Genomic DNA, 144,179 nt, shown 5'->3' with positions numbered 1-144,179 from the left:
AACTTTGTGATGGCATCGACTTCTAACACACCATTACTTTCTTGGATTGACTCCTTTCAAGCTTGGCCACCGTTGGTTGTTTAGAGCCATCTCCTCCAATAGATCATATGCCTCATTAGCACTCTTTCTCATAAAAGCTCATACCGCCACCGCATCTATTAGAGTTCTAGTATTACCAACCAACCCGTTGTAGAAGTTGTGAACCAAGATCCACTCTCTATACCATGATGGGGACACTTCCTGATCAGATCTTTAAACCTCTCCCAGGCCTCATGGAGAGATTCATTATCTTGTTAGCGAGAAATTATTAATTTCTCCTCTCACTTTCAGACTTTGTCGAGGAAAGAACTTTGACAAGAATTTTGTTGCCAGATCATTCCATGTAGCAATAGAATTCGGTGGCAAAGAATTCAACCAACTCTTGGCTCGTTCTCTGAGAGAGAATGGAAACAACCTCAATCTAATGGCATCGTCGCTAACTCCATTAACTTTAAAAGTTTCACAAAGTTCCATGAAGTTAGAGAGATGCAAATTAGATCTTCGAAGGGAGACCACCAAACCGAACCGAAGATCGCACCATTTGAAGGATGGCGAGGTTTGATCTCGAAGTTGTTTGCATCCACCGCCGTGGCCTAATACATGACTGCACTCCCGTCAGAGTAGGGAGAATGTAATCTCTCAAGCTTCGGCCATTAGCTTGATCTTCCACAGCGCCTCCATTATTACCATTATTACGCCCATTGTTCCCAACATTATTGTTCACATTGGCGTACCATGATTTTCCGGTGTTTCAAAGTGATTCTGTCGAAACTCTTTCTTGCCTCTTGTTCTTTCGATTCTTCCCGCAGGTTTTCTCAATTTCGTGATCAACTCGGTAATATGACCGATTGTCCTTGACGCGCATGCACTTAGGATTCCCTTGAGATAAATAAAGAAAATATTGCAAGAAAAAGGTTAGAAAAATCAAGAAGAGAAAATATACCAAAGTAGAAGTTAGTATAATTTTATGTAATATTAATCTTTAAACAATTCCCAAGAACGGCGCCAAAAACTTGTTGCTATATTTTTAAACGCTACGCAAGTATACGCAATCAAGTAGTAAAATCTCACACGTGTGAGGTCGATCCCACAGGAATTGGATTAAGTACCACTAAATTATACTTATGATTCTATTCGGTAAATCAAAAGTAATTATGGTTTAAAAACAAGAAAATTTGAAAGAAATTCGTAAAACTTAATAACACGCTTTAAAGTTGAGCAAGATGAGACAATAGGGAGGAGAATCCTGTTGTTGTTTACCCAAATTGTTAATGATTAATTACTATCCTATTCTTTTGGGGTGAATGACAGATTATAAAATAACCTAGCTCCTTTCGCATCTTCTAAACAGATTCTAAATCACATGTTATCTAATTAACTCCTTAATTAAACTAACATGAAATCAGCATTAAGCAATAATCTACTCGTCACATAAGTCATGTAAATACTTTCGTTTCACATAGAACATCGATTATCTTAATTTTAGCATTCTCAATTCTCACTTTTCGCATTTTGAATTGAGATCATAGAGCATGCACAAGGTGATCAATCTTAAACATGAAATTAAACACAAATTAAGATAATTTCACACACACAAGAATTGAGGAATGGTAATTAAACATTAACTAGGAAAACATTAAACAACAATCATCATCCTCCCTAAATGGGAAATTTAGTTCAGAAACAAATCCATAACCATTCCTATAGCAATATTCAACATTAATAAATTACAGAGGAATAAAGAAAAGAACTCTTTAAGGGTGAATTTCGGATCTTCACTTGAATCTCTACGCTCTTCCCCGCCGCTCTCACCGTGTTTTTGTGGTTCCAAATCGCTCTCCCTGACTTCCAATCGCAGTTTTCTATTTATACTTGAAATTTAGGGTTCGATGGACGAAATTACCCCCGGTCCGTACGGGATCTCGCCGCGGCCACACTTCCTCTCGCCGCGGCGAGAATGTGCCAAAATTAGGCACTTTCTGTTTCTCGTATCTCGCCGCGGCGAGACTCTTCATCGCCGCGGCCAGATATGCAAAAACTCAAAATATGAAGTTTTTCTTCGGCTCAGCACGTCTTTCGGTGAATTTCTGCACCCGAGACCTCTTTTACTCCAAAGAACCTGAAAACATAGAAAACAAGCGTAATTCCGTCCCAACACAGCTAAGAATGCACATAAATTGGATCCAAAACATAGGCTAAAAATAGCCTAACAACCGATGATTATCCCAAGTAAGTTTATCTCCTTACATAGGTAAGTTAATAAGCCCCCTAAATTTCACCAAGTTAGAAATGAACGAGATAAATTGGGCCCTACCCTTTGAACCAACATGTTTCGACTCGTTAAGCACAAAATTTGTGTCTCCCATAATTAGTCACGGACCTCCAAACCTATCCCTAATTTTCATGAACTCTACCCAGAAAGTTTTCTTAGGGGGGGTCCGAGTAGACAAGACCATAAATATGGTTTTGAATCCAATCTTCCAAGCTAACATGATTCTCCCTGTAGTACCAATCGTTGGTACAATGATATTAAAATAAAAATGGAAGGAGTTAATAACAATATCTCATATCTTCTTCGATTTGGTGACATGGTAGTACATGTCATTTAACATTTTTCAATTTTTTTTTCAAAAGAAGTAACTTTATATTTACCAATTGCTCAAACAGAGCAGAAGTACATTTTAGAAATTACATTTTACTTACAAAGATTTAGCAATTAGTATTTTTCAATTTTTTCTCCCAAACGTTGATATGTACTAAATCATGCGCGCTAAACTTTTTTGGCTGTTAAAAATTCTCCCCGAACTATTGAGATTGTTAGATTTAAGGACTTTTATCTAATTTTAGTATAAAAAGTCTAACATGGATTAAAGTTCAGGGGATATGATTTAGTACATATCAAAATTTGAAGGACATGATTTGGTAGATATTAAAGTTTGGGGAGCATGGTTTAGTACATAAACAATTACTAAAACAGTAAAATTGAATGAAATTAGACAAAAGTCTTTAAATCTAACAATCTCAATAATTCAGGATAAATTTTTAATAGCTAAAAAAATTCAAGAGGTATAATTTAAGACATGTTAAAGTTAGATCAAAAAAAATACTATTATCATCTCATCATCATTGTGTGAAAATTATTATTACTTATTACTGTAATAATAATAATAATAATAATAATAATAATAATAATAATCGTGTGCAGCATTTATTTAACCAAGTAGGAAAATTCTTAGCTGGTACCCACGTACGTACATACGTCAGCCTTACTAGTTACAGCTCATGCTCATGCATCATCAAAATTACCAATTCACCTCCCCTTAAAATATATATTCAAAATTGTAAAACAATTAATAAATAATTTAAACCAATAAATAATATTTTATAAATATAAAATATAAATAATAAATTTAAAAAAATTAAAACATTTTATAAAACGTCTTTTTAGTATGATTCTTTAAATTTTTATAGTATTTTTAAATATATTAAGCACTATATTCAATCTAGTTCTAGTTCCAACCCATATTATTTTATTTGGAATTAACTTTAAAACCTAGGCTATATTATTATACCAATCATACATATGTGATTTTCATGATTATGAAGTAATTCATTATATGGAAATAACGTGCCTTTCCAACAAAATGAATATATATAGTTTTTTCTGGTTAGTATATATCAGTATGCATCGTTTATATATAAACTATATATAAGGACGATATTAATTAAAAAGAAATATTTTAAATTTTCTTTATTTTTAGGGTAAGTTTATAGTATACATATACCTTCTTAAATACATGTTACTTTATATTTATTTCCACATGTAGAAAAACATTTAGTCTAATTTTTTTATAACTATATACATTGTAATTATATAAAATTATTTGTAAATTTTTAAAATAAAAAAATTAAATAGTGTACAATATATTAAAAATAAAGTTTAAATATTTTACTATACGTATGTTTATGTTTTCTTATACGAACAGTAAATAGTTGTTTAAATTTAAAATTTTACAAACGATCCTAAATAACCACAATTAAGTAGACTGCAAAATTCTTGAGAATATTAAAACAAATAAAAGAGTATATAAGAATAAATTTTTAAGGAGTGTACTATAACTTTTCTTTTAATTAGACTTCAAATTCTTGCAATAATAGACCGTGTGCCGTGTGGTCTCTTAAAGTACATTATTTTCAAGTGTATTAGTTCTTATATTAATTAAAGTTTTTTTGTTTATATATATATAGTCATGACTCGTGATGAAGTCAACTGTTTTTTTTAGAATCGTCATCATTGTTAGTTTTTAAGTTAATTAGTATTTTTCCCTAATAAATTTTAAGATGAATTAAATTATGCTCTTTAAATTTTGAAGACGGTTAAAAAATTTTCTTAAACTATTGAGATTGTTGAATTTAAAAATTTTTGTCTAATTTTAATAAGAAAAATCTAGCATGGATGAAAGTTCAGTGGGCATGATTTGGCACATGTCAAAGTTCAAGAAGTATGATATAGTAGATATCAAAGTCCGAATAGCATGATTTAGTACATGGACAATAGAAGATTTTTCAACGGTCAAAAAATTTTAAAAATAATGATTTAGTACATATCAATATTCAAAAAAACAAAAATCCTAATTAATCTAATTTTTATATAGGTAAATACCATTTTGGACCTTATGTTTTGTTAAATGACAAAATAGATCATGTATTTTCTAAAATGGTACAAATAAGACCCTTGATTGATTTTTTATTAAAATAAAATTTGATAATAATCTGATCTAAAGGTGTTATGACAAAACTGTTTACATTTTATGTATCTGTTCGTGTTAAGAATTGTCTTCAAGTTGGTTATATTAAAAAAATTATCAAAAATTAAGCTCAGGATCCTATTTTTATCATTTTGAAAAATACAGGATCCATTTTGTCATTTAACAAAACAAAAGATCTAATTAATAATTTTTACAAAATAAAGGATCTAAAATAGTATTTAACATTTTTATATTGTAATTTACAATTATCTTCCAAATTCCGATGCTAAATTTCGTAAAAAATTAATGAATTGTAGGTTGTAACTAATTATAATTGCATATAATTAATTAATAACTGCATACATTTATATTGACTATACGTAGGGGAGAACCCACATAGAGGCGAGGTGGGGCAGTCGCCCACCCTGCAGAAAAAAATCGAAAAAAAATTATATATGTATTTTAGTTAGTTACAACATATATTTATAAATAAAAGTGATATCCATATACATAAAATAAGATTTGGTATAATGGTAAAGTCATTTCATGCATATAAATTGTTTACTTTAGTATTTTACTTTTTGAACATCTACCAATAATACTTATATTTAATGTTTTAATTATTGAACCAAATATATTTTATTGTTTTTTTTTTTTACTTTATACTATATTTACTAAAATATAAATTTGCATTAATTTTTAACATGTTATGCAATATAAAAAAAAAAAAAAAAGGCGCACCCCTTCACTTATAAAAAAAAAGTGTCGTCCCCCTCAACATAAATCCTGGGTCCGCCACTGACTATACGCACTTAGAATTCTTTGTTGTTAGATTACGTAGAAATATTCGAACTTCATTCATCAAAATCATCTAAGGACATAAATTTATTCGTGCAACTTTTCTTTTTTCCTGTTTTTTTTTTTCTTTTGGAATCTTGCATCATGTAGTCATAAATACTATTAGAAAATTCTACAATGCACCACATTAAAATAGATATATAGATGCAATCCTATCTGTTTTAGCATCCGAAATAATTTTTTAGTCAAATTTTTTCTTATGGTTATATACGTTATAGTTATTTAAGACAACCTGCAAAATTTTAAAAAATTTGGAAAAGTTTAACACGCCGAAAACTATGTTCAAACAATGTATTGCACGGGTGACTATTTTATTTTATATGCGTGTAAAATCAACTGTTTGAACATTGTTTTCTATATTGTAAATTATTCCAAATTTCTCTAAATTTTGTAGAATATCTTAAATAGATATAACGTACATGAATATATATAAAAAAAATTAGACTCAAATTTTTTTTTGAATGTCGAAATAAGTTAAGGGTGCATCATTGTAGAATCACCCAATACTATGTTGGACTTTATGTTTTGTAAAAGTGATTAATTGGATCTTCTATTTTATTAAATGACAAAATAAACCTTGTATTTTCTAAAATAGTAAAAATAGGACCCTGAGCTTAATTTTTGATAACTTTTTTTTTAATATAACCAACTTGAAGACAATTCCTAACACAATCAGATACAGAAAATGTAAACAGTTTAGTCACAACACTTTTAGATCGGATTATTATCAAATTTTATTTTGACAAAAAATCAGTAGTCCAAGGTCCTATTTGTACCATTTTAGAAAATACATGGTTTATTTTGTTATTTAACAAAACACAAAGTCCAATTGATAATTTTTGCAAAACACAGGGTCCAAAATAGTATTTACCTAATTTTTTACTTTTAGTCATAATAAAATTTGAGACTAAAAGTAAAAAAAAAATTGTAACTAATTATAAATTATCATTCTTATATTGACTAAAAAATCCGTAACTAAAAGTAGTAGTCACAAAAATTACAATTTATTAATTATGACTAAATGTGTTTTTAATCACATTGTTGTGACTAAAATAAAATTAGTAACAACTTGTATTTAAATATTATATTTTAGTCACAAGTAATTTTTTATTGTGACCAAAAACTACATTTAGTAAAAAAAAAAAAATTATGTGATGACTATTTTTTATATGTAGTAATAAGTAGTGCCTCATTCACAAAAAAGTTCACATTTCTACACTCCAAACAAAAATTATAAGTTCCTATAAATTACAGCAAAGAGCATACAAGACTAGGGATGTAAACGGGGTGGGGCGGGGCAGGGTTTACCCGATGGGAGAAGGATTTCCATCGGGTACCCATTACATATATATTTTTGAAAAAAAAAATGATGTCTCAAAGAGAATTAAAAAAAATAATCATAAAAACTTAGTAAAACAATAAACTTAAATGGAACAGTGTGTATAGTAAAAAAAAAAGAATATAATGAATAAAAAAATTTAAAGCATGAAGTTATTTTAATTATAATAGTTATGATTTTAAAACTTATATATATATACATATATCATATTGGGGCGGGTATCTATTCTCTTACCCCCACTCTGTTTTCGACTCGCGTATGAAATTTTAAACCCATATCTGCCCCGCCCTCAAAAGTTAACCCCTGTACCCGCCCCATTAAAAGCGGGTACCCGCAAGTATAATTATCATCCCTATACAAGACTGAATTTTTTGGCCGCGTGACAGATTGAATAGAGATTTAACCTGAGAGTGTAGCACAAATAATAATTAAAAAAAAATAGAAATGATGAAATAAGAGAAAAAAAAACTAAAATAATAAGACAACAAAACTTTTTGAGGAATAATATAATTACTGGCTGTTGTTTAAATTAATTAGACTAGAAACAATAATGAAGGCACATGTGAACATAGTCGACCACGTAGAAAAAGGGTAGAAGAACAAAGTCAAGATAAGTCTCACCAAACTAATTAATAAATTCATCAAATTAATAGGGATAGTCTATATAGCAGAAGACAAGAGAATAATATCAATATTCATAATATAAATACAAAATTAATCAAGCAGCTTCTTACGCGTAAATCGCAAAGAAAATAAAGACTATATTCCATGTTAAATATTGAAATTGTATATTATATTATAAGATAATGCTTGTGTAGAGGTATTAAAGTTATTTTTTTTTAATATGTATTATTATTTTATTTTATTTTATTAAATATTATTTCCTTATTTAATATTTTACATATATAATTATTTGTTAAAATACTATATATCATTTTCTTAAAAAAAAAAAAAAAAAAAAAAAACTATTATTCACTTCTCTCTTCTTCTCCTTCTCCTTCATCTTTTTCTCTAAAAGTTCTTCAATCAAAAAACCTAAACTATAACTAAAACTAAGAACTTTGATATTTTTTTAAAAAGAAAAAATAGAGATTGGAACTCAAAAATTTTCTAATGGCGAAGTCAAAGAACAATGCAAAAAAAATTTGTACAATATAATTCTCCTCTCAAATTATATATCCACCTAAAATAATTTTTTTTTTTTTTTGTGAATATGAGTAGTTTTGACAAATAATTATAAAAAATAACTAATTAAAAAAATAAAATTAAATAATGACACCTACTTAAAAAAATGACTCTATATAAAGTCATTTTTAATACCTCCACTGAAGTATTATCCTATATATCTATTCTATATAAAGTGTGCCTATATAACTAAAATTCTTGGTTTTTGAGAAATTTAGGGGTGACTTTTAATTTTTATTTAATAAAATAATAAAATATTATTTATATATAATAAAATAATAATAAAACAAATCTCATTAATATTTGAACTGATATTTGGGTGACTTTTAATTTTTATTTAATAAAATAATAAAATATTATTTATATATAATAAAATAATAATAAAACAAATCACATTAATATTTGAACTGATATTTTGGTGACTTTTAATTTTTATTTAATAAAATAATAAAATATTATTTATATATAATAAAATAATAATAAAACAAATCTCATTAATATTTGAACTGATATTTGGGTGACTTTTAATTTTTATTTAATAAAATAATAAAATATTATTTATATATAATAAAATAATAATAAAACAAATTCCATTAATATTTGAACTGATATTTGGGTGACTTTTAATTTTTATTTAATAAAATAATAAAATATTATTTATATATAATAAAATAATAATAAAACAAATTCCATTAATATTTGAACTGATATTTGGGTGACTTTTAATTTTTATTTAATAAAATAATAAAATATTATTTATATATAATAAAATAATAATAAAACAAATCACATTAATATTTGAACTGATATTTGGGTGACTTTTAATTTTTATTTAATAAAATAATAAAATATTATTTATATATAATAAAATAATAATAAAAAAAATTCCATTAATATTTGAACTGATATTTGGGTGACTTTTAATTTTTATTTAATAAAATAATAAAATATTATTTATATATAATAAAATAATAATAAAACAAATCCTATTAATATTTGAACTGATATTTGGGTGACTTTTAATTTTTATTTAATAAAATAATAAAATATTATTTATATATAATAAAATAATAATAAAACAAATTCCATTAATATTTGAACTGATATTTGATGCTAAATATTCGAGAATCACAACACATTTAAAAAAAAAAAAATAACCCGGGATTTGATACTCTGAGACTCTCAATTAAAAAAAAAAAAAGTAATATGCTCATCAAATTTGTATTTATTTTTAAACATGGTGAAAAAATGAATTATCTTTCATATTATTCAACAGAGTAAAACAAGTTTTATATTGGTTTACTATTCAACAACCTTGTCAAGAATTCTTGTAAGTTGTAACCACAAAATTGTCAGGTCAAACCAACACTTTCATTGCAATATTCACAGACTAACTACAAAATTATTTCATAGCATTTACAGAACCGCACACCCCCAATCATCTTTAATATGGACGTATCAGAAGCCAAATTATTAACCTAAATTGGTTAGTTCTATTATGTTTTGGAACAAATCGTGTATAATATAAAAAACACATCATACTTGTATCTTGAAACATTCTTCAGGAACCAAGATTTTAAAACACAATTGTTACCTCCTTAAGGTCAACCCACTCCCAAGTCTCATTTGTTGTATTTATATCATAGACCAAAGCATGCCGGCCCTGTAAATAATAAGAAAATCAAACGTGGTTTAAATCTCAAGGCAATAGAGCCTTTTCCGTTAAATCTCAAAGATACATAAATATACAAGATAAAAAAGCCAATCTAAGAAGTTGGTACCACGTTAAAGCTAAGGAAACATTAAGCAACTGTGTTAGGCTTGTTTTACAATTTATGGTGTTTTAAAAGAACATATCGAAACAGAAACACATAAAAAAACCTCCACATCATTTAATTTTTTTTAAGGTAGTGTTCAACTAGGAGATCTAACGAGTTTCGCCCCTTTGCTAATGGCTTCTAAGAGTTCAAATTCCAGTATTGTATAAATCTTCAATTTGTTCTATTTCTTATATTAAATGAAATTTTGCTACTTTTTTTTTTAATTTACAACTTTATTGTTTATATATTATTAGGGACATTCATGGAAATTAGGGTTTCTTTGAAATATACAATTAATGAGCATTACTTTTTGATCATAGTGTATTTTCCATGGCTGAAAACCTCAATAATCTCTATCATTTGATATCAAATAAAATAAAATTATCATGATGTATACATTATGGTTATTTAATGAGTAATTAGTGTGTTGAAATTGTCAAGCTGATATTTAGAATTGTTTATAATTGAATTGTTTCTTTGTCAAAATTAATATTAAGTATATTTATATTAAGTATATTTATATTTATATGCTCATATAGCAATAGAATCATACTCATATAGACATGTTATTTTCATTTTGTAATTTAGATCTTCTTAGTCATTATTTAGTTCACTTAAACCTTTTCCGATTATGCTAACTGAAGTTTTGTTTCTTTTAGGTACTTCATTACAAAGATCTGTATTACATATATTGTTTATTTTTGACTATGAGGAGGTGGATTTCTTTATTGGGAAACATATAGCGTGACAAATTATTGTTCATATATTTAATAATTCTTTTTGATTAATGAGATTTATATATATAAATATGTATATTGAATTCTTTATTCAAATAATTATTTTTAATTTTTACGTGATTATTTATTGTTCTTTATTCAAATAATCTCACCTAATAACTAATAATGTTTTTTCTTTAATTTTTTATTGTATCACTTTCAAATAACATAGAAAAAAACTAGCATAAAATTTAGTATACGTGCCTCGCACGTAGTTTTTGCTAGTTATATATATATATGGTAAAACATGGTTTTTTATGTCTTTTTGTTTTTAATAATTGGTATATTTTCTATTTATAACTGCATATCATAATTATTTAAGATTATTTACTATTTTTATAAATTTTTGATTACTTTTTAGGAATAATTACGTAAGAGTACTATTTTTTGTAAAATATTTATATTCTTACGTTCAAAGAATATTTTTTTATATATATATATTTTTACGGTTTTCCAAAAAATAACACGAAAACAACATAAAATCAACAAAAAAATTACATAAAAATAACATCAAAATAACAACAAAAAATAACATACATATAACAAATAATCAACAACAAATTAACAAAATTAGAACTAAAAAATACCGTATTTTATGTAAATAAAATCAAGAAAATCGTAAAAATATTTAAAATTCCGTAAATCCGTATTTTTGTAATTTTTTTTTTTTGTTGTTGTTTTTATGTTTTTGTGAAATAATCTTTAATTTTTATTGTTGAAAATAAGTTTCAAAAAATAAAACCTATGAAATAGCAGGTTATAAAATTGATTTGTCACATGGTTTTTGCATTGTAAATTATTTAAATAAAAATTTATGAAATTTTTTCAATAATATTATACTTTGTACACCACATCATATAAGAAAAAGTTAGAATTTTTAATGTGAAAGCATGTGGGTTTTTAATGTGAATTAATCCATGTAGGTGTGGAATACGATCATGAACCTAGTCATCATATCATGCATATCTCACTCTCTTTGAATTAATGCATTTATTATTTGAACATTAATTATTATGAAGTGATTTTTAAAATAAATTATATAAGATTTGATATTATAAATTATACTAATAATAATATTACTCATCATAAAAATACTAGTTACTAATAATTTATGAGCATCGTTTAGTATTTCTCTTAATAGTTGCTCACTTTCCATAAAGAAATAGCTAGTAAAGTATACTAGTAGTATTTAGTACCATCTAAAATATTATATTATTTAATATCGAATCTCATACAATTTAACTCAATAATAATTATTATAAAATATTAATAACTATTCATGACGATATTAAGTGGCAAGATAATAGATATTTGATGTATTTGACTTCGAGAAGCCTTGGCCTGTAGGTTGGAGGAATAATAACAGCAAAGCAAAAGAAGACCTAACCTCGGTCGGAGATAACAGCTCATGAACTGCCTTGTTCGAAGGATCATAGCCCGAACTAACCTAGCTACTAAACACTATTAATATTTTATAACAATATTTTTTCCACAAACATAAATCTATCTACCTTTCTATTATTTAAAATCAAATAAAAAAAAACATATTAAAACAAAGAAAATAATTAATATATATCATCACTTTGTTATCTCTCGATTGTTCTAACCAAATGGAAGTTTTTTGTAAGTTATACTTCTCTTCTTCTTTTTATGTTTCCTTGGGTTTTAACTTTTTCCTATAAGACAGTAAGTACGTACGGAATTTTAATTTTTGTTAACAAATAACTTTATATTAAAAATTATCCAAAGAAAGTTGGGGGAGAAAATGAAAACAAGTAGCTAGTTGTCAATTGTAAACTAATAAATTTTCATTTCATAGAATATTCTTTCATTTTCCGAAAAGAAAATTGAACCCAATTTTATAAGTAGGTTAATCAACTTCACAAGAAGACTCTAAAAAAAGCTCATTTTTCTCGTGACAATATCTATTCTATATAAAGTGTAGCTATATAACCGAATTTTTGGTTTATGAGAAATTCATAGGTGACTTTTTATTTATATTAAAAATAAAATGATTTATTATTAAAAATAAAATAGTTTATGAGAAATTCATTGACTTTTTATTTATATTAAAAATAAAATAACTTATTATTAAAAATAAAATAGTTTATAAGAAATTCATGGATCACTTTTTATTTATATATAATAAAATAAATCCCATTAAATCTAAAAAATACGATTGGATTTTTGTTGTTGTACATCTACGATTTTTCTCTTCTTCTTCTCTTCTTCTCTTCTAGAATTACCATTTTCCTATAAAGACACTCATTATAAGAAAAAGTTATATTTTAACACATACAGTATAATTAAGCCATAAAATTTATAATTTCGTCTTCTGTTAAATAAAAATAATAGCAACTTAAAGCATTATTATAATTATGCTCATTTGTACATGCTGCGACAAAAAGGAATGCCAATCTTATTAATTTCTCCATGTTCTAGCTATTAATGCAAACCAGAAAAATAAAAATATTTACGAAAACCCACGAAAACTTATTATAATTAAACCTAAGGCATTAGATGCAAAAAAAAAAAAAAAAAAAAAAAAAAAAACAAATCAGAGAGTACATTACAGCACTGTTTTTGATCACGTGCTCATAAATTAGAAGCACAATTAAATATATTAGCGAAATAGTGACTAACATCCAAATTTCAGAGTTGATAAAAAATCTGCAACTGAATGAGGTAAAGACTACTACAATATTTACTTTATAAAAATTTTGTTTCAATATCTTACTATTATTAACACAATTTGATTTGGATGTAAAAAAAAATATTTTTAGATTGAGGCGGCAATAAAAATAACTGATACCGTTCAGAGTTTTTATTACATGTCATGTGACGCATGTCATAAAAAAAATAGATTTATACAATCGCAATGAAAAAATTATATGTGACAAGCCATCATGCGGCCAGGAAAGATTTCCTACACCACGGTATATTACAAAAAACATATGATGTTATTGAAATTAAGTTAAAATAATAATAATAAAAAAAAAAATACTAACAATCTTATTATGCATTTTACAGTGCTATAGCATATGTTGAACTTGATGACAATACAAAGAGCCTATCTGTTGTCATGTTCGCAGATATTGTGGAAAAAATATTTCCGTGTACTGCTGCCCAACTAATGAAATATACTGCAAATCTGTAATTTTAAAAAAATAAAATAGTTTTACATGCCTTTCATAAGTTGATTTTTTTAATTAAATAAATTATGCACACCATGTCTAATCATTTTAAATGAAAATACATCACAGTTTGCAGGAACACCGCCGCTTTGTCGACAGTACTATATTTAATTTATCAATAAAAAAATGGACAATCCAGATATATGCGGACCCGGCTAGAATGAAAAGTGCAAAATACAAAAATTACACTATTGTCTCTATTGAAGCAAATGAAGATTGAAATCCACCAATGACTATCATTAGTCTCTATTGTCTCTATTGTATATATATATATATATAAATATATATGTACATGTTATGTATATAGTTGAGTTGAAAAAAAGAGATTTAAGAGAAATGCTAAAAGGTACTAGTGGTGCTTAGCACTCTCTTATGTGTTAGTATCGCTATTGGTCTAACTAAGTATCGGGTCCCATATAGTTTAATATGATAGCTTTTAGGAAGTATCGCTAGCCAATCGCAACGCAACATGTCGAGAAGGTGCTACGCACTACTGGTACCTAATAGCAATGCTCGAAATTTTAATTACTATGTTGAGGGCGCGGCTGTAATTCGATCTATTAATTCTGACAAGAATATTTGTTATGAATATGAATTACATTTCTATGACAATAATTTCATTTGCACGTGATTGTAAATTGTAATGACAAAATATATATCATTAATAGTGTTATAATATTTATTATTATTGTTGTTATGATTATATAGACGATTAATGTCTTCATCAGTCCATTTAAATGAATTTTCACGTCAATGGCAGACTCATCAAAACATTACTGAGAAATTATATTCATTTTGGATACTTTTTTTTTTTTTTTTTTTTGTCAATAATGATTTTTTTTTTAATTTTGAAAATAGTATTAATTATAATATTTAGAAAGAAAAAAAAAATAGTAGCTACAAAAATTTGGAAATCCCAATGCCATAAAAATTAATTTAGAGACCTCTTTAATCGATATATTAAGAAAAAAAAAATTGAGAACTATCAACCTAATGTATATTTAGCATGAAAAATTATTTTTTCAAAACACTTATGTGTTTGACCTTTTCTTAAAATAATTTTCAAAACACAAAATTACAAAAAAAAAAAAAATTTAAGAGCAACAAAATTGTTTTCTTGTAAAGAATAATTCAATTTTGTTCAATATTTTTTTCTCCGTTTTATCTCATATTATTATACTCATTATTTTTTTATATTATTTTTTCTCTCATCACTTTTTCTCACATTATTTTCTCTCTCATTATTTTTCTCGCATTATTTTCTCACACTTTCTCTCACATTATTTTCTCTCTCATCATTTTCTATCTCATTATTTTCTCTCTCGTCATTTTCTATCTCATTATTTTCTCTCTCAACACTTTCGGTTCAGGTTTGGTTGGGGTCTGGGGTCTGAGGTCTAGAGCTGGGTTGGGGTCCGAGATCAGGGCTGGGTCTAGGATCGAGGCCAGGGTTTGGGTCCGGGCTAGGGTCCGGGTCCATGTTCGGGCTAGCATCTGGGGTCGGGCCGGGATTCGCGTCCAGGTCCAGGCTGGGGTCCGGGCTGGGATTCAGGGTCGGGGGCGGGGTGGGGTCCGGGTGAGGGTTCGGGTTTGGGTCGAGTATAAGACCAAGTTGGGGTCGGGGCCCGAGGCGGGTACGGGGTTGGGTGCGGGCCAAGGTCGGGTCTGGGTTTGGGCTGGGTCTAGGTTCAGCCAGGTCCAGGTCCGAGTCCGAGTCCAAGTCTGGGTTTAGGATGGGATCTTGGTTGGGGCTGGGTACAGGACCAGGCCGGAGTCGAGTTTGAGGTCCGGGGTAGGTACGGGTTCGAGTCTGAGCCAGGGTCAGGTCCGGTTGCGGGCCAGGGCTGGGTCTAGGTTTAGGCTGGATTCGAGTACGGGCAGTGGTCGGGTCTGAGCTGGGACCAGGTTCGGGTCCGGGCCGAGGCTGAGGCTGTGTGCAGGTCGAGGCCGAATTCAGGCTGAGACCGGATCCAGGCCGGGTCGGGGTCTGGGGTCGTGGTCAGGGTCCATGTCCGGGTCTAGGTCAAGGTTCGGGTCCAAGTTCGGAACCCAAGTCCGGGTCTTGGTCGGATCTTGTTCATAATAAGGTCTCAAAGTATTAAATTGTTTTTCAAAAAAAAATTTTTAAAAAAAATAAAAATTATTTTTTAAAAAATATTAGCCAAACGCGACTTGTCTTTCAAAAACTTCAGAAAACTATTTTTTATTCTCATATCTAAAAATACTTTTCTAAAATTAAAAAATAGAAAATAATATCATACATGCTCTAAAATTTTAAGTATGTAATTATTTCTTCTTTAGCAAATATCTAACCAACATATAGAAACAAAAGAAATACTAAGGGGTATTAATTGTGTCTAGTACTACAAGATATTAATTAGTATAAAAAAATTATTAATCATTTGCGAGACATCATCTCGTGATGGTGTTGAGCTTTTAATTTAGTAATTATTATAAAAAACCGTTAACCATTTGCAAAACGTCATCTCGTGATAGTCAGGGCCGACCCTGAGCTAAGACGAAGGAGGCCGCTGCCTTAGGCCCCCCACCGCTTAGGGTCCTATTTCGAAAAAAAAAAAATTAAAATAATTAATAATACTTTTAATGTTAAATATGTGTTGTAGCCTAGTGGTACGTAATTTGATTAGTTTAATAACTAAGAGGTTGAGAGTTCAAATCCTAACCTAAGAAAGACATACCGATAGACGGTAGGCCTGATCATATAAAAGATTTACATAAATAGAGCAAACTTTGCTAGAGCATGAGCTTTAGTGTCATTGGTAAGATTAAGAACACTTTAGTGATTTGTGTGCTTCTATTTTGTGACCTCAAACCTTGATTTTCTTTTCATTCTTTTCTTCCCCTTTTTCTACGGATGAGATGAGAGAGAGGTAATTTCAGTCCCCGTGACTTTCAAAATTTGTGTTCACACTCATATTGGTATTGCCATGCTACTTGAGTCTTGACTATTTTTGTTTTTTGTTTACGGAATTTCCAAGGCAATTGCTTTGGAAATGTTATGCCTTTTCACATTAATATCATTATGCCTTTAAATTGATGTAGTAAGGAATCAGTTATATTCAGCTTTCAGTATAGCCACACAAATATAAAAATATAACCTTTGTATGACGAAGACCAGGAAATAAAGGATCCTATTGACCTCATGCTACAAAGTATAGGAAATAATGTGATGATATTTTAAATGGTCTCAATATATATACCAAAAGAAATAAAGACCAAAAACTAAACACACAATCGTCTTCCCAAATAATATACACACACAAAGGCTCGTCAACCTGTAAATAAAATTAGAGTGGGGTGATTACATATTTATATATTATTATTATGTTAAAAATTTTAAAATTTTAATAAGAATTATAAAATTAGATATAATAAAATGTATTTAATTCTGTTAAAGTGACTTAATGTCAATGAGATTTTATATTTTTATTTTATACATACACTATTACAAAAATTAAAATTCGTGATGGTCCTAAAAACATTTTTTTAGGGGACCGTCGCTAAAAGAATTAAGTAACTGTTTAAAATTGTCGGAAAAAAATAATATTCCTTACAGTTTATAACAGTAATTACAGGAATAGGCGACGATTTTAATTGGAATTCGTAAATTTATTGGGCCCTTATACCCGATGGTATAGGCGACAGTTTTAAACCGTCGGGTATAAGGGCCTAATAAAAAATCGTTACCTATTTCTCGCCACATTTCTCACGTGCCCGCCTACTTCTTTTTTATTTCCCACATGCCTACCTATTTCTTATTCATTTCCTACACCCTAAAACGAAAAATCTTCTCTCCAAAACCCCATCCACGCCTTCGCACCATCGCCCTCCTCTCTCGTTGTCTTCTTTCGTCTCTCGATCTCCCTTTCTTCTCGTCTGTCTCGTCCGTTTACTTATGTTTTCTCATACAAATCTGTTGTCTCCAGCTATTGGGGCGCCCCAGGTTTTTGTTTTCAAGCGCGGGAACCCCAATCTAGAACTTAGAGTTGTAAATTATATTCTTTATGGAAATGGCAAACCCATTTTGGGAATTTCTAGAACTAGTATTCAATTAGTTCGGACTTGTTTAATGTTGAACTGGGATCAAGACAACAAAAGTTCTTCTAGCGAAGAAGGCTAATAAGGGAAAGGTTTTTTTTTCAAATCCTCGAAACAATTGGGATTTTTTGGAGATTGGATGCAGTTACTAATTCATGATCTGTGGTTCTTTAAAGAAAGTAAATCTGACTGGCTAGCCTACAACCAATGCAATCCAAGACAAGTAGGGGGAGTGGCGTTTGCTGCCGCGGAATAAACCAATTTTAAAATTGGATCGATCTCCACCCACCCCTCCTCCCGTCGGTCTCCCTCTCTTCTCTGTCGCATATGTCAGACCACCATTACCTCCCGTCGGTGTCCATCTCATCTCCGTCTCATACGTCAAACCACCACCACCTCCCATCCGTCTCCCTCTCTCTCATTCTCTCTCTCCGAGCTCGGTATAAATACATTTTTTTATTTATACACTTTTTTATTTATTATATATTTATTTTGTTATTGTATAAATTCAATATGTTTTAAAATTAGTTGTTATTGTAATGAAATGAATTAGTTGTTTTATTTTAATTTAGGTAAAATTATAAAACAAATGCATGAAAAAAATAGGGGAAAGTACAGTCTGTATTTTTTTTTACATGCTCGACGGTTTAAAACCGTCGCCTATAACATGGTATAGGCGACAGTTTCAAAACGTGCCTTATACTATAGGCGACGGTTTAAAACCGTCAGGAAGTCCACATTAGTGACGGTTTTTAACCATCGCCTATTTTGTCTGTTTGGCGACGGTCGTATAGGCGACGGTTATAGAGACCGACAAAAATATTTTAAACGACTGTTTAAAAATGGAAAAGCTATTTTTGTAGTAGTGATATAATTGTTAATTTTTTTTGAACTATAATTGGTAGGTAGTTTAAATCCCAACAATAATATGATAGGTTTTTTTAAAAAATAAAAGTGTAGAGTGTAAATTTGTGACCTCCTTAAATTATAAAAGAAATATTTACCACCACAATAAATAATTTTACTTGATATTGTTTGAGCAGAAAACTATTTATATGAAAAGTTTATTTGGCCTAAACTCTATATATAGTTTAAGACCAGTTTTAATAATTTCAGTTGAGACCATTGCCCTATCTAATCTACACCTAACTTCGCTCCAGCATCAAAGTTCATACAATGAAGTTTTTTTATGTACAAAGTATAATTTTATATATCATATAACATCAATAGAATGATAGATTCCCACAAAATGACAAAAAAAAAATTGTTTTTGTCGTTTTATAATTTTTCTTTTTTATCTTTTTATATTTTTCTTCACAATTTTTTCACAATTATTTTGTATAAGTTTTTTCTTTTATAATTTTTTTTGTACAACAACTTATGTGGGGTTTTTTTTTTTTTTAGAAGTTGAATAATATCTCTTTTTTCTATACATTAATTAAATTTACCTCTAAATAAAATTTAATTTAAATATATCTTTTTTTATAATTATTGTACCCAAATTATCCTCACACACTCAAGACATAATTTCAAACATAATAGATTTGTATTCTTTGTAGATAGATGTGTAAGTTCGTGGGAAAGTTTGGCCAAAATTTTAATTAAAGAATAATGAAAATTATCGTAGAGACGTAAGAATAAAATTAGTAAAATAATTGAAAAAATAGGTAAAAATAATAGATTTTTTTTAAAAAAAATAATATAAAAATTAAAGTATTAAGTTAAAAGAGATATAGAGTGTAATTTCTTTTTTTTTTTTTTTTACTACGTTTTATGGTACTTGACGTTAATAAATGTATGCCACCACTTATTGGTGTTTAAAGCCTCCCCTAGTATTTTCTTAAAACTTTTTAAGGAAAAAGCACATAAATAAAAAAATCAGTCCCAATTATAAAATCTTGCAATTTTCTACAATTTCATCTATGGGCCAAGCCCATACTATGTGGAGGGCTTACACTTGCTTTTGTTGGGAGAATTAACAAGGGCATTTTTCGTTTTTATTGGAAAAAAAAATTAAAGTCCACTTTTATATGAATAAAAAAATAATGTAAAAGAATATGGAGCTAAAAAAAATAAACAAAATTTAAAATATGTGAAAGCAAACAAAAAATTATAAGTAAAATTGGTAAAATTTATAAGAACAAATATTACTGAAAAAGTCGTCAGAGCAAACATAGTTGCCAAAAAAGCCATTAGAATTGTCATCATTGCCGAAAAAGACGCTGAAAAATCCATTATCGTCAGAAAAGTTGTTAGAGTTTTCATCGTCACCGAAGTTAGATGTCGGAGTTGGATATTATAATATAAGATAAACAAATAAGTTACATTTATCAACTAGTTAAAAATTTGAGACAAAAAAACTCGTTTTGTAAAGCAACTAAAATAAAAACTAACATACAAAAACTATTTACATGAAATAACTAAATCAAAAATCAATTCCTTGAATGATGTTAATTCTATTTTTGGCATATTTAATTGACAAAAATATTTTATTATTTCCTATTAATTTCGACTGGTATGCTTTAATATGGTTTCCTATTTTGTGTATTCAAACTTGGAAGGAAAGTTGTCTAGCTTTCCTATTTTTGGAAAAAAGGTAAAAATAGTAAGTTTGGTTACCCATTTCTTTTTTATCTAACCTGCTGTATAATCTGATCCTGTGTTGAGTTTCCCATTTTCTCAGATCAGATTTCTTGAAGAGAAAACCGGAGCTAAACTTTCCTTTTCTATAAAAGGAAAGTTGTACTTATTGCCCACGATTCTGTAGGTACAGAAACGGAAATTCCTGGATTGATTGAAGAATTATTTTAGGGAAGTTTCTAGTGGGCTGAGGTCTTGTTCAGACCGAATGTAAGCTATCAATAAGATGTATATTCATTATAAATACATCTTATAGCAGCTAGGTTTTGTATCTCTTTCAAACACTTAGAATTGTATTCACATCTTAAGGAAAGAGTGTCTTTGTTATGTAGAGAAGAGTTGTTCGACTCTTACTCTGTTTATTTGTAGTTTGTATTGTCTTGAGTCTGTATTCAAGTCTACAACTAAGAAGAACATCAGTGCACCTTCGGGAGAAGGTATTTACAAGCTTTCAAGAGATTGCTTTTGAAGTCTTGCATCGGGAGGATACAAGCACACCTTCGGGAGAAGGGTTTTTACAAGCTTTCGGGAGATTGCTTTTGAAGTCTTGCATCGGGATGATACAAGCACACAACCTTCGGGAGATGGTTGTATAGGCTTTCGGGAGATAGCCTTTTAGCCTTGAATCGGGAGGATTCAAGCACTCTTCAAGGTGATCGAAGGGAGTTCGAGCTCTTGGAGTTTTATCAAGATTCGGTTAGTAGGTGGAATACATCAAGCTTGCGGCATACAATGAGAGGGATGTTGGGTTTTATGCCCTAAATAAAACTCATTTCAATATAATCAGATTTACTTATTAATATAGATCAGAAATAACATTTAATGTTGCATGGTTCACATGATTTATTTCATGATTATATGTACATAATGTATGAATTCATCTGAAACCCTTTTCACATACTTGATCTTGTTTATTGTGTTGTCAACACATTGGAAAGTAAACATGACTATGTGAATAAAGTTTCCTAGATTTATCAGACACAGGGTTTTACTGATATGATGATCTACAACAGAGTTTACTTGCATTTGGAGAAATGTTATGTTCTTTCCAGAGCATTGGTTAAAGTAAAGCTCAGGTTGGATGCATGGAGTATGCATCGGAAGGGACCGATATTGAACTTTGACTTAGATTTATTAAACTTACTGTAATATCTATTCAAGTCAATATTTCCTAGTTGATCCTAGATCAAATGATCTTAATCCTGTTATAATTAGGCTCAATCTCAGGAGGCTATTCGTGTTCTTTGATTTGTTAGTTAAGCCTACTTTTGGGTCAGGGTGATGCGTACATTTTGGGAACACGATAGTGCAATTGAGTGGGAGCGCTAACATGAACATAGAATCTATAGCTTCTATCTGGCGAATAGTAAGTAAAGGATGATCTCCTTCGAGCTTGACCAAACAAAAATAAATGGTGGAGATCTCATTTCACATAAGCTGAAATATCATTTATACGGGGTTAAGTGTTTTAAGGATTAAATACATTGTAGGGTATAACGGTAATCTAATCCCTTTACAGTGTAGATCATTCATATAGAGGATCATTGATCAAATTAGGATTATAACAATGGATAACTAATGATGTGTCTATATGGTGGAACATATAGAGCATTCTATATACTGAGAGTGCAATTCTAAGTTCTATGCGTGGATTCAACGAAGAATTAATAAGTTAGTGAATTCTAGTAATAAATTCTTGATCTACTTATTGGAAGCTCGGTTATATAGACCCATGGTTCCCGCACTAGTTGAGATAATATTGCTTGTAAGACTCATATAATTGGTTTTGATTAATCAATTATAATTCTCAAATTAGACTATGTCTATTTGTGAATTTTTCACTAAGTAAGGGCAAAATTGTAAAGAAAGAGTTTTAGGGGCATATTTGTTAATTATGATACTTTGTATGGTTCAATTAATAAATATGATAAATGAGAATATTATTTAATAATTATTTATAGTTATTAAATAGTTAGAATTGGCATTTAAATGGTTGAATTTGAAAATTGGCGTTTTTGAGAAAATCAGATGCAGAATTGAGAAAACTGCAAAATCCAAGTAAGGCCCATTACTGTACATGGCCGGCCACTTGGTTTGAATTTTTAAACTGATATTTTTATTATTTTAATGCCAAATAATTCAAACCTAACCCTAGTGGAATGCTATAAATAGATAGTGAAGGCTTCACGAAATTTACGCTAAAATTTCACACTTCTGATTCTGAAAAAACTGAGCCTTCTCTCTCCCTATCTTTGGCCGAACCCACTCTCTCTCTTCTTCCTTGAATTTCGAAATTCTTAGTGTTAGATTAGTGCCCACACACAGCAAGTGATACATCAACCATAGTGAGGAAGATCGTGAAGAAAGACTTTCAGCAAGAAGGAGTTTCAGCACTAAAGAATCAGAGAAAGAGATCCAGGTTCAGATATTGATAATGCTCTGCTACAGAAAGGAATCAAGGGCTAGATATCTGAATGGAAGGGGTCATTATATTCCGCTGCACCCAATGTAAGGTTTACTAAACTTTATATGTGTTTATTTCATCGTTTTAGAAAGTTCATATTTAGGGTGTTAATCAACATACTTGTGAGTAGATCTAAGATCCTGGTAAAATAATTTCCAACAACTGGTATCAGAGCCATGGTAATTGATTTGCTTGCAAGAAATTTGGACTTTAAAACGATTGTTTAATGTTTTGGATGGTATCATGTTGTATTGAGTGTTATTTGATGATTGATTGATGTTTGTGAATTTTCGTGAAAAATAATTGAATATCTGTTTCTGGAATTATTTTTATTGGATATTATGGAAAAAATTAAGCAAGTTATTTTTTTACAGAACTCAATTTCAATTTAATTTGAATTAGTTATGATTTTTTGAAGTTTCAAAAAAATCGGGGTTGAGCATCAAGAATTTTGCGCGCGGAAATCATGCGATTTTCCCCTGCGCCTAGATTTCACGCCCAAACACCTCATGCGCGCGCGCGGACGAGTATGCACAGCATACCGTCCGTACAACTCGCATTTTTTTCGTTTTTCTTCAATTTTTCATGCTTTTTCATGGAATTAACTTCCGATTTTTTGTGTAGTTCTGTATTTATACTATTACTATTCCTTATTCAACTCTAATTATCATAATGAATTAATTTAATATTTTTTAAATTTAATTCATGATATTAGTGTAATTTGAATTTAAAAATAGTTAGTATCTATCTTTTTTGCTTAATTATCTATCTTATTTTTAAATTTGATTATATCTTATCTTATTTTTAAATTTAAGGTGAGATTTTAAATTGTTAAATTAATTTTTTTTAAAAATAATTTGACCTTATTTAAATTTAAAATAAGATAACTATAATCATGTAATTTTAAATAGATGTAAGATATTTTGCTAACTTTTAAATTTTGTTATTTTATTTATTTAAATTACATTTAAAATTTGAAAAAGATATTCATTTATCTTTTTTTTTTTTAATTTTTTATTTAATTTTTATTTATAAAATAACATTTAATTTTAAAAAGTAGTTAGCAAATTTTGAAATGATATTTAGGTTGGTTGAAACCTAATTTTTCAAAATTGTAGGTTTAATTTTAAATTTTTTTTTTTTTAAATTTCGAAATTTTTTCAAACTTTTTTTAAAAATTTTCGAAAATATTTATTTTATTTTATTTTATTAATTATTTTTTTCGAAATTATTTATTTAAAATTAAATAAATTCTACATCCAACTATCCAACTAACCTTGTTGCAGGAGTATGTGTTTTAGCTTGTTTGTAAGTTTTTAAAACCTATTATTGCTTGATTGCAAATAGCCATGGTTAACTTGTTGACAGATCCAATGATCTGATTTTAACTCATGACTCCCTTGGTCAAGTAAATAATTTGTAACAGGTATCTTTACAATCTTCTTTCATCTGTGTATGACCTAGCAACATGATAGGACCCATCCAAAGTGTGTCTGTGTGAGCCTATGTATTTAATTTCATTATAGATGCATATAGATTGTTGTTGCTAAATAAAATATCATAGTTCTTGATAGATTTTATTTAGGCCCATTTAGTTTTGGGACCTATTCAATTAATAACAGTTGTTCATTTTAAGGTTAAATTCCTCTCTTTTGGGCCTTGTGTGAGAGTTGGGAGCCATAGTAGTGGGTACGACATACTGAACCCAGCACCCCCTCACATGAACCACCCCAATTGTGAAGGCCCATTTGCCTGATTTGAATAACTGTACTAGGTTAATTAAACTAGTTTAACCTAATAAAATTGATTAGCAACATAATTAATTTCATTTATTTTGAAATTAATTTAAGAAAATCATAGTTTAAAGAATCGTATTCTAAGCTAAACTATATGTATTTTCTTGTATTTAATTAAATATAGAATTATAACCATCTAGATTCTTTCTGAAGCTTAATTTAAATTTTTCATTAAATATTCTTATTTAAGTTTTAAGTTGATATTTAGTTATCTCTAACTAATCAACTTAAATCTGAGTATCTTTTGAATTTCAAATTTCAAAATTAAGTTGAGGAATTTTAGGAATTGGTTATTAAGATTCTTTAAGATATTTATTTTTTAAGTTAATATCTTTTCGAATATTAACTTAAAATGGAATATTTTAGATATTTTTTAAGTTAATATCTTTTCGAATATTAACTTAAAATGGAATATTTTCAAATTAAGTGGTTACAACTTAATTATTGATATTTAATTAAATTTAAATTTGAAAATATTTAAGTTCTAGATTTTTTCTAATACAACTTAAATTAGATATTTTTTCAAATTTTGTGGAAAAGATACTAAAACAAATAAGATATTTTCTAGATAGTTATTTTCTAGACTACTTATTATTTCTAATATTAAATAGGAAAATATTATACATTGTGAAATTAATTATTTAAATAATTAATTTTGGTACAATTTATTTTAAGTATATTTTTTCCTAGTATTAAACTAGAGATTAATAATTAAGCCTTCTCTACACTTAATTATTTATTTCTTGAATTTAATACATTTAATAAAATTGAAAATTAAATATCTAAGTTGATTTTCATCATGATACTTAAATGTTTCTTTTTCATGATACTTAATTAAATAGAAAATTATTTTTTGGTTGAAATTTATTTTTTCAACTAAATTTAAATAATTTTCAAAATATATTTTTTTTTATTAATCAAATTTCGAAATTGCATTTCTTAAATGCTGGAATTTCGAATTTTATTTGAAAAATAGATTAAAGTTGTAAATTATTTATTTTAATTTTGGACCAACTTAAATCAATAATTTTTTTTTCATTTAATGATTAATTAAAATAAATGAAGTAAAATATATTTTATTAGAAATTTATTTAATTAGTCAAAGGAAAATCTAGATAGGTGATATTTTTGCTTGAAGTATTTTTCTAGTGTATTCAATTAAATAGAAAATTAATATTTAAGTTGATTTTCATCATCATACTTAAATATTTGAAATTTTTCTTATATATATTTAATTAAATAGGAAAATTATATTTTTTGTTGTAAATTAATTTTATTAATTAATTTTGGGCCAACATTAAATTAGAATAATTTTTCCAGGATTTATTTTTTATTTTAACATGCATTTTCAAAAATTGTATTCTTAAATACTTTAATTTTTCGAAATGCAATATATATTTATAGAAAATTAAATTTGAGTTGTAAATTAATTTAAATTAATTTTGTAACAACTTAAATTGAATATTTTTCAAAATATTTATTGGAAATTATTACTAAGATGGAAGAAATTCATGTTATTTTCATATCCATCTAAGTAAAATTTATAAATATTAAATTAAAATTTATATTTGGAATTTTTCATTCTAAATTGGAAATTTTAATTAATAAATATATATTTAAAATAAATAGATTAAATGAGTATCAATGAAAATACAACTCTCTTTAAATAATGAGCTTTATTATTATTAAGATATTCGATCTCCATTGTTGGTCTTACAATAGTTAAATATTTTCAATATAACCTCGAGACGCTAGACTTCGTCCCCCTATGGATGGTTATTCGTTGAACGCATTTAACACCGTAAGATTTCATTTGATAAGTGTTTTGTGAGTTTTCGTCTCTATTAGACTCTCCCCTACGGTGACTACTTAGAGATAAACTCATAAAACATGAAACAATGGTGGAAGCTCATCAAATGAGAATAACCTTGACTCTCGCCTACCGGGACAACGTTGGATTCTTATTTTGATCGAATAAAAGGTTGCTAGAATGGTTTCTATTTTAGATGAGCTGACAACTCTATTCAATGAATGATACTTTGACTCTCGCCTACCGGGACACTGTATCAGTTTGTTGGAAACCTTGGAAATTATTTAGGATTGTATGTTTTAGTATTTTCACTTGTCATTCCTACTTGCTAAATGTTTAATAATTTCTGAATTGTATATGAATTTATATTGAACCATGTTATTTTCTGTTATTAAATTGTAGTTTAATTTCGAATCTTCATTGTTGGTCCAACATGTTTTGTTTATCTAATGAGATAAATCCCTAATGGATTTTCACCATTAGACATACATAATTATGTTAGATCTCGAAAGATAAATATTGTATATACAACATCTAGTTGTTCATCAATTGATGACACCTTAGACTAGTATTTTTACGATATGAAACAAGAAGATTTATAAATAAGATTACTTTGACTCGCGTTAATCGGAACATCGTTGGATTCTTATTTAAAATAACGAAAGTATCCTAATTCCTCTTAGCTTATTCATTTCGAATTAGCTCAATAACATATCATTGGATGAATGGTCTATAAATCATTTCATGTCATTCTATATTTTCTCTTAAGAAATTAAATGACGCATATGATTATAATCCCGAAATTCTATTCCCAATTGATATAAATCCTCAATCTTAAAATCTCCTACTTGTATAAGCAAATCAGACTTAGAGTTAAATTAGTAGTGGTGGTCCAAGAAAGAATTACTCATTATATTTGGTATAAATTTAAGTCTTTGACTTTAATTTTAGAATCCAAACAGAAATTTTCTTATATTTCTATTTCCAGGATGCAATACAGTTACACTTTCGAAGTGTTCCATATCCATCTTCTATTAATGGATTCAAACTGTATGGAATATGAGTTTAGTATTCTGTGACCAGGATCCACTTGCACTATTCTAAGAACTCTTTAATGTAACTAAACCTAAGTCATCAAAACGACACAACCACATTTTTATTAATCTATGGCATTTGTATCTTGTTCATAGTGGATTTGACAAGATCAATCTCTGCAAAGAGTTAATATGCCTATATCCACTGAAAGTAGTTCATCTCATTCGCAGATGGATGTACATTCAGGGGTGGATATGAGTTTTTCGTTGTATTCTTAAAACGATCACTCTAGATTATACCTTATGCAAAGAAATTTGAAATGTTTGAAAAATTCCATAAATTTCTAGCAATGGTTAAAACCATTAAGGTAAGTGGTTAAAGATCTTGCGAACTGATAGGGGTGGAGAAATAGTTAGTAGATATGCAAGATCATTAAATTGATTTTTGAATTATATCCAAACTTACCTCCCCAGAAATTTCAAGTTGCATATTGATGATTAGTTACTAGTCGTTGCCTAAATCCTTCTATGGTAATACAATTTCAGAATGATGTAATGGTTGTATACTTAATGTAAATCATTACTAGATTCATGGATGACCTAATCGAATTCTTAAGAAAAGCTAGAACTGTTAACCATGGTTTGTTAGCTATTCTAAGTGATTAGAGGTGGACCATCCCATTGTCAATAGATAAGAAAGTGTTTGTTCAAACAAATACTACTTTTCTAAGAAAATGACTACGTCTGAAAATAAAGTAGCAAATAAAGGAGATATTTTTCTTGATTCCAAAAGTGTTCTATCATCTTATATGACATATGATGATCCCACTGCCTCTGTTGTCTTGTCACAACTGAAGAGGTCAATACCATTTAGTTTTCTTAGACATAATTCACGGTACCTTGTCGTAGTGGGAGAGTTTCAAGGAACTCACCTTCTTGGGAGACACTAGTGATAAAATCCATTGTGAGTTTAAACAAGTAATGGATTGTCAAGATAAGAAACTAAGAAGAAAAGCCAATAGAACTATGGTTTAATCCATTCACATGGAATAACCTAAAGTTTTCTATTACAAGGACATAAAAGGAAATTTTAGTTAATAAGTCTATTCTATGGACTTAACAAACTTCCTATTCCTAGTATTATAGGTTTGAGTTTATCTAAACCTATGGCTTGTGGTATACCTGGTAATTACTTACTCTAATGCAAGCAACTTACTTTAGTAAGATGCCGAAGCATTTTCTTTCTAATGGCAATCTATAGAAGCTTCACAACTTCTTAGGCATAGATTTTATTTATCTAAGGAAAAGTCGCAACTATTCCAGAAAAGATAAAGCCATGAAAGAATTCCTTAAATGAACAGTGAGAGGTCTTAGATATGCTTTTGTATGTCTTAGACCAGAGACCTGCTGTTGAGTGGGAGTAATGAGTAGGTATCAGATTAATTCAGGAGAAGAACATTGGAAGACAATCAAGTAAATCTTAAGATTAAGAAGAGGAACTATATGTTAGTCTATAAGGGTGTGTTTAAAACTCTTAGACTACACCATATCAGATTTCGAAATTTGCCTTTGTGCTAGTAAATCTTTCTGATAAGATGGTGATTACTCTATGGGTGGAATAGTGATTTTGGAGAAGTGTAAAAACCTATCTGAAGTCTCTAGGTCTACCAGAGAGAGACTGAATGTTAAAGTTGCAGGAAAGGTACTTATTCAGTCTAAGGAAAGTTCTATACATTTTTTGGCACCATTCCAAATTGCCTTAAACTACTAGTGTTATCTCCTGATTAACCAAAAGTAGTTGCCAAAGGTATATATAGATTCCAGTATCCCAAGAGAGTAGACATATAGAGAGGAATTTGACATTATCCATGATTTTGTGATTAAGGAAGAGTAATGGTGGAGAAAAGGTTGTGCTTAATTCAACCTTTCAGATCCTATTACGAGGAGTTTACTACTACTACACTTGATTTGTATATCAAGGTGTTGAGATTATCTGAAATGCACTTTTTGTTTTATATTAGTGCAAGTGGGAGTTTGTTGGGTTTTATGCCCTAAATAAAACTCATTTCAATATAATCAGATTTACTTATTAATATAGATCAGAAATAACATTTAATGTTGCATGGTTCACATGATTTATTTCATGATTATATGTACATAATGTATGAATTCATCTGAAACCCTTTTCACATACTTGATCCTGTTTATTGTGTTGTCAACACATTGGAAAGTAAACATGACTATGTGAATAAAGTTTCCTAGATTTATCAGACACAGGGTTTTACTGATATGATAATCTACAACAGAGTTTACTTGCATTTGGAGAAATGCTATGTTCTTTCCAGAGGATTGGTTAAAGTAAAGCTCAGGTTGGATGCTTGGAGTATGCATCGGAAGGGACCGATATTGAACTTTGACTTAGATTTATTAAACTTACCGTAATATCTATTCAAGTCAATATCACCTAGTTGATCGTAGATCAAATGATCTTAATCCTGTTATGATTAGGCTCAATCTCAGGAGGCTATTCGTGTTCTTTAATTTTTTAGTTAAGCATACTTTTAGGTCAGGGTGATACGTACATTTTGGGAACACGGTAGTGCAATTGAGTGGGAGCGCTAACATAAACATGGAATCTATAACTTCTATCTGGCGAATAGTAAGTAAAGGATGATCTCTTTCGAGCTTGACCAAACGAAAATAAATGGTGGAGATCTCATTTCACATAAGCTGAAATATCATTTATACGGGGTTAAGTGTTTTAAGGATAAAATACATTGTAGGGTGTAACGGTAATCTAATCCCTTTACAGTGTAGATCATTCATATAGAGGATCATTGATCAAATTAGGATTATAACAATGGATAACTAATGATATGTCTATATGGTGGAACATATAGAGCATTCTATATACTGAGAGTGCAATTATAAGTTCTATGCGTGGATTCAACGAAGAATTAATAAGTTAGTGAATTTTAGTGATAAATTCTTGATCTACTTATTGGAAGCTCGGTTATATAGACCCATGGTCCCCGCACTAGTTGAGATAATATTGCTTGTAAGACTCATATAATTGGTTTTGATTAATCAATTATAATTCTCAAATTAGACTGTCTATTTGTGAATTTTTCACTAAGTAAGGGCGAAATTGTAAAGAAAGAGTTTTAGGGGCATTTTTGTTGATTATGATACTTTGTATGGTTCAATTAATAAATATGATAAATGAGAATATTATTTAATAATTATTTATAGTTATTAAATAGTTAGAATTGGCATTTAAATGGTTGAATATGAAAATTGGCATTTTTGAGAAAATCAGATGCAGAATTGAGAAAACTGCAAAATCCAAGTAAGGCCCATTACTGTACATGGCCGGCCACTTGGTTTGAATTTTTAAACAGATATTTTCATTATTTTAATGCCAAATAATTCAAACCTAACCCTAGTGGAATGCTATAAATAGATAGTGAAGGCTTCAGGAAAATTACACTAAAATTTCACACTTCTGATTCAGAAAAAACTGGGCCTCTCTCTCTCCCTATCTTTAGCTGCCACTTCCCTCTTCTTTTCTTCTTCAATATTTCGAAATTCTTAGTGTGAGAATAGTGCCCACACACAGCAAGTGATACCTCAATCATAGTGAGGAAGATTGTGAAGAAAGACTTTCAGCAAGAAGGAGTTTCAACATCAAAGATTCAGAGAAAGAGATCCAGGTTCAGATATTGATAATGCTCTGCTACATAAAGGAATCAAGGGCTAGATATCTGAACGGAAGGAGTCATTATATTTCGCTGCACCCAATGTAAGGTTTCCTAAACTTCATATGTGTTTATTTCATCGTTTTAGAAAGTTCATATTTAGGGTGTTAATCAACATACTTGTGAGTAGATCTAAGATCCTGGTAAAATAAATTCCAATAAGAATAGCCTTGACTCTTGCCTAAATGGGACAACGCTGGATTCCAATCTTGATCGAATAAAAAGTTGCTAGAATGTTTATCATTTTATTAGATGAGCTGACAACTCTATTCAATGGATGGTATCACTGACTCTCGCCTAAACGGGACACTGATATCAGTTTGTTGAAGACCTTGGAAATTATTTAGGATTCTATGTTTTAGTATTTTCACTTGTCATTCCTACTTGCTATGTGTTTAATAATTTCTGAATTGTGTATGAATTTATATTGAATCATGTTATTTTTTGTTATTAAATTGTAGTTTAATTTCGAATCTTCATTGTTGGTCTAACTTGGTTTGTTGTTCTAATGGGACAAATCCCTGATGGATTGTCAACATTAGACAAACATAATAGTGTTAGATCTCGAAAGATAAATATTGTAAATGGAACATCTAGCTGTTCATCAATTGATGACACCTTAGACTAGTATTTACAATATAAAACAAGAAGATTGTATAAATAAGATTACTTTGACTCTCGCTAATCGAAGCATCGTTGGATTCTTATTTAAAAACGAAATTATCCTAATTCCTCTTAGCTTATTCATTTCAAATTAGCTCAATAACATATCATTGGATGAATGGTCTTGTAACGCCCTAAATAATTAGGCACGCTACCCAAGATACTGACGAAATATAAATCCACTAATTGGGATTACTAAGAAGATTAGCGCTGAAATTAAACTTTAATTATAAACAGAATTAAAATAAAACTTGTAATAATTGAAACTTTACAATCTAAAAGTTACAGAAGTTGGGATCCCAAAAACATTTACAAAATATTATTACGAGTCCTTTTCTTTTAACCGACCTAAGCGGCAAAACAGAGTCTCCAAAAATACAACACTGGTAGACCCTAACCCACTTAGTCTGATATGGCTCGGACATGTACATTCTTCGTCCAGCTCTTGCACTCATGGCTGATCAGCAATAGTCTTACCCTTGCCTGCACAGTAGAGCACCCGTGAGCCAAGCCCAGTAAGACAATATAAAACATATCAACAATATGCTCATCATAAAATACAAACAACAATGCCATTTAGATCTGTATGTGTGACACAGACATGCATGTTGCGCTCACATGCCTATTTATGTTTACGTGGCGTAAACCTACGTGTTTCTCTCACACGTCTATTGATAATAAGGCCTTAGAATGGTTCTTCTCGGTTTTGATTACCGAGTCCAACCTGATTATGCCTTGATCGCATAATCTTTAAATCTCAATATAATCATACACTTAGCATGGCATAGAATCTATTCAACTTATATCACTAGGGTAATAACCCTAGGCTATTGACCGCTCATATTAGGGTAATAACCCTAATCCCGGTTACAATTACTCACACATATCAATTTCAATATAAGCGCCACCGCGCATACTCTACGTGCTAACTACTATCTTACCTGTTGTCCCGCAAAGGCAGAGATTCCAAATCCTCGGGTGCTCCTGACCAGGTGCTGATAATCCTAGTCACACAATCTGGGATTTTCACAAATAGGGTTAACCCCTAATTTCACATTCATAAAATATATTCATGGCATTTAAAATACAGATAATCACATAGAGCTCGAAACGAGCTTTCCAACGATATAAAGAACTCCCAAAACGGAGTCCCGAGTCAAAAGTTATGGCCAAAACAAAATTCAGCATTTCTCGATGTACTCCAACCGGAATTCCAGTTGAAGCAGCCCTAAACCAACCGGAATTCCGGTTGTCTGGGCAGAGAACACGAAAATTTTCAATCTTTAAGCCCCCAAAACTTACTCAAATCCTTCCCAAACACCACCAAACTTTCCAGATCATTATTATATGACATAATAAACATATTCCGTAGCTCAAACACAATAATTTCACTAAAAATCAAAAAGTGTTATTAAAGCTCCAAGCTTGAGTTCCAAGCTCAAACACAATAACTCAAGCTTGCTTTACACAACCAAAATCAGAGCTTGCAATCTGATTTAAACTCAATGAAACCTTAAAAACGCCTCTGAATTTACCAAAAACAAAACCTACAATTCAACCCAAAATCATGCTTTAACCCACAACATGTCAAGTTCAAAAACTTGAGCTTTATACCCAATTTACTCAATCCATTTCCAGCAGCAAATACCATAGAAAACACATGGCTAAAGCTAGAAAACATTCTCAATACTTCATCAAAAGCTCAACAACATAGCTCATAACCAAATCATGCATAAACTCACTTACAACAACTCAAAATTCAAACACATGCAATCAAAGCATCACAACCCTTTTTCCATTCTCATCCAACAACAAAAATTAGCAACAATAACAAGAATTAAAGCTTTAGAAACTATCTCAAATACTAGCAAGGCTAAGCACAATCAAACTCCAAGTCTTAAGCTCCAAAACAAGCAAATTCCAAGCCAAAGCCAAACACTTTTCTTCAATTCAAAAATTGAAACATCAAGAGGGTTTAGAGAGAGAGAGGGGGGTCGGTGGTGTGCTATAAAACCAGAAAATTGGTTTTCTCATTTGTAAAAATTCCCTTTTGTTGATAATTAATCAAATGGTCAAAAGACCAAAATGCCCCTAGGGCTTAAATATAACATAAGCATGACACAAGGGTAATATTGTCATTTCATGCATAAATAAATTCCAATTAATTTTAGATTATCACTAATAAATAAAAATGCCAAATATCTCAATCCAATTTACATTTCGGGCTCGAACCCAGTTCGGCCCGAAATACCAGGTTGTGACTATACCGCGCCAACCTGTCAGAACACACCTGAAAAGATAACACATGCATACTATATAATAATATAGTTCTATTAAGCACGTAATTAAATTAATTTCATCATTTTACCCTACTTGTGTCATAATTACTAAAATGCCCCTGGCTCACCAACGGGGTCTTAACATATAATTAATCAAATAAATTCTCATATATTGAACTATATAATAATATAATTCCTCAATCATTCATAATTATCTAATTAGGGTTTTGCTAATCCATTTCCTAATTCTAGGGTATTACAGGTCTATAAATCATTTCATGTCATTCTATATTTTCTATTAAGAAATCAAATGACGCATATGATTATATTCCCGAAATTCTATCCCAAAATGATATAAATCCTCAATCTTAAAAATCTCCTACTTGTATGGGCAAATCAGACTTAGACTTAAATTAGCAGTGGTGGTCCAAGAAAGAATTACTCATTATATTTGGTATAAATTTAAGTCTTTGACTTTAAATTTTAGATTCCAAATAAATAATTTTAATACAATACAGTTTCACTTTCACAAGTGTTTAATAACCATTTTCTATCAATGGATTCAAACTGTATGGAATATGAGTTTAGTATTCTGTGACCAGGATGCACTTGCACTATTATAAGAACTCTTTAATGTAACTTAACCTAAGTCATCAAAAGACTACAACCACATTTTTTTTTTAAATTTATGGCATTTGTATCTTGTTCATAGTGGTTTTGACAAGATCATTCTCTACAAAGAGTTAATATGCCTATATCCACTGAAAGTAAGTTTATCTCATTCGTAGATGGATGTACATTCAGGGGTGGATATGAGTTTTCGTTGTATTCTTAAAACGATCACTCTAGATTTTACCTTATTCAAAGAAATTTGAAATGTTTGAAAAATTTCACGAATTTCTAGCAATGGTGATAAACCATTAAGGTAAGTGGTTAAAGATCTTGCAAACTGATAAGGGTGGAGAAATAGTTAGTAGATATGCAGTTCAAAGATCATTAAGTTGATTTTGAATTATATTCAAACTTACCTTCCCAGAAATTCAATTTGCATATTGATGATTAGTTACTAGTGAAAGGAAATTTCAGAATGATGGAATGGTTGGATAATTAGTGTAAATTATTACTAAATTCATGGATGACCTAATCGAAAAGCTAGAATTGTTAACCATGGTTTGCATGCTTGTTAGCTATTCTAAGTGATTAGGGGTGGACCATGCCATAGTCATTAGATAAGAAAGTGTCTGTTTAAACAAATACTACTTTTCTAAAAAAATGACTAAGTCTGAAAATAAAGTAGCAAATAAAGGAGATATTTTTTTTCTTGATTCCAAAAGTGTTCTATCATCTTATTCTACATTTGATGATCCCACTGCCTCTGTTGTCTTGACACAACCGAAGAGGTCAATACCATTTAGTTTTCTTAGACATAATTCACGGTACCTTGTTGTAGTGGGAGGGTTTCTAGAAACTCACCTTCTTATGACTTGGAAGACACTAGTGATTAAAATCCATTGTGAGTTTAAACAAGTAATGGATTGTCATAATAAGAAACTAAGAAGAAAAACCAAGAGAACTATGATTTGATCCATTCACATGGAGTAACCTAAAGTTTTCTATTACAAGGACATGAAAGGAAATTTTCGTTCATAAGTCCATTCAATGGACTTAACAAAACTTCCTGTTCCTAGTATTATAGGTTTGAGTTTATCTAAACCTATGGCTCATGGTATACCTGGTTAATTACTTACTCTAGTGCAAGCAGCTTACTTCGGTAAGATGATGAAGCATTTTCTTTTTTAATGGCAATCTATAGAAGCTTCACAACTTCTAGACATAGATTTTATTTATCTAAGGAAAAGTCTCAACTATTCCAGAAAAGATAAAACCATGAAAGAATATCTTAAATCAACAGTGAGAGGTCTCAGATATGCTTTAGTATGCCTTAGACCAGACACCTGCTGTTGAGTGGGAGTAATGAGTAGGTATCAGATTAATCCAGGAGAGGAACATTGGAAGACAATCAAGTTAAGATTAAGAAGAGGAACTATATGTTAGTCGTTAAGGGTGTGTTTAAAACTATTAGACTACACCACATCAAATTTCGAGACTTGCCTTTGTGGTAGAAAGTCTACTGATAAGATGGTGATTACTCTGGGGGTGGAGTAGTCATTTTGGAGAAGTGTAAAAACCTAGCTGAAGTCTCTAGGTCTACCAGAGAGAGACTGAATGTTAAAGATGCAGGAAAGGTACTTATTCAGTCTAAGGAAAGTTCTATACATTTGTGGCACTGTTCCAACATTCCTTAACTACTAGTGTTACTTCCTGATTAACCAAAAAAGTAGTTGCCAAAAGTATAGAATCCAGTATCCCAAGAGAGTAGACATAAAGAGAGGAATTTCACAATGTCAAGGACTTTGTGATTAAGGAAGAGTAATGGTGTAGAAAAGGTTGTGTTGAATTCAACCTGTCAGATCCTATTACGAGGAGTATACTACTACTACACTTGATTTGTATATCAAGGTGTTGAGATTATCTGAAATGCACATTTTATTTTATATTAGTGCAAGTGGGAGTTTGTTCGGTTTTGTGCCCTAAATAAAAATCATTTCAATATAATCAAATTTACTTACTAATAAAGATCAGAAATAACATTTTATGTTGCATGGTTCACATGATTTATTTCATGATTATATATACATATAATGTATGAATTCTATTTAAGTCCAGAACATATGAATTTGTTAATGATTATAGTGTTGTCAGCACAGTGGAATATAATCTTAATTATATGTTCGAAAGTTTATTCCTTGATTTTTCAGTTCACTGGATTTATACTAACATGATAATCAGCGATAGGTATTCTTACACCTTGGATAAGTGGTATGTCTTTTCCAGGGCATTGGCAAAGTTTACCAATATCGGATGTATGGAGTATACATCGGAAGGGACCAATATTGAACTTTGATTAGATATATTAAAATTTACTGTAATATCTATTCAATTCAATATCACCTGTCTTGGGTTTTTTGCCCTAAATAAAACTCATTTCAATATAATCAGATTTACTTATTAATATAGATCAGAAATAACATTTAATGTTGCATGGTTCACATGATTTATTTCATGATTATATGTACATAATGTATGAATTCATCTAAAACCATTTTCACATACTTGATCCTGTTTATTGTGCTGTCAACACATTGGAAAGTAAACATGACTATGTGAATAAAGTTTCCTAGATTTATCAGACACGGGGTTTTACTGATATGATAATCTACAACAGAGTTTACTTGCATTTGGAGAAACGCTATGTTCTTTCCAGAGCATTGGTTAAAGTAAAGCTCAGGTTGGATGCATGGAGTATGCATCAGAAGGGACCGATATTGAACTTTGACTTAGATTTATTAAACTTACCGTAATATCTATTCAAGTCAATATCGCCTAGTTGATCGTAGATCAAATGATCTTAATCCTGTTATGATTAGGCTCAATCTCGAGAGGCTATTCGTGTTCTTTGATTTGTTAGTTAAGCCTACTTTTAGGTCAGGGTGATACGTACATTTTGGGAACACGGTAGTGCAATTGAGTGGGAGCGCTAACATAAACATGGAATCTATAACTTCTATCTGGCGAATAGTAAGTAAAGGATGATCTCTTTCGAGCTTGACCAAACGAAAATAAATGGTGGAGATCTCATTTCACATAAGCTGAAATATCATTTATACGGGGTTAAGTGTTTTAAGGATAAAATACATTGTAGGGTGTAACGGTAATCTAATCCCTTTACAGTGTAGATCATTCATATAAAGGATCATTGATTAAATTAGGATTATAACAATGGATAACTAATGATGTGTCTATATGGTGGAACATATAGAGCATTCTATATACTGAGAGTGCAATTATAAGTTCTATGCGTGGATTCAACGAAGAATAATAAGTCAGTGAATTTAAGTAATAAATTCTTGATCTACTTATTGGAAGCTCGGTTATATAGACCCATGGTCCCCGCACTAGTTCAGATAATATTGCTTGTAAGACTCATATAATTGGTTTTGATTAATCAATTAGAATTCTCAAATTAGACTATGTCTATTTGTGAATTTTTCACTAAGTAAGGGCGAAATTGTAAAGAAAGAGTTTTAGGGGCATATTTATTAATTATGATACTATGTATGGTTCAATTAATAAATATGATAAATGACAATATTATTTAATAATTATTTATAGTTATTAAATAGTTAGAATTGGCATTTAAATGGTTGAATTAAAAAATTGGCGTTTTTGAGAAAATCAGATGTAGAGAAGATAAAACTTCAAAATTGCAAAAAGTGAGGCCCAAATCCACTTTGTATGGCCGGCCACTTTTGTAGGTAATTTAAACTGATATTTTCATTATTTTAATGCCAAATAATTCAAACCTAACGCTAGTGGAATGCTATAAATAGATAGTGAAGGCTTCAGGAAAATTACACTTCTGATTCATAAAAACTGAGCCTCTCTCTCTCTCCCTATCTTTGGCCCACACACAGCAAGTGATACCACAATCATAGTGAGGAAGATCGTGAAGAAAGACTTTCAGCAAGAAGGAGTTTCAGCACTAAAGAATCAAAGAAAGAGATCTAGGTTCAGATATTGATAATGCTCTGCTACAGAAAGGAATCAAGGGCTAGATATCTGAACGGAAGGAGTCATTATATTCCGCTGCACCCAATGTAAGGTTTCCTAATCTTTATATGTGTTTATTTCATCGTTTTAGAAAGTTCATATTTAGGGTGTTAATCAACATACTTGTGAGTAGATCTAAGATCCTGGTAAAATAATATCCAACAATTATACCTTATGCAAAGAAATTTGAAATGTTTAAAGTTTCATGAATTTCTATCAATGGTTAAAACCATTAAGGTAAGTAGTTAAAGATCTTGCGAACTGATAGGGGTGGAGAAATAGTTAGTAGATATGCAGTTCAAAGATCATTAAATTGATTTTTGAATTATATCCAAACTTACCTCCCCAGAAATTTCGATTTGCATATTGATGATTAGTTACTAGTCGTTGCCTAAATTCTTCTATGGTAATACAATTTCAGAATGATGTAATGGTTGTATACTTAATGTAAATCATTACTAGATTCATGGATGACCTAATTAAAATTTTAAGAAAAGCTAGAACGTTTAACCATGGTTTGTTAGCTATTCTAAGTGATTAGGGGTGGACCATCCCATAGTCAATAGATAAGAAAGTTGGTAATACAATTTCAGAATGATGTAATGGTTGTATACTTAATGTAAATCATTACTAGATTCATGGATGACCTAATCAAAATCTTAAGAAAAGCTAGAACTGTTAACCATGGTTTGTTAGCTATTCTAAGTGATTAGGGATGGACCATCCCATAGTCAATAGATAAGAAAGTGTTTGTTCAAACAAATACTACTTTTCTAAGATAATGACTAAATCTGAAAATAAAGTAGCAAATAAAGGAGATATTTTTTCTTGATTCCAAAAGTGTTCTATCATCTTATATGACATATGATGATCCCACTGCCTCTATTGTCTTGTCACAACTAAAGAGGTCAATACCATTTAGTTTTCTTAGACATAATTAACGGTACCTTGTCGTAGTGGGAGAGTTTCTAGGAACTCACCTTCTTATGACTTGGAAGACACTAGTGATTAAAATCCATTGTGAGTTTAAATAAGTAATGGATTGTCATGATAAGAAACTAAGAAGAAAAGCCAATAGAACTATGGTTTAATCCATTCATATGGAGTAACCTAAATTTTTCTATTACAAGGACTTAACAGGAAATTTTCGTTTATAAGTCTATTCAATGGACTTAACAAAACTTCCTGTTCCTAGTATTATAGGTTTGAGTTTATCTAAACGTATGGCTTGTGGTATACCTGGTAATTACTTACTCTAATGCAAGCAACTTACTTTAGTAAGATGCTGAAGCATTTTCTTTATAATGGCAATATATAGAAGCTTCACAACTTCTTAGGCATAGATTTTATTTATCTAAGGAAAAGTCTCAACTATTCGAGAAAAGATAAAGTCATGAAAGAATTTCTTAAATCAACAGTGAGAGGTCTTAGATATGCTTTTGTATGCCTTAGACCAGACACCTGCTGTTGAGTGGGAGTAATGAGTAGGTATCAGATTAATCCAGGAGAAGAACATTGGAAGACAATCAAGTAAATCTTAAGATTAAGAAGATGAACTATATGTTAGTCTATAAGGGTGTGTTTAAAACACTTAGACTACACCACATCAGATTTCAAAATTTGCCTTTGTGCTAGAAAATCTTTCTGATAAGATGGTGATTACTCTGGGGGTGGAATAGTGATTTTGGAGAAGTGTAAAAACCTATCTGAAGTCTCTAAGTCTACCAGCAAGGGACTGAATGTTAAAGTTGCAGGAAAGGTACTTAGTCAGTCTAAGGAAAGTTCTATACAACTATGGCAACATTCCAAATTACCTTAACTACTAGTGTTACTTCCTGAATAACCGAGAAGTAGTTGCCAAAGGTATAGAATCCAGTATCCCAAGAGAGTAGACATATAGAGAGGAATTTCACATTATCAATGATTTTGTGATTAAGGAAGAGTAATGGTGGAGAAAAGGTTGTGTTTAATTAAACCTTTCAGATCCTATTACGGGGAGTTTACTACTACTACTACACTTGATTTGTATATCAAGGTGTTGAGATTATTTGAAATGCACATTTTGTTTTATATTAGTGCAAGTGGGAGTTTGTTGGGTTTTATGCCCTAAATAAAACTCATTTCAATATAATCAGATTTACTTATTAATATAGATCAGAAATAACATTTAATGTTGCATGGTTCACATGATTTATTTCATGATTATATGTACATAATGTATGAATTCATCTGAAATCCTTTTCACATACTTGATCCTGTTTATTGTGCTGTAAACACATTGGAAAGTAAACATGACTATGTGAATAAAGTTTCCTAGATTTATCAGACACAGGGTTTTACTGATATGATAATCTAGAAGAGAGTTTACTTGCATTTGGAGAAATGCTATGTTCTTTCCAGAGCATTGGTTAAAGTAAAGCTCAAGTTGGATGCATGGAGTATGCATCGGAAGGGACCGATATTGAACTTTGACTTAGATTTATTAAACTTACTGTAATATCTATTCAAGTCAATATCGCCTAGTTGATCCTAGATCAAATGATCTTAATCCTGTTATGATTAGGCTCAATCTCGAGAGGCTATTCGTGCTCTTTGATTTGTTAGTTAAGCCTACTTTTAGGTCAGGGTGATACGTACATTTTAGGAACACGGTAGTGCAATTGAGTGGGACCGCTAACATAAACATGGAATCTATAGCTTCTATCTGGCGAATAGTAAGTAAAGGATGATCTCCTTCGAGCTTGACCAAACGAAAATAAATGGTGGAGATCTCATTTCACATAAGCTGAAATATCATTTATACAGGGTTAAGTGTTTTAAGGATAAAATACATTGTAGGGTGTAACGGTAATCTAATCCCTTTACAGTGTAGATCATTCATATAGAGGATCATTGATCAAACTAGGATTATAACAATGGATAACTAATGATGTGTCTATATGGTGGAACATATAGAGCATTCTATATAGTGAGAGTGCAATTCTAAGTTCTATGCCTTGATTCAACGAAGAATTAATAAGTCAGTGAATTTAAGTAATAAATTCTTGATCTACTTATTAGAAGCTCGGTTATATAGACCCATGGTCCCCGCACTAGTTGAGATAATATTGCTTGTAAGACTCATATAATTGGTTTTGATTAATCAATTATAATTCTCAAATTAGACTATGTCTATTTGTAAATTTTTCACTAAGTAAGGGCGAAATTGTAAAGAAAGAGTTTTAGGGGCATATTTGTTAATTATGATACTATGTATGGTTCAATTAATAAATATGATAAATGACAATATTATTTAATAATTATTTATAGTTATTAAATAGTTAGAATTGGCATTTAATTGGTTGAATTAGAAAATTGGCGTTTTTGAAAAAACTAGATGTAGAAAAGATAAAACTGCAAAATTACAAAAAGTGAGGCCCAATTCCACTTTGTATGGCCGGCCACTTTTGTAGGGAATTTAAACTGATATTTTCATTATTTTAATGACAAATAATTCAAACCTAACCCTAGTGGAATGCTATAAATAGATAGTGAAGGCTTCAGGAAATTTACACTTAAATTTTCTACTTTTTCCTTCAGAAAAAAACCTGAGCCTTTCTCTCTCCCTATCTTTTGCTGCCACTTCTTCTCTCTCTTCCCTCTTCAATTTCGAAATTCTTAGTGTTAGAGTAGTGCCCACACACAGCAAGTGATACCTCAATCATAGTGAGGAAGATCGTGAAGAAAGACTTTCAACAAGAAGGAGTTTCAGCACTAAAGAATCAGAGAAAGAGATCCAGGTTCAGATATTGATAATGCTCTGCTACAGAAAGGATTCAAGGGCTAGATATCTGAACGGAAGGAGTCATATTATTCCGCTGCACCCAATGTAAGGTTTACTAAACTTTATATTTGTTTATTTCATCGTTTTAGAAAGTTCATATTTAGGGTGTTAATCAACATACTTGTGAGTAGATCTAAGATCCTGGTAAAATATTTTCGAACAACCTGTTGATCCTAAATCAAATGATCTTAATCTTGATATGGTTATGTTCGATCTCAAGAGTAGTATACATGTTCTTTGATTTGTTAGTTAAGCCTACTTTTGACAGTCAGGGTGATATGTACATTTTGGGAACATGATAGTATAATTGAGTGGGAGCGCTAACATAAATATGGAGTCTATAACTTCTATAGGAATTTAGAAGTGAAACGATGATATCCTTCGAGCTTGGCTAAACAGAGATAAATGGTTGAGATCTCATTTCACTTTGCTGAAATATCATTTATACGGAGCTAAGTGTTTTAAGGTTAAAATACATTGAAGGTGTAACGGTAATTTAGTCCCTATTCAATGTAGATCATCTATTAGAGGGTCATTGATCAAATTAGGATTATAACAATGGATAATTAATAGCGTATCTATATCGTGGAACATATAGAGCGTTCTATATGACTGATAGTGCAATTCCAAGTTCTAAGTGTGGATTCAATAAGGAATTAATAAGTTAGGGAATTTACTTAGTAAATTCGGTTCGACTTATTGGAAGCTCGGTTATATAGGCCCATGGTCCCCATACTAGTTGAGACCATAATGCTTGTAAGACTCAATGAATTGATTTTGATTAATCAATTATAATTCTAAAGTTAGACTATGTCTAGTTTATGAATTTTCACTAAGCAAGGGCAAAATTGTGAAGAAAAGAGATTCTAGGTTTTATTTATTAATTAAGAGACTTTATATGTCTAATTAATAAATATATTAAATGATAATATTATTTAATAATTAATTTTTAGTTATTAAATAATTAGAATTTGCATTTAAATGGTTGAATTTGAAAATTGACGTTTTTGAGAAAATGAGATGCAGAAATGATAAAACAGCAAATTGCAAAAGTGAGGCCCATTATCCACTAATATGGCCGGCCACTTGTATAGGGTTTATCATTTAATATTTTCATTATTTTAATGCCATATAATTCATACCTAACCCTATGTGGCTTACTATAAATAGATAGTGATGGCTTAGGAAATAAAGACAAGCATCTTATTCCTTTCAGAGAAAAACCTGAGCCATTTTTCTATACCATAGCCGCCACCCTCTTCTTCTCTTTTCTTCTCTTCAATTTCAAACCTTGAGTGAATGAGTGAGTGCCCACACACATCAAGTGGTATCTCAATCATAGTGTGGAAGATTGTGTAGAATCCAATCAACAAGAAGGAGAATCAACATCAAGGAAGGAGAGAAAGAGATCCAGGTTCAAATCTTGATAATCCTCTGCTACAAAAAGGAATCAAGGGTTTAAGATCTGAACGGAAGGAGTTATTATATTCCGCTGCACCCAATGTAAGGTTTCCTAAACTTTATATGTGTTTATTTCTTTATTTTAGAATTTATATTAGGATGTTAATGAAACATACATGGTAGTAAATCTAGATCCTGGTAAAATATTTCCAACAATTTCTTCTACGTCGTCGTCCTGATTAATTGAGTCACTAGGGTCATTTTCTATCCTATAACGGTAGGCCTTTGCACCTGAGTGTCAGGCATATTATTTTGCACAACTCTGCCTCACAGAGTAGAAGTGCGTCCAAGGTTGGAGGCATCGGTGGCCTTCTTTCTCTGTTGAGGTGGGTTGGTAGTGTTCATGTTGGTTCTAGGAGGAACTCGAGAAGTTTTTTGTTAGGGTTCACCTACTTTACCTTTCCCCTTGTCCTTTTCAAGAGCAAAGGGTCCTACGTCAAAAGAGTTTGCCCTTTTCTCTATACTGATGTGCTATTTTGGAACATTCTCTTCGGAGTCTTCCTCAACATTATCGAGCCTTGTTTGCAGCCATTCTAATATTTTTTTGCATCTGGAGAGAGAATGCTTATTACACCGCTAACTTTTGTTGCGTTTTAGCAAGCTCAACGAGCATTTAGAGCACTTTAGGGTCTTGCTCATAATAGTATTCGTCTTTATAATATCCATCTTTGATCTCGCCATCATCTTCTTCTATATCTCCATCATTGATATGGTTCTTCTCCACATATTATTCCCGATGTTGGGTTTTATCAGCCGATCGACTACCAACTTTAAACGCTTCCTCATCCCCTACAGTGCTTGGTTGAACGTGCTATGGAGGAAGCGGGTTGACGTCATCCATGAAGACATCTTGGCTCAGATGAGTGGGTTGTGCGACAATGGTCTTCCTGGTAGCCACCATTGTTGGGATTACAAGGTAGCTTCAGATCTTCCTTCAGCTCTCAATGAAAGCACCAAAATATATACCGAGATTTTTAAAAATCAATTGAAATGATAGTTAAGAAAATAAAGTAACTAATATAGAATGGAGATGGAATATTTTACGTGGTTCATGTGTTAATTAACCCTAGTCTACGAGTCCCTTGTATTTAGCTGACGACCCTTGATGTATTACAATGTGATTTTACAAGCTCAAGAACTTTAGCTTCTTGCTATAGTGTTTTATCACTTTCTAGTTTTCTAACCCTCAGATTCTAATCCCTTGCATGAAGGTATAAAATGGTATTTATAGGCTAGGAATTGGGTTCGGGTATACTCGTGAACCGCTAGGGTTTCTATGTAAATAGGCCCACTAATTAGGTAAATACATAAAATACATGACTATAGACCTACTAGCAGAAGTCCATCTCATGGGGCAAAGGCGTTCCATAAGCTTCGGGACCATGCAATCCTTAATAGATGTTAAATGCACACCGCATATATGTATTGTAGTGTCAAGTTTGTGTCATTTGACAAAAGGGAGGTTTCCTATTGGTGGTGCGTGCACTCTTATGCTTTGGCACAGGGAAAACCCTGGTTCGGTGGGACAGGGTGTGAGAGGGCAGCCACATCATCCTATACTAGGCTTCTGAGGTGCCTTTTGGGGTACCCTTTTTGGACGCATGCCAACGCTTGTCCAGAAAGCTTCGACTGGTCCAACCAGTTCTTGGACCCAGATAAGTCTCGTCTTGGAGTCGAGTCCTCTGGGCTTTGGATGGGTGTGTGGGTCGGACCTCTCCTCACGGAAAGGCTTTTAGCTAGACCATACTGTGCATTATGGCATTTGTTTGTTACCGTTGAAAACATTGTTTTTTTTTTTTTTTTTTTTTTTTTTTTTTTTTTTCATGGGGCATTATATATATAGAAACGTGGGAGCTGCTATATGAAACCCTAACTCTTAGGTCTCTCAGCCGCCTTTGTCTCAGACCAGACCAGTGAGGCTCTTTCTCTTTCTTCCTCACCCAACACTCCTTTGGTGTTGTTGAAATCTATTTTCATTTACCCAGAAATGGATTCTCATCCTACGTCTTCTTATTCCTTCTTCTTCATTTATTTTGAGTTAATAATGCTCTTTGTTAAGCGCGGCCCTTAAGATCGCCTTCCTCAATAACCATGGAAGCGTGTCGAGTCATAGCTGCGCAATAGCAATATGTTTATTTGGGCAAGTCTCTCAAGGGTTTTCCTCGAGAAACCTTCCCAATTTTCCCACCTTAAATATTTTCTTTGGGCATTTTCCTTGTACTTTTGGATCTGAAAATTTTCCATTTTCCAAACCCTATTTGCCACTGGTGTATTTTCCAGTGTCTTATATGTGTTTTTGGCTAATGGGAATTTCAGGTCTTTAAAGTTAATGCCTCTTATTTTAAAGTGGTAACATTTTGTTTCTAACACCAATTTAAATATACATTTCTAGTGGTCTGTTAATTTTGTTTCTTTGGGTTTGGCTTTTGCAAGAATGATGATTCAATTAGATGTGTGAAAATGAGCTTAAAAACTCCTTTTTTGAACTCAAAACATTTGAGGCATTTGGAACTGTCTGACTTGCTTGCCACAAAACTCACTTTGAACCCTGTTTGTTTTGGTTGCTGTGTTAATTTTAATTTCATTAATCCAAACTCAATGGCTTATGATAAGCAAAATCTTAAGAATGAAATTGACATTTTGTACCTAAAATCTCTGTTGTTTTTTGAAACATTAAAAAACACAGCTTTACTGAAATGGAATATTAGTCTTAGGTGTTGGCGTAAGATACCATCAACAATAAGGCTAAGATTCAAGACAAAGAGGGTACTTGTGTCGATTCTATATTTCTGCTCAATGCCTATATTTTATGTTTCTTTTGCTGAAATCAAGCTTAACACGTTGAGTTGAAACTTTGAACTAGTATTCCTCCTGACTAGCAACGTTTGGTTTTTTGTTAAAAGTAGTTTCAGGATATACGTACATTGGCCGATTACAACATCTAAAATGTTCAGCTATTTCTCTTAGAAATACCAACCAGTAAGTTAATTTTTAATTGATTATTGGCTCGAAAGTACAATCAGGAGAAAATGATAAGCAGGAAGTATGTTCTTTAGCTGTTTGATTGCCTTTTAACCTGTTTGTAGTGTTTTTTCACTTCTTGTATAACGGGACAATCTTAGCTTTTTTTGCTGCATTGTGCAAATGAGGTTATACTTGTTCCCAACATTGAACTTTCCATTCTATTAACTTTGTCAGCTGTGTTTTTTTTTTCTTTGCAGTTGATTTTCATGGATGGTACATTATATACTAGTTTAATTCTGTTTGTGTATTGAATCTGGATGTGAATTCACTATTATATGAATTCCATTGTTTGATAGCCTTCTTTTCTTTGTATTCATACGTTGGCTATATCTCTAGGAGTTTTTAACTCATAATGGTTTAATCATCCTGTGTCTGGTAAGTGGGTATTGTTGTGATTGGACAAGATTGACGAAACAATCTAATTTGTGAAGGTGAAGTTCTGATTCATTTTTGTTCATTGTTTTTTCTTAAGTAATAAATTTGTTAAGCACGGCCCTTAGGATCCCCTTCCTCATCCATGGAAGCGTGTTGAGTCATAGCTGTGCAAGAGTAATATTCTAATTTGGGAGTGTCTTTTAAGGGTTCTCCTTTTGAGGCCTTCCCAGTTTTCCCACTTTAAATTTCTTCATCAGGCATATATCCTTCTACTTTGATCTGATTTGTTACCATTTGTCTAACTTTACTGGCCACTAGTTTATTTTCTATTGTGTCCTTGGTTTGGCTAATGGGATTTTAGGTCACTTTAGTTTCATGGAATGCCTTTTATTTTGAAATGGTAACATTTGTACCGATATTTTAGATTGTTTTTCAAATGATTTGTCAAATTTGATTTGTTGGGCTTGGATTTGGCAAGAATGATGATTCAATTAGATGTGTGAAAAGGAGGATAACAACTCCTTTTATGAACTCAAAACATTTGAGGCATTTGGAACTGTCTGACTTGCTGGTGCTGCATCACATATATTACTCTCTGGTTACATTTTCCTACCAATATTTTAGATTTTTTCAAATGATTTGTAATTTTGATTTGTTTTGTTTGGAATTGGCAAGAATGATGATTCAATTAGATGTGTGAAAAGGAGAATAAAAACTCCTTTTATGAACTCAAACATTTGAGGCATTTGGAACTGTCTGACTTGCTTGCAGCTGCACCACATGTTATGGATCTAGTCTTTTTATTGGTCACAAACCTTTACTCTGAAATGCATGTCTAATTTTCCTCTGAAGAGATTGTACTTGTTCCCTATTCAACTTTGAACTTTCTAGTGCTTGTTATCATTTCTTGAATGGCATGGCACACCTTGTACATGTTTGCTTCTATTTTCTTTTCAATTCTTTCCATTATATCTATATGTCTCCTAGAGATGTCTCTTTGCACCATACTGTGTACTAGTTCTGAATTTTTCCATTGTGTGAACCATTTTGGCCTGTAGTTTTTATGTTTTATTTTTTTTAGATTAAGTCCTAGTTGCTCATCATATATTAGCATAATTGCTCATTGCAAATGGAAACAAAACGTTGAACCCTTTTTTGCTAGTAAATTTCATCAGAGGGCATCTTGGTTTCCTAAATCAATTTCCATTTTTCCAAGTTTGTCAATTGTACTTGTGTGCAGTTGAACTTTTGTGTTGGTACATCATTTAATTATTTGGGATGGTGTTTTTGTTTTTGGTCTTTGTTAAGTGTGGCCCTTAAGATTGCCTTCCTCAATAAGCATGGAAGCGTGTCGAGTCATAGCTGCGTTATAGCACTATGTTAATTTGGTGAAGTTTTATTGGTTTTCCTTGTGAAACCTTCCAATTTTTCACACCTTAAATATATCATTCTTTGGGCATTTTTTTGTAATTTGAGATGTGAAAATTTTCCATTTCCAAAACCATATTTGCCACAGTTTATTTTCTAGTTTCTTATATAGGTGTTTTTGGCTATTGGGATTGGGATTTATTATTATTGATTTGGTTTTGTTGTGTTTGGCTTTTGCAAGAATGATGATTCAATTAGATGGGTGAAAAGGAGCATAAAAACTCCTTTTATGAACTCAAATATTTGAGGCATTTGGAACTGTCTGACTTGCAGCAACACCCGCTTTGTTTTGGTTACTATATAGTGTGTTTATTGTACATTAAAAACATAGCTTGACTGAAATAAAATACTAATTCTTGTCCCTTATCTTTCTAAGTGATAAGTCATTGGTTTAAGATACCATCGACGACTTGCAGCAACACCCGCTTTGTTTTGGTTACTATATAGTGTTGTTTATTGTACATTAAAAACATAGCTTGACTGAAATAAAATACTAATTCTTGTCCCTTATCTTTCTAAGTGATAAGTCATTGGTTTAAGATACCATCGACGATGTCAATTGTCAAGGCTAAGATCCAAGACAAAGAAGGTACTTTTGTTGATTCTGTATTTCTGCTCATCAAGGTCAATCTTAACTTTGAAAACTCAGAAAATTTAGTTGTTAAAGAGTTTTTTCCGCCTTCTCTTCTTGCTGGTTTTGAACACAGAATCAACCTAATACAACGGGACAATCTTAGCTTTTTTTGCTGCATTGTGCAAATGAGGTTATACTTGTTCCCAACATTAAATTTTCCATTCTATTAACTTTGTCAGCTGTGCTTTTTTCTTCTTTTCAGTTGATTTTCATGAATGGTACATCATACACATCCATCACCATTATATCTATTTCATATTTCTCGTGGGGTTAGCCCTTTTCATGAATGAAGAAGTTCAACTCCATTGGCTTGTAGTTTTTTTGCTTTGTTTTCACATGTTGGCTATATCTAGGATTCTTTTGACTTGGAATGGTTTGATCATAGTTTCTAGTGAGGAAGATTGAAGAAACAATTTGGTGTGTTAAGGTAAACTTCTCATTCATTTTTTGTAAAGTAATAATTTTTGTTAAGCACGGCCCTTAGGATCACATTCTCGTGGATCTCTTCAACCCTTACTAATCTTTCTTGTTATTTCTCATATTTTGTTGATTTTAATTTTCTCGTTTGTTATTTTTCATTAGTGTAAGTGAAATTTGTTTTTTTAATTTGGATTGGCAATGATGAGAGATTGAGAATGTCATGCACCACTCTGATTTAATTCTGTGCTGAGACTCTCCTACTACCCATTATTTTCTGATGCCTCTCTTCAAACCCCTAATCTTTATATGGTTATCTATTTTTTCTCCTGTTTGGGTGATTTTCATTTTCTCGATTTGTTATTTTTCATTATTGTGCAAGTGAAATTTGTTTTTTTTTTAGTTTCGATTGGCAATGATGAGAGATTGAGAATGTCATGCACCACTCTGATTTAATCTTGTGCTGAGAGTCTCCTACTACCCATTATTTTCTGATGCCTTTCTATAAATACTTATCAATTTCATGTCACAAATGCTAGTAGTTAGTTGCACATGGAAACAAATTGTTGAACCCTTTTTTGCTAGTATAATTTGCATCTGAGGGCATCTTGGTTTCCTAAACCAATCTCCATTTTTCAAGTTTGTCAATTGTACTTTTGTCGTGTGCAGTTGAACTTTTGCTTTGGTACATCAGAACGCGCAACTCTAGGAAAGAGTATATGAACCAACTCTTGATTCGAGCAGCCCCTACCTAGTAAAATCGAATCTCACAGCTTCTCCACAGGGTTACTATCCATGCATAACCAATTTGACTCCCAAATCGGGGCCTTAGATTGGCGATTAGGGAGCCACATCAAGTTATCCCACAAATTGCATAGTATCCCATACCTCTTGCCACAGGGTACGCTGAGGTAGGTAAGGAGCTTGGCCAGGAGTGGACCCATCACCTTTATAGTATTTAGACAACAATATCCTGGTCCACAACATCATGACTCGAAGCCAACATCCATCCAAGTTTGGCAAAGAGATGAAAATTCATTCAAATATCCAAAACGCCCAAGTAGGGGTGTCCAAAAAATTTGACAAACTGTCAACTTAAATAAAATGTCTAAATTAAATCGAATAAATTGGCAAAAAATACAAGAATAACCTAACTAAAAATCTAAAACGCTTAATAAATAAATGATGTGGGTTGAATAAACTAATTTATGTACTTTTACTAAAACTATAATATAATACATAAATTACGGTTAGTAGCTAAATTATTTTACATGTATAATTTGTATTTTATAGTGTTTAACTAAAAATTTAGATTTTATAGTTGATAATTTTAATTATATTTGAACATTGAAGTTATTATTTAAAATTTACACTTAAAATATATGTTTATTATTTTAAAGGCTGTTTAATAATTGGGAAATTTTAGGCAAAAGTTTCAAAAAGTTCAGTTTGACTTTAATAGTTCTTAAGGTCATGCTTTTTATTTGTATAACTGAGTTGTTTACTTTTTTAAAATTACCATGTGTTAAAATATTATTGGTCTAAATTATTATTTTAGTTTTTAAAAATATAAATAAATAAATTATTTAAAAATAATTTTTTTTTTAATTTTTTTTATTTTATTCTTCATCTTCTTCTTATCCCTAACCCTTTAGCCTCCACATTCTTGGGTTCACCACCAGAACAACACCACCACCATGACTATGACCATGGCTATGACTTTGTCGCGAGCCCTAATTTGCGATGGGATCGGAGTACGGCGATTGAGGTTATGTGGCTGTTGCACTCTGCTCTTTTCCTCCATCTTGGCGAGACCGTATCCGACGATTCTTCCATTGTAGTCTTCGGCTACATAGAGGAGCTCGAGCAGTGAGAGGATGTGGTAGAGTAGTATTCATTTTTAAAGTTTTATGTAGATAAAGATGCTATATTGTTGAGTTTTATTTTGAAGAATTTACATAATAAATTAATTTTTTTTAAAAAAATACATTAATACGAAAAAAAAAAAATTCATTTTTACTCTTTAAATTTTTTTATTTACAAAAATATTTCTTTGTTAAATTTTTATAGTTTATTTATAGTTGTATTGTAGTTGTCATAAAGTTATTTTTTTTTATTGATTTTAAGTTGTTTTTTTTTTTATACTTTTTGAGCAAAATGTATTTTTGTAATTTAAAATTTTGTAAACGTATTTTTATAATAAAAAATTTTAAGTTGTAAAATTATAAATAAAATATAAAAATAGTATTTTTGAAAATTCTTCTTTTATTTTTATACAATATATTGATTTTCAACATTTATGTATATCATTAAGTTGAGTCAATTTCCTCCAGTCAATTTTTTATAAACTAAATTTTCAATATGTTAATTTTGAGTATTTTATTTTCACCTCATAAAATTAATATTTTTTTATTAAGATATATTCTGTCATTTGTATTTTTTTACCAAAAACATGTGGCAAATCGAGAGTTAGCGATAGGCCCGCACATAAGACATAATAAATGGATATTAACGCCTTGATTCTGGTAGGCATTCAAGAGATGTGTCAGCATCCAAAAGTGAACAAAGATCCTGGAAGGGTTCCCAAAGTTGAGTCACAACTTTGGCCTCCAAGAGAATGATAACCTCCTGAACCATTTAGCATCAGCGAGTCATCCATACCCCTAACACATCTCCCAAGACAGAACATTGTAAATGACTCTTTCAACACAGATGACAAAATGAACTCGCCTTAAAAAATGGGATGCTTTATAGGGATTTGACCCATACTTTTTCTGACATTGTGTGCCCCCATAAACGTTCAGTGACGACTACTCCTTACTTTGTCCCATCAGTCGCGAACACGCCCAGTATTGTCTCTCCAAATTTCTACTTCAAATCCCACCTAATACACTCATTGTAAAATATCATTTCTTGTACATAGAAAAAAGGCTATATAGAGCATAGAGGTAAAGGAAGGATGTGCCAAATAACCTAGGATATCCCACACCTTAGCCTATAGATAGAGAAGAATGCAAAAAGAATGAGATTGGGAAATTTTTTCTTAAAAGAAAAGAGAGGAAAAAGACCCTATTATAATATCAATATTACACATAAATTCAAGTAATTCATGGACTAAGGCTAATTAACACATGAATCGCATAAAGATTTCTTCTTCTATTTATAATCAATTTTCATAAAAGAAGATTAAGTAATTCCCGAAAATCTTGACCAATATTTTAGTACTTTCATTGAAAATTGTACGAAACATTCACTAACACAAACCTTTTGTCGCAATGGTGATGACGAGAAACAACCAGCAACCTCCCCACTACGTGATCTTTAAGAAAGTCCAAAAGAAGAGATAACATCCCGAGTGAAAGGAGAAGACGGTGATACTAATGATCCAGATTACTCGAGAGACGATCCCCAAAGACTGTGAGGAAGACTAATGTAAATATGCAAAATTGAAAACATGAGATATTTATGCCGCAAATATCTTTTTTTAATCTTACATATTTTCATTTTTGTCCCTATAAATTTTTTTAGGTGATTAGCAGCGAAACTCTTTATGTTTTAATTTTTAAACACTTAACCTCTTGATCTTATTTTTTGGTGGCAGGACTCCATTAACTTCACTTTTGTTTGTAAATTTGAGATGTCAGTTCAATTTTATTGTTAAATCTCAACTGGAACTGTGCACACATGTATACACACGACACTATAATCTCGAAGCCAATGATATCTTCCATTAAAGTGGAGTCTACAAAAAAAAAATCTCAAAACCAATAAAAACATATCATGAATATACAGGTGTACACATGGATGATTTATTTGGCATTTAAGAGTAAAATTTAATTGACACATTAAAATTGCAAACAAAAGTAAAGTTAAAGAGGTATTGGCACAAAAAAAAAAATATTAAGAGTTAAGTTTATAAAATTAAAACATAATCGAGTTTCCTCGCTAAATTTTTTTATTTTTTTCTTTATTATGTGAAATTTTCCGTAATAAAATTTATATTTTTTATTTTTATTTATCTTATAAAAATTATATTTTCATTAATACTCTTTTAGCAAAAAAAAAATCCCCTAAAATATGTGGTTGACACTACCGTTAATTGGGAGTAATATTCAAATCTATCACCTAAATGCAAATTTGACTGAAATCGGGTAGAAAAAATAGTAAAAATATTATTTTAAGAATAATAGTTTCTCTTCTCTGAATTACAATTTTTGTAGAATTTTGCTTTGTGTACACCATTGAACTATACAAATTATTAAAAATGTGTTCCTTCAACTGCATTACATTTATTTTTAAAACAATTTGTTATGTGACTATAAATCACAAATATACAAATAAATATATAAATATTAAACATTGTTGAAATTTATTAGTACTAAACATATAAATATCAACTCTAAAAATATTAGGGAAATTTGATTTTCTATACTTAGAAAATCAAAAAATTTGATTTCTAAACCAATAATTTAAACCCTAAAAAAACTATACCTTTTTTTTCAAAACCCCAAAAATACCCCCAAACTAAAACTATCTCTCTTTCTCTCTCTATCTAGCCGGTCCCAAGAATCCCACACCCCAGGTCCGATGGTCGGACCATGGGGTCCGATGGGGTCCGACCAATCGGACCCATCGGACCCCAAGGTCCGACCATCGGACCTCTCTCTTCCTGCTCTCTCAAATCGCGGGGAAAAAAAAATAAAAAAAAATAAATAAATAAAAGCCGGTCGGACCTTCGGGTCTGATGGGTCCGATGGTCGGACCCATCGGACCCGAAGGTCCGACCATCGGACCTCTTTCTTCCTCTCTCTCCAAAATCGCAGAAAAAAAAAAAATTAAAAAGACGGTCGGACCTTGGGGGTCCGATGGTCGGACCCATCGGACCCCCAAGGTCCAACCATCGGACCTCTGTCTTCTTCCCTCTCTCAAATCGCAGGAAAAAAAAAAAAATTTCAGAGACTGGGGTTGCTCTTTCGGGTTGGGGTTGGGGTCGGAGGGGTTGGGGTCGTGGTCGACGGGGGTGAGGGTGGTGATCGGCGTTGGGGTTGACGTGGGTGGGTGAGGGTGGTTCGGGTGAGGGTGGGCGGTTGGGGTGAGATAGAGGGAGAGAGAGATGGTGCAGAGAGAGAATATTGTGAGGGGGGTATTTTTGGGGTTTTGAAAAAAAAGGAATAGTTTTTTTAGGTTTTAAATTTTTTGTTTAGGGAAAAAAATTTTTGATTTTCTAAGTATAGAAAATCAAATTTCCCAAATATTAATGCATACATTTAGAATCTAATTTTTGTCAATTTTTTTTATGAACTCTTAAACTGCACATATTGACTATACACATGAATATGAATTTGGGCAGAATTTTAATAAATGCAAAATCTGTTACCCATATCTTCCAGTCTTTTTATTCCTATTTATGAATCAAGATCCCTTATTAAAAACTAGTGTTATTGTGTTAAATTAATTAAAAATTTGATATATCAACTAATCTAATTTATATTAAATATGTTAATAATTTTTGTTGACTCAATTAAAGATTTAATTTTTTCCTAAATAAAAAATTAATTGACGTGTCAAATTTTAATTAGTGCAACACAATATGAGATACAATTTTTTAACAAGAGATCTTTTATAGACATCACTTTTGGTTACCAGCTCTCATATGTGAGTGAGATTATGAGTTAATGTGTATAATGGCCACATTGTACATATTTGAGATAATATAAATTACTTAGCCAATATGCATCTCCATTTTCTCCATGTAATTGAGTTGTTTAACTAATTAAATTATTGTTAGTCGAGATAATTGTTCTAATTCATTCCCTCAATAATAAATATATAATCGAGCTGGTCAGATGTAATTTTCTCAATAATATTAAAATACCTTAATTTATAAACATTACGATCATTGTTGGATTATACTTTATTAATGTTATAAACATTACCATCATTGTTGGATTATACTTTATTAATGTTTCGGAATTATTTTATGAAGAACCATGCTAAATAAGTTAACTATGAGATGTGTCATGCTATCCAAGATGATCATTTACTACTTGGTAAATTGGGTATAACATTCATGCTAAATTAATAGTATGCAACCAAACTTGTGCTATATATATTTTGAATAGATTTTTTAATAAAAAATAAATAAAAGGTAAAAGTCTACAAGATTCAATAATATTATGAAAACATACTTTTAATTCTTTTATTAATTTAACTTACATTTTGGTGAGTAAAAATTTCCATACAAGAATGACAATCATGGTAACAAAACTATTAAGGGAACTAATTTCATTCTCATATTTATTGAATGAATGAATAATTAAATCAATTCCTTGCTCACTAAAAATAATATTCTCACAAATGTATTCCCTTCACAATTGATGATTAATAATTAGAACTAGTTACATAATTGCATTTATGTTCTTAAGAAAATAAATAAAAAACTATGATTTAGTACATGGGAGTGAGTGTAAAGCAAAACTATGTACTGAGAGAGGAGAGAGATCTCATTGGTCAAGATACCACGTGTCAGCCTGTTATTCGTCCACTTTATGTCATTCTAAGGAAACTCAAAAGCTCTGCAACTATGATTTTGATTATTTTCCGATTTAAATCAAAAATCTTCTCAATTTTTAATCTTCTTCTTCTTCTCATCTCCCGAACCCGCCATGAATTCCTTGGTAATTACAGTTTTGCCACTGCCTTCTCTGTCTGTCTTTTTTTTTTTGGGTCTCTTCTTTGTTGAATTCATAGTTGGGTTTCATTTATATTTCGGTGTCAGTAATTTTTATGTGAATTGTTTTTGGTTTTTTGATTTTTAATTTCTGTAATTTTGGTGTGACTAATGGAGCAGCAGAGAAGTGTATCGGGCTCATCTCAGAGCCCTAGATCTCCGTCTTCGCAGCCGTTCCTTTCAGTCTCGGTCACTGATCCAGTCAAATTGGGCAATGGAGTCCAGGCTTACATATCCTACCGAGTCATCACCAAGGTATTATTATTGATTCAGTTCTGTTTCTGGTTTCTGTAATTGGATTAGGGTTTTGCTTTTTGTTTTTTTGGGGCTAGAAAATGCGGTGTGCACTTTTGATCATTCGTTTTTCTTGCTTTGGTATGAAGACTATTATGAATAGGGTTAATGGGTTTTGTATAATGATCTGTCTGCCTAGCATTGTTAGGTTTTTTAAGCTCAGAGTTGAATTAGAATGAAATATGAATGATGATGGTTTAAAAGGTGGGATTTTGTTTGACAGACAAATTTACCTGAATATCAAGGGCCTGAGAAGATCGTTATCAGGCGTTATAGTGATTTCGTTTGGTTGCGTGATCGTCTCTTTGAGAAGTACAAGGGAGTATTTATTCCTCCTCTTCCTGAGAAAAGTGCTGTAGGTAGCAACATATTCCTTTTCTTGTCTCGTTTTTGTAACAAACAATACAATGCATTTATTATCCTTTGAAAATTGAAAATCCATCGATTTTGATGATATAGAATCGTGGTTTGAAGTTCAAACTACTTCAAAGTGACTAGGGGACTAAGACTAATTTCGCTCACTCTATGCAGAGAAGTTTCGTTTCAGTGCTGAGTTTATTGAATTGAGGCGCCAAGGGTTGGATATATTCATCAATCGAATAGCTTCACACAATGAACTTCAGCAAAGTGATGATCTTAGAACCTTCTTACAGGCAGATGAAGAGGTAGTTAAAAACTTTGAAAATGCCTCATGATTTCTTTCTTAAAGATTAATATCATCCATAGGGTGTATGTGCATCTAACCTTATTAACAAGAGATAATATTTCTGATTTTGTAAAAGACACTGACCAATAATTTTTCTGATACATTTATGTGATTCTTATTTAGACAATGGAAAGGTTGAGATCTCAAGACACTGGGATCTTTAAGAAGAGGCCAGCTGATTTCTTGCAAATCATTAAGGTACTTTGAACTCATTATGATGGTCTTTAGCAAATTTCGTAAACTGCAAAAATGCATTAAATATTCATGGGGATAGTGTTAACTTTTGTCCTAGAAGTAATTTTAGAAATTTCTCTTATAGACATTGGAGTATTGGACTGTACTGTACATAATGTCTGTTTACTGATACACCTCAACTACAAAACTTAGTAGCTCACTGTGGTAGACTAATATGAAATCATTCTTTTGGACTTTCAATTTGATGAGAGAAATTTATTTTCATCTGGCAGGATGTACAAACTAAAATGAGTGATGTAGTTCTTGGAAAGGAGAAGCCAGTGGAAGAGTCAAATGCTGAGTATGAAAAGTTGAAACATTATATCTTTGAGCTTGAAAATCATGTTGCCGAAGCACAGAAGCATGCATACCGTCTTGTAAAAAGACATCGAGGTACTGGAAATGTGAAAGCATTGATTTAAGCAGCTGCCATCAGTTCAAACTCTTAACTTTCTTTGTCTATGTAGAGTATGGGCAATCTCTGTCAGAATTAGGAAAGTCATTCAAGCTTTTGGGTGCTTGCGAAAGTAATGATGTTGGTAAGGCATTTTGTGATCTTGGTGCAAAATCAGAAGCAATATCAATCAAGCTGCAAAAGGAGGTAGGCTTTTAAAGTGAAGTTAACAATCTGTTCATGTGTAGTATGTATTGTGTCTTTGTTCGTGTATTTTCCCTAAGGGCTGGGCTTATTTGGATTAATGAGTTTGCTTTGTTGGCACTGCCATTTGCATTCTTTCTCTTGCAGGCTCAACATCTGTTAATGAATTTCGAAGAACCCTTGAAAGATTATGTTCGTGCTGTACAATCTATTAAGGTGAATTTGGTTTCTATCTTGTTTGACATTTATGGTCTACGTAGCTAACTCTTGATCTAGCAGAAATTGTGTTCTAATGTAATTAACTCTGAATCTACCAAAATTATTGGAAACTTCTTTTCCTTGTTATCACGTAATCATAGATACATGCACAGTTTGGGTTAATTTTGGATGCATAACATTGATGCAAGTGGAAGAAGTAAAGCATATGTTACTGTGGATGATTTCCAATCACTCAACTCTGCACTTCTATTTTACTTTGTTCTGTTAAACAGGCCACAATTGCAGAGAGAGCAAATGCCTTCAAGCAACACTGCGAACTTGCTGAAACAATTAGGTTGAAGGAGATAGCTTTGTAAGTGTCCGGTTACCTCCACCCCTTTTCTCATCTCTATTTACCTCTTCGGTAATTTTATGCTGTTAAGTGGGGACAACTCATTATTACTGATTTTCTTATTGGTTTTCAGAGACAAACTAATGCTTACACGATCTGAGAGGGTTGGAGAAGCTGAACATGAGTACAAGGAGGCAAGTCAGCCTATCTTATCAGTGATTTGTTTACAAATTATATGAATTTTTATGTGACTGAATTTGGCTTTGTGATGCAGTTAAAGGCTGCCAGTGAGGAAGCAACAACAAGATACGAGACAATCGTTCGAAGAATGAATGAAGAGATGGTGCGGTTTCAGGATGAGAAAACAAACGACATAGGGATCGCTTTCCATGAATTCGCCAAAGGACAGGCACGTCTGGCGAATGCATTTGCTGATGCTTGGCGAAGTCTCCTTCCCAAACTTGACGCATGTTCACTCGACACCTCGTAGTCAATGAAGAAGGAAAGTTGCTACATACATTTCCGCAGTTGACAAGAATGGCAAGGCAGGCTCTTGATCTGCAAACACTTGGGCATTCAGGAATCAGGAGTATTGTTATGCTATTCTAATGTAGTATGAATGGGTTTTTTTTCTCTTTTTTTTTCTGTTCTTTTATTTATTTTACTTGTACAAATTCAAATTAATTTAGGTGATAGTTGAGTTTATGTTTTGAAAGATTATATGTGCGGAGTAAACTGTCAATAAAACTCAAAACATGTGTATCTCACACATTAATTTTTCCATTTTCAATTTATTGAAGTCTCTTTATTTCTTTTTTGAAAGTCAATTTATTGAAATCTTAACTCCACCATGTTATGCCCAAGTTTATTTTCAAATTTACAATATTAGAAGGTTTGACATTGTTTAGTAGGGGCCAAGAAATAAATTTGAAGAGCATTACTATTATGTATAATGGAACCTGGTTAGTAATTTTCTAGAATATTAAATTAAAGGGTGACTATTCAATGGTTACATTTTTATTGTAACCATATGGTATATTTTTCTTTAACCTGTAATATCAGTTTACTAATAGGTAGACTTTCTTTTTTTAGATTTAATTAATTGTAATTAACTATTTTCTTAAAATAATTAATTAAATAGACATTCCTTTTTTAGAATTATTTAATTATAATTAACTATTTTCTTAAAATAATTAATTAAATATTTAATAAGACCTCTTTTAGTAATTAATATTTATATTTAAATCGTTACTTGAATTATTTTAATAATTAAGCCATTTAATACTATTTTGGACCCTTTGTTTTACAAAAGTTACCAACTGGACCCTGTGTTTTGTTAAATGACAAAATGGATCCTGTATTTTCTAAAATAGTACAAATAGGGCCCTGAATTGATTTTTTGTCAAAATAAAGTTTAATTATAATCCGATCTAAAAGTGTTATGACAAAACTGTTTACATTTTTTGTATCTGTTCGTATTAAGCATTGTCTTCAAGTTGGTTGTATTAAAAAAAAAATTGTCAAAAATTAAGCTCAGGGTCCTATTTTTACTATTTTAAAAAATACATGGTCTATTTTGTCATTTAACAAAATACAGGGTCCAATCTGTAACTTTTGCAAAACACAGGGTCTAAAATGGTATTTATTTACAAAAAAAATTATTTTTTTTTACAAAAATTAAACTTCTTTTGACACAAATTAAAATTCTCTTCTTATGATAAATTTTCAAATAATTGATTATTTTTAAATGATATTTAATTATTTTGTTACAATTATATGAACTAAGTATGAGGCCTCAAGCTAATCAATCGATAACAAGTGCAGCCATTTTTTTTCTAAAAAATCCTTCAACTTATTTCATTTTGTACTTTTTAAATATTTAAATAAAAAAAATTAAATAATTATGTGTAATAATTTAAAATTAAGATTACAAGAATAATAAAATTTAAATTATGAAATTATATGTGTATAATTTTAAATTATAAAAAACTTTGCTATAAAATTTTAAATAACTTAAGTATAAAAAAATAAATTGCTAAAAGATCCTTGTATAGTAATAAATTGCAAAAAATTAATTAATAATTATAATTAATTTAATTTTAAAATATAATTAATCTTAATTAAAGTTTTATAAGGAAATAAATGATTAGGTTACTTTCAGGTTACAAGTTATTTTTTATTTATTTTTATTTAATTTTCAAATTAATCACAACCATTAAATAATAATCCAATGGCTTAAAAAAATGTAACCATGATGGTTACAATAAAAATGTAACCATTGAAACCTCTTCCTAAATTAAATTATATGAAATATGATATTAAATTACTATAATATAATATCTCCTTAATTTCTGTTTTATAGATTAATCTTTCATTAAGTTTGTCCTTCGCATAGTTGGTATCTTTGATTGATAGCCATTAATAAGTGTGATTGTTTATGTATCTTTTAGTTGAAGGTGCTATTAATTTTTCTTTATTAAATACGGGTCAAGTTTTTTGACACGAGCCGAGAAGACACGACCACGATTAGGCATGAAGAAATATGGGTTTGGGCATGATATGGTACAATGTTACAAATTGGCACGATACGACACAAGAAACACGAAAAACACATCACGTAAGTATGAATAGACTAGCCCGAAAGACACGACACGCGACAAGTCTAAAATGTAAAACACGACATATTAAAAATCGTATAATTTATTAATTTAATTAAAATAAAAATAATAATAATAATAATACTTAAATATAAGGAGAATTACCTTATAAATATATTTTTTATTTTTTTAAATTTACGGTTTAAATTGTTCCGGTGGTTTCTATGTGGGTTGCTATGTGAATTTTGGTTACTGTTAAGAATCATGGGGTTCCATCTCAAAACCAATTGGCAATGAGTGGAGTAGCCCATGTTCTTATATATGGCTCACTTCTCTACAATATTCCCCCTCAAGATGGTGGCTATTTTTTTGCTCACCCAATCTTGAACCGTATCAGAATAGACATGGTCACTATCTATATAGGTGCAGATTGGATATGATCACTTGCCCGCAAGGGATATGACTCTGATACCATGTTAAGAATCATGGGGTTCCATCTCAAAACCAGATTTAACTTGTTCCGTTAGTTGCTATATAGGTTACTACGTGGATTTTCGTTAAAAAACTATTTAAAGTGTAAAAATAAAAAAATTTCTAAATATAATACTGAAGATTATAATTTTTAATTAAAACTATTAAAAATGAAAAACTAAGATTATATATTAATTTATTCAAAGGTGTGATATAAAAATTTGAGTATTTATAAATAAATATTTAAATTTTAATGATGCTAATAATTTTTTTATATGATTATCTCTAAAATATTATTGAAAAGTAGAAATTACACAATATATGAGAAAATTATAACAGTTTACCTTTTTATGGCAAAAATAAATAATACCATGAGATTATGAGTTTTTTTTTTTTACACATTTATATGGAATTTTTTATGCTATATGTTTGTAAAAAAAAGATGAAAATCTCATATTTTTAAAACAATAATAAGTTTCGTCAGAAAATTCACCGACGCCGAAAAAATTAAAGTCACCGAAAAAGTTACCGGAAAAAGTCACCAGAATTAGATATTTCAAATATAAATAAAAATAGAACCGATTCTATAACATAATGAATAAAAATAATCATACAAAATAACTCAAACCGGTTATAATTAAAATATGACCGGTTATAATTAAAATATAATACATGCATGTAAAAAATAATACCTGCATGTAATAAATTATATGTGATTTAGTTATTTATAGAAATTTTCATCTACCTTTTAAAAAAAAGAGCATTTTCATTTTTACACTTCAAAATATATATATATTTTTTGTATTTTTACGAAATTCTACATAGAAAAATCGTATAGAAACTCCTATTGTATCTAGCGCTGCAACCACTTTAAAAACTCAAACCGTAAATTTAAAAAAAAAAAAAATTAAAAAAATACTATACGGGAGTAATTACTTAAAAAAAAAATTAATCCAAATTTAAATTAATTTATTTTTTTTAAATAGAGAGAGAGAGAGAGAGAGAGAGAGAGAGAGAGAGAGAGAGAGAGAGAGAGAAAGTCTATCCTATCCGTTTAAATTATGAGCTTCGTTTTGTAGCCAGCCATTTTCCATTAAGAGAAATAAATAATTTTGAAGCCTAAATCCCAATCTGCGTACGTAGTGAAGCAGTGTAGCCATGGCCATTGCAGCCGTGAAGTCACTGCTGTACTCTGCACGTGTGGATTCTCATCCTCAGCTCTCTCGTCCTCTTCCTCAGCCATTGGTATTCTTCAATTGGGAAAACAAAAATTCGTTCTTGAAGCTCAGCGAACAGTCCCGCCGAACCTACCACCTAACGAAGAAGATGGTCGCCAAGGCTTCATCGACTCAAAACAACGACCCTGAAGATGGAGTCTCTTTGGGAACCATGAAATTGCCCACCGACACCGATTTCCAGAGGTTTGAACTTCTGCTCTTTCAGGTGGGTCGTCACTTATTTACTTGCATTTAATAAAATAAAATTAAATTAAAATTAAAAATACATAATTATTATTGAGTAGACTATTTATTATTAAAATGAATAACACAAATAAGAAGCTGGAATAGCTCAGATGGTTAGAGCGTGTGGCTGTTAACCACAAGGTCGGAGGTTCGACCCCTTCTTCTAGCGATTTTTTAATTTTTTAATTTCATATATTTTTTCTCATTTTACAAATACAGTGGGCCAACAGTCTATGCCAAGGAGCTAATTTGCCACTTCCTGTACCTTTGAAGGTAATAATCAAGGATCATCCATCAATTATAAATTGTTTATGGATAAGTTAAGCAGCTTATGTTGATTTAAAATTTTTTGTTTTGGGGGAGGAAAGATTGATAAAATTGCTGGTGGAGCTAGACTGGGGTTCATTACAATTGAGGATGGTGGTAAAACAGAGGTACTTGTGTACATTGATTGTCTGGTATTTCCAGCTACTGAGAGTTCAGGACCACTGTTTAGAGCCATAAGAAATGGACCCAAGAAAGATCAAGCTCCACCTGGGGAGCCAAGAATAATGAGAAGTCTTCTTCAGGCACTTCAAAAATCTGTTGAAATAGCTAGACTTTGAACTTTACATTTACAATCACTTTTCTTCTCTTTCATCTACTACTACTACTACATCAACACTTCTAAGTCTTGTAATTTTTTTTTCTTTTTCACTGTTGAACAATTGTATCCTATTTTTTTATATATATATATATATATATGGGTTATTCTATAGTAGGTGCTTTAGCTTTTTCCTCATAGCATAGGGTAATAAATTAGACCAATCACAAACTAAAGAACATAAACTGTATTGAAATTACGGTGGAGTGTCTGTATGTTATTTATATATATTTAATACTTTAATCAATTAAATATTTTGTACAATTTAGCACTTATTTTCATAGAGGAAAATTAATATCCAGAAATTCATACCATTTCAATAAAAAGTTGATGAAGAAATTCATCAAGAATCTCATAATAAATTTATATAAATCTTTTATCAAATACACTAAAATCTACTCAATTAAAATGCACCCTACCTCCATATTGCCATTAGATATAAAAGCAATAGCCGAAAAAGTTTCCCTATGAGTAGAGAATTTATGCTAAGTTCTACTATAATCTTGCCCTATATATAAGGATTATCTATGGTGGGACTGGGGCGGCTTGTTTTTACCCTATTGTATAAGGAATTTTTTTAATCAAATATGAAATAGTGACTTTCATTTCACTGTAATACAATAAACTCTATTGTAGAAAATTATTTTATTTATTTTATCATTTTCATGAATATTTATTTTGTTTTTCTTTTGAAGTTAAATTTTGAAAAATAAATTATTAGAGCAGAGAAGATTAAAAAAAATAATTCTTAAATGTGCGCCTCTTGTACAATTTTTTTTTTCATATTTTGTTTCTAAATTTAAATATTTAAATCTAAAAAAGCATGTTGTTAATTTTTTGAAAATAGAAAAGGGATTATTTTCATATTTTTACAGATTTTAATTTTTTTTTTTAAATACGGAGTGTTGTTGTGTTCATCTAATCCAATCCGCATTATTTTGCTTATAGTGTATCCGATTCGCACTAAGTGCGGATTTCATATTTTGGATCCAATCCAATTCGCACAATAGCTCAAATTCAATCTAATTCAATCAGAAAAAATACAGATTGAATCAGTTATTTTAGATCGGTTATTTTTCAATATTAAATTATTTAATATTTATAAAAAAAAACATTTTTTTCACATAACTATATTGCTATTTTATGTGTCTAACAACAAATTAAAATAAATAAAATAACAAATAACAAATTCAAAGGAAAAAAAATTATATATAAAATATTTAATTTTATTTTAAATTGTATGTAGAAAATATATATATAAAAATGGAATATACATTTAATCTATTAAGTTTTGAAATATATGTGTATTATATGTGTTAGATTTTTTTAATTACTATTTATTTTATATTAAAATTTTAATTGTATAAAAAAATTAAACTATTTTTTAAAAAAATAATAATAATTTAAATCAAAAATTAATATTTTTTTTTATAAATTATTAATATTATTTTATTTTTTTAAAATAAATATTAAATATTATTATAATGTATAAAGTTTTAATTGTATACAAGCAGTCTTATCGTAAGAGTATACATCTTATATCATAATAACCACACGATCTAAAATGAATGGTTAAAAAAAGTACCCTACTGATAGGGAACTTTTGCTAGGTCCTACCATAGTCTTGCCCTATATATATATATATATATTATCAGCTATTCAGCTTAAATTACTAACCAATGCTACTACTATAGTCTACCTACTAATCTATATTACAAAAGGTGCAAACTTTTGATCTGATTATGTTGCACCATTTAATAGAATGAAATAGAATAGAATGAAGAAGAAACAATCTATATTCTGTACTTTTATTTGATTGCATATTATCATTTTAATAGAATGATTTTTTTACTATTTTAGTAGAATGAATGACTATTATATTTGAAATAGAAGAAAAAACTATTCGAATGCATAATGATAAAAAATTAAATAAATTTTTTTATCAATTTCTTTTACGGATTTTAAATTTTAGAGGAGTTAATGCTAAGGGGCAGTGGTACTTAGCACTTTTTTATGTATTGATATTACTATTGATCCAACTAAATATTGGGTCTCATATAACATAATATAATGTTAAAAGGTACCAATAGTGCCTAGCATCCTCTTATGTGTTAATATTGCTATTAGTCTAATTAAGTATCGAGTCCCATATAATTTAATATAATAACTTTTAAGGAATATCGTCGGCCAATCGCAAGACGACATGTCTAGAGGAGGTGCTAGGCACTACTGATGTCTAATAGCAATGCTCATATAATATCTTTTAGAGAGTATCGCTACCTAATCACAAGACGGTATGTCTATAAGTGCTAGACACCACTAATACACATTAATAATACTCTAAATTTTAATGTCAAATTACAAAACTTATGTAGTTTGGGACCAAATGGACAAATGTTAAAAAATTTACTTTTCTTTTGTTTATATGACAAATAGAAGAGAAATCAATGTGCAATTCAATATCACGTCAATATGCTATTGGAGTTATGCTCTAAATAAATTGTACCATAAAGCATTAGAATTCTAGTAAACCTACTTTATTTGATTTTTCATTTGTCTTATACTCATTGTACTACTCTATTCATTTGAACTCATTTATAGGAGTAATGATAGTAGCACCCACAAATGTGATTGGTTTAAAATATTAACATAAATAAGAATCTCATTATTTTATATTTAGACCAAGGGTTTGTTTGGACCGAAAATAATGTGATCTTCCTTGATTTCCATTATCGTTCTCATTGTCATTCTTATTATTTTTATTATTATATCTCTTTCCACTTCCACCCATATCACTACCAAGACACATGACACATGTCACTCAAAACCAACACACAGTTAATCTCAACAAACATTTCTTTTATCAAACTTAACAAAAACAAATTACTCTACTAATATAGTACACCGAACACTGAACATAGAATTCAACGTTAACCGAACAACAAAACAGTTGGCGTATACAAACGGTGACACGTGGCAGTTACCCACTAGTCTCATCTCATCCTTTTCTGTCTTTAGCTAAGGAAAAATTCATAAGATGCTCCTAGAATGTCTTCCTAAGATTCCACGATCTAATACCAAAACCCCTCTCTTCTCTCGGCTCTTTGATGATGAGTAGTAAAAGATAGGAGAGAAGATAAGGAAGAAGCTAAAAATGGCTGCTTTCTCTCTCCAATCTCCTTCTTTCTCTCCAAACTGCAATAAATTCAGAACCCACCAACATGGCCACCCAACAAGACCTCTGTCCCTAACCTTACCACGTTCTCGAGTTATATGTTCCTCAATCAATTCCAAGGACGATACTCTTGGTGGCGATAACTTCTCCAGGTTTAGTTTGGTTAAAACTTGTCTCCCTAAGCCTTATTTTGAAGAATTTTGTTTTGGGCTTAATTGTAATGTTTTTATTTTTCAGTAATTTTTGCATCATAGAAGGACCAGAGACAGTTCAGGATTTTGTTCAAATGCAATTACAGGAAATTCAGGAAAATATTAAGAGCCGGCGGAACAAGATTTTTCTTCTTATGGAAGAGGTCAATATTAAATCTAACACTTTCATTTCATTTGATTTTTTTCTTCGAAATACATCAATGTATTAGTATTGTTTACTTAATTTTGGTAATTTTGTGTGATGATTTATTAGGTGAGGAGATTAAGAGTACAACAGCGGATTAAGAGCATCAATGAAATTGATGAGGAAGACATTGAAGAGGCATATGAGATGCCTGATATTCCTTCCTCCATTCCCTTTCTCCCTGATGTGGTGAGTTTAGTGGAATTGGCTTATTCTGCTTAATAATAAGCTTGAATTAATTTATATTTTTGGGATATTTGCAGCATAACTACGAAAAGTTTTAAGTTTATAATTGGAAGGAACCCGTTAATTTTTTAGGTGCAAAACTAACTTAAGCTCTTTTTAATAGTGTATTAATAAAAAAAGGTAATTAGAATTTTTGTCCCTGAATGTATTAAATCATGTCCCTGAACTTTCAAGGTCGTTAAAGATTTTTAAGAACTATTGAGATTGTTAAATTTAAGAATTTTTTTCTAACTTTAGTATGAAAAGTTTAACATTGATGGGGGCTTGATTTAATACATGTTAAAGTTTGAGGGGCATGATTTGGTAGATATTAATGTCTAGGGAGCATGATTTAGTTCATAGATAATCACAAAATTAGTAAAATTGAATAAATTTGGACAAATATCCTTAAATTCAACAATATCAATAGTTCAGAGAAAATTTTTAACAGAAAAAAAAAAAAATTCAAAGAGCATGATATGGTACATGTCAAAGTTCGGGAGTAAAAATCTTAATTAGCCTAATAAAAAATATGTATTAATCGTGTTCTTATACGTGTGTAGACAAACTCATAAACAAAACCTGTTAGGAGAAAATTAGACAGAATTACACTTTTAATACTATTGGGGAGAAAAGAAACCAATAGGTCCCTACTGGTTATAAACCCAAAAAATTTGGTAGTTATGCTGCAAATCTTTCTTTATATTTCTTTTATTTTCTGAAAGAAGAAATCTTATGTGTATTTGGTGCTTGACTATGGAGTTGCATATGCATTAATTATCTTGTTTATTTGTTTTGGAAAAAGAAAAGGAATAGAAAGAGTGTAGTAATGGAGGTCTCTGATTTTTGACTAGGCTTGTATATGATTTTGTAGACACCAAAGACATTGAAGCAGCTTTACTTGACCAGTTTATCGTTTGTTTCTGGTATAATTGTGTTTGGAGGACTTATTGCACCAACTGTAAGTTCTTAATCTAGTAACCATAAGTAAAAGGTTTTTCAGTCTTTAGGATGGTGTAGTGTTTCCTCAACTGGGATTTTTTCTTGGCAGTTAGAACTAAAACTAGGCTTAGGAGGCACCTCATATGAAGATTTCATTCGCAGTATGCACTTACCTATGCAATTAAGGTATTCTACTCTTTCTTTTTTCCTTTCACTTTTTCCAAAATGGAAATCAGAACTTTTGGCTAGCATCCTAAACTTTTCTTCGTACTCACTGGATTCAGTCAGGTTGATCCGATTGTAGCATCCTTTTCTGGTGGGGCTGTGGGTGTCATTTCAGCGCTGATGTTAATCGAAGCCAACAATGTCGAACAGCAAGAGAAGAAAAGATGCAAATATTGCAATGGAACTGGTTTGTGCTTTTGTCAATAATCATTGTTATGGTGATTTCAACATTGTTTGAAGGGTTCATGAATGATATACATCATACAATTTTGTAAAGCTTTAGAAATCTTTTATTCTTATTGAGATTTTGCATAATCATGCATGTACAGGATACTTGGCCTGTGCTAGATGTTCAGCAAGTGGTGTGTGTGTGAAAGTTGAGCCCATATTAACATCTAACATATCTGACCGCCCTCTGCAAGTGCCGGCAACACAAAGGTGTTTAAATTGCTCCGGTGCAGGAAAGGTACAAAAATCATGGTCCTTTCTTTATCCTCACTAATTGACCTTTGCTTCATTAAGTGATTGATCATCTTGTTTATAGGTTATGTGCCCTACCTGTCTGTGCACTGGAATGGTAATGGCAAGTGAGCATGATCCCCGGATTGACCCTTTTGACTAACTACTTACCAATGTGAGCTTTTCTTTGTAGTGTTCACTTATTTTTCTTCCTTATGTTGATTTAGTAGCTCTATCAATGTACATTTTTATGTTCCCTACTTCTCACTCCAAACAGACATTGAAAATTGAATCTTGGATGTAAAAGTAAAAGGCTGTTTCTTGGTTTATATAGTGATTTTGTTACATGGGATAATTTGTTTTTGTTTCTTTTTAATTCTCAAAATAAAAATTTGATTAAGAAAAGTAAAATGATCTGGTTGTTGTTTAAACAGTTTACGAGGTCTTATCAGGATGTACTGCAGATATTAACTTTGTTTTATTCAAATTATTTCCCTCACTCCAGGTTTTATAACCATATCAAAAAAAGAAACTAATGAAGAAACTAAGGAGGCGTTTGGTTGGGAGGAATGAAAATATAGGAATAGGAATGGGAATGGAAATGGGAATAAGAATGGAATGGAATAAAATTTAAAATGCATAAAAATAATTGATAAAAAAATAATTAAATTTTTTTTCTTGTTACATTGGAATGATCATTCCTTCTTTTTAAAAATGGAATAGCATTCTACCAAAATGGTGGAAAGAGCATTCCATTGGAATGTCATTCCAATACTTTAAAATGCAACCAAACAAAGGAATGGAATGAAAATTATTTCCTTTCCATTCCATTCCATTTCATTACCTCCAACCAAACGCTACCTAATAAAGAAGTTCATAATTCATAAAATCTATTTCTGGATTGCGTTTTCGTAGTTAGTGGGATTTGAACCTTTATCCTCTAATCTATTTGTCATCTACCTTAATCATTACACCAAGCTTACTATTTTGTCTATAAATATCATATTTTAATACAAATATATGTTGTAACTAATTAAAATACATATATATTTTTTTCCTAATTTTCGTCCCCTCGCTACTATATGGGTTCGCTCCTTTATATACCCGTATAAAAGTCCCACATCTTTTGACTCTCTTTTTCTAATCATGAGATATATGTATATAATGATGATTATTATACAATATTAAAATGTAAATATCCCAATATTTGTTAATGTTGATCAATTGGTAATTGAGAAAGAAGGAAGAGTGTAATAGCGATTAAGTGCTGTTACTGTCATGTCAGGTTTTCTAAAAGATTGTTGGAATTAATTTGTAAAGGGAGGTTAAAACTCTTGAAGAGATAATACTGTAAATCAAATGCCATTGTAAGAATAACATTTCAATTAATGCATAATACTGGAAATCATTAAAAATAGGGTTTATTTATCATGAAACTTGAGTTGGAATTGACTTAAATGATATAAATGAAAATTAACTATAAAACATTTGATGATATACAAGGTGGCATACTAGTTGTATCCTACAATTGTAATCAATCAGCTCAAATATGGTGGGTGTGGTTTTAATCTTAAGGAAAAAAAAATCCTATATTTTTTAAAACGCTTAATTTAGTTTTAAATAGGGATGAAAAATGTACTTTGGGTATTGAGTTCCGCGGGTACTCGCTCCCATTAAGAATTTCCCGCTTAAATGGGAAATGAGGTGTGAATGAAAATAATTTTGTATCTACAAATATTAAACGGGTGGAGATGGAGATAATACCCTCGCACTGACGGGGACTCATTTATTTTTTTTATTTTATAATATTATTTTTAATTATTATACATTATCTTAAGGGAAATTTAAAAAAATACTCATTTTTAATGTTTTATTTACAATTTTACAGTTAAAAGTTTTTAATTATAAAAATACGCTCGTAAAATTTTAAAATTATAAAAATACACTTTGTTTAGCAAAAAGTGAAAAGACAACGAGATCAACTTCACAACAACTACAAATAAACTATAAAATAACAAAAATTACCAGGAAAAATAACTTCATAACAATTATAAATAAACTATAAAACAACCAAAAAATGTTTATTATTTTTACTGAAGAGATATTTTTATCAATAAAAATATTTTCATGTTGATGTATTTTTGTAATTTTTTTTTTTAAAAAAAATTGATCTATTATGTAAATTTGTCTTATCTTAATGTGTTTTGTAGTTTATTATTAGTAAATTTTTCAAAATTTTCATTTCATTTTAGATAACATTGCCTCTTTTAAATTTTTAACATTTATAATATTTTGGTTGGCTTATGCGAGCAACCCACATGATGAAGCTGGTTGGGTGCTCTCGCATACTCTACTCAGATGTTCCAACTCTTATTGACTTTGAGCATTATAGGTCCCTGTATGGTTCATTATGAGAAAAATCTTTCGTCCAAGTCACAGAATCTATTCCACGTGTTATCTAAATGGATGGCACATCACCCTGTGTAGAAATTTAGATAACATTTTCCCCTTAAGTCTGCGTAAGAGCTTCTTGGTCGCACATGGTAAATTTAGATAACTAGATTAAAGTTACGGCCATAGAAATTTTGTGCTCATATATTTTTCTTTGTGGTAAATTCACATGTGAAGTTCTTTATGCTATACCACAATGGGTATGAACATACTATAATAATTATGATTATTGAAGTAAATTTAGCTTTAAATCAATACGTATTGATGCCAATAATGGTTTGTTTTTATATAAAAAAAAAGAGATAAAGGTTTTTGGCATCTAATTTTATTATTCATTAATAGACAGTAAAAACTAGAATTAGTTAGGGGCGATTAAATACTAATTTAACATTGTTATTTTTTATATATTTAGTTTTGTTATTGTTTTTAGGCTAATTAGTAATTTTTTCCCCTGAACTTTGACATGTATTAAATCGTGCCCCCTGAACTTTTTTTGCAGTTAAAAATTCCCCCCGAACTATTGAGATTGTTAAATTTAAGGACTTTTGTCTAATTTTAGTAAAAAATTCTAACATGGATGAAAGTTCAAGGGACATGATTTAGTACATATTAAAGTTTGAGGGGCATGATTTGGTAGATATCAAAGTCTGGGAGCATAGTTTAGTACATAAACAATCACTGAAACAGTAAAATTGAATGAAATTAGACAAAAGTCCTTAAATTTAACAATCTCAATAGTTCAGGGGGAATTTTTAACGGCCAAAAAAGTTCATGGAGCACGATTTACTACATGTCAAAGTTCAGGGGGAAAAATTACTAATTAGCCTTGTTTTTATATTGATTTACATTCTAATTTTTCTTAATTAAAACAATATCTATAATTATGTTGAAGATTAAGTATACATGCATTCTCTGGCCGTAACTTTAATCTAGTTTAATGTATTAGAAATACTATAAAGCACCAGTAATACTTAATACTTTCTTATGTATCAATATTACTAGGAGTGTTCATTGGATCACACCAATGTTTTTAGGCCTATCCAGATCCGATCCAATCATATATTGGATGTTAGATTTTACCATCCGATCCGATCCAATTAATTTCGTCATCCAATCGATCCAACATCCATTGGATGTTGGACTGGATCGGCTCTATCCATTGGATGTATTTCATATATATTTATTTGTTTAATTTGGGTTTATCTAATATTTTAGACCTAGTATTTTTTAGATCGGATCGGATCGGATCCATCCAATATTTTAGATCCAGTATGTATTGGATTGGACTGGATCCATCCAATCCAAGAAAAAAAAGAGTAAAACTTTAATGTTAATTTTCATATATACATATAGATTTGATGTATAACAATATAAATCTAATTACTCATTCAAACTAAATGAAAATACTAATTAGTTCGATTGGATTTTGGATGTATTGGATTTTTAGACACCCCATCCACCATCCGATCCGATCCAATTGGATATTTAAAAATAACATCCAATCTGATCCGATCACAATTGGATATTCAATGTTTGGCGGTCGGTTTAATTGGATAAGTTGGTTCTCATTAGATTGGATCGATTTATGCACACCCCTAAATATTACTATTAATATCGAGTTTCATATAGTTTAATACAATAATTCTTAAGAAGTATCGTTAGCTAATCGTAAAGCGACACAAGACATTGATAACAATCAGTGATGTTCGTCCCCCATATTTACTGTAGTGGTCTTTTAAAATAAATAAATAAATAAATACAGTTTATTAAGTAGTTTTTTTTTTTTTTTTTTTTTTTGCAATGAAGAGTTTATTAAGTAGTTGGTTAAGGAAATGATATGAGTTGTATGTAACTAACAATTGCATAGAAGACAGTTTGGCCGAGTGGTCTAAGGCGCCAGATTTAGGCTCTGGTCCGAAAGGGCGTGGGTTCAAATCCCACAGCTGTCATTTTTTTCATTTTTTTTATTCTGTTCGATCGTTTCTTCCTTTTTCTACTTCATATTCTTCTTTTAAATTTATTATTATTCTGATGTAGCAGCCAGCCATGGCGACGAGTCTCCTCAGAAAGAAATCTGTTATCTTTAACACACTTCTAACTCGTTTTCTCACCACACCACAAAGATCCAAAGGAACCCTAGCCTTCGAAGAGGTCCGAGTATCAACTGACCAACCCTACCACCGTACTGCTCTCATTATCCATGGCCTTTTGGGATCTGGCCGAAATTGGAAAACTTTCTCTCGTAATCTCCTCTCCACAATCTCAAATCCATCTGGTATCTCTCTCTCTCTCTCTGGATTTTTTATTTTGAAAGTGATACGAACTGGAGCTCATTTGTGCTTATTATTTTTTATTGGAAGCATGGAGAGCGGTGCTTGTGGATTTAAGGAACCATGGGAGATCAGCGGAGGTGGAAGGTCTTAACCCTCCTCATGATTTGACTAATGCCGCTAAGGACTTAGCTAATTTAGTTGAGTCTCAAGGTTGGAGATGGCCGGATGTTGTTGTAGGCCATTCTTTGGGTGGTAAGGTTGCTTTGCAGTATGTGGAGAACTGTGCTCGTGGTGACTATGGAGAATCTGCTGTGTTGCCTAAACAGGTCCCATTTCTTTCCTTTTTTTTTTTTTTTTTTTTTTTTTTTTAATAGTGTAGTTTTAGAAATGTTGATTTGTAATGACAAATTTCATGTTGTGAATCTAAATTACCACTTGAAATATAAACTTCTTGCATTAAAGCTTGATCGGTACCTGAAAATGGCTATTTAATCATTGTGAAAAATGAATGAGAAGTTGAAGGCTTTTGTATGAATTTGAAAGGCTGGTTATAATTGCGACCAAACTTGGTTGTTTTGCTAATTTTTTCGTAATGACTATTTTTACAAAATACTCCCTTATAAGCCTAGGTTGAACTTTAGTTTGGTTACTTGTGTTTGGGACAGTATTCCACTTGCTTGGTGTTTTGAAGAAAAAGTTGATGACCCTTTATTAAATATTGACGCAGAACAGCTGTGGGTACTCGATTCTTTTCTAGGAGTAAAGAAACCTGAAGATGAAGGAGAAGTAGAAAATGTTTTGAAGACCTTGCAGAGTATACCTCCAACAGTTTCTTCACGAAAGTAAAGCTCTTTTTTCTGGTATAATGTTATTTGCACCCATGCTGGTTTCATATGCTTGATTTTTCTCTTCCTTTTGCTATAAATTTTACTTTCATATCCCATGCTTAAACTCTGTTATACGGGCGAGAGCTTTTTGGTTATTTATCATCTGATGGTTGTAAGAAAGTTTATATGAGTGTGAGCACTAGAGTCTAAGGAAGTTAAACTACAACTCAAGTCAAAATTATAAGCTCATTGAGTTGGTTGTCGCATCTTTCTCATAAGATATAGTACCACTATTATCTTAGTGTATGGGCTGTAAATTTTAATGTTTAATTTAACTTATGATGTAGGAAAGTGCCCATTGGGTGCATCAGAGTGATAGCAATTTAAGACTCTTTCTAGAAGTTGGAATATTTAAGAAATGTGACATATACTTATTACTTTTGACGAGAAATGGGTTGAAACTCAATGTATAATGGGCCTTTACAGAAAAAGTACTACTAAAAGACTAAGAAATCCAATATAATACCGATGACACACGGCTAATCTACGAAATTCCTACATCAGTCAATCCTCCTTGGGAGAAAATAAAACTCATACTTGGAAGAGACAAATAAAACTTAGCTGACAGATAGTGATATATGCCTGCTTTCTTGAAGATTGTAGAAAAACCCATATCAGAAGGAAAATTTATAGCATAGGAATTTTTGTTAATTTTTATAATCCAAAATGGTTCAATTTCCCCTTTGAAAATGTATTGTCATCAAATCACTGCCCTGAGAATATCTTCACATGCTTGTGGTGATCCCCTGCAATCGTGTAGTTTTTCTTCCAACAAAATCTTGGACCTCATTAGTTGACCAATTTACATGCTATTGGATTCAAATTTAGTTTTGGGAAGCTCAATTTCCCATTGATTTGGTTTGTTGCCGCATATATGCCAATTCATATTGCCAAAGTCCTATAACTGACTTCTGTTCTGTTCCATCACTTTGAGGATAGTTACTGGTACTTACTATATTTCATTGAAAGTAATTTGACATGGGTAAATACTTTATTCAATAACATCTCAATTGTTGCTTTGGTTTAAATTTATTGTTTCTTCATGATATGCCTTTCTCATTAACTTTTCTTGTTTTTGATTGCTTCAGGTGGCTTGTAAATCACCTTATTGGACTTGGGTTCTCAAAGTCACTATCAGAATGGATAGGCACCAACCTCAAGAAATCTGGAGACAACATGACATGGGCATTTAATCTTGATGGCGCAGCTGGGATGCTACGGTCTTACAGGTAATCCTTGGTCTTGACATACTTACAAAATCATTTCAATAGATGATGAAGTAAATAGATAGTTGAAATGGTAGTTTTAGGAGTCTGTATAGCATACAGTACGATGAGTCATGGCAAATTTTGTAGGGAGAAGTCATATTGGACTCTGTTAGAGCACCCTCCGAAAGGTATGGAGATAGATATTGTGCGTGCCGAGGAAAGTGATAGCTGGGACCAGGATACCATTAAGCGACTCGAAGCTCTTTCAGCTCTAGAAAGAGGTCCGTCAGAGGGAAAAGTCACAGCTCATGTACTTCCAAAGTCAGGCCACTGGGTTCATGTGGACAATCCCAAGGGACTTCTAGAGATTATGGCACCCAAAATTGATGCCATATGAAATTTCTCTGGTTTGAGTTTCTACTTCATATTCCTAGTATATTACCGTACAGAAATATTACTCATAATTTTTGAGTGGATATAGATCTAATTTGTCCCCACTCTGATTCAATTTATGTGGCACAATTATGGAATAAGGCCCTGGTTTAATTCATTGCCTTGGTAGTGATATTTTCTTAACGACTCGCTGTTCTGATTTTATATTTATGCTATTTTCTAAAAAGTGGCAAAACCTATTGGATTAAAAATTTAAAAGCCAGATTGAATGGTTGGCATCCAAGCCAAGTCTAACACCATTGGGTTGAGAAAATAGCATAAATAAAATATAAAATGTCACTTGGTTAGTGTTTCCCATTAAGTTAAGTCTAACACCATTCGGTCTTGCTCATAAACAAAAGTTAAAAAGTCAAGGAAACTAAGAGCTTGTTTGGTTGTGTTTTTCAGTTTTCAGTTTTTAAAATTGTGTTTTTAAAAGTGAGAATAGAAAATTGTTTTTTGTCATTTTAAAAATTTAATGGTGCTTGGCACAAATTTTTAAAAATTATTTTTAGATTTTTTCTTAGGAAAAAAATTAATATTTTAACACCATACCATGATATTAACCCATTTGGGTCCAAGTTCGGGTATGGTTTCGGTTCGGGTCTAGGATATGTGAGCAAAATATAAAGTATAATATGTTAGACAAAAAAAATTATTTTTGAAAATTGAAAACAACATTCTGTTTTCTAATTTTTTATTTTTAAAAATCTGTTTATAAAAATTTTTGCTAAATGTCTCTTATTAGTTTTTGAAAACTATTTTCAATTTTGCAAAACAGAAAACAGTTTTTAAATTGTAGAGCCTCAGTGGCTTGGTATAGTCACGATGACTTCATTAAAGTGAGTACATTTTTTACGGGTTGCTAAAATTTTGTGATAAATAATGAACAATCAGGTGGTGCTGTGGTGCAAGTTTGAACCACATTTATGAAATTTAAAATGGCACCCCGTGGAGGATATTTCGGTGGGGTTTGTAGCGTAGGAGCGGTTTGACATACACCATTACTTTTTGGTTGGTTTCTTTCCGTGGGCTGGGATGGTGGAACTAAACAGAATCAATCTTGTTTTGAAAGGTCTCAGCTTAAGGTTACTGCTGTCATGAGAAGCTTCTTTGCTACTGCTTGGTTTCTACAGCTCCTAACATGGCGGAAACTACAACTCCTCAACTCAACTTACAAAACACCTAGTTTCGAGAAAGACTAAAACATCATTTTCCTTGTTATATGGACCCCACCCCAAATTTGCAATCTATTTGCTGATTTGCAGTAGAAGAGTTTCCCAGGCCAGACAGATTCTTTCACTAGTTTTCGATAAGGGTTTCCAAGGCTATGATGAATGCTTCGAATGATAGATTTATTCATAACATTGTTTTCAAACATGTGTTGGAGTTGAATTGCTTTGTGGTGCTCGTTTGAGACCCTATTATGTGTTGTTACGATTTATGTGGAAAAGCTTACGAGTCCTCTTTCAGGCTGTGCGGGGAGACTTGATGAGGCCATTACTGTTGCTGAGAGCATGGAAGTTGAGAAACATGAAGACACATATGGGTTGCTTTCCTTGGGCATTTAGAATCCATGGACATAAGACCTGGCAGAAAAGGCAACAAATTCACTTCTTAGTCTATAGCCCCACAATGCAGGACATTCGAAAGATATAATTTACGAATCTCAAGAGTCAGATTAGGCTAAAGAAAGTTCTTGGTTGGCCATAGATTGAGGTGGATAACAATATTCACAAAACTCAACTGTGGAGATGAGACTCATCCTTTTCCAAGGAGAGTTATGAAATGCTCAAAAACTTGAATGAGATGCTGAAACTGGCAGGCTGTGTTCTTGGTACAAATTTCATTTGCAAGATGTTGCTGAAGAATTAGTTAAGGTGGGATATGCTGCATTCACATAATAATGAATAGTTAGGTATTGCATTTGGCCTAACTGCAGCACTGCTGGAACACCTATCCGAATAACAAAGAACCTTAAACTTTGTGGTGATTGTCGAACAATTAGTAAATTGTATTAAATGTCGCACAAAGAGTGATCAGTCTGAGATTCAAATTGCTTTCACCACTTCTAGGAAGGAGTTTGTACATGTTGGAATTATTGGTAATTAATTTACAATCGTACTCATGAGGTCAGCTTACTTCTTAGTTCTTAGTATAGATGATATGATCATAAGTTACTGTGGAAATTTGTGTTTCTCTAAGTTAGCAAGGAGTGCCAAAGAACCCGGGGTTTGTTAGAGTGTACCACATAAGAAGAGTACGAAAATATTGTTTTAGTTATGAGAAAACAAGTTAGTCCATTGTTCCCCTCATTTTGAGATGGAAGCCTATCATGCTCTCAGTATTATGTTACCCATTTTAGTCATGACATTATTATCGCATTGCAGCTCCAATTGGGGGTTTTTCAAAAATTATTTTAAAGGGTAGTATAAGTTTTGTGAGCTTGCTTCTCTCTCTATTAACTTTTTCTTTTGGACAAATAATTCATTGGTGTACTATAAAGGGGATTAGAGGGAGTGAATTTCGGCTGTGATTTCAAAGAGGGATTGGTTTGCTAGTTCTTGTTAATTGTGTTAAAGATTACTTGTTGAAAGATTTTGTCCCCAAGTGCTCTTCCTATAGAAGAAATAATGATTACGAAAATGATATCTTTGGTGGGTGACAGTCAATAATTGAGTGGTTCATATTCAAAATATGCTAAACAAGGGATCATTGTTGAAGTGGCTATTAAAATATGAAAGAATAATTGTTTATGTTATCAAGTAGTTGTCTAATAGAGAAACACTTTCTATCCACTGGTTAAAATTTGAACACAACACACTGCTGTGGTGTCTTGTCCGGGCAAAGCCACCGAATCATCCATTGGTGTGGGTGGGATTTGGAAACCTAGATCCATCATCATCACCCCATTCTTGGAAGTATTCCAATTTTTTAATGGTGTCGTTCTGTTATGAAATTATTATAACACTGTTGAAGTAATTTAGTCATAATAATGTATTGATATTGTATAAAACTTATATAAAGAATTATGTTATTATTTTGATAAACACATATCAATACCAAATATATGTTTACTCTAAAATAATAGTGCTCATCATTACGGTTACAAATCAAAATGCAAAACAGAATAATGCTACATATATAAAAATATCAAAGAAAATCTCGACTACACAAAAACTTTGTTATGAAAAACTTAATGGTTATAAACTTTTTTGATCACTAGTGAAAAGAAAACAAATGTGTACACATGCATGTATACAAATATTATTGTGTTAAGAATTCTAAAGCCAAAGTGATCAAAATCCTTTGGTCATAGAAGCTCACCATCTCCACCATTCTCAAGTAAAACTATTCTCTCCTGAATTTCTTTTTTCGTCTATATATGCTCTAAAATTAAAATTTAATTCAACTCGAGAGAGATGTGTATATGTAAATAGAACAATATAACTATAATACATATCCTACTTGTATGAAGGCTGAATTACAATAATTCAAATGAGAGAGAAGCATACGAGTTAAGAAAACCTACCAATTTTGTTTATGAATAAAGAATATATATTATATATATACTAAAAAAAATTAGCGTACTAAATTTACATGGGTTTTTCACCTTTTATAAGCTTGTTAATATGAGGTGGTAATTTTATACTACTTCCTACTAATAGGAGTTCCTACTAATAGGAGGTCTTAAATTTTTGAATCCTTCCTCCAACATTAACATTATGTTTGGTAGAGGGGAGAGAAGGAGGGAGGGAGAGGGATAGAGAGATTGGAGAATCTTTTTGTTTGGCAAGAGGGAAAGAAGAAGGGAGAGGAGAGATGGAAGGAGAGGGTCTCCCTCCAAACACACTATTTTTAATCCCTCTTAACATAGGAAATTCAAGAAAAAGACAAAAAAATTATACAAAATATCTTTTCTACCCTTAAAAAAATAATATATAATTGTATTAAAAATGATAAAATGGTAATTTTAATATTTATTTTACTCTCCATCCTTCCACATATACTCCTAATACCAAACAACATAAAGGAGAACAAGAAAGGGTAAATCTGTTAGTAATCAGCCATGAGTACGAGAGCTTGACGATGAATTGTACATGTTCGGGCCAAACTAGACCAAGCGGGGTGTGGTCTACCAATGGTTATATTTTATATTATCAGATTTTGCCGCTTAGGTCAACATGTAAGATAACTTGTAATATTTTACGAAAAGTTATGGGATCTCGAAACATGTTGTATTTTTGGATTGATTGTAAAGTTTAAATTATTACAAGTTATGTTTTTATTCCATTGTAATCAAAGTATAAATTTTTCACTCTTATTTTCTAATAATCCCAGTTTAGCGGGGTTAGGTTATATTACTGGTTGTCATAGTATGCCTAATTCTAATTACGGCGTTACAACTACACATGGTAACTGATCAGGCACTAGGCAAACACCGAGCATGGAGGGCTCCCAAAGGGAAAATACCTTTAATCAAGAGCTCAGAAGGACTCGAGCTCGACGGCGCCAACCAATGGGGCATCCCCCTGATGTTAAACGACCTCAGAATAATGAGAGAACCACCGTGACTCCTCCACCATGTCCTCCTCAACATTCTTAAGAAATCAGGCCTCGAGACTCTGCAAAGAGAAATGGACCTGCTACTCATCTTGAATGGGGAAGTGAGAATAAAAGTAGAAAAATTAGATTCACAAATTATTTATGTTATGTTTTTTAACAAAATTGACTCAAAAACAAAATGAAATATTTTATTTTATTTACAAATAGAAAATATAATTAAAATGTTTGCTAATATTGAAAGATTTTCTTTTAATTTTAAAATTTAATAACACCAATAGGTTGTTTGACTTCATAATTTAAAAATTGTTTTCAGTTTTAAAAAATAGAAAACAATTTTTAAAAACTAATAGGGGTCATTTGGTAAAAAATTTCAAAAATAGTTTTTTAAAAATCGAGTTTTAAAAAACTAGAAAACAGAAAACATCAAAATGTTGTTTTCAGTTTTCAAAAATAATTTTTTTATCTAACATATTATATTTTTTATTTTTGCTCACATACTTAGATCTTAGACTTAGAACCAAACCCGAACTCGAACCCGAATAGGTTCATGTCATGGTATAATTAAAATATTATTTTTTTTTTGTAAGAAAAAATCTAAAAATAGTTTTAAAAAACTTGTGCAAACACCATTAGATTTTTAAATGACAAAAAACTATTTTCTATTCTCACTTTTAAAAATACAATTTTAAAAATTGAAAACTGAAAAGACAACTCTAAATTTACTTATCATTTTAAAATAGATCATACCATAATCATTACCTTATTTAAAATGCCATAAATAAGATGTAGATTGAGAGTGAAATAACACTGAGGGTAAATAAAATATATAATTTTCCACTGATTGATTAGTGGCGGGGTGAGGTAAAATGTAATTGTTTCACTGAAGATATAATAAATAAATTAATGAAAAGATAGATCAATTGTGGAAATATTATAAGCATAGAATATGAGTATTATTTAGGGATAAGTTGAGGAATAATTTTTTTTTTTTTTATTCATTAATTAAAAATACCCTCATATTATATTTTATTAAAATTTACCAACTTGAGTGGGTTGCTTAATATATCTTTGCCCTACACTTAAGTGTAGTACATGATTTACTAGGGACATCATCTATAAAAGTGAGTATATCTTAAAGAATATTAAAATGAAGATAAAAATAAAAAATAAAAAAAATAAGTAAGATGAGTATACAATATAATTTCTTTTATTTATTATTTATTGGACAAACACCATTAAAATATGTTTTCTATTCTATAAAACTAAAAAACTGAAAACTCAACTAAACTTACTCTAAATTTTATCATTTATCATTTTAAAATTGATCATATCAGAATGATTACCTTATTTAATGCCATAAATAAGATGTTGATTGAGAGTGAAATAACACACCAAGGGTAAATAAAATATATAATTTTCCACTGATTGATTAGTGGTGGACTGGTGGGGTGAGGTAAAATGTAATTCTTTTACATGTGAAATTATAATAAATAAACTAATGAAAAGATAAATCGATTGTGGAAATATTATATGCTTAGAATATGAGTATTATTTATTCGATCATATTTATTAATATTTTTTTTAGGTATATATATTTAGATTTGATCCAATTATATATTTGATGTTATATATATTTTATCATCCGATTGATCCAGTTATTTTATTGGATGTTGAATTAAATTGGTTCTATCCATTATTAAATATGTATTTCATGTATATCCAATATCTAAATATTACATTGATAATAATGTATTGCATTAATTAGAATTTACCTAATATTTTAGATCGAGTACTATTTTTAGATTGTGTCGGAACCCTTTAATTTTTTTAGATATAGTATTTATTGGATTTGGATAATCAAAAAAAGTAAATTTTCAATATTAATTAATTATCCAATCCAATAAAATAAAAAAAGTAAATTTTTAATATTAATTATCCAATCCAATAAAATAAAAAAAGTAATTTTTAATATTAATTTTCATATATACATATATATTTAAAGTATATGTAACAATATAAAATTTAATTACTTATTTAACTTAAGAAAATACTAATAAGTTCAATTGGATATTGGGTTTTTGGATACCCCATCCAACATCCGATCTGATCCAATTATGTATTCAAAAATAACATCTAATTCGATTTGATCACAATTAGATATCTAATATTTGACGGTCAATTATAATTAGAGTGGTCAGTTATAATTACATTGGATCAATTTATGCACACCCTACCTAAGTTTATATATTGCTTTACAATACTATATATATATGATAAATTTTGAATCATTTATTTTACAAAAGTTACTAATCAAATTCACTATGTTATTATAATATAATAAATCGGTCCCTATATTTTTTTAAATGGTACAAAATAGTACCATATGCTTAATTTTCATCAATTTTTTTAATGTAATTAGTAGGGGTGTTCATCCGATCCAATCTGTACTTTTTTGGTCAAACAACATTCAATCCGCACTAAGTGCGGATTTCATATTTTGGATCCAATCCGATCCGCATAAGAGTTTAAATCCAATCCAATCCAATCCGCAATAATGCGGATTGGATCGGTTATTTTTTTAATAATAAATTATTTAATATTTCATAGAAAAAATTTTAAAAAAAAAAGTTATTGTTTCTTAATCTCCAATAATAATCTATTTCCATATCTATTTATATATAAATTAAACCAATATACATATATCAATATATATACTTATCTTTAGATTTACACTAAAATCTATATGTATCTATTACTAAAATAAATAAGCAGTATAGATATATTTAAACTTTATGTGTATGTATCTATGTGAATAAGAATTATTTTTCTTGTATTTTTTTTTTTTATAAAATAAATAAAATGCACCAACTCAATATGTTACTAAAAAAAATTAAGAAATTAAAAGTTTGTGTCTTTTTTTAATTAATATATATTATATATTATAATTTTTTAAAAATATATATAATTAAGTGCGGATTGGATTGGATCGGTTACTTTTTGAGGTCCAATGCGGATTTTAGATTTTTCAATCCAATCCAATCCGCACAAGTGCGGTTATCCGCATTTTGCGAATTGGATTGGATTGAATCATGCGGATTGGATTGGATCGGATACTTTGTGGACACCCCTAGTAATCAGTATAAAGACAATTTATAGCACAAACAATGCAAAAATATAGTCATTCTAGTCATAAAATCTCGATGTCAAATTATTATTAAATTTTATTTTGATAAAAATTAAGTTTAAAATATTATTTTATTCTATTTAAAAAAAATTATAATGTTTAAATTATTATTTAATAAAATAAAAAATACATAATTACTGCAAAAACATAAAATCATAAATAATATTTATACTTCTATATATAAAAAGAAATACACTTTAAAAAATAGTTTATCATTATTGATGTTATAAATATTAATAATTATGTGGATGTCCAAATCTTTTATTTATTATCATGAATTGTAATCAACATTCCTCTTTTCCTTAGTTTCCCTTTTTCTTAGTTTCTTAATATCTCACTCTTGTATTTGTATAAATAGGGATTCACCCCATTGGAATAAACAACTCAGAAATTCTCATTCACTTTCTCTTTCTCTCTTCATCTTTTTCTTCTTTCTTCTCATCTACTTTATATTATATTATATTATTTTATAACACGTTATCAGCACGAGTCTCTGCCCAAGCTTCAAGCATGAGTCTCTGCCTAAGACCCAATGTAAGTATTTTGTTAAAGTTCTTGAATTGTTTCAAAGTCACGATACACTAAATATATATTTATATATATACTCATCTGACTGAAACAATTTCAAGAATTATTTGGTTTCTTTTTATTTTTATCTATATATCTATATATTATATATGTATGTATATGTTTTTATATATTTATTATTAATTTCATATATATATATATTATGTTTTTATCATTCGTAATATTTACAATATATGTGGGCCTATGATATGATAGAGAAAATCTATATAAATTATACATATATCCAAAAGATTATGTATTATCGATAAAAATATTGCATATATCCTAAAGATTATGCATCATCGATAAAATATTGCATATATCCTGAAGATTATGCATCATCAATAAAAAAATTGTATATATCCTGAAGATTATGCATTCTTGATAAAAATATTGCATATATCCTGATGATTATGCGTCCTCAATAAAATCTTGCATATATCCTGAAGATTATGCAAACGTAATATTCATTATATAGTTGATGGATATATAATGAAAGAGATGAATACATATTTATATATATGTTCTTGTATTCTTTGAGGACAATGAAAAGTAATCTAATATCAATATAGATTTTGACAAACATTTCCTGAAGTAAATGTTTTATATTTGTCAAAAAAAAAAAAAAGATTGTATTTATGTGAATACAACTAAGGAATCATTAAAAATGATTATTATTGATGCAATTTTATAGTGGGTTTTGAATACCTAAAAAGAATGTTAAGAAAATTGCATTGAAACATAAAGTATAAGAATAACAATGATCATGACTAATGTTATTTAAATACAGAGGCATGTATTTATTGTTCATCATTCCCTGCAGAGAATGATACGAATTGAAGTCAATTACTTTTAAAGATTCCTCGTATTAGTCATGTTATTATACATTGTTATTACTTGCAATGTTGGAAATTATTGAATCTGACATATATTAAAGATTAAATTTTGCATATATCTTGGAGACTATGCAAAAATTGCATTCATATATTCTTTGAAATATCGTAAAAGAAATTGTTGAATAATTTCTTATATTTTTATGGATGAACAAGTAATAAATTTTTAAAAAATTTATAATAATGTTCTACTTGTTCAACGTCATTCCCCGAAGTGAATGTAATGATTTTAAACAATCGATGGCATTATTTACTCAAATATTTCTAGAAGAAAGTGGAAACAACCAAAAGATGAGATACCACACACAATCAAAGTGCATGAAATCTATTTATCATGTGTGGAATTGAATAATAGTGGTCGCGTACCTGTAGTACGGACACAGTTATAATCAAGATAAAAATATACTTGATTATTTAATAGAATGTGAATTGTACAAACTTATTGTACATTTAGAATATTTAAATATCATTCCCTGAAGAGAATGAATAGACATGAAATTCTATTTCAAAGAATATAGATTTCACATATATTGGTAATGCCAGAAACAAATTAATATATACATATTTTATTATTTCTTGAAATCAATAGTTTCAAACTATTGTTGGTACATGATATGTATATATATAGTTACTATATAATTCAGTTTGCATATTCCCAAAAGTGGATATATAATTTACTAATATTTGTTAGTGATCCAATATAATCAAAGTGATAAAGAATCACAAAAAGATTATTTGAAAAGCTTCCTGAAGAAGTCTTACATACAATTGCTACTTTGAGTAGTAAAATATTTTTGTATGTACCTAGATGTATAACTTTTATCTAGTTATGAAAGTGATAAGAAATAACTTATTATATGTACTGGTTGTACATTTAAATATATAATATATCAAGTCATGATAATTAGACTGATGAATAGTCTATTAATAAATTAGACGACTTGTTAAAAAGATACCAGGAAACATGAATGATATATTATGGTTATATCTATTTGACCATTATAACAACATGATGAAGTTGTCATGTACATTTTACATTATACACATCATTGAATTGATGATAGTGATTCCTGAAGAAATATAAAGTTTGATAAACATAATAGTGACTCTTGAAGAGTGTATGTTTTGGAGAATAATATAATTATATTATTCGTGTATATAAAAATGAAACTTATAATGATTATGTTGTAATAAATTTACATTACCTTTGAAAGTTTCATTGAAATACAAATTATAGTGAACCTGAAGTTCATTAATTGAATTATTTTGACATGATCAATCATATGCAATAAATTGTCAAAGAATTTGACTAAATTTTGTTGAAGAACCAGAAGATTCTTCTCATTGTTAATTTACAAGGCTCAAAAGAAGAATGTGCATATATTTGCACATAGAAAATATTTAAATTATATTTTCTTAACAATCTTGAGCTATTGTTAGATTTTTATTGCATAGTTTCTTATCGATGTAATAAGATTATATGATCATGCATTTACAAAATGTGTAAATTTATGTATTTCTAATTATACACGTATGACTCATTCTTAGAAATGAATTAAGTTCATAAGTATTGAACTTGAAACTGAAGTTATTGAACCTGAAGTTCAATGTCATATAATATATATGAGTTTAAATAGATATTGATTCATTGTGATATATTGAAATCCCTACAGGTGTATTTTTATTATTAGATATCACAATTTCTTAAAATTCTCTCGATCAGGGGGAGAGAAGCAGTTGGGATCGATGATAATTTTTGAAAAATGATCCTTGCACAAAGTTATAAGAACGATATAGTTCAAAATGATATATACCAACTGCAAATCAATATTACTCAAAGTTAAGATAGAATGAGTTGAAAACGCCTGAAGCGTAAATGAACAATATAGAAATTATTAGTAAATGTTCATTTGATTTGCCCTGAAGTTGTTAAATCTAGAGGTACTCATGGAGATACCTTAATGTTATAAAGTATTAAAATGATAACCGTGATGAAAACGGTACTCGAAGAGACTCCCAAGAGAAGTTAGACATAACACATTTAATCATAATTGAATCCCTGAAGTGATTCGTTATAGGTACCTATAAATGATAAACATATTTGAAAATATGTAATTTAAAGAGATATCTATAAGTTATGTCAATATGGGAGGAAATTATCATTTATTGAAATTTTTGTCGACAATAAATATTGAATGTGTGCATATGCAATAAACTAACATGAGATAGCAAGGATCATGATATTAGATTTGTCGAGAATCATCGACTTACATTTTGATTTTTGGCCAAAATATTATGACGCAGTCCAGGTAAATTTACTCACATAAAGTGAAGTAAGACCTGTAGGGTGTGCAAATAAATATTTCTAATGAGAAATTTGCATATATGTATTTGTACATAATGAATTGTTGTACAAAGTTTGCATAGACATGAGATTGATTGAAGTAAGGCTTAAATATTGAGAAAATATAATCATGATTTGATTATAGCCTGGAATATATTTTATGAGAATTTATAAGCATCACATAAATGTTGCAACAAAAGATTATTTATTTGGAGCTCCTAATATAGTGAGAATTTGAAATAAGCCTTATCTAAAAATTCTAGAAGAATTTAATACATGTCTTAAGTGATATAAATTCTAAGTCGCGCGCACTATATGACAAAGATCTTTGTATGAAATAAAGACATGTAAGTAAATTATTGTTTGAAAAATACGTATGGTTGTCTATGCAGTATAAATACGTAAATTATACGTTGTGATAGACTCTTGAAGAGTTTTTGATTAATTACAAAACAAACTTTTATTTCTTTTGTATATCGAGAAATATTAAATGTATAAAGTTTGTTCATTAGTATTGAAGTCCTGAAGTACTTCATATGTATCAAGAATTATAGATATATGATCATTTGATATGGAAATTAAGATCATAAAACAAGATGGTATAAATATATGGTCTTGGAATACCATCATTGTCACAAATGAAAATTTATAGTACCATTAATGTGTTATGTTCATATCTACTTGAAATTTTAAATTTTCGTATGAACAAAATTGTGTACACACATGAATGATACAATTAGTTGGATAAAGACTAATGTTCCACGAACCCCTTATCTATAATTTAGAAGTCCATACATACTCTGGAAGAGTTATAGAAAATATATGATCAAAGATTATATATGGTGATATTTTAAAAGTGATAACAATAATCTTATGAGATATATTATCACCAAAAGAATTATGGATCATATGTGCATGAGGGGGAGACATATTCATGTTGCACTCTTTTTCCCTTAGTTCAGGTTTTGTCCCAATGGGTTTTCCTGGCAAGGTTTTTAACGAGGCAACTTGCAAATAATTATGAATATGAAATATATATTGTACTCTTTTCCCTAGCTCAGATTTTGTCCTACTGGGTTTTTCTGGCAAGATTTTTAACGAGGCAACTATAAATCATGTTAACATACTTGCATTTTATGAAGCAAGTAGAGAATGTCTGTGAGTGAGATCATTGGCATAGCATATTCGGGAAACATATGAATTGCACTCAATAAAGAAGTATCAACCCAAGCAATTCTCTATGGATAATACTGCTTGCATCGTTCAACTAAGAGGAGGTACATCGATAGAGTTAGAACACATTCACGAAATTCTTCTTTATACGCTTCAAGAAAATGCATATTGGTGTTCAACATATTCAATCAAGTGTCAATCTTACAAACTTATTCACAAAGTTATTACCAACATCAACATTTGAGAAGACGGCAGACAAGATCGAAATTCGTCGATTAGAAGATCTCCACAAATGCCTAACTGAGGGGGAGTTAGTTTACACTATACTCTTTTTCCTTTGTTCAAGTTTTCAGCAAGATTTTTAATAAGGCAATTATTATGGACATCCAAGGGGGAGTGTTATAAATATTAATAATTATGTGGATGTCCAAATCTTTTATTTATTACCATGAATTGTAATCAACATTCCTCTTTTCTTTAGTTTCCCTTTTTCTTAGTTTCTTAATATCTCACTCTTGTATTTGTATAAATAGGGGTTCACCCCATTGGAATAAACAACTCAGAAATTCTCATTCACTTTCTCTTTCTCTCTTCATCTTTTTCTTCTTTCTTCTCATCTACTTTATATTATATTATATTATTTTATAACAATTGATAATTAATTTAACAGGGAGACTTACATATTTTTTCTTCGTTGGAAATTATGCTTATATATTTTAATTGAAAATTATAAAGATTGAAATATATATGAGATTTGATATTCATTGATAGTTGACACCAACATTTCTCACTCAATATAGTTATATTTATTCCACTCAAAAACAAAAATAAATAGTTATATTTAAAAGCAGCTTGTAGTGTAAATGTAATGTGTTCATCAACAGTTGTGGGGCTTTGATTTTGATAGATTAAATTGATAGGTGTGTGGTGTATTGGAAATTGCTTTGTGATTGGGGAATTAGATATATTATATATAAAAATAGTAATTTTATCTTTGTTATGTATTTATGCAACCGACTTAATCTTTCAGATTTGGTGTCCCATATTTATGATACATGATTTTCTTGCTATTGTGTGTTGAAACTTTCTTCTTTTTTTTTTTAATTTTTATTATTATTATTATATTTAATGATTACGTTTTGTTTGTTTTGGTCGACAATAATAATAATAATAATAATACCCATATTGTTCAAAAAAGAAAAACTCTACTCATAAATTTTGATGTTTTTACTTACTCATCTCTAAATTGAGCAATTTTCTACTTGTTCAAACTTTATATAATATTCGTATACTATGTAAACATTCAATTCAAATCTATACGCATATGCTACCTGATACAAATGTATAAATAAAGAATCTTAATATTATAAAAAATTCCTTGATAATACTTCGAAGAGAATAAAAACTCACACATAGATGTAATTTATTGATAGAGATTATCTTAATTCATTTGGTAGAAATGATTTTTTTAGGTGTAATAACTTTTTAAGAAAACAAAACTAAGAGTTTCTATAGTTTACTCTCTTAATTCTTGATGGGAGAAAATGAGAATAAGTGATTCTTATTTATTGAGGATCACTACCAATATATATAAACTATAGGTAATAGTTTTTCTCTCTTTCTAACCTGATCTCCCTCTCGCTAATTTTCAACTCTCACAGTTTGTAATTGAGAGTACAAGTATTTAAGATGGCCAACATGACTCAAGAACGAGCTTAAGTAACAACTTAACTAAAATAAAAAAAATAAAAAAAAAAAAGACTAAAGTGATTAACTAATACATATGAGCTCAATTTTAATCCCACACATAGTTATTAAGACTGAAATTAAAAAGTTAGTTAGGTTGTTATTTTTCTGTTAGAGTTAGTAGTAGGTGTGGTTAGCTATTTATTGTAACAAATTGTAACTCTTTTTAGTTACAATTTGTATAAATATCTTATTGTGTAATTCATTCGTTACTATCGCTGAGAAATGTTTTTATTCATTTCTTTCTGCATTATCTAACTAATATAGTATCAGGGTTTCGTTGATCATAAGTCTGATTACTTTTTTTTCACTATTTTCTTTTTTTTTTTTTTTGATTTTTTGTGTTCATAGTCCATGGAGGAGGTGTCCAAATACGAAAGAGAAGCTAAAAATAATAAAGAATTAATTAATTAGGAGGAAAAGAAATAAAAATTTTGGAAACTGGTAAAACGGTCCACTTTACATAAATTTCTATAAACAGAAGTTATCTTTATAGAATGATTCAATTTTCAATTATTCTTAAGCAAAAACGATATTAAAAATCAAAAGAACCTTTATTGTTGTGACAAAAATTTATCTCTTATATTGCAGTAACTCTTATGTTGTGGACATTGTCTCACATAGAATAAATGATAGAGAATTGAGCCATATATAAGAGCATGGGCTACTCTACTCATTGCCAATTGATTTTGAGATAGAACCTCATAATTCTCAACATGGTATCAGAGCCATATCCCTTGCAGGCAAGTGATCCTATCCGATCCGCACCTATACAGATAGTGACCATGTCCACTCTGATATGGTTCAAGATTGATGAGCAAAAAGTAGCCATCATCTTAAGGGGGAATATTGTGGACATTGTCCCACATAGAATAAATGGTAGAGAATTGAGTCATATATAAGAACATGGGGTTGCCAATTGGTTTTGAGATGGAACCCTACGTATAATTCGTGTCTTGTTTATATTTCTTCTCTTTAATCTCTATAAACAAAAATTTATTTAAAGGTTTGGGATATTGGCGGCTAAACTACCTAAACTTTACAGTTTGTAACACTTAACCACAAAAACTGAATTTTTGGCGGCTAAACTACCTAAACCCTGGTTCTGTTTTGCTCTGCACACCTCCGTCCAAAAATCACAGTTAAGTGCCACGGTGGATTGTCCACGTGTACACACTTGTACACGTGGCAAATTTTTAGTGGTACACGTAATATTAGTTTGAAAAAATAATTATAAATATTTAAAAAAAATAAAAAATCAGAATTTTTTTTCTTTTTTTACTTTTTTTAATATTTTTCTTCTTCTTCTTTCTTCTTCTTTCTCTACAGAAACACTCCCAGCAAAAGAAGAGCGCAAAACCAGAGAAGCTTAAAAACCACTTATCGTCTCCTACTCCATCTCCAAATCTATTATTGTAATTGTAACTTGGATCTTATATATTGCTCAATCAATGGAGTTACTTTACATTAAAAAAATCTCACGCCAATCTCTCTATGTCTATCAACCTCTCTCCATTTTGTAACCCTAAAAATACATCATTCTCTTCTTCTCTCTCAACTCACTGCCTCCCTCAACTCAAAAGCCTAACTCAAATTCAGGTTTAGAGATGACGGATTCGAGTAATTGAGTAAGAACCTCATAGATGACGGATTCGAATTCAGGTTTAGAGAGGTCAGAGCGAAGAGCATCGACCACATCTTGTTCGTGATCGTTAACAAATTTTAAAATACTCTTCAACTGCGAAACTCTCCATTCATAGCTCCGAGTTTTACCAGAGGCGAAACTCTGTTTCAACTCTTTGAGCAAAAACGACGCCGTTGTTGAATCAAACACCTCCTCCTTCATCATCTTCTCTTCTACTCCGTCAATCGCCATAGCTATATACTAAGTTGTATTTTTCTTATGTATCTCTCTATATAAATATAGGTATATATATTGTCGGCTAAGGTGGTACCTTTTATTAATGGTTTGTAAGCTTCTCTATTGGTGGTTTTGCCCTCTTTTTCTGCTGGGAGGGTTTCTGCAGAAAAAGAAAAAGAAAGAAGAAAGAAGAAAGAAGAAAGAAGAAAGAAGAAGAAAAAGAAAAAAAACTAAAAAAAAATTATTTTTTTTAATTTTTTTAAATTAAAAAAGTAAAAAAAATTCTTATTTTTTTAATTTTTTTAAATATTTATAATTATTTTTTAAAACTAATATTACGTGGACCACTAAAAATTTGTCACGTGTACAAGTGTGTACACGTGGACAGTCCACCATGGCACTTAACTGTAATTTTTGGACGGAGGTGTGCAGAGCAAAACGGAACCAGGGTTTAGGTAGTTTAGCCGCCAAAAATTCAGTTTTTGTGGTTAAGTGTTACAAACAGTAAAGTTCAGGTGGTTTAGCCGCCAACGAAATTTCAGTGAACACTTTATTTTTAGTTCAGTATACAATATAATTAACATTAAAAATTATATTTTTATTTTATTTTGTTTAAATTGTTTAAATATTTGTTTTAATTGATTAATTTATAAATTTGAAAATATGTATTTTGATCTTACTCAAAAATAATTTGACCAAATTCAAGTTTAACAGATTATTTTGACAGAGTACATGCAGGTCCCATATCTACGAGTTAAATTTCTATCCCTAGCTAGGTGCTAGGCACCATAGTAACTAATAGCAATGTTCCAAAGTAATTACATCCATTAATCTGATCCAAACTAAAATATCTCTAAAAAATGGATAAAATTAGTATTTACTTATTTGGAAATGAATTCCACCAAAGCAAATTAAAGATTTGGTTAGGGTTATATATTTAGTTAACATTAACATTTAGATTTTGATATGTCCAAAAATAAAAATAGTATGAAAAATACTAATTAATAAATATGGAATAATTAATTATCTCTTAAAAAAGAAAATTGGGAGCAAATAAATATAAATTATTAAATATGAAATTATCCCTTAATTAATCTTTCTCTCCAAATTGTTCAAAAAAAATCTATTTATAAATAGATTTTTATTTATAAAAAAGGCTGAAAATTGACTAAAACTTGACGTGGAAAAGCATATCTGGACCATTATCATTTCACCTCTAACACCATTTACCTACTTTTTTTTCACTCTTTTTTTTTTATTATTATTAAAAAAAGAAAAAAAAAACGACCGTACAAAAGAGTGGTAGTTTGGGATCTATAAATACTTAGGTTCCCCCTCCTCATTCATATATTCGTAAAAACATATATAGACTATAGGATCTGTCTTTGATGATATTATATATATAATTTTTCTTCATCTTCTTCTTTTTATTTTTCCAAAAATAATTATAATGGAAGATAATAATAAGAAGAAGGTTTTGGGTTTGTTGTTATGTATTGTTTGTTGTTTAAACCTTAATTATGAAGATGGAGTTGAAGCCTCTCACATATATTACCCTATCGATTCTAATGTGGAGGCTGTTCAAGTCAGGCAAACTCACAGAACTGGATACCATTTCCAACCTCCCAAACATTGGATTAACGGTAATACTTACTTCATTATATATATATATATATATATTTATATCATGTTCATATCCTCATCTTTATATATTTGCATGCAACATTTTTTTTATATATATAAAAGGAAGTTGTAGTTTTTTTTTTTTTTGGTGATCGATCGATCTTTTTTCTTTTGAAAGGGTACACATTTCTGAATGAAAATTATGATCATTGATCTAATTATATATATATATATTGACACCCATACATATAAATATAGAATATTTCGTGATATTACTGTTACTAAATAAATTTAACTATATATATATTAATTTTAAAAATATTAAGTTATTATATTTTGATCCAATAACGAATAATAAAAGAAAATTTTTAGTATATATACTTACTTTAATTAGCTACTTAATTAAAAAAAATATTTTTTTTTACTCTATATCAAAAATATGTTTATCTATAGAAAATATTTAAATCAAACTCAATTTTTTTTTAATTTTTTTTTTTACTGAAAAATATTTTTTCTTAATTTTTTTCAATAGAAACTCAATCCATATAATGTAAAAATGAGAGATTAAATTAATTAGATAAAAAAATTAAGCTTAAATACTAAAATTTACCAAAGTAATGCCCATTAAGTGAAGATAACTAATTAACATGAAGAGCAAATTTTTTTGACAAAAACAATAATAATTATGATAATATGAATAGCAATTTTTGAACTATTTATGCGATGTATGCATAATATGAATAGCAATTAATGTACATAATGATGTGATACTATTAAACTATGCATAAAATAATAATTTATTTTGAAAAAATGTTTGACTGATTTTTATTTTTTTTAAATGGATATTTGACTGATTTAAGATGCATAATAAAATTGAGTGTGTGTGTATGATCCGCTTCCATATATATTGTGATTTCTTTTAAATGGGAGTACATGGTGGGCTCATATGTATGTTACATATAGTTGGAAAATCTCCAAAGATAAGATTGTAAAATCTTGACCACATACTATGGGGAATAATGATGATACATAAATGTCAGGTCAATGATTTTTCGACCATTTTTTCATTTGTGTTTATTGTTTCTTTTGCCAATTTTACTTACTTTTTTTAAATCAGAAAACATCCAATTTGTTTTGTGTTATATATTTGGTATACATTATTGCGATTCAGACGTGGAAAACTTTTGAAGTACCAGTTCTAATCATTTTTTTAAAAAAAAATATATTCTGCCTATATATGAGCGACAAGCCTTGGAACTTGAGGCTTTTTGGCTAGCTTATTAAACATTTAAACCTAAAGTTGGGTATATAATATATGTTTGTTACATCTTAGATGGACTGATTATTTATATTTATTTTATAGGAAAATGTAGATTTTTTGTTTGTGTGTGTTTGTGCTGGCATTAATGTATTTTTATCTATATCTTTTTATACATGCATGATTTTTTTGGTAGCATTTCCTCATATAGAATAGAAGAATATAATTTTGAGTAGTGGAAGTATTCATTTTTACACATTAGTTTTGAATTGATTGAAAAAGACATGTGTGGCGACGGGTTTAGGAATAAGACTCTTCCTTTAATTTGCAGTCCCCCGGAAATTATTAATACATAACTATTTTTATGAATATATTTTTTGTCACTATATATTAATTAATGATAACAATATATGATATCTATAATCTATTTTTTCTGTAACAAGCTTAAAAATAAAATAAAATAAAAAATAAGTGACTTTTTTTTTTAATAATAATGCACGCATGCACATAGTTCTTCTAGCATAATAAACAATATTTGAAGTTTGGAACAATTAGTAAGATTACATAACATTCCACCAAATAGTAGTTTAGGAATTAATTTTACTTTTATGTGTAAAGTTAGGGTTACTGTGTCTTTATTTATTTGGATGGTTTTTTCTTTTTCTTTTTTTTTCATTTTAATTAATTATTTTTCATTGTTTTGTCAACTTCAATAATAAACAAAAGTAGTAGAGACGTACACATCGATCAACCTTTAAATCCCTTTAATAATTATATTGTACTCATTTTGCATGATCAGTATGTGGTCACAAGAGAGACCATGCACCATGGTTTGTCCACCCTTATACTATTTTACATTTTTATTATTTTTATTTTTCATGGTGCATTTTACATTATTACCTTTCTTAATCATAAACTTTGAATTTCGCCAACAAAAAAAAAATAATGAGGTTTTAACGGCTAAACCTTTTTAATTGTCAATTTACTTGTATTTAATTTTTTAAGTTCAAATTTTGGTAGTTAAATCCTACTCAACTAGTAGCAAATTTAAGGTTTTATCTAGTCAACTGTCACTATGAGTTTCTTATGTGTACACTTTTGTACACCTCATATATTTATATTGGTACCTAATATTATTATTTAAAAATTATTTTCAAAATTAAATAAAATTATAAAAATTAAAATTAAAATATTTTAAAAATTAAAAAATATTATAAATTTTAAAATAATTTTATATTTTCTAAATAATAATATTTAGATAACTAATATAAATTTGATACATGTACAAAAGTGTATATATAAGTAGTCTATATTAATAATTAACTGTAAAAAATAGTTGACACCTTAAATTCCCGTAGTTTGAAGAGTTTTATTGTCAAAATTTGAGCTTAGAGAATTAAGTGCCAATTGAGTGATAGTTGAAAGAATTTAACTACAAAAAGAAACTCTAATATATAACTAAAGCTTAATCTATATTACTACGCTATTTATTAGACTCATGTCTATATTAACTATAACCACACACAAATGTGCTTAATTTCTATGTTTATGTAGATAAATAAAATAAATAATGTTACTCGATTAATCATTAACAAATACTTATAACACATAGTTAATTTAAAGTGTTACTAATAATTTAATGATCATGTGTTCTAGCTTATCTAACATCTTTTTTTTTTCTTCTCTTATTTGTCATGTGGGAATCATAACTATCTCTCCAACAAACAAAATACAATTATCTCAACAGATCCAAATGGTAATAAGAGTCTTTTTTTTCTTTAATAATTATAAAAATTTAATTAAATTATTTAATCTATGGTTATGTGACACATATATTAATTTATGTAATAACAGGACCAATGTATTTTAAAGGACTTTACCACTTCTTCTATCAATACAATCCAAAAGGAGCAGTATGGGGGAACATTGTATGGGCACATTCAGTATCAAAAGATTTGATTAATTGGGAAGCCTTAGAACCAGCCATATCACCATCTAAGCCATTTGACATAAATGGGTGTTGGTCAGGCTCAGCCACAATACTCCCAGGCAACAAGCCAGTAATGTTGTACACTGGAATTGACCCAAACCAAAACCAAGTCCAAAACTATGCCATCCCCAAAAACACATCTGATCCTTATCTTAGAGAGTGGATCAAGCCAGACAACAATCCAATAGTCTTCCCCGACAAGGGCGAAAACGCTAGCGCCTTTCGGGACCCAACCACTGCTTGGTTGGGGAAAGATGGTCATTGGAGAATGTTAGTTGGTGGGAAGAGGGATATGAGAGGAATGGCTCATTTGTATAGAAGCAAAGATTTTGTTCATTGGGTTAAGGCAAAACACCCAATTCATTCTAAGTCAGATAGTGGAATGTGGGAATGCCCTGATTTCTTCCCTGTTTCAGTGTCTAGTAGTCAAAATGGTTTGGACACTTCTGTTGTTGGAAATGGTATTAAGCATGTTTTTAAAGTGAGTCTTGATCTTACTAGATTTGATTATTACACTATTGGGACATATAATGTTAAGGAAGATAGGTATGTTCCTGATAATGGATCTATTGATAGTTGGGATGGATTGAGATATGATTATGGTAACTTTTATGCCTCAAAAACATTTTATGATCCTGTTAAGAAGAGGAGAATTTTGTGGGGTTGGGCTAATGAGTCTGATGCTCGTGAATCTGATGTCCAAAAAGGATGGGCTGGAGTACAGGTAACATATTTATATATGTTTGTTATTAATGAATTATTTTTTTAATATATATGTGTGAAATTGCATAAAATATATATTTTATGAGAAAAATTAAAAATAAAATAAAATAAAATAAAAAATGGGAAAAAATTTAGGGTAATATTATTTTTCCTATAATTTTTTAACTTTTTTGAAAAAAATCTCATAAAATAATTTTTTGAAAGTGCTTTAAAAACTATAAAAGTGAAAATTCTGTAATTTTTTTTTTATATATGTTAGGCTATTCCAAGGACAATAGTGCTTGATCCTAGTGGAAAACAATTGCTACAATGGCCTATTGAAGAAGTTGAAACTTTGAGAGGAAAGGAAATTGAAATTAAAAATGCAAAATTGAAGAAAGGAGATATTATTAAAGTGAAAGGAATCACACCTGCTCAGGTAAAATTAATAATATATAATATATTGTTGTTGTGTACGTACTTAATTATTTTTAAAATATTGAGATTATTATTAATTTGATTATATATAGGCGGATGTGGATGTGACCTTTTCATTTGCAAGCTTGGATAAAGCTGAAAAATTAGATAGAAAAGGATGGGACACTGCTGAAGCCCTTTGTGGTAAAAAGGGTTCTGATATTAGTGGTGGTGTTGGACCATTTGGACTATTGACTTTAGCTTCAGAAAAGCTAGAAGAGTTCACTCCTGTCTTCTTTAGAATATTCAAAACTACTCAAAATAAACACAAAGTGCTCTTGTGCTCCGATGCAAGAAGGTACGTACTAATTATAGAATAATAAAAGAATTAATGATGATGATGATATGTATATGACATCCACACCAAATATGCACACAAAAATTACAAGTATCCCAGATTTTTATTTAAGATGATATTCTTTATTTTCAAATATAATATCATATCATTATTGTCTATGTAATATTTTTGTGCATATATTCTATTATTTTATATTTATTACCCAATATAAAAAATAGCTACTTTTAGTGATAATTTAGTCACAACATAAATTTTTAATCATAACAAAAAATTAATTATTTGTGATTAAAACATAGTATTTGATATAAGTTATCACTAATTTAGTTTTAGCCAAAACAAGTAATGTGATTAAAAACACATTAGTCACAACAAATTGTAATTTTTGTTACTAATATTTTTTGCCACAGATTTTTTAGTCACACTATAAGAATGATGATTTATAATTATTGTTAATTTTTTTATTTTTAGTCACAAGTTTTATTGTAGGTAAGAGTAAGATTTTTTTTTTTTTGTAGTGATATTTAATTTGTAGTTATGATATATATCTTACATGTATTTTATATTTTTGTGTGACAATTAATATTCCTTTTTTAAATTTGTTTAATTTGGCATAATGCAGTTCTTCGTTGGGTAAGGGTCTGTACAAGCCATCATTTGCAGGTTTTGTGGATGTAGATTTAACTGATAACAAGCTTTCACTTAGAAGTTTGGTAAGTTAATTAATTTTAATTATTTCAATATATATTCTCATCTTATATATATTATTAATTATGACACTTTAAAATTATTATTATTATTATTATTATTATTGTAGATTGATCATTCTGTGGTGGAAAGCTTTGGTGCTGGAGGAAAGACTTGCATCACTTCTAGGGTTTATCCAACCATGGCAGTTTTTAATCAAGCTCAGTTGTACCTCTTTAACAATGGCAGTGAGACTGTTACTGTGGAAAGTCTCAAAGCATGGAGCATGAAGAAACCTCTGTTGATGAACAATAACTGAGAGAGAGTACTGAATATTGTTCTTATTATAACTTTAGGGTTATTTCACTTTTAGGGTTCATCATATATATAATTTGCAATAAAAATTAAAAAGAAAAGAAAAAACAAACCAATGAGCTAGCTTTCACTAAATGGTTTGTTTTCTCTCTATTAATTAGTACTGCCCTGTTTAATTTATTTTTATGTTTATCTGTGATCTTTTTCATATCAATATATAAAATAGTTTTTGTATATTAGTATTGAACATTAATATTAGTTTACTAGTATATTTGTATTGCTCTAAGTACATAAACATAAATAAAAATAACAATAAATAATAAATTATATCAAAAGGTATGACGAGGTTAATTACTAACAAAACTAAGTGTATATAATGTACATATTATAGTGATCATTTATTGGGTTGGGTAGCTAATTAATTAACAATATAGCTAATTAAAAAATAATTATGGATGATGCATGTCCACTAACTATTAAGTAAATTTATACAAGTACTAATTCTGTACCTTATAAAAATTAAAACAGAACTAATATATAAATTCTGAAAGGTAGATGCTCTATATTCCTTTTGGCTTTAATTTATTAATTATTACTAGTAGTAGTACTAAGGTGAGAAAGTACGTAGCACGTGTAAAACATAAACCTGAAAAGGTAAGTACTTTGTTTAATTACAATACCTGACTGACACCAATACATGTAGTTTTTTATTTTTGTTTTTACTTTTTTTAAGGAAACAAAATTCATATAAAACAAAGATTACAAAGGCAGGTCTGGTCAGCCATGATAGCAAAACCAGCAGCTAGCACAAGTGTAATCCTCATTCCACTCAGCTATAGCTTCCAAAGCTATTCTAAACAAACAATGGGCAGCTAAATTGGCTGGACTTTTATAAAAGTATTCTTATTAGATTGTAGTGTGTTTAATTAGTATTATTTATATGTGAAAATTTTGTAAATAGCTAACCATATTCTATTTTAGTTGTTAAGGTAAATTATTTGAGACTCGATACTTAATAACTTAATAACTAATAACGTAAACCGCCGTCCAATAGTGATATCACACTTCTAGGTAATATTAAGCACTATATTTCTCTAAAATTAAATGAGCTTGGGCCAGTCCAAAACAGCCGTCTCAAATGAACAAAAAAATGTTTTGTTGTTATATCAGTCCCTGATAAACCACTCATAACAGTTCTAAGTTGTTAATTTTTTAACTTTGTACTGGGCTCCTTATGTAGATAAAGGATGCCTATTATTAATTAATTCTAAGAACAGAATATAGACAGAGAGAGAGAACTGTGAGATTTTTTTATGGTGAGGTTTTATTGTAACTTGGAGCAAGAGGGTTAAAGTCTTAAAGATGAAGAGAGAAGAACGAAATTGAGAAACCAGTGGGAAGCAGGGGTCATCAAGGGGGTTTCCTAGGTGTTGTAGCTTCATTTGAATATTGGTAAAGGGAAAGATTAACATTGTAACAAGTTCAAGCTATCTTGAACCAAGCTTTGTAATCTGCCATTATCATAGTGAAAGGAGTTCAGGGGGAATAAATTCTCTATAAAATGTAGAGGAAAGTTCGAACACCTCTAAATTGCTTGTGTTATCTATTGTTTTCTATTTCCAATTTTTTTTTCTGCATTTCCAGTTTTTGTTTATGTGGTGTATAAATTGAATGGTTAACTGCAAACTCTTTCTCTTCGTTTTGCTTAGCTAAAATAGTATCATATATCTCTTCCTCACTCTTTCGGTAACTTAGACAAATCTCGAAGACCACATGCTAGTTGTAAAGGTCTTACACCTCGTTCTTCCTTAATTGACTTTAACTAATGAGTAAAAACAAAATAAGAAAGAGCTTAAACAATATAGACCAGATTGGGGCACATCATTTTGGATAGTAAATAAAAGATTAAAAAAAAAGTATTATCCTTAAACAATATACATTCCACTATCCAGCTACAAATTGCCAAAATCCCAAGGTGGGATTTATTGACACCCTCAATAAGAAATACCCAGTCCCCCAGATCCCTCTCCAGGCTCCATCCATATATTCTTCTGCTACATCTTACAAAAACAATAGCACAAGCAAAAATAATCAATAGTGTATACACTAATTATACAGATACAGCATTACAATGCAGTGAAATGAGCTTTTAAATCAATAAAAAATCTCAATTGATTTGTGTAAGAGGAGAGCGTGGTATGAGGGACGGTTTCAACTCTTTTCCATCAAACGATTCATATGCATTGTTTTCTCTAAATTCCTCAACAAGAGAGTCCATTGGCATGGCTCTGAGTGACTCTATTGTCCCTTTGGTTGGGATATCCTGCTCAGTCCTTATTGGGGTGCTTCCAGTAGGCTCATAATCCTGCACATTAATAAAATTAACACAAACCAAGTTCACATCATCAAAATCACAGCTTTTTTTAGGTAGTTTTCTTTTGAAGGGGGGTTAAATCGGCTCATGAGGTTATAGAGCCACCATGACTTACCATATACTGGTTGATGAAGGTTTCCCGAGCCTTCTCCTCTATGGTTGTAGCATGACCAGAGTGATCCACCCGGAATGTTTCTAAGGTACTTGAATGTGCTTTGACAGTTTCCTGGATTCCAGATATCGACTCCCTTTCTTGTTCGGACACACCTGCAGCAAGTTTCAATGGGATAGTTTGCATAAGAAGAGCAGTAAAATTATTAAGTTAAACTAAAAAAACTTGGAACTTGCCAGAATGTTGTTAAGTTTGGGACTGAAGAGTGTGACTATGGGATATTGACTAATGAGTGAGAACTAATTCAGACTAAAAAACTTACTATCGACACAATGAAGCAGATCCTCGTTATTCTTTGCTACGTCTTGCTCAGCCACTTCCCTTGCAGAATTGATCTCAGCATCATGTTGTTCATTACCCTCAGAAGCATTCCTTCACCAACAAATTTTCAAATGATAAGTTGAAGTCACATAAAATGGAATGTTTATAAAACTATGTCCAGAACTTACACCAAGAGCAACCCTTCCTCTTGAATCAATATCAGAATTAAGTGCAAAAAGCAAAAATAGCCGCTAACAAAAATGTATTAAATGAAAGAAAGAGCAACTAAAGCAAACTGGCAGCCACCTGATAAATGTCGTAACGGCTGACACATGCTTTGCTCCCATCTCATTCACAGACTCTTGAGTCATCTTCCATTGCTTGCAAGCAGAATCAGCAGTGCTTACACTTAAGAGAATTAAGGGCATGAGCAAATTAGAATCATAAGATAACATAGATCAGGACTGAATCTGCAAAAATAAAATAAAAACAAAATACAATACAATAGAACAGAATAGAATAGAATACTTACCATTGTTGTAGAAGTACCTCCATACGACAATGCTTTGCAGCGGAGTGTACAGCACCATCTTTGGCATCACTTTCTGCTTGCGTTGAGAATGAATCCCATTTTCGTTTTGCATCGGTTGTAATACATTCCATTGACGAAGCATGACCGTCCAAAAATTCCTTTTCTGCAATTGCACCATCTCTTAAACCAACAAGCCTTGCATCAACCTGCCAACAAATAAACGTCAGATTAATGATCAGTTTAAAATCTAAAAGATCAATAGAGCAAAAGTGATTGATAAATCATAAATGTAAAAGCGGGCAAAACATACCATTTCTTTTTGTCGAGACATATGATTGGTGACCAAGCAAGAAATGTCAGCCATAAGTTTCTCTGCATCAGATTTTGACTGTTCCTGCAATCATAAACTTTGATGTCAGTTACTTTCAGAAAAGTCGTTCAAAAAGCAGTAAATAGAATCGTAGGTGACCTCATAAGCCTTCTGGAATTCAGCAATACTCTTCATTTTAATTTCACTAGCTTCTGAAACATGAGATACAAGCCTATTTCTTTCATCAAAAAGCTTTTGTAGAAACCCTTGAGAGTATTCAGATATGTCCTTTATTTGCTCAGCAGAGGCACTGAATCTCTGAAACATTGTAAAATCACAAAGGGCATAAACACAAATACTCAGAGGTATTTTAAGAAGCACGTGCAGACATTTTAACTACAAACAGCACAGAAAACCAAAAAGTAAAAGTTATGTAGCGAAGCATTTGTATCATGACTAAAATTTAAATAATTAGTATGTAGATTACCCCCACAAACACCTGCAAAGCATTAGAACACTGCTAAACTTTTAAATAATTGAAAAGTGGACATAGAAAAGCCGACACTGAATGATATGATAATGTGCCTTCAAATATTGCTATACAACTTTAAAATGTAAAAAGTAAGAACATAAAAACCTCCCGCAACTCCTTTGCAAAAAGAGCCATCTCGCCATGCTGTGTTGAAAGAGAACTCTGAAGATCACCAAATATGGAGTCTGCTTTACCAGCCTCAGATGCTAGGAACTGAATTACAAACAAATTGACACAACTTAGAACCAACTATCTGGATGAGAGGAACGGAAAGAAAAGCCTAATTAATCAATGTAAGTAATTGGTAAAACTAAGAAGAATCAAACAAGGCACACAAACTATTTCTACGTACTTCTTCAACAGAATGCGCGTTAGAAGAAGCCAAAGAAGAAATTTCCTCCAAACCAGCATCAGAGCTTGCCTTGTGCAAACGAACAACATTTTGCATGGCCTCTATATGAGAAAGATACAAAGCCTTTGAAGATTTAACTTTCTTCTTCAAGTCATTAACAGCCTGAGAAGGAATTAATTCATCATGCAAAAGCTCATTAAAAACTATACTTGCATCAAGCAGCTTAAGTTGAATGAGCAAGTGTTGAAGACATTCACAAATTACCTTATCATGTGCATCTAAAAATGTTTTACAAAGTTTTTCAACACACTGAATGTGTCCTTCCTGATTAGACAATGACTTTTCAACATAATTGCAAAGAGATTTTATTTGATTCCCAAGCTCTAATTGGTAATTATTCACCAACGATCTATTATCAGAACTCATTTTGTCCTCTCTATCTGGATAATAATAAATCAAATCATTAGAAAACAAAACAAAGAAACATCATACAAACACAATTGTTGATAGTTAGACTACTAACTGATTTTCTGAAACAGCAAAGCATTATCTCCAAGTGCCTTCTCCAAGTCAGATCGCAAAACGCATGCCTGATGGGCCAGCGCATTTTCTGAAAAACACATTTGACAAAACTAAACATTACAAAAATAAAATAAAATAAAACTTACCACACCATACAGAATGAAGCCATAAAAAATTAAGAGTGGAGTATAATGTCTACCTGCTTTCTTCTGTTCTGATATAATAAAATCCCTCTCCTTTAGGGAATAATGGCATTTCCTTAATTCCTCCTCCGTGTTAGCAAGCAGTTTGGAGGTTTGATTTAAGCTTTTCTGCACATTATACATATAACCTAATTATTTATAGCTAAGAGACAAAAAAAATCATAGGAAACAATTTACTTCAACTCACCTCTGTCCCTTCAAGTTTGCTACTCAAATCATTGCATTGTTGAACCTGGACTTTATACTTTTCTTGCAAGTCCTCAAAGTTCTGTTCACAGCATGACATTGAAAGGAACATTAATATATTAAGGGAACTACCCAGCCATTACTTTATCATATAAAATTAATATCAACAACAAACCTTCTGATGGTTTTCTATAGTGACCCCCATTTGCTCAATTTGGTCAGCCATGGCCTATTAAAGAAATTGGACATAAGTATTCACTAGACAATACAAGAAATTATATCTGCATAAAAATATCCTGGAAATTGCCACTTGCAATATCTACAGAGTAAATTATTTGCCGACATAAATTCTACTAAAAGTACTAGATTAGCTTGTGAAAAAATGTAAACAATGTAAGCAATACCTTTCTTTCGGTTTCCTCCTGAAAGTATCTTTCTTTTGGGATGTAGACACCATTTTTCTCCCGTGCAGCATAAACCTCTGAACATAATCAGAACATTCATAAGCAGTAAGATACACAGAATGTGTGAAACAATTTCTTCTAACAAACTGAATTCAAAGACTCACCTGACTTAAGGCGCTCAATTTCACCATAGAGATCTTTAATAAGTGTTGATTTCATCATTTTTTGGTTCACCTGCAACCAAGAAAAATAACTAAGAAAACTGTACAGAACTCCCAAAACCAATCATTTTACACAACAAGAAATTAAAATATGTTCACAAATCAGACAATTGGAATTAAAATATACATCCACTGCAAGGACTACCTTAAACAAATAACATCAAAAAAAAACATTGCTACAACAAACCTCGGGCTTATTCCTTATATTCTTCGCACGGTGTGCATAATCCAGAGTACTCAAGGTTTCCTCAAGACAATGGACAGCCGGCGAAACTGTAGCTATGATGCATGTTTTGGTTCTTCCCCCAAGCGAGTCACGAAGCAACCGTGTTAGCTTACTATCCCTGAGATCCCGAGAGAGTAAATGTGAGAATCTAAAAGACAATTATGAGAAAGAAAAACTCAAAACTACAACCCATACCTATATGGAATATGTCCCAGATGCTCCACCAAAGCATTTATTACCCTTCCTAAAGTCAGTAAACTTTTGTTAATCTCTCCAGCTTCCCTAGCACGCCCCTATCAAAACATTGGCAGCATAACATACAGTTATAACATAGCAAAAAAAAATAGTTATGACCTCTAGCAGAACAATTCCTGCTAAGATTATTAATTAAGGAAACCAACATGTTAACGTGCAAATGATAATGAGTCTTATACCTCTCGAGCCCCGGAACGAGAAATATTCTCAGAACCTGCCAAATCAACTAGATTCAACTTTCCACACTTGATTAATTCTTCACCTTCTGGTGTAGCTTCTTTAATGTGAATGGTTATGGAAAATAGAGAGTGTGACCGACTGAGATGAGAAAAAAAAAAATTAAAGACAATGGACTTCAGATATACTATAATAGTGCACAATGTGAATATGGAAGAAAATTACCTTGACTGCTTGTTCAACAAAGTTTCCGCAGTGCGTCTTTTTGCAGACCCTCTTTCAAGTAAAGTAAAAATTTCATTTGCACTTGTCACAATTTCCTCCTCCAAACCTCTAACAAGAACTCCACCTTTTCCATCTTCCATCAAAGGCAATGCCTTTTTCTGCTTCTCCTCCAACATAACTCTGGAAAGCTCTTCAGGGGCAAGTAAATCAGTGATCTCCTCATTATACAATTCTAAAAAGGTGACTTTTACACTGTACTCCGCATTCTGGCTCTCAAGGGTATCAAAAATCTGCTTAACAGACCGAGGAATCACCCCCGCCTCAGGAGGCAATTCTCCATTAGGTCCACTCTGTGGCATGACTTCACAATATCAGTAAAGTAACAAACAACTAATCTTTGGATTATTCATAAAAACAACTATGGAGAAAATATATACATTATACCTTTGCTCTTTTGCATTCACCCTCCATTGTATATGTTTTGCCTGTACCAGTTTGACCATAGGCGAAAATGGTGCAATTAAAGCCTTCCAAGACTTCATGTACGATTGGAATCACGGCTTGTTCATAAAGATCTTTCTGCTGAGCAGAAGGACCAAAAACCTGACCATATAATTCACAAACAATGAAACTGACCTCAATTCAAATATAGTGAACATTGAAGTTAAAACAATATGCAAGTAAGTTAACCCAAAACAACAGCCATCACTGTGAAACATGATTCACTATTCAATTATGAGCATTATTTATAACTATAATCTAACGTACAAGTAAACAGGCATAAACTTTAACTTCCTAACATTACATATACATTAATTAACATCATCTTATCCACTGAGTACCAAACCAAGTAGTAAAATACAAACTTGAAAAGTTACAAACACTGAGAAGAATTCATCAGAAACCGAAACTGTTTAAGTTCAGCATAAAAATAAAACCTTATCGAAAGTAAAAACTCTGTCTATGTGCTTCCCCGCAATGCTCTGAGACACAGCCACTTCTCTCATGTAATCATTACAAGTCACCACTTGAGGCGCGTTGCTTCGCAACTCATCTTCGCTAAACGGCCTGTTAAATATATAAAAAGCAATAATTAACAAAATTTGAAAAGAAGGGCTCCCAAAAGCTAATAGTAAACCAAAAGATATTTAAATCGAACACTAATGAGAAAATCTAACCCTAAATACACAGTACCTGCAACGAAGAAGGACTTGAACATTAACGCCCTTCTCTTTCTCATGGCGACCTGACATTTTCAAGTTTCACGGCGAAAAGAGAGAGAATCAATCCGAACTCCAAGTGAAAATGATAGTAGCAGATCTGAATCCAGAAATGGTCGAACAAGTTTCTCTCTCTCTCTCTCTCTCTCTCTCTCTCTCTCTCTCTCTCTCTTAGATTCGAAACGTTTCGTTCTCAGAAATGGACTCTCTTCTCTCTCTCTCTCTCTTCGTCTCTATCTCTCTCCTCAGGTACTGAGTTTAGGGAGAGAGCGGGATCGGGCGTGGGATTTGAAATTTTGGGAGCCGCTCTCCCTTTAATATATATCAACGGCTTAATTTTAAGTTTTTGAATATTCGACGGTGCCGATGATTTTAATGTTGTTTGAACTGATTTACGTTATTACCCTTGTGCTGTCACGGGCTCTCGGCCCACGTAAGATGTAAAGCCCAAACTTATGCTAGGCCCCTTAGCAAAGGGCTATTTACAAAAATATGGGAAAATGAATATATGTTTTGATATATATGGCATAAAAACTTAATTACCCTAAATATGACATTTTTTTTAAAAAAACTTACAAATATGGGAAAAAGTAATGAGGAATGCCATAAAAAACTTTAAATTTGTGTTTCTTTTTTATTTTTTTTTTCTTTTTTTAAAAAATACAACACTAAAATAAAGAAAAAATGATCTCAACTGTAAATGTTGTTTTTTTTTACAGAAATTAAAGTTGTTTTTTTTTTATTTAAACTACTGTTTTTTTTTTTGTTAAAAACTAATTATTTCATTAAAAGCAGCAGAAAAAAAAATCAGTTTCATCAACATCATCCTGAAAAAAAAAACCAGTTTCATCAACATTGAAAGAAACTAATAATTTCATTAAAAAAATAAAAAAAAAAATAGTTTCATTATGTTATTACAAATTTTTTATTTTAAGTTACCTTTTTATTATTTTGTTTCTAGGTTGGAAACTTACACTTATATTTTGTTTTTAATATTTGTATGCATGGTGTGTTGTTTTGATTATATTTGTGATTAATATTTTTTCTTTTGTATTTTTGTGTGTGTGTGTGTTTTTTTTTTTTTTGATTGTCTGATGAAACTAATTTCAGTTAATTTTATAATTAATATTTATATTTTGTTATGATTTTTTATAGCGTCAAAACTGGTTTCATAGGTCGAAACTAGTTTTACATGTTTTAACTGTTCTGTAATGGGGTTGCTCCATTTTTATGATATTATTGTATTTTTTTTAGTTTGTATAAAACCAGTTTTATTATTGTATGATATTTGAACAACAATTTTTATTTTATTTTAAATAATCAGTTTCTGACACACATATTATTTTATTATTTTCATAACTGGTTTTTTTTTTAAGAACTAGTTTTCATAACTGGTTTTTTTATTGTTGTTCATAATTGAGTTTTAAGTTTCAATTTTTTATTTGATTATTTCAAGAAACTGGTTTTTATTTGTTTATTTTTATTTTGGTTGTTTTACTAACTGGTTTCTCACATTCCATTATTTTTTTTTTGTTATTCTTTTATGGTTTTTATTCGAGTTTTATGGTTTTTTTTTTTGTTTTTATGGTTGTTTTACACTTATATTTTTTTTTTTAATATTTGTATGCATGGTGAGTTGTTTTGATTATATTTGTGATTAGTATTTTTTTTTTTTGTATTTTTGTGTGTGTATTTTTTTTATTTGATTGTCTGATGAAACTAGTTTCAGTTAACTTTATAATTAATATTTATATTTTGTTATGATTTTTTATAGCGTCAAAACTGGTTTCATAGGTCGAAACTGGTTTCACATGTTTTAACTGTTCTGTAATGGGGTTGCTCCATTTTTATAATATTATTGTATTTTTTTTAGTTTGTATAAAATCAGTTTTATTATTGTATGATATTTGAGCAACAATTTTTATTTTATTTTAAATAATCAGTTTTTGACAAACATATTATTTTATTATTTTCATAACTATTTTTTTTTTAAGTAACTAGTTTTCACAACTGGTTTTTTTATTGTTGTTCATAATTGAGTTTTAAGTTTCAATTTTTAATTTGATTATTTCAAGAAACTGGTTTTTATTTGTTTGTTTTTATTTTGGTTGTTTTACTAACTGGTTTCTTACATTCCACTGTTTTTTTTTGTTATTCTTTAATGGTTTTTATTGCATTTTGTCTCTTTAATTTTCTTTGTTTCTTTTTTTCTCTTTGATTTTAATTTCTATTTGTCTTTGCTACATTCGCTACATAACGTATGTTTAAATCAATTCTATTTTTTGAGCAAGCAAATAAAAATTAAATGCCAAAATAAAGAATAAAGTTAGAAGTTTGGTTATTAGGTATTGATATAAAATTTATATATTCAAAACTGGTTTTTAAATTTAGTATTGTTTGTAAAAGTTTAGTTATTAGGCATTGTGTATTTTTCAATATGTTATTGATGAAATTATTTATTTTTTTTTTTTGCCTCTTTTAATGAAATAATTAGTTTTTTTTAATATTGATGAAACTGGTTTTTAAAGTTAGTATCGTTTTTAGATTGTAATTTTTTTTCATTATCTTGTTGATGAAACTATTTTTTTTTAATCTTTTAATGAAATTATTAGTTATTTTTAATGTTGATAAAAGTAGTTTTTAAAGTTTGCATTCTTTTTAGATTATAATTTTTTATATTATTTTTTTTTTCATGATGATGTTGATGAAACTGATTTTTTTTTTTTTTGCTGTTTTTAATAAAATAATTAGTTGTTAACAAAAAATAAATAAATAAATAGTAGTTTAAATAGAAAAAAAAAAACAAGTTTAATTGAGAAGAAAGGGAAAGAGTCAGCTAAGAATGTGGACTTCGGTTTAAGTGAGTGAGCGGTAGAAGAGAGTATAGTCAATTGGAGAGAGAGAGAGAGAGAGTAGCGTTTGGGTTGGGGAAGAGAGAAGTTAGATTCCTTTATCCTTAAATATGGGATTTTAAAGAATCATTTACTAAATATGGCATCCTCAAACCCATATAAAAACCCAAAAAAGAAAAAATGCCATACAAATTGTCCAAACTTAAAACTGCCATATTTATCATAAAACATTTAAAAAAGTCATACTGCATGTAATTTCCACCTTAGCAAAAGGTCCCAAATATTAGCCTACTTTTGTATAAGTCAATTTTAAAACTTTTATTTATAGTAAAATAATCTAAGGTGCTTACACTCCATTAAAAAAATACATGTAGTGATACAACTCTTAACTATTTCAGTATTTATAAAAAAAAATTAGTTTAAATTTTTTCATAATCATGTATGTTATAATTATATAAGACATCATACAAAATTTTGAGAAATTCAGAATATTTTACAATATAGTAATCAATATTTAAACCGTCTATTTCACACTCGTATAAAATAATAAAATCAAGCATGTAACTGACTCTTTGAACAATATTGTTAACGTGTAAAATTAATCTGAATTTCTCAAAATTTTAACAGATGTCTTAAATAATTATAATGTATACGACTATAAAAAAAATGGACTAAGTATTTTAAATAAACCGAAATAGATAAGAGTACATTGATACATCTATTTTAAGGGGGTGTATAGTAAAATTTTCCAATAATTTATATTTCTCTTTGTCTTTAGTACAGAATATAATTTATATTTCAGGGATACATAAGAAATGTAAGAAAAGGATGAGAAATTAGAGGCTATGGCTCTTTAAAGACATGTTTGGGAGACTATAGCTAAAAGTTGTCACACATAAAAACTTAGTGGTACTCACTTATAGAGGACAAGAATTAGATGAATATGCTTTGAAACTTAAAATAAAATTTACTATATAAATATGTGACTTATTCATAGTGTATTTTGAGTCACAATTATTAAATTCAAACTTGTAAATCGCACCGCGTGATTTAGCAGAGATGCAAACCACAACTACACTGCAAATAATTTCAAACTGCATTTTTATGTGATGTGATGTAGTATGGTGCAGGCGGTTTGATAAACACCCTTACTCAATATAGTATTTAAAATTGTCTATTTTTGGATGAGCTCGATGCCCTATCAAGCCTTTTCAAGCTAAAAAAAATTCAAATCGTTAATAAACCATGATTCTAGGTTGGGTATCATCGTAGGTTTAGGTTGTAGGAAAAGAGAAAAAGAAATAAAGAAAGAACAGAAGTGATGGTGGTGGATGCTCTATCGTTTGGTTTAATCCGAGAGAGAGAGAGTAGATTAGGTTTTAAGTTAGAAAGAGAATAGGTAAAATTCATAGGAGGGCTATTTTGGGTAGAGTAATAATCATTATCATAATTTTTTTTTTTTTTTTGAGATAAAATGCCAATATATTGATAACAAAGTTAAAATACAAGAGGCATAATTGGAGAAGGTAATTCCTCCCACCATGAACAATTAGAATCCACCAAAAGAGCAAATTTGGCTAACAAGTGAGTCGCATTATTAGCAGATCTATAAATGTGAGAGATCTGTGCCCCAGGGAAATTGGATACTAATAGGGAAATATTATTTAACAGACAATGGAAATCAGAAACATGTCTTTGGGAAGCTTGCAAACTATGTAGTGAACTGGTAATTGAAGATTTTTGAGCCATTGCAAGCTATAAATCAAAGCCATAGCTTCCATAACTTCTGGTCGAAAGCATCCTTGAAAAGGCATAGCCATTGCAGCTATTATGTCTCTTGTGCTATTACGAAGGACTGCTCCAAAACTAGATTTTTTATTCATTGTGTTACATGCCGCATCGGTGTTTAGCTTCAGTCGACCTGAAGGCATCAAAGGAGGATCATGTTGCGGGGGTCTGGAGGATGAACCAGCATGGTGTTGGGTTTTATGCCCTAAATAAAACTCTTTACAATCTGATTAGTTATCAATATAAGAAATTTGAAGTGATTGATGTTTGCATGAATTTTACATGCTAATGGTTTAATATGTTTGATATGTTTATTACATTCATACACACAAAATCAGTTAAATCCAGATCATATGTTTACTCACAATTACAGTATCGTCAACACAGTGGAATGTGATTGTGATCATATGAATCAAAAGACTTGGTCCCTGTTTCATCAGTGTTATTGGATTTACACTAATGTGATAATCAGCGATGATGTGTACTTACACTTGGAGTAAGTGTTATGTTCTTTCCAGGACATTAGTAAAGTATACTAGTTTCGAATGTATGGAGTATACATTGGACTGGACCGATATTGCAACTAAGTTAAGATATTACAAACTTACAGTTATACATATCTTTCCAAGTCAATATCAATAGTTGATCTTAAGATTAAAAGAATCTAAATCCTGATATGCTTGGGCTCAACTCAGAAGTGTTATTCATGTTCTTTGATTTATTAGTTAAGCCTACTTTTGGGTCAGGGTGATACGTATATTTTGAGAACGTGATAGTATGATTGAGTGGGAGTGCTGAACATAAATATGGAATTTATAGCTTCTACTGGTGTATAGAAGTCAAGTGATGATTCCCTTCGAGCTTAGCAAATAGAAGTAAATGGATGAGCTCTTGTTTAACTGACTAATTATTAGATCACTAAACACCATTTACAGGTAGCTAAGTGTTTTAAGGGGCAAAATACATTGAGGGGTGAGAACGGTAAAGAAATCCCATCTCGATGTAGATCATCTATATAGAGGATCTTTAAATCACAATAAGATTATAACAATGGTTAAATGCGATAGTATATTGATATCGTGGAACATACAATATGCTCTATATAAGTCTGAGAGTGCAATTCTAAGTTCTAAGAGTGGATTCAACGAAGAATTAATAAGTAGGAATTTACTTGGTAAATTTGGTTCACTTATTGGAAGCTCAGCATATAGATCCATGGTCCCCATTCTAGTTGAGAACATTCTGCTTGTAAGACTCATTAATTGATTCGTGATTGATCAATTATAATTCTAAAGTTAGACTATGTCTAATTTTATGAATTTTCACTAAGCAGGGGTGAAATTGTAAAGAAAAGAGTTTTCTAGGTTTATTTATTTATTAATGGACTTTATATGTCTAATTAATAATTAAATTAAATGACAATATTATTTAATAATCTATTTTAGTTATTAAATAATTAGTTTTGGCATTTAAAAGGTTAGAATTGGAAAATTGGCGTTTTTGAGAAAATAAAGATAAAATTTGATAAAACTGCAAAATCAAGTGAGGCCCAATACTACACCATGGCCGGCCACTTAAATAGGTTTTTCAAATTAATATTTTCATTATTTTAATGCCAAATAATTCCTAACCTAAACCTAGTAGTTGCCTATAAATAGAAAGTGATGGCTCAGTCAAATCACAAGTTTTCAATAACCTTTTCTGACAGAAATTTCTCTCTTCAGAAAAACTGAGCCTTCCCCACTTTCTATACCTGGCCGAAACCCTCTCTCTTCTTTTCTCCTTGATCGATTTCGACCCTAGTGAAAGAGTAAGTGCCCACACACAGCAAGCAGTAACTCAATCATAGATTGGAAGACTGTGAAGGATCAAACTTGAAGAAGAAGGACATTCGGGCTCAGATCTTGATTATACTCTGCTACAGAAAGGATTCAAGGGTTAGAGATCTGAGTGGAAGGAGACATTAATTCCGCTGCATCAATGTAAGGTTTTCTTAACTTTATATGTGTTTAATTTATCGTTTTAGAAAGTTCATATTTAGGGTGTTTAAACAACATACTTGTGAGTAGATCTAAGATCCTGGTATATAATATTCCAACAACTGACCTCAGAGCCATGGTAATTGATTTACTTGCATGAAATTTGGACTTTAAAACGATTGTTTGTTTGTTTTTGGATGGTATCATGTTGTATTGAGTGTTATTTGATGATTGATTGATGTTTATAAATTTTCGTGAAAAATAATTGTGATTCTGTTTCTGGAATTATTTTTATTAGATAGTATGTAAAAAATTAAGCAAGATACCCTTTTACAGAACTCAATTTCGATTTAATTTGAATTAGTTATGATTTTTTGAAGATTCGACAAAATCGGAGTTGTGCTGAAATTTTCCTGCGATCGCGAAAACTGTCCGTACAACTCACAATTTTTTCGTTTTTCTTCGTTTTTCATGCTTTTTCATGGAATTAACTTCCGATTTTTTGTGTAGTTTTGTATTAATAGATTTACTATTCCTAATTCAATTCTAATTATCATTATGAATTAATTTAATATTTTTTAAATTTAATATAAGATATTAGTGTAATTTGAATTTTAAAATAGTAAATATCTATCTTATTGCTTAATTATCTATCTTATTTTTAAATTTGATTATATTTTATCTTATTTTTAAATTTAAGGTCAGATTTTAACTATTTTTAAATTAAATCTTTTTTAAATAATTTGACCTTATTTAAATTTAAAATAAGATAACTATAATCATGTAATTTTAAATAGATGTAAGATATTTTGCTAACTTTTAAATTTTATTATTTTATTTATTTAAATTAAATTTAAAATCTGAAAAGATATTTCATTTATCTTTTCTAATTTTTATTTTTAAAAATAACATTTAATTTTTAAAAGTAGTTAGCAAATTTTTGAAATGATATTTAGGTTGGTTGAAACCTAATTTTTCAAAATAGTAGGTTTAATTTTTAAATATTTATTTTTTAAATAATTTCGAAATTTAATTTTTTTTTTATTTTATTTTCGAAATTAAAAATATTTTTTAAATTTTTTTTTTCGAAAATTAAAATATTTTATTTATTTAATTATTTATTTTTCGAAATTATTTATTTAAAATTAAATAAATCCTACTTCCAACTATCCAGCTAACCTTGTTGCAGGAGTATGTGGTTTTAGCTTGTGTGTAAGTTTTTAAAAACCTATTATTACTTGATTGCAAATAGTCATGGTTACTTTTTGCCAGATCTAATGATCTGATGGCTCCCTTGGTCAAGTTAATAATTTGTAACAGGTAAATTTTACAATCTTCTTTCATCTGTGTATGACCTAGCAACATGATAGGATCCATCCAAAGTGTGCATGTGTGAGCCTATATGTTTATTTTGTTTTAATATAGCTGCATATAGGTTGTTGCTAAATAAAATGTCACACCATGATAGATTTTATTTAGGTCCATTTAGTTATTGGACCTATTCAATTAATAACAGTTATTTATTTTAAGGTTAAATTCCTCTCTTTTGGGCCTTGTGTGAGAGTTGGAAGCCATAGAAGTGGGTACGACATACTGAACCCAGCACCCCCTCACATGAACTACCCCAATTGTGAAGGCCCATTTGCCTGATTTGAATAACTGTACTAGGTTAATTATATTAGTTTGACCTAATAAAATTGAATTAGTAACATAATTAACTTTTAAAATATATGAAATTTATTTTCATTTTAATATTTTAAAGTTAATTTTAAGAAAAACACTTTTAGTTTAGATATTATTTCTAGACAAACTATTTATATTTTTCTTGTATTTAATTAAATATAGAATTTTAACTAACTAATATTCTTTCTGGAGCTTATTTAATTAAACTGATTTTTCTTATCTAACTTAAATTTGAATATTTGATTTAAATTTTAAATCAAGTTGAGGAATCCTAGGTATTAGTTATTAAAGATTCTTAAGATATTTTTTAAGTTAATATCGTTTCAAATATTAACTTAAAATGGAATATTTTAGATATTTTTTGGTTAATATCTTTTCAAATATTAACTTAAAAAAATATCTTCAAATTAAGTGGTTACAACTTAATTTTTGATATTTAATTAAATCTAAATTTAAAATTATTTAAGTTTTAGATTTTTCTATCTAACTTAAATTAGATATTTTTTCAAATTTTTGAAAAGATACTTAGTCAAATAAGATATTTTCTAGAAAGTAATTTCTAGACTACTTATTATTTCTAATATTTCAATAGGAAAATATTATACTTTGTGAAATTAATTATTTAAATAATTAATTTTGGTACAATTTTATTAAGTATATTTTTCCTAGTATTAAACTAGAAATTAATAATTAAGCCTTCTCCACACTTAATTATTATTTCTTGAATTTAATACATTTAATTAACTTGAAAAAATCTAAATATCTAAGTTGATTTTCATCATGATACTTAAATATTTATTGATTTTTCATGACACTTAATTAAATAGAAAATTATTTTTAGGTTGAAATTTAATTTTTCAACTTAAATTTAAATAATTTTCAATATATAATTTTTTTTTAATCAATTTCAAAAATTGCATTTTATTTATGCAATATTTTTCGAATTTTTAATTTTGAAAAATAGATTGAGTTGTAAATTAATTATTTATTTTAATTAATTCTTGGGCCAACTTCAATCAATGATTTTTTCATTTAATTGATTAATTTAAAATAAATAAATTTAAAATATATATATATTATTAGAAATTGAATTAACTAGTCAAAAGAAAATCTAGATAGGTGATATTTTTGCTTGAAGTATTTCTTTTCTATTTTTATTATTTTCGAAAATTGTATTTTTATATACTTTAAATTTTCGAATTCAATAAATATATTCTCAAAGGAAATTTTTAAGTTGCTAATTATTTAATTTAATTCAACTTAAATTAATTTCCTTAATATTTATATTTAAGATTATTACTAAGATGGAAATAATTAATTTTATTTCAATCACCATCTAAGTATAATTTTATAAATATTATATTAAATTCTTATTTTTTGAATTTTAATTCTAAATTTCGAATTTAATGAGAATTTATTTATTAGAATAATAAAGAAAATACATTTTAAAGAATGAGCTTTATTATTATTAAGATATTCGATCTCCATTGTGGGTTTTACACCGCGTTTGTTTTAGTGAGTAATCCTCCCTAATGGAGGAACGTTCATTAGCAATTTCGCACCGTTTAATCTCGCATGATAAGTAGTTTGTAAGTGGTTTATATGGTATAGATCACCCTAATGGTGGCAACCATATTTGACTTGCAAATTGCGAAACAATGGTAGAAGCTCATGAGATAGAATAGCCTTGACTCTCGCCTAAACGGGACAACGCTGGATTCCAATCTTGATCGAATAAAAGGTTGCTAGAATGTTTAACATTTTAGATGAGCTGACAACTCTATTCAATGGATGGTAGCTTTGACTCTCGCCTAAACGGGACACTGATATCAGTTTGTTGAAAAACCTTGGAAATTATTTAGGATTGAATTTTTTAAGTATTTTCTCATATCATTCCTACTTGCTATGTGCTTATAATTTCTGAATTGATTTTGTGTTAAACCATTATTAATTTCTATTTGTTGATTTCTATTATTTTGTAGTATCCTGTTTTGTCAAAATGAATCCCATGTTATCACTGTTGACTGAAAACAAGCTGAATGGATCTAACTTTAATAAATGGAATGAGAACATTAATATTGCTCTCATAGGAGAAAGTGTCTTGTTTGTTTTAACTGAGCCGTCACCTGAAGTGCCTGGGGACAATGCTTCCAAAGCTGTGAAAGAAAAGTATGAGCGTTGGCAAAAAGCAAATGACAAAGTTCTATACTTTATGCTTTCTAGCATGGTTGACACCCTCAAAACTCGTTTTTCTAAAACCGAGAAGGCTGCTGAAGTTATGACGAAGTTAAATGAACTATTCGGTAAGGCATCACTTCAGTCACGCTTTGACGCGACTAAGAAGTACATTAATGCACGGATGGAACCTCATCAAAACGTGCGTGACCATGTTCTCCTCATGTCTAGTTATTTCCAAGAAGCCCAGGATCATGGTGCTGAAATGGACAGTGCTACTCAAGTTAGTCTTATCTTGAATAGTCTGACTCCAGCATTTCTACCATACACATCAAATTATGTCATGAATAAGAAGGAAATTGACTTTCATGAATTAGTCAATGACCTTCAAACTTATAAAAATTTGATTGGAGGACCCAAGAAGAAAGGGAGTAAACCTCACAATCCTGGGAATGGTAATGGGACGATAAAACCTGAAGCAAATGTTGCCTCTGCTTCAAAGCCCAAATCGAAGAAGAAGTGGAAGAACACCAAGAAGCGAACAAAAGCCATAAAGAATAAAAAGGCTGTTCCTTTTGGTGATGCTACACTTAAAGGAAAGTGTTTCTACTGCAATGAGAAAGGTCATTGGAAACCCCAGTGTCCTAAACTTCTTGCAAAGAAACAAGGTATTTCCATTTATAAACTTTAAGAGTTTAGTGAATTGTTATCCAATTGGATTTATGATTCTGGACTAACTTTGTTTATTTGTTCTCTTCTTCTGATAGGCCAAGCTACTTGAACTCAATTGAGTTGGATCAGAAAGGTGGACCAAGGGTGAAATCGTCCAGATGAAGATGAAGCTCTTCAATTTATTTTTGAATTAATTGTTTTAGTTTAAAGACAATTTGGATTTCAAATTTTAGTTAGGGATATTTATCCCTATTTTTCTCATATTGTTGCAATACATTTTTTTTATTAATAAAGTTTCTAATTTTCGAAATTCAATATTGCAAATTATGAGATTGAGCTTCATTTATTTTATCTTCATCAACAATTACCACATTATATTTGTATGTTTGTATGTGTAAGTGTTTTTATTATTGATGCAAATTCTATTATATTTACAACTCTTCATAGAGTTATATTAAATAAACACTAGAAATTATTTCTATGTTTATTAATAATTGTTCATTCTAATACAATTATTAAGAATTTGTTTAATAAAAGGATCTTTTGATCTGATAGGGGTGGAGAAAAGTTAAGAAAACTATGCAGTTCAACGATCTTTTATATCTAATGAACTCTGGATAGTATTCAACTTCACATAAACTCTATCACACTAAGAGAATCATGATCTTTACAACCTTTAGGGGTGGATCATAATCTCTATATACTCAGGGATGGAGGTTATCCATAGTACCCTATATGTATATTCTTAGGGGTGGAGTATATTCCACAATTCCCTATGAAACACATATATTGTTTAAACATGGAAGTAATATAATGAGTCAGCTGTTATCAATATAAATTCTTGATCTTGATTGTATGTTCCATTTCGATTTTACTGTTGTAAGTAAAAGTTTGATACCTTTGAAAGTTCTTTGTTAAAGTTTCACACTACCTTAATTGAGTGGGAGAATTTTAAAGTTCTATACCCATCTTCATTAGGTTGATAATTGTGATAGGTACTTAAGAACACTACTGAAAAGCAAATCTAACCATTCACATGGATAGGTATAGCTTATCAGAATTATGAGAATAAGATAAAGAACTCTAGTTCAGTCCATTCGAATGACTTGAACCAAGAATTCTTAATCCTCATAAAATTTGATGGTATCTTAATTTTGATTACTTTATCTCTGGCATGTATTTTTTCACTTCAAAATACTAGTCTGCTATGTTGATGACTTAGTCTTAACTTAAAGTTTCGACTAATACAAAAGTCACAACTAGGTAACTCTCTAAACAATCAGAGGTTAAAAGTATTATTTAACCAGACATCTGCTATTGAGTGGGAGTTATTTGAGATGTAATCAAATAGGGAACATTAGAAGATATTCAAGAAGGATTTATGAAAGTGATCTATATGTTAGATATTAAGGAACTGTGTATCAGTTATCCTTGTATCTCACCATCTAATTTCGATTTCTATAAGATGGTGCTTACTTTGGGGGTGGAGGAATTATTGTATAATAATTCAAGCTCTACCAAAGAAGAATTATAACTTTGTGTATTCGAAATCCAAGAAAGTTATATTACTGAAGAAAAGTCTACACTGTATTATCTCAATTACATATTTTAAAATATGAGAGATATGTCTTCTGTTTATTCAGATGTACTTTTAAAACAGTAAAAGATTTCAGTATCCCTTGATGAGTAAAGCATATAGTAAAGGATGTTTCATAAGTATATTTATGAACTAGTTCCAGAAGTTTGGGTGGATTCAAATATACTACACTTGGTCTGAAGATCAAGACATCAGATTGACCTATTTGCACAGTTTATTTTATATTAGTGCAAGTGGGAGTTTGTTGGGTTTTATGCCCTAAATAAAACTCTTTACAATCTGATTAGTTATCAATATAAGAAATTTGAAGTGATTGATGTTTGCATGAATTTTACATGCTAATGGTTTAATATGTTTGATATGTTTATTACATTCATACACACAAAATCAGTTAAATCCAGATCATATGTTTATTCACAATTACAGTATCGTCAACACAGTGGAATGTGATTGTGATCATATGAATCAAAAGACTTGGTCCCTGTTTCATCAGTGTTATTGGATTTACACTAATGTGATAATCAACGATGATGTGTACTTACACTTGGAGTAAGTGTTATGTTCTTTCCAGGACATTAGTAAAGTATACTAGTTTCGAATGTATGGAGTATACATTGGACTGGACCGATATTGCAACTAAGTTATGATATTACAAACTTACCGTTATACATATCTTTCCAAGTCAATATCAGTAGTTGATCTTAAGATTAAAAGAATCTAAATCCTGATATGCTTGGGCTCAACTCAGGAGTGCTATTCATGTTCTTTGATTTATTAGTTAAGCTTACTTTTGGGTCAGGGTGATACGTATATTTTGAGAACATGATAGTATGATTGAGTGGGAGTGCTGAACATAAATATGGAATCTATAGCTTCTACTGGTGTATAGAAGTCAAGTGATGATTCCCTTCGAGCTTAGCAAATAGAAGTAAATGGATGAGCTCTTGTTTAACTGACTAATTATTAGATCACTAAACACCATTTACAGGTAGCTAAGTGTTTTAAGGGGCAAAATACATTGAGGGGTGAGAACGGTAAAGAAATCCCATCTCGATGTAGATCATCTATATAGAGGATCTTTAAATCACAATAAGATTATAACAATGGTTAAATGAGATAGTATATTGATATCGTGGAACATACAATATGCTCTATATAAGTCTGAGAGTGCAATTCTAAGTTCTAAGAGTGGATTCAACAAAGAATTAATAAGTAGGAATTTACTTGGTAAATTATGTTCACTTATTGGAAGCTCAGCATATAGATCCATGGTCCCCATTCTAGTTGAGAACATTCTGCTTGTAAGACTCATTAATTGATTCGTGATTGATCAATTATAATTCTAAAGTTAGACTATGTCTAATTTTATGAATTTTCACTAAGCAGGGGTGAAATTGTAAAGAAAAGAGTTTTCTAGGTTTATTTATTTATTAATGGACTTTATATGTCTAATTAATAATTAAATTAAATGACAATATTATTTAATAATCTATTTTAGTTATTAAATAATTAGTTTTGGCATTTAAAAGGTTAGAATTGGAAAATTGGCGTTTTTGAGAAAATAGAGATAAAATTTGATAAAACTGCAAAATCAAGTGAGGCCCAATACTACACCATGGCCGGCCACTTAAATAGGTTTTTCAAATTAATATTTTCATTATATTAATGCCAAATAATTCCTAACCTAAACCTAGTAGTTGCCTATAAATAGAAAGTGATGGCTCAGTCAAATCACAAGTTTTCAATAACCTTTTCTGACAGAAATTTCTCTCTTCAGAAAAACTGAGCCTTCCCCACTTTCTATACCTGGCCGAAACCCTCTCTCTTCTTTTCTCCTTGATCAATTTCGACCCTAATGAAAGAGTAAGTGCCCACACACAGCAAGCAGTAACTCAATCATAGATTGGAAGACTGTGAAGGATCAAACTTGAAGAAGAAGGACATTCGGGCTCAGATCTTGATTATACTCTGCTACAGAAAGGATTCAAGGGTTAGAGATCTGAGTGGAAGGAGACATTAATTCCGCTGCATCAATGTAAGGTTTTCTTAACTTCATATGTGTTTAATTTATCGTTTTAGAAAGTTCATATTTAGGGTGTTTAAACAACATACTTGTGAGTAGATCTAAGATCCTGGTAAATAATATTCCAACACAGGGACAACCGCAGCAACTGGTTTAGCTCTTGCAGCATGATATTTCTTCAGGTAATCGACTGCGAAAAATAAGGCGATCTCCGGCGGTTTTGATTTAGATCTATGTCTCTCTTTGTTTCTCTCGTTCCAAATGCTCCAAAGGATAGTAGCAAATTGCTCTATTTGTTTAGTGGACCAAATTGATGAAACCTGGTGTAAGAAGTCCATTAGAGACATATTATTTGACAAGAAATCATTGATGGAGAAAGAGGATAGCTGCCAGATTTTTCTAGGTCGTTTGCAAATGAATAAAGCGTTTATGATTATCTCATTGGATCTGTTACATGAAGTGCATATAGCCGAGTCACTTATATGTCTTTTGTGAAGGATTCCAGCCACTGGGAGACATTCATGTATAGCACGCCATAAGAAGATCCGAATTTTGGACAATAAGGATAAGGACCAGATCTTATTCCACCATTGAAGAGAGAGGTTAGAACTGTTGGAAATCTTTTTACCAGGATCTAGATTTACTACAAAGTATGTTTGATTAACATCCTAATATGAATTCTAAAACAATGAAATAAACACATAAGAGTTTAAGACAAACCTTACATTGGGTGCAGCGGAATATTATGACTCCTTCCATTCAGATCTCTAGCCCTTGATTCCTTTCTGTAACAGAGCATAATCAAGATTTTAATCTGGATCTCTTTCTCTCCTTCTTTGATGCTGATTTTCCATAGTCTTACATACTATGATTGAGGTACCACTTGATGTGTGTGGGCACTACTCTATCACTCAAGGGAATTTCGAAAACAGAGAAGAAACAGAGAAGGAGTGGCGGCTTCAGAGTGTTTGAGAAAATAATCAGTAAAGTGTGTGTGAAACCTGAAGCATTTACCTTCTATTTATAGAATACCACATAGGGTTAAGGTCGAATTACTTGGCATTTAAAATGAAAAATAAAATGATAAAAGGGAAGCAAAGTGGTCGGCCATAGAAAAATGGAAACAAGCCTCTCACTTTTGCAACTTTCCTATTTTATCATTCCTAGTTTCCCATTCTCCAAAATTGCCAATTTTCTCATTCAACCACATAAATGTCAAATCTAATTATTTAATAACTATAATTAATTATTAAATAATATATTATCATTTATTTTATTTATTAATAAAAATTAATCAAAGTTTCCCAATTAATAAATATACCCTTTAAACTCTCTATTTACTGTTTTACCCTTGCTTAGTGAAAAAGCATAAAGTAGACATAGTCTAACTTTTAGAATTATAATTGATTAATTAAAATTAATTAACTGAGTCTTACAAGCAGTATGGTCTCAACTAGTATGGGGACCATGGGTCTATATAACCGAGCTTCCAATAAGTTGAACCGAATTTACCAAGTAAATTCCCTAACTTATTAATTCCTTATTGAATCCACTCTTAGAACTTGGAATTGCACTCTCAGTCATATAGAACGCTCTATATGTTCCACGATATAGACACGTCATTAGTTATCCATTGTTATAATCCTAATGTGATGAATTATCCTCTATATAGATGATCTACACTGTAAATGGATTAAAGTACTGTAACACCCTACAATGTATTTTATCCTTAAAACACTTAACCCTGTATAAATGATATTTCAGCTAAGTGAAATGAGTACTCCAGCATTTATTTTCGTTTGGTTAAGCTCGAAAGAAATCATCCTTTACTTTCTATTCGCTAGATAGAAGCTATAGATTCCATATTTATGTTAGCGCTCCCACTCAATTGCACTACCGTGTTCCCAAAATGTACGTATCACCCTGACCCAAAAGTAGGCTTAACTAACAAATCAAAGAACACGAATAACACTCTTGAGATTGAACCTAATCATATCAGGATTAAGATTATTTGATCTAGGATCAACAGGTGATATTGAATTGAATAGATATTACGGTAAATTCTAATATATCTAATCAAAGTTCAATATCGGTCCCTTCCGATGTATACTCCATACATCCGATACTGGTAAACTTTGTCAATGTCCTGGAAAGGACATAACACTTTTCCAAGGTGTAAGAATACCTATCGCTGATTATACCATGTCAGTCTAAATCCAGTGTTCTGACAAATCAGGGAATAAACTTCGAACATATAATTAAGATTATATTCCACTGTGCTGACAACATTAAAATCATTAACAAATTCATATGTTCTAGACTTAAATAGAATTCATACATTATATATATATAATCATGAAATATATCATGTGAACCATGCAACATAAAATGTTATTTCTGATCTTTATTAATAAGTAAATCTGATTATATGAAATGAGTTTTATTTAGGGCACAAAACCCAACAAACTCCCACTTGCACTAATATAAAACAAAATGTGCATTTCAAATAATCATTAACACCTTGATATACAAATCAAGTGTAATAGTAGTAAACTCCTCGTAATAGGATCTGACAGGTTGAATTAAACACAACCTCTTCTCCACCATTACTCTTCATTAATCACAAAATCCTTGATAATGTGAAATTCCTCTCTATATGTCTACACTCTTGGGATACTGGATTCTATACTTTTGGTAACTACTTCTTGGTTATTCAGGAAGTAACACTAGTAGTTAAGGCAAGTTGGAACGGTGCCACAAATGTATAGAACTTTCCTTAGACTGAATAAGTACCTTTCCTGCAACTTTAACATTCAGTCTCTTTCTGGTAGACTAAGAGACTTCAGATAGGTTTTTACACTTCTCCAAAATCACTATTCCACCCCAGAGTAATCACCATTTTATCAGCAGACTTTTTAGCACAAAGGCAAGTCTTGAAATCTGATGTGGTGTAGTCTAAGAGTTTTAAACACACCCTTATTGACTAACATATAGTTCCTCTTCTTAATCTTAAGATTTACTTGATTGTCTTCCAATGTTCCTCTCCTGGATTAATCTGATACCTACTCATTACTCCCACTCAACAGTAGGTGTTTGGTCTAAGGCATACAAAAGCATATCTGAGACCTCTCACTGTTGATTTAAGAAATTATTTCATGGCTTTATCTTTTCTGGAATAGTTGAGACTTTTCCTTAGATAAATAAAATCTATGCTTAGAAGTTGTGAAGCTTCTATAGATTGCCATTGGAAAGAAAATGATTCAGCATCTTACTAAAGTAAGTTACTTGCATTAGAGTAAGTAATTAGCAGGTATACCACAAGCCATAGGTTTAGATAAACTCAAACCTATAATACTAGGAACAAGAAGTTTTGTTAAGTATATTGAATAGACTTATTAACTAAAATTTCCTTTTATGTCCTTGTAATAGAAAACTTAAGGTTATTCCATGTGAATGGATCAAACCATAGTTCTATTGGCTTTCTTCTTAGTTTCTTATCTTGACAATCCATTACTTGTTTAAACTCACAATGAATTTTAATCACTAGTATCTTCCAAGTCATAAGAAGATGAGTTCTAGAAACTCTCCCACTACAACAAGGTACTGTCAATTATGTCTAAGAAAACTAAATGGTATTGACCTCTTCGGTTGTGTTAAGACAACAGAGGCAGTGGGATCATCTTGTAACGAATAAGATGATAGAACACTTTTGGAATCAAGAAAAAAAAATTATCTCCTTTATTTACTACTTTATTTTCAGACTTAGTCATTTTCTTAGAAAAGTAGTATTTGTTTAAACAATCACTTTCTTATCTAATGACTATGGGATGGTCCACTCCTAATCACTTAGAATAGCTAACAAACATGCAAACCAGGGTTAGCAGTTCTAGCTTTTCTCAAGATTTCGATTATGTCATCCATGAATCTAGTAATGATTTACATTAAGTATTCAACCATTGCATCATTCTGAAATTATATTACCATAGAAGGATTTAGGCAACGACTAGTAACTAATTATCAATATGCAAATTGAATTTCTGGGGAGGTAAGTTTGGATATAATTCAAAAATCAAATTAATGATCTTTGAACTGCATATCTACTAACTTTTTCTCCACCCCTATCAGTTCGCAAGATCTTTAACCACTTACCTTAATGGTTTATCACCATTGTTAGAAATTCATGTAATTTTTTAAACATTTCAAATTTCTTTTTGCATAAGGTAAAATATAGAGTGATCGTTTTAAGAATACAACGAAAACTCATATCCACCCCTGAATGTACATCCATCTACGAATGAGATGATTATACTTTCAGTGGATATAGGCATATTAACTCTTTGCAGAGAATGATCTTGTCAAAACCACTATGAACAAGATACAAATGCCATAGATTTATAAAATATGTGATTGTATCTTTTGATAACTTAAGTTTAGTTACATTAAAGAGTTCTTAGAATAGTGCAAGTAGATTCTGGTCACAGAATACTAAACTCATACAGTTTGAATCCATTAAAAAAATGGTTATTAAACACTTGTGAAAGTGTAACTGTATAATGAGTAATTCTTTCTTGGACCACCACCACTAATTTAACTCTAAGTTGATTTGTCCATACAAGTAGGAGATTTCTAAGATTGAGGATTTATATCATTTCGGGATAGAATTTCGGGAATATAATCATCTTCGTCATTTAATTTCTTAAGAGAAAATATACAATGACTTTATATGATTTATAGACCATTCATCCAATGATATGTCTTTGAGCTAATTTGAGATGAATAAGCTAAGAGGAATTAGGATAATTTCGTTTTAAATAAGAATCCAACGATGCTCCGATTAGCGAGAGTCAAAGTAATCTTATTTATACAATCTTCTTGTTTCATATTGTAAAATACTAGTCTAAGGTGTCATCAATTGATGAACAGCTAGATGTTGCATATGTTGGAATTTATTTTAACAGGATCTTAGATCTACTCACAAGTATGTTGTTTAACACCCTAAATATGAACTTTCTAAAACGATAAATAAACACATATAAAGTTAAGAAAACCTTACATTGATGCAGCGGAATAATGTCTCTTTCCACTCAGATCTCTAACCCTTGTATCATTTCTGTCGCGGAGTATTATCAAGATCTGAGCCCGAATGTCCTTCTCTTTATGTGTGATCCTTCACAGTCTTCCAATCTATGATTGAGGTACCACTTGCTGTGTGTGGGCACTACTGTATCACTAAGGTTCGAAATTGAGAAGAGGAAAAGAGAGAGGGGTAGGGTCAGCTATAGAGAGAGAAGTGGAAGGCTCAGTTTTTCTGAAAAAAGCAATCTTTGATTTTCTGAGGAAAAGGTTTGAAAAACTTGTTTTTGACTGAGCCATCTCTTTTTATTTATAGGCAACTACTAGGTTTAGGTTATTAATTATTTGGCATTAAAATAATGAAAATATTAATTGGAAAAACATCACCCAAGTGGCCGGCCATAGGTGTTAATGGGCCTTACTTGGATTTTGCAGTTTTCACAATTTTTATTTCTATTTTCTCAAAAACGCCAATTTTCTAATTCTAACATTTTAAATGCCAAAACTAATTATTTAATAATTAAAATAGATTATTAAATAATATTGTCATTTAATTTAATTATTAATTAGACATATAGAGTCTCTTAATTAATAAATAAACCTAGAATCTCTTTTCTTTACAATTTCACCCCTGTTTAGTGAAAATTCACAAATTAGACATAGTCTAACTTTTGAATTATAATTGATTAAAATCACAAATCAATTATTGAGTCTTACAAGCAGTATAGTCTCAACTAGAATGGAGACCATGGATCTATATGCTGAGCTTCCAATAAGTGAACCGAACTTACTAAGTAAATCCCTACTTATTAATTTCTTGTTGAACCCACTCTTAGAACTTAGAATTGCACTCTCAGACTTATATAGAGCATATTATATGTTCCACGATATAGATATGCTATCTCATTTAACCATTGTTATAATCTTATTGTGATCAAAGATCCTCTACATAGATGATTTACATCGAGATGGGATAATTTTACCGTTTACACCCCTCAACGTATTTTGCCCCTTAAAACACTTAGCTACCTCTAAATGATGTTTAGTGATCTAAGAATTAGTCACTTAAACAAGAGCTCATCCATTTATATCTATTTAGCTAAGCTCGAAGGGAATCATCACTTGACTTCTATACACCAGTAGAAGCTATAGATTCCATATTTATGTTCAGCACTCCCACTCAATCATACTATCATGTTCCCAAAATATACGTATCACCCTGACCCAAAAGTAGGCTTAACTAATAAATCAAAGAACATGAATAGCACTCCTGAGTCCTGAGTTGAGCCTAAGCATATCAGGATTTAGATTCTTTTAATCTTAAGATCAACTACTGATATTGACTTGGAAAGATACAACAGTAAATTTATATTATCTTAACTAAGTTCAACATCGGTCCAGTCCAATGTATACTCCATACATTCGAAACTAGTATACTTTACCAATGTCCTGGAAAGAACATAACACTTACTCCAAGTGTAAGTACACATCATCGTTGATTATCACATCAGTGTAAATCCAAAACACTGATGAAACAGGGACTTAGTCTTTTGAATCATATGATCACAATCACATTCCACTGTGTTGACAATACTGTAGTTGTGAATAAACATATGATCTGGACTTAACAGATTTTGTGTATTAACACAATAAACATATTAAACCATAAGCATGTAAAATTCATGCAAACATAAATCACTTCAAATTTCTTACATTGATAACTAATCAAATTGTAAAGGGTTTTATTTAGGACACAAAACCCAACAAACTCCCACTTGCACTAACATAAAACAAACTGTGCAAATTAATCAATCTGTTGTCTTGATCTTCAGACCAAGTGTAGTATATTTGAATCCACCCAAACTTCTGGAAACTAGTTCATAAATACATTTATGAAACATCCTTTACTATATGCATTACTCATCAACGGATACTGAAATGCTTACTGTTTAAAGTACATCTGAATAAACAGAAGACATATCTTTCATATTTCAAAATATGGAATTGAGATAATACAGCGTAGAATTTTCTTTAGTAAAATAACTTTCTGGTAATTTCAATTTACAAAGTTATAAATCTTCTCTGGTAGAGCTTGAATTATTATAGAATAACTCCTCCACCCCTAGAGTAACCACCACCTCAAAATTTGAATGAGTTGGGGTAGATATAAGGATAACTGATATACAGTTCCTTAATATCTAATATATAGATCACTTTCATAAATCTTTCTTGAATATCTTCTAACGTTCCTTATTTGATTACATCTCAGATAGCTCCCACTCAATAGCTGATGTCTGGTTTAATAATACTTTTAACCTCTTATTGTTTGGAGAGATATCTAGTTGTGACTTATTGTATTAGTCTGAAACTATAAGTTTCTTTTAGAGACTAAATCATCAACATAGCAGACTAGTATTTGAAGTGAAAAATACTTGCTAGAGATTAAGTAAACAAGATTAAGATACCATAAAATGTTATGAGGATTAAGAAATCTTGGCTCAAGTCATTCGAATAGACTGTGCTAGAATTCTTTTATCTTATTCTCATAATTCTGATAAGTTATTTCTATCCACATGAATGGTTAGATTTGCTTTTTCAGTAGTGTTCTTAAGTTCCTATCACAAGTGTCAACCAAATGAAGATGGGTAAAGAATTTTAAAATTCTCCCACTTAATTAAGGTAGTGTGATATATTATCAAAGAATTTTTATTGGTATCTTTATTTACTACAACAGTAAAACTAAATTGGAACATACACTCAAGATCAAGAATTTATACTGATAATAGCTAATTCATTATATTACTTCCATGTTTAAAGAAAATATGTGTTACATAGGGTATTGTGGATAAATTCCACCCCTAAGTATATAGAGATTATGATCCACCCCTAAAGGTTATAAAGATCATGATTCTCTAAGTGTTATAGAGATTATGTGCAGTTGAATACAATCCAGAGTTTATTAGATATAAAAGATCGTTGAACTGCATAGTTTTCTTAACTTTTCTCCACCCCTATCAGATCCAAAGATCCTTTTATTAAACAAATTCTCAATAATTGTATTAGAATTAACAATTATTAATAAACACAGAAATAATTTCTAGTGCTTATTTAATATAACTCTATGAAGAGTTGTTAATATTATAGAATTTGTATCATTAATAAAAATACTTACACATACAAACATATAAATATAATGTAGTAATTGTGGTTTAAGATAAAGTAAATGAAGCTCAATCTCATAAATTGCAATTTATTTGTAATAGAAAATAAAATATTATTAATAATAAAAAAATATATTGCAACCTTATGAGAAAACAGGGATAAAAATCCCAAACTAAAAAATTCGAAATTCAAATTGTTTTTAAACTAAAATAATTAATTCAAAAATAGATAAATAAATGAGCTTCATTTTCATCTTGGACGATCTTCACCCCTTTTGTCCAGCTTTCCGATCTAACTCACTAAGATAGCATCTGAGTTCAAGTAGCTTGGCCTATAAGAAGAAGAAACAAATAAACAAAGTTAGTCCAGAATCAATAATCCAATTGGATAATAATTCACTAAAACTCTTAAAGTTTATAGAAAGAAATACCTTGTTTCTTTGCAAGAAGTTTAGGACATTGGGGTTTCCAATGACCTTTCTCATTGCAGTAGAAACACTTTCCTTTTAGAGCATTACCAGAAGCAGCAACCTTTTTGTTTTTCATGGCTTTGGCTCGCTTCTTGATGTTTTTCCACTTCTTCTTAGATATGGGTTTTAAAGTAGAGGCAACATTTGCCTCAGGTTTAACCGTCCCATTACCATTGCCAGAATTTTGATGTTTACCCCCTTTCTTCTTGGGGCCTCCAATCAAATTTTCATATGTCTGAAGGTCATTGACTAACTCATGAAAGTCTATGTCCTTTTTATTCATGACATAATTTGATGTATAGGGCAGAAATGATGGAGTCAAACTATTGAAGATAAGACTTACTTGAGTAGTGTGATCCATTTCAGCACCATGATCCTGGGCTTCTTGGAAATAACTTGCCATTAGGAGAACATGGTCACGCACATTCTGATGGGGTTCCATTCGTGCATTGATTTATTTCTTAGTCGCGTCAAAGCGAGACTAAAGGGATGCCCTACCCAATAGTTCAGTTAACTTCATCATAACTTCAGCAGCCTTTTCGGTTTTAGAAAATCGAGTTTTAAGGGTGTGAACCATGCTGGAAAGCATGAAGTATAGAGCTTTATTGTTAGCATTCTGCCAACGCTCATATTTCTCTTTAACAGCTTTGGTTGCATTGTCACCCGGCACTTCAAGAGACGGCTCAGTTAACACAAACAAGGCACTTTCTCCTATGAGAGCAATATTAATGTTCTCATTCCATTTTGGAAAGTTAGATCCATTTAGCTTACTTTTCGGTCAAGAGTGATAACATGGGATTCATCATGGTTATACAGGATACTACAAAATAATAAATAGAAATCAATAATGGTTTAACACAAAATCCAATTCAGAAATTATAAGCATATAGCATGTAGGAATGATAATAGAAAATACTAAAAAATACAATCCTAAATAATTTCCAAGGTTTTCAACAAACTGATATCATTGTCCCGTTTAGGCGTGAGTCAAAGCTACCATCCATTGAATATTGTTGTCAGCTCATCTAAAATGTTAAACATTCTAGCAACCTTTTATTCGATCAAGATTGGAATCCAGCGTGTCCCGTTTAGGCGAGAGTCAAGGCTATTATATCTTATGAGCTTCTATCATTGTTTCATATTTTGTAAGTCAAATACAGTCGCCACCATTAGGGTGATCCATACCATATAAAACACTTACAAAGCTACTTATCTTTCGAGATTAAACGGTGCTAACTTGCTAATGAACGTTCCTCCATTAAGGAGGATTACTCACTAAAACAAAAGCTATGTAAAACCAACAATGGAGATCGAATATCTTAATAATAATAATAAAGCTTATTATTTAAAATGTATTTTATTTATTATTTATAATAAAATATATTCATTAAATATCAAATTTAGAATTAAAATTTAATTTAATATTTATAAAATTATACTTAGATGGTGATTGAAATAAATTGAATTATTTCCATCTTAGTAGTAATTTTTATATATAAATATTAAGAAAATTATTTAAGTTGTATTAATTTAAATTAATTTGCAACTCAAATTTAAATTTTCATGAGAATATATTTATTGTATTTTGAAAAGGAAAGTATAAAACTTTATATTTTCGAAATACTTAAATAATAATTACTTAGAAAAAATACTTAAAGCAAAATATCACCTATCTAGATTTTTCTTTGACTAATTGATTAATTTCTAATAATATACTTTAATTCATTTATTTTAAATTAATCATTAAATCAAAAAAATTATTGATTTAAGTTGGTCCAAAAATTAATTAAAATAAATAATTAATTTACAACTTAATCTATTTTTCAAGATAAATTCAAAATCATCTTGCATAATTAAATGCAATTTCGAAATTGATTAATAAAATAAAGAAAAAAATATATATTTTGAAAATTATTTAAATTTAAGTTGAAAAAATAAATTTCAACTGAAAATAATTTTCTATTTAATTAAGTGTCATGAAAAAAGAAAATATTTAAGTATCATGATGAAAATCAACTTAGATATTTAATTTTTTAATTTAATTAAATGTATTAAATTCAAGAAATAAATAATTAAGTGTAGAGAAGGCTTAATTATTAATCTATAGTTTAATACTAGGAAAAATTAAATTGTACCAAAATTAATTATTTAAATAATTAATTTCACAATGCATAATATTTTCCTATTTAATATTAGAAATAATAAGTAGACTAGAAATAACTATCTAGAAAATATCTTATTTCACTAAGTATCTTTTCAACAAAAATTTGAAAAATATCTGTTGCCCCTGATTTTGCCCAATATACGTGGACCAACCAGACAAGGACACGTGGATCAAGCAACTTATCATCCAAACTATTTGCTAAGTCCTTATGTAATAAAGCAGCATCCGGGACATGCCTCCCAAAGAAGACATAAGGAGCCCCATACGCTCCCGGAAGCCCAAGTGATGCTAAGGCATCTCCGCGAGGTGTCAGGCTTCCCCTGAGCAATCAAGTCGCATTTAATGCCGCATGGGAGGAAGCGTTTTGGGACTGCTACACGCAATAAATTCTGACGGCACAACCTCCAACCAGCAGCTACAAAGTAATGATCATTTAAGTCTATCGACGGCTACACTGTGAAGAGTCACATCAGTCAAAAGACAATAAGGACATTCCACATAAAAGCCCTACAGCACCTAGGGATTTGACCGTGCATTGCCCATGGTATATTCATTGGGAATGCCCAACTTTATGGATACTTTCAGATACACTTGTACAATAGTTCTGGGGATCGCCCCACCAAAAACACTATAAATACCCCCTCAAAGCTCATTAAATGGGGTCGAGAATCTTGGGTTGCATAAGAGCAAGAAGAGTAAATACTCACCAAGAACATTCTCTGTATTTTATAAGGGTGAAACACTCACCAAATACATTCTCTGTATTAAATACATCCATAAAAAAGATAGACTCGTGGACTAAGGCTCATTAACGCCCCAACCACGTAAAAATCCTTCTCTAATTTTCTTACAGCTCTATAAACTTATAATATTTTATTGGTTCCCGAAAACCTCGGTCAATATTTTGGTGCTTTCATTGAGAGCTGAAGAAAGCTACTGCAAACATACACTTCACTTCACAAAAATGGTGGAGACTAGAAGTACTCGTCAACCTCGCCCACTAGAAGATGCTCAAGATCCAAATGAGGAAGATGTAGCCTCAAGAGCAGCTGAGGATTCTGAGGAAGAAGAAGGAATTCCTGATGATGACTACGAGGGAAACCTCGATGAGTATGCCTACGACGAAGGTAGTTACTCAGAGTTGGTGCTTCTCAGGCAAAAAGCTATCGATCACGAAGCCGAGATCGAAGCCCAGATTGCACACAACCAAAAAATGCAAGAAGTGATGCTGGCCATGAAAAAGGCCATGGAGGCGGCTGGCATTCACGTGCATCCCAAGGCAATGATTGCTGGACTCGGCAAGGAACCAGAGGAATCCTCGCCTAGTACCCAACAACAGAAGTCTAGGGAGCCTAGCCCCATAAGGTATCCCGCTGAAGGGAACCAAAAGAAAAATCCTACCTCTACTCCTAGGCAAAAGAAAAAGGCGCAGGATCCGCGAAAGGTCCGCTCAGATTTCCCTAAAGGGAAAGGTCCGCAGAGGGGCAAGCTCCACAAAGGGAGTCTTGGCCCTCATGATCGAGAGGACCGAAAAATCGTTTTCGTGCACCAAGAGCCCGGAGGTAGAGGAAGAAGAGGACAGAGATGTCCTCCCATTGATTTGAGAAATCAAATCAATGGGAATCAAGGTGACCTCCGGGATCACCTTGACCAAAAAAGATACGGGCCCGCGGTCTCCACGGGTACGTTGAATGAAGGAATTATGGCGGAACTCACCATACTTCGAAAAGACATTGCTCGAGTCTCCCGAAGACAAAAAGGGGATGACTCCGACTCAGACTGCGAGGACCGGGAGCCATGTGCTAAGCACATCCTGGAGGCGGAGCTCCCCAAGAACTTTAAGATGCCCGAAATGGCCGCTTATATCGGGAGCTCTGACCCAAGCGACCACTTGTCGCGGTTCAACCGTGTCATGACGGTCATAAGAGTCAGCAATGACGCAAAATGTCTGTGCTTCCCGCTTACTTTAAGTGGGTCCGCGGAGGAATGGTTCAAGAAGCTGGAACCAGGATCTGTGGGCTGTTGGAACAAGTTACAGACCAACTTTCGGAGACAGTTTGTCGCCGCAAGAAAGGTCAACCTGGAGGTCAGTGCCTTGACTAACATCAAGCAACTGCCCACTGAGACCTTGAAAAACTATATAAAGAGGTTTCGAGAGGAGGCCTCAAAAACCAAGAAAGTTGATGACGGACAACAGCTTGCACTTCTCCAGGCAGGCATCCGTACAGAGACTCCCTTCTGGAACGAATTACAACAAGAGGGGGCTGCTAGCCTTCAGGACTTCCAGAAGAGAGTCCAAAAATATATCAACCTTGAAGAAGCCCAAATAGTGGCCTATGGAGGATACTATCCCACCGGGATAGCAGGGTACATGTGTTGGAAATTATTTTACCAGGATCTTAGATCTACTCACAAGTATGTTGTTTAAACACCCTAAATATGAACTTTCTAAAACGATAAATTAAACACATATAAAGTTAAGAAAACCTTACATTGATGCAGCGGAATTAATGTCTCCTTCCACTCAGATCTCTAACCCTTGATTCCTTTCTGTAGCAGAGTATAATCAAGATCTGAGCCCGAATGTCCTTCTTCTTCAAGTTTGATCCTTCACAGTCTTCCAATCTATGATTGAGTTACTGCTTGCTGTGTGTGGGCACTTACTCTTTCACTAGGGTCACGAAAAAGATGAAGAAGAAAAGAGAGAGGGTTTCGGCCAAGGTGTAGAAAGTGGGGAAGGCTCAGTTTTTCTGAAGAGAGAAATTTCTGTCAGATTACTAATGAAAGCATGTTATGTGACTGAGCCATCACTTTCTATTTATAGGCAACTACTAGGTCTAGGTTTAGAATTATTTGGCATTAAAATAATGAAAATATTAATTTGTAAAACTTCATCTGTGTGGCCGGCCATATGGTGTTTAATGGGCCTCACTTGATCTTGCAGTTTTATCAAATTTTATCTCTATTTTCTCAAAAATGCCAATTTTCCAATTCTAACCTTTTAAATGCCAAAACTAATTATTTAATAACTAAAATAGATTATTAAATAATATTGTCATTTAATTTAATTATTAATTAGACATATAAAGTCCATTAATAAATAAATAAACCTAGAAAACTCTTTTCTTTACAATTTCACCCCTGCTTAGTGAAAATTCATAAAATTAGACATAGTCTAACTTTAGAATTATAATTGATCAATCACGAATCAATTAATGAGTCTTACAAGCAGAATGTTCTCAACTAGAATGGGGACCATGGATCTATATGCTGAGCTTCCAATAAGTGAACCAAATTTACCAAGTAAATTCCTACTTATTAATTCTTCGTTGAATCCACTCTTAGAACTTAGAATTGCACTCTTAGACTTATATAGAGCATATTGTATGTTTCACGATATCAATATACTATCTCATTTAACCATTGTTATAATCTTATTGTGATTTAAAGATCCTCTATATAGATGATCTACATCGAGATGGGATTTCTTTACCGTTCTCACCCCTCAATGTATTTTGCCCCTTAAAACACTTAGCTACCTGTAAATGGTGTTTAGTGATCTAATGATTAGTCAGTTAAACAAGAGCTCATCCATTTACTTCTATTTGCTAAGCTCGAAGGGAATCATCACTTGACTTCTATACACCAGTAGAAGCTATAGATTCCATATTTATGTTCAGCACTCCCACTCAATCATACTATCATGTTCTCGAAATATACGTATCACCCTGACCCGAAAGTAGGCTTAACTAATAAATCTAAGAACATGAATAACACTCCTGAGTTGAGCCCAAGCATATCAGGATTTAGATTCTTTTAATCTTAAGATCAACTACTTATATTGACTTGGAAAGATATGTATAACGGTAAGTTTGTAATATCTTAACTTAGTTACAATATCGGTCCAGTCCAATGTATACTCCATACATTCGAAACTAGTATACTTTACTAATGTCCTGGAAAGAACATAACACTTACTCCAAGTGTAAGTACACATCATCGCTGATTATCACATTTGTGTAAACCCAATAACACTGATGAAACAGGGACCAAAACTTTTGATTCATATGATCACAATCACATTCCACTGTGTTGACGATACTGTAATTGTGAATAAACATATGATCTGGATTTAACTGATTTTGTGTGTAAATGTAATAAACATATTAAACATATTAAACCATTAGCATGTAAAATTCATGCAAACATCTATCACTTCAAATTTCTTATATTGATAACTAATCAGATTGTAAAGAGTTTTATTTAGGGCATAAAACCCAACAACATGCCCGGAGTACCGCCCTCGGGTACTGCCCCGACCGCGGCTCCACCGATAAGCGGCATACAGTTCTCTGCCACCCCGGGTATAGTCAGGGCCAGGCTTTGGCGCCCGCATCATCCCATTTTGGAAATCCCTCAGGGATGAATGGACAAGATCCCTCGCACTCCACTCCAACCGCTAGCCTGGCAGGCCCGTCTCAGGGCTCGAAGAGTAAGAGATCCTCCAAAGGCAGCACCCGGACAAGGGAGAAGCGCCAGAAAAGGGGGTACACTCCCCAGTACACCCAGTACACGGAGCTGACGGACTCCCAAGAACGTGTGTACTTTGCTACTAGGCAAAATACGCACTACCGGAGACCGCATCCTTTGTACAAATACAGCTCCCGGAGGGATCCGAGCAAAAGATGCGAGTACCACAACGACATTGGTCATAGCACCAATGAATGCAAGAATCTCAAGGACGAGATTGAAAACCTGATCCGATTGGGCCATCTCTATGAGTGGATCAAGAATAGGCTGCCTCACCTCAATCCGAGCCAGGCGACAGGGGTTGTGCCCCAGGGAACACCGGGGGGTGCAGCAGGAGTATTGGCTCCAGCTGCTCCCGCGGGCGATGCCCAGCACATCTCCGGTCTGCCGCCTAGACCCAACTGGAGGGTAGCCATGATCTCCGGAGGACCCCATATTGGAGGAACTACTCGCAAGGAGCTAAAGCGGTACGCGGGGGCCGTGAAACACAATGAGGTTTGGGAGGTCACTCAACTCCCAGCTCAAAGGCCCCGGCTGATGGATCAACCCATCACATTCACGGAAGAAGACGCCAAGACGGTGCGCTTCCCTCATCGTTACCCGTTGGTCATAGAGACCCCCATCGCTAATAAAGTGGTGGCCAGAGTCTTGATTGACAATGGAAGTTCCGTGAACCTACTCTTCAAGGAGGCCTTCACTGCAATAGGCCTGACGGACCGAGACCTCTCACCCAGTGGCTCCCAACTCACAGGGTTTAATAGAACGACGCTTATCCCAATGGGAAAAGTAAGACTTCCAGTCACCTTGTGTCCGGACACCCCCCAGAGCACATTCAAGTACTGCACTTTTGTGGTGGTGGACTGCCCGACCGCTTACAACGCGATCCTCGGTCGACCGGCCTTGGTAGATTTCGGTGCGGTCACGTCCATTCGGCACCTGTGCTTAAAGTTCCCTACCCAGGAAGCCGGGATCGGGACAGTGAGAGGAAACCAGGGGGAAGCAAGGCAATGTTACAATGTTGCAACCCACCTGCCCGTGCTGATGGTCCGGGAAACCATCGAGCCAGAAATGGCTAAAGAAGATGAGTTGGATCCCTGGGTGGGGTTCGAAAAAATTGTGGAACCAATAGAGGATGTCGAGGAAATATCAGTGTGCGACCTCGACTCCACCAAAGTACTACGGCTGGGAAAGAGCCTAGATCCGGAGGAAAAAGAAAAAATAATAAAAACACTGAAGGGCGCCACCGACATTTTTGCATGGCGCCAAGAGGACATGACTGGCATAAGTCCCCACGTCATCATCCACGTCCTCAACGTCAATCCGGACATGTCACCGATCCAATAAAAGTGACGCCCTCTCGACTCGGTGAAAGTCGAGGCTTTAGAGAAAGAGGTGGATAAGCTTCTGACTAACGGCATGATCCGCGACGTATACTATCCGGAATGGCTAGCCAATCTGGTCCTGGTGCCCAAGCCGAATGGAACTTGGCGAGTTTGTATAGATTTCACTGATCTAAACAAAGCTTGTCCGAAGGACTGCTTCCCGCTGCCCAGGATCGACCAGACGGTAGACACCACTTCTGGATTCAAATTACTATCCTTCATGGACGCCTATGCTGGGTATAATCAAATAAAGATGCATACGGCGGACCAAGAGTGCACTAGCTTCAGGACCGATAAGGGGGTATACTGTTACCTAGTCATGCCCTTCGGACTGAAGAACGCCGGAGCAACCTACCAAAGAATGGTCAACCGGATGTTCAAAGGCCTCTTGGGACGAAACATGGAGGTATATGTAGATGATATGCTCGTCAAGTCCAAAGCATGCAATAGCCATGCAGACGACTTAAAGGAGTGTTTCGAGGTAGTCCGGAGATACAACATGAAGCTCAGCCCAAAGAAATGCACCTTTGGGGTCAAATCAAGGAAGTTCCTGGGCTTCATCGTCAGCCAGAGGGGAATTGAGGCAAACCCGGAGAAAATCCAAGCACTCCTGAGCATGTCATCCCCCAAAAAGCATAAAGATGTGTAGAGCCTAACCGGAAAGGTTGCTGCCCTGAGCCGTTACATCTCACGGTCTACAGACAAGTGCATCCCCTTCTTCAACATACTGAAGAAGTGTCAAAAGTTTGAGTGGTCGGACGAATGTGAGGAGGCATTCAAGAAGCTGAAAGAACATATGGCCAAGCCTCCTATCCTATCAAAACCTGTTCTCGGAGAGGACCTATTTCTATATTTGGCTGTCTCCGAGCACGCGGTCAGCGTTGCCCTAGTCCGGGAAGAAGAGAAAACTCAACATCCCGTGTACTATGTTAGCAAGCGCATGATAGGAGCAGAAACGAGGTACCCCATCATCGAAAAGTTGGTCTTTTCCCTCCTGATGGCCTCAAGAAAATTGAGGCCATACTTCCAAGCACATCCGATCAAGGTACTAACCAACCACCCGCTCCGGCAAGTCCTCCAAAAACCTGAAGCATCCCGAAGGCTCCTCAAGTGGGCAATGGAGTTAAGTCAATTCGACTTACACTACATTCCGGGAATCTCCATAAAAGGCCAAGCCTTGGCAGACTTCATTACCGAATGCAATGAAGCCGAGGCAACCGCAAATGTGCCAGCACCATCGGTCCCTACATGGAGAGTGTTTGTGGACGGAGCCTCCAATGAAAATGGATCCGGAGCAGGAGTGGCAATGATATCCCCGACCGGACTGCGACTCCAGGCGGCCCTACGGTTCGACTTCCTAGCTTCGAACAATGAGGCAGAATATGAAGCCTTAATAGCAGAGCTGAAATTAGGGCTGAGCATCGGTCGGTTTGGTCGGTTTTTTTACAAAAAAAAATCCGAAATTCGGTTTTCGGTTTGGATTGGTTCAATTCGAAAACCGACCGACCAATCCAGAAACATCCTTAAAACCGACCAATGTGAACCGCGGTTTGGTCGGTTAAAACCGACCAAACCGATTTTTTCTTTTTTTTTTTGTAAAATATAATAAAATTTATTCTATAAACACATAAATACAAACTCTAAACACATCATTATATATTTTACAAGTCCAACCATACAAATTATAATGTCTAGTTAAAAGTTCAAACTCTAAAATACAACATAATACAACACAAATCAAACATAACTTATAAGTCCAAAATAGTGAATGACTTTAATAAAATTATTACTTTTAAATTTTAATATTAATTAAATAATAATATATTATATATTATATATTTTACTTATCAGTATATACTATATAGTATATACAATTAGAATATAATAAATAAACTAAAAAATTATAAAATTATATATGTATAAGATATTTCGGTCGGTTTCGGTTTTATTGGTCGGTTTACGGTCCAAAAAAAAACCGACCGACTATTGGCGGTTTAAACCGTTGTCGGTTTTTTCGGTTTTCGGTTCCGCCGGTTTCGGTTCCAGCGGTGTTCGGTAGGTCGGTTTAAACGGTTTTTTCGGTTCTCTGGATTTTATGCTCAGCCCTAGCTGAAATTAGCGAAAGCCGTAGGGGCCAAAAGAGTGGAAGTCTACAATGATTCCCAGTTGGTCGTAAATCAGATATCGGGAGAATACCAAACGCGCGGCGAGCGAATGGCCGCATATGTAACAATAGTCCGGGAGCTGCTCCACGAGTTCACGGACTACAAAATAGAAAGAATCCCCCGGGAAAAGAACGCTCATGCGGACTGTCTGGCTAAGTTAGCTTCAGATAGTGAAATCGAAGGGCTAGGGGTAGTACCAGTGGAACGCTTGGCAGAGCCAAGCATCAAAGTAAAAGAGGCCATAATAACGGTTGGGCAAGAACCTAGCTGGATGGTCCCCATCATAGAATACATTACAAAAGGTGAGTTGCCCCAAGAAAGGGCACTGTCTCGAAAGATTCAGTATCAGGCCCATCGTTATGTAATGATGGATCAAATTCTCTACCGAAGATGACTCAACATGCCTTATTTAAGGTGTGTATCGGACCCTGAAGCTAGGCAAATTATGCTAGAGGTCCACGAAGGGTTCTGTGGAGATCATACAGTAGGACCCAGTCTCTCAAAGAAAATATTGAGACAGGGATACTTCTGGCCAACAATGAAAAAAGATTGCATAGAATACGTCCAAAAGTGTGATTCGTGCCAAAGGTTCGCGAACATACCGAGAGCTCCTCCCAATGAAATTACCCTGATGACTAGTCCCTGGCCCTTCGCGGTTTGGGGAATAGATCTTATTGGGTCCCTGCCAACACGAAAAGGAGGAGTAAAGTATGCAATAGTAGCAGTAGACTACTTCACCAAATGGACAGAGGCTGAGCCCATGAAGACTATAACTGCCAAAAAAACACTAGACTTTGTTATCAGAAACATAGTGTGTCGATATGGCCTGCCTCATAAAATAGTCTCTGACAATGGAAAGCAATTTGATTGCGAAGAATTTACTGACTTCTGCAACCAACACGGAGTAGTGAAAAGCTTCTCCGCGGTGGCAAGACCGCAAACAAACGGTCAAGCAGAAGCAGTCAGTAAAATCTTAAAGGTCACCCTGAAGAAAAAGCTGCTGGCCTGCAAAAACAACTGGCTCGAAGAGTTGCCAAGAGTGTTATGGGCCTACTGGACGACCCCTAGAACCACAACCGGCCACTCGCCTTTTTCAATGGCGTACAATTGCGAAGCAATGGTCCCGGTAGAAACGTTATTCCCGTCCCACAGGAGAACGACTTACGATCCAGCCACGAATCAGGCTTTGCTTCAAGAAGCTCTAGATCAAGTTGAAGAACTCCGGGACGAGTCTCAAATACGGATGGCAGCTTATCAAAAGAAGGTGACCAAATATTTTAACTCCAAAGTTAAAAACAGAAAGTTTGCTATTGGGGATATGGTCTTAAGAAGAGTCTTCCCAGCCACCCAAGAACCCG

At 31.1% G+C, this 144,179-nt stretch overlaps 6 protein-coding genes, 1 long non-coding RNA gene and 11 other non-coding genes across 20 annotated transcripts; 17 read left to right on the top strand and 1 right to left on the bottom strand.

Annotated features, from left to right (window-relative positions):
- Nucleotides 1-219: 219 nt before the first annotated feature.
- LOC115711800 (small nucleolar RNA R71) lies at nt 220-327 on the top strand. Its single transcript, XR_009684235.1, has one exon. It is a non-coding gene; the product is annotated as a small nucleolar RNA R71 (small nucleolar RNA).
- A 46,511-nt stretch (nt 328-46,838) lies between these two features.
- On the top strand, nt 46,839-46,946 carry LOC115701707 (small nucleolar RNA Z266). Its single transcript, XR_004008695.1, has one exon. It is a non-coding gene; the product is annotated as a small nucleolar RNA Z266 (small nucleolar RNA).
- A 609-nt stretch (nt 46,947-47,555) lies between these two features.
- Nucleotides 47,556-47,662, top strand: LOC115701733 (small nucleolar RNA snoR99). The gene has a single exon (XR_004008720.2). It is a non-coding gene; the product is annotated as a small nucleolar RNA snoR99 (small nucleolar RNA).
- Nucleotides 47,663-48,284: 622 nt separating this feature from the next.
- On the top strand, nt 48,285-48,390 carry LOC115701706 (small nucleolar RNA Z266). Its single transcript, XR_004008694.1, has one exon. It is a non-coding gene; the product is annotated as a small nucleolar RNA Z266 (small nucleolar RNA).
- A 91-nt stretch (nt 48,391-48,481) lies between these two features.
- LOC115701704 (small nucleolar RNA Z266) lies at nt 48,482-48,586 on the top strand. The gene has a single exon (XR_004008692.1). It is a non-coding gene; the product is annotated as a small nucleolar RNA Z266 (small nucleolar RNA).
- An 829-nt stretch (nt 48,587-49,415) lies between these two features.
- On the top strand, nt 49,416-49,520 carry LOC115701705 (small nucleolar RNA Z266). Its single transcript, XR_004008693.1, has one exon. It is a non-coding gene; the product is annotated as a small nucleolar RNA Z266 (small nucleolar RNA).
- Nucleotides 49,521-49,997: 477 nt separating this feature from the next.
- Nucleotides 49,998-50,104, top strand: LOC115701732 (small nucleolar RNA snoR99). The gene has a single exon (XR_004008719.1). It is a non-coding gene; the product is annotated as a small nucleolar RNA snoR99 (small nucleolar RNA).
- A 387-nt stretch (nt 50,105-50,491) lies between these two features.
- LOC115701701 (small nucleolar RNA Z221/R21b) lies at nt 50,492-50,581 on the top strand. The gene has a single exon (XR_004008689.1). It is a non-coding gene; the product is annotated as a small nucleolar RNA Z221/R21b (small nucleolar RNA).
- A 124-nt stretch (nt 50,582-50,705) lies between these two features.
- On the top strand, nt 50,706-50,795 carry LOC115701702 (small nucleolar RNA Z221/R21b). The gene has a single exon (XR_004008690.1). It is a non-coding gene; the product is annotated as a small nucleolar RNA Z221/R21b (small nucleolar RNA).
- Nucleotides 50,796-56,690: 5,895 nt separating this feature from the next.
- On the top strand, nt 56,691-60,229 carry LOC115700904 (sorting nexin 1). 2 transcript variants are annotated; one of them, XM_030628571.2, is made up of 11 exons: nt 56,691-56,972; nt 57,146-57,280; nt 57,543-57,678; nt 57,851-57,984; nt 58,149-58,223; nt 58,493-58,652; nt 58,727-58,860; nt 59,005-59,073; nt 59,349-59,428; nt 59,541-59,601; nt 59,682-60,229. In XM_030628571.2, exons 1-11 carry the CDS (start codon nt 56,961-56,963, stop codon nt 59,895-59,897), a joined length of 1,212 nt encoding a protein of 403 aa, XP_030484431.1. In that variant the 5' UTR covers nt 56,691-56,960; the 3' UTR covers nt 59,898-60,229. The 2 variants fall into 2 exon arrangements, with proteins under 2 accessions (XP_030484431.1, XP_030484432.1); XM_030628572.2 differs by having other exon boundaries at nt 56,837-56,972; nt 57,149-57,280.
- A 3,299-nt stretch (nt 60,230-63,528) lies between these two features.
- LOC115698716 (uncharacterized) lies at nt 63,529-64,695 on the top strand. The gene is made up of 3 exons (XM_030625861.2): nt 63,529-63,918; nt 64,158-64,211; nt 64,307-64,695. The coding sequence occupies exons 1-3, from the start codon at nt 63,634-63,636 to the stop codon at nt 64,541-64,543; spliced, it is 576 nt and encodes a 191-aa protein (XP_030481721.2). The 5' UTR covers nt 63,529-63,633; the 3' UTR covers nt 64,544-64,695.
- TRNAN-GUU (transfer RNA asparagine (anticodon GUU)) lies at nt 64,034-64,107 on the top strand. Its single transcript has one exon. It is a non-coding gene; the product is annotated as a tRNA-Asn (tRNA).
- Nucleotides 64,696-67,389: 2,694 nt separating the features above from the next.
- Nucleotides 67,390-70,332, top strand: LOC115701039 (protein ORANGE-LIKE, chloroplastic). The gene is made up of 8 exons (XM_030628722.2): nt 67,390-67,908; nt 67,994-68,111; nt 68,222-68,341; nt 69,252-69,338; nt 69,429-69,505; nt 69,604-69,731; nt 69,874-70,010; nt 70,089-70,332. The coding sequence occupies exons 1-8, from the start codon at nt 67,736-67,738 to the stop codon at nt 70,164-70,166; spliced, it is 918 nt and encodes a 305-aa protein (XP_030484582.1). The 5' UTR covers nt 67,390-67,735; the 3' UTR covers nt 70,167-70,332.
- A 3,991-nt stretch (nt 70,333-74,323) lies between these two features.
- On the top strand, nt 74,324-74,403 carry TRNAL-UAG (transfer RNA leucine (anticodon UAG)). Its single transcript has one exon. It is a non-coding gene; the product is annotated as a tRNA-Leu (tRNA).
- On the top strand, nt 74,360-77,398 carry LOC115701177 (uncharacterized). Its single transcript, XM_030628899.2, has 5 exons — nt 74,360-74,729; nt 74,815-75,053; nt 75,460-75,569; nt 76,703-76,843; nt 76,970-77,398. Exons 1-5 carry the CDS (start codon nt 74,501-74,503, stop codon nt 77,217-77,219), a joined length of 969 nt encoding a protein of 322 aa, XP_030484759.2. The 5' UTR covers nt 74,360-74,500; the 3' UTR covers nt 77,220-77,398.
- A 465-nt stretch (nt 77,399-77,863) lies between these two features.
- On the top strand, nt 77,864-79,190 carry LOC133030181 (uncharacterized). The gene is made up of 2 exons (XR_009684040.1): nt 77,864-78,225; nt 78,330-79,190. It is a non-coding gene; the product is annotated as an uncharacterized LOC133030181 (long non-coding RNA).
- Nucleotides 79,191-94,938: 15,748 nt separating this feature from the next.
- LOC115699684 (beta-fructofuranosidase, insoluble isoenzyme 1) lies at nt 94,939-101,172 on the top strand. 2 transcript variants are annotated; one of them, XM_061102483.1, is made up of 6 exons: nt 94,939-95,231; nt 98,324-99,183; nt 99,442-99,600; nt 99,692-99,936; nt 100,556-100,646; nt 100,751-101,172. In XM_061102483.1, the coding sequence occupies exons 1-6, from the start codon at nt 95,039-95,041 to the stop codon at nt 100,937-100,939; spliced, it is 1,737 nt and encodes a 578-aa protein (XP_060958466.1). In that variant the 5' UTR covers nt 94,939-95,038; the 3' UTR covers nt 100,940-101,172. The 2 variants fall into 2 exon arrangements, with proteins under 2 accessions (XP_060958466.1, XP_060958467.1); XM_061102484.1 differs by lacking the exon at nt 94,939-95,231 and adding an exon at nt 98,113-98,225.
- A 1,647-nt stretch (nt 101,173-102,819) lies between these two features.
- LOC115699750 (kinesin-like protein KIN-5C) lies at nt 102,820-109,437 on the bottom strand. The gene is made up of 23 exons (XM_030627288.2): nt 109,082-109,437; nt 108,826-108,955; nt 108,332-108,490; nt 107,888-108,237; nt 107,665-107,803; nt 107,426-107,523; nt 107,192-107,348; nt 106,948-107,017; nt 106,784-106,860; nt 106,555-106,608; nt 106,381-106,461; nt 106,190-106,301; nt 105,992-106,078; nt 105,733-105,908; nt 105,469-105,630; nt 105,222-105,329; nt 104,744-104,902; nt 104,585-104,668; nt 104,275-104,480; nt 104,049-104,150; nt 103,744-103,853; nt 103,425-103,576; nt 102,820-103,300 (listed from the first exon to the last, which is right to left on the bottom strand). Exons 1-23 carry the CDS (start codon nt 109,138-109,140, stop codon nt 103,103-103,105), a joined length of 3,030 nt encoding a protein of 1,009 aa, XP_030483148.1. The 5' UTR covers nt 109,141-109,437; the 3' UTR covers nt 102,820-103,102.
- Nucleotides 109,438-144,179: the final 34,742 nt, after the last annotated feature.

This window comes from Cannabis sativa, chromosome 8 (assembly GCF_029168945.1).
Source record: "Cannabis sativa cultivar Pink pepper isolate KNU-18-1 chromosome 8, ASM2916894v1, whole genome shotgun sequence".
NCBI lineage: Eukaryota > Viridiplantae > Streptophyta > Magnoliopsida > Rosales > Cannabaceae > Cannabis > Cannabis sativa.
Note: the sequence above shows the minus strand (reverse complement) of the source record. Positions and strands in the feature narration are given on the sequence as shown.

Coding starts and splice junctions, on each gene's coding strand:
- LOC115700904 (XM_030628571.2), top strand. Junction 58,861..59,004: donor CAATCAAGCTGCAAAAGGAG/GTAGGCTTTTAA, acceptor TTTCTCTTGCAG/GCTCAACATCTGTTAATGAA. Junction 59,074..59,348: donor GTGCTGTACAATCTATTAAG/GTGAATTTGGTT, acceptor TCTGTTAAACAG/GCCACAATTGCAGAGAGAGC.
- LOC115698716 (XM_030625861.2), top strand. CDS start 63,634: ATGGCCATTGCAGCCGTGAAGTCACTGCTGTACTCTGCACGTGTGGAT. Junction 63,919..64,157: donor TTGAACTTCTGCTCTTTCAG/GTGGGTCGTCAC, acceptor TTACAAATACAG/TGGGCCAACAGTCTATGCCA. Junction 64,212..64,306: donor CACTTCCTGTACCTTTGAAG/GTAATAATCAAG, acceptor GGGGGAGGAAAG/ATTGATAAAATTGCTGGTGG.
- LOC115701039 (XM_030628722.2), top strand. CDS start 67,736: ATGGCTGCTTTCTCTCTCCAATCTCCTTCTTTCTCTCCAAACTGCAAT. Junction 67,909..67,993: donor GGTGGCGATAACTTCTCCAG/GTTTAGTTTGGT, acceptor TTTATTTTTCAG/TAATTTTTGCATCATAGAAG. Junction 68,112..68,221: donor TTTTTCTTCTTATGGAAGAG/GTCAATATTAAA, acceptor ATGATTTATTAG/GTGAGGAGATTAAGAGTACA.
- LOC115701177 (XM_030628899.2), top strand. CDS start 74,501: ATGGCGACGAGTCTCCTCAGAAAGAAATCTGTTATCTTTAACACACTT. Junction 74,730..74,814: donor CACAATCTCAAATCCATCTG/GTATCTCTCTCT, acceptor TTTTATTGGAAG/CATGGAGAGCGGTGCTTGTG. Junction 75,570..76,702: donor CCAACAGTTTCTTCACGAAA/GTAAAGCTCTTT, acceptor TGATTGCTTCAG/GTGGCTTGTAAATCACCTTA.
- LOC115699684 (XM_061102483.1), top strand. CDS start 95,039: ATGGAAGATAATAATAAGAAGAAGGTTTTGGGTTTGTTGTTATGTATT. Junction 95,232..98,323: donor TCCCAAACATTGGATTAACG/GTAATACTTACT, acceptor ATGTAATAACAG/GACCAATGTATTTTAAAGGA. Junction 100,647..100,750: donor AGCTTTCACTTAGAAGTTTG/GTAAGTTAATTA, acceptor TTATTATTGTAG/ATTGATCATTCTGTGGTGGA.
- LOC115699750 (XM_030627288.2), bottom strand. CDS start 109,140: ATGTCAGGTCGCCATGAGAAAGAGAAGGGCGTTAATGTTCAAGTCCTT. Junction 107,018..107,191: donor ATATAAGGAATAAGCCCGAG/GTTTGTTGTAGC, acceptor TCTTGGTTGCAG/GTGAACCAAAAAATGATGAA. Junction 105,330..105,468: donor ACGCGCATTCTGTTGAAGAA/GTACGTAGAAAT, acceptor TTTGTAATTCAG/TTCCTAGCATCTGAGGCTGG.